The sequence below is a fragment of the Pieris rapae genome, chromosome 6 (genome assembly GCF_905147795.1).
Source record: "Pieris rapae chromosome 6, ilPieRapa1.1, whole genome shotgun sequence".
Classification (NCBI taxonomy): Eukaryota; Metazoa; Arthropoda; class Insecta; order Lepidoptera; family Pieridae; genus Pieris; species Pieris rapae.
The window spans coordinates 4775779-4899532 of NC_059514.1; the positions used below are offsets into that span (position 1 = coordinate 4775779).

Here is a 123754-nt window from a genome sequence, read left to right on the forward strand (position 1 = left end):
GTTGAACTTATAAGTTTAATGGTATAATTTACTTACATGTAAATTTTTAAAAAGTCCTTAGATTTGGCTTTGTGATTTTGAATTATCCATTTTCTACATCTTGATCTAGTTCTTCTAAAGATAGATCAAGAAACAATTACCATAATTGAGGTAATGTTTGAACTAAGCCGATAAATAGAGAGATTCATGGCGAATAGAGCACAAGTCGTAGGTTCGATTCCCGGCAAAGTTGCATTTACTTCGGGCTAGACTTTGAAGGCTGATTGATAAATTATTCACCTATATATATATATACATATATATTGTCAAAATGACTTTAAGAAACTTTTACAGAAAACACTTTTTCATCGGATTGAAGCTATGTATTATTATGATAAACTCATAATTATTTACAGTATTAGTTTAAATTTTTTCCGACGTTAGGAACCTTCCATAATTACCATCTACAGTAATTTATATTATAATTAAGTAATAAATTATATTATTATTTCTCTAAATATCAAATACTGAAGTATTTACGAACCAATTCAACTTAGGGTCCTTCAAGAAGAGATCGTACCAATTCTTAAAAGGCCGGCAACGCACTCGCGAGCCCTCTGGCATTTGCGGCGTGGCATGGGCGGTGGTATCACTGAACCTCAGGTGAGCCTCCTGCCCGTTTGCCCCCTGTTCTATAAAAAAATATAAGAACGTTCTTACGAATATTCTAAAGCAATTTATGAAAGTTGAACTAAAAATGGTTAATACAATTTTATATTCTGCAGGTGGAAAGGCTAATGCTAGAGAGCATCTGGTGCTTATACGGTATGCAATCTACGCGAGTATTAGGGAAATTGGTGGAAAGCGAAAAACTTCGCTGAATGAATAACTTGGAAAGTTGATTAGGTCTTTGCTCTGACGGTAACGGATTCCCTTTAAAATCTTGAAGTTACTTTGAAAACTTCTTTGGAATCAAATTATTTCTTTTTAAAAACTATTCACTCCATATTTGTGCTGCGAGTTGTACGGGGTATTTGTTGTGTTTTTCCAAGGGAGTCGGAATAAGTTTAAGATATTAAATGTTATGACACAAACAGGCATCAAGGATATATTGATGTCTTATTATATGTACAAATACAACAATATTTACAAAAAAAAAATACAAACGATTTGATAACAAATGGTGACTTTCACCAGTATAATACTCGAAACAGAACTATTTTAAGCGTACGACTAAGAAGTTAAAACATTCCGTATATGGAAAATGTATTCGTTTTAACAACAAAGTCCCAAGTGAAATTAGAGAATGATCACTGAATAAATTCAGAGCTGTCGTTAAGCGTAATTTAATCAAATAAAGCTTTTTTTATAATTTTGACGAATATTTAAATAAACTTAATCTTTGGGATTGATTTGATCCAGTTCGAACAATTTGTATGACAAAGATTAGCGATTAAAATGAGTGGCGGAGAGTTTCTTGCCAGTTCTTCCTGCCCGCTCTACACCCTTGACTTGCGAACTGGAAATAAATGTAAATTTAAAATCAATTTAACGTCTTTTCTGTTAAAGTTCCTCTTCATCGTTCGATAAGTGTACTTGTTTATATTAATAAAGTGATTTTGAGTTTTAGTTACAGTGAAATCACTGAAAGGATCTAAAAAAAAAATTTTTTTTTGCATAATAAGAAAATGTGTTCTTTCACACTCAATACATAATTATTTTTAGTTGTCAACAGACTAGGCAGAAGAATTTTCCATTTTCCAAATCAAACCACCACAATACATGTAAATAGTACGTATAAAGCACTAACATGGTCTAAATTAAATATTATAACTTTTTATTAATTGAACTGTGTCTAATCTTCTAATTACGATTAAATTAAAAACACAAAAATTATATCTAAACTCAATCAAAAACAAAAGCCTTAATGGATAAGCCGATTTGATGGTAATTAATGATGTAAGAGATTAATAATAAGTCAAAAAGCGTAGTAACAAGTGCGCGGGGGAAAATGAAGATGTCACGGAGTAATCGGATGGTCGGGACGAGACACGACTTTGATAAATAGACATCAATGTAACGAAGATACGTATGGTATAAGTTAAGAGCCCAAGCGAAACAGTATGACGTTATAACTAAATTTGCGCTTCGATGAAAGTAAAGCTAATTTGCGAACTTGAATTGGTTTATACATTGTAATTTAATACGTTTGATTCACCGCATATATTTAGCGAAGAGCACAGTTTACCAATCAATACAAGATATATCTGTGGCCTGGTCGCTGTAGAACAAAATGATTATTTAGTATGTACACAGAAAATACACTTTCTTCATAATAGTAATGTTAGTATTATTCCAGTAGCATAAAAAATATGTATTCGATGTTTTATAATCAGCATACTACACAGCTTAGGTTTCTTATAAAATTACTGATCTAGAGTATAATTTTAAAAGGCTAGCTATAGGTGCATTATCATACATACATATATTTTGTTTTATAGAATAGTCTATTGTAATATATTCACTTCCGGAACATTTGTCATTACACATTAGAATAGTTTAATCTGTGGCATTCGTTATCATTTATGACGTACACCAAACATCCGGTAGCTTTGAAGACGTCGCGTACAAATAGGCTCAACAACAATTCGCTTCAGCCACTCCGATTAATTGATTTAGATAAACGAAATGTTTTTATTAATGAAATAACACGAATTATCTACAGAATACTTAATCATTGTTAAAATATAAGCTGCTAACAAGTAAGAAGCAAGAATATTTTGATTTTAACGTTGATTGCTTATTATAATCTCACATTTAGCTAGTTGGACTTTAACATATTAACTTTTATGATTTTAGTTTAACGATAATTGTTTATTAGGCAACACAAGTGATAACAAATAGTTGAAATTACTTTAGTTCGCATTAATTCCACAAAATAAACTATTATATGAATATTTAATTATACATTTAAAAGTCTTTTCGTTTCCCCTAATCGTACCACATGTTAATATAGACGTTTATGCAAATACATTTTTTGCTATTTTCAAGTAAATTTGCATTTATTTGAGGTCTCGCTGTTCAATGGCCTGTGTTGGGTATAAATATTTTTTCGTATTTTACATAATGCCTCGGGACGGTTATGCATATCGCTTTGAAAAATTAATTCATTTATTTTTAATTCGTTGCTCGTGGGTCGTTTTAAGTGTAATTAATGTTGTGGAAAAAGGTATTGTTCTATCCAAAATGAACACGTCTTTTTAAACAATGATTTTAAATGCCACTAATTCCGGTGTAGATACTTAGTTTTAACTTTAACATTATCAGTTATTTTAATAAGCAGTATAAGTCTAATCACTACTAAGCCCTAATCGGGTCTATATCGCGCCGTTAACAATGACATGTTTTAATAAAATAATATATACAAAAAAATGCTGTTTGATAAAACTTTTTTTTTATTTTTATTCATGTGCAATCAGCCTCTTGGCTTGTATCAGATTTGGGAACGCAAATCCAATATTTTTTAATTCCCTCTGTAATTCGAAAACTATCAGACTGCAGCAAATTTCGCCCTTTTCAGTCGAAACTTAACGTGTTGCTGCAGTCTTCTTTTCTATCGTACGGTTGATCTTTTAATGTCTCCCTCGACAGTGGACTAAATAAATATTTATGGACTTCAGCATTTCGTATTAACTACGGAATGTTGAAGTCCATAAATATTTCGCAGTGTGAAATAAACTTTTTAAAAATAATTACACGTGTAAGATTGACGCGGCCTATTGAAGAGCATGCCTGTATAGGGACTAGGACTTGTCATCTCTAACCCAAGGATTGAGAGATTAGATGAGTTACAAAATATAATCGGACACAGAACAACGGAATAAAAAACATAAATCGCGTTATACATATTTATATTTAAAGAGTTGAAGTCTTTTCATTTAAATTTTAATGCAATTTGCGTTTGTAAATAATATTTCTAGATTCAGTCAACACCCTAGGTCTCACCACACTGAACGGAAAAGCTGCGAGCTATATTTAAATAGGTATACTCTTTGACACCTCTGCCCTCTCACAACCCTTATTCACCAGTGACCTATATGTCTATGCCTAGAGCGTTTAATTATAATAAGTGCTAGGAGGGTTGACAAGAAATGTGCAAAGCATGGCCCAAAGTCTTGAGTTATACATAAGCAGTGTTTAGAGCCTGATCGACCGACCGATCGAGCCGACATATTAGTTGACGCAAATGGCAGATAATCCAGATAACTCAATGAAAAGATAGTTCTTGTGATATAAAAAGACCGAAGACGGCATAGAATATTCCGTTGACAAGTGGTGAATGTTAATTGAGTATTTGATGTTTGCAAAACTGTGTTTCATATGGTGCAACGGAAAACTACTTGAATTTATTTTGAATGATCATTTTCAATAGTTTAACATTAATTAAAGTTGTTTAATTGTTTAAGCGAATTTTTGACCAGCTTATGTAGCAGATGCTGTAAAGTACTACACTGCAAGTAGTACCAAATACAATACAAATTAATACACGATCTCCGTGCAGCCAAGGAAAATAGTAACTAAATTCATAATATGAAAATTTAAATGTCTAGAAAGATATGTGAATGAAAAATACTGCCAACATAATTCCGAAACCCGCAGTAGCTGATCTCATACCCTATTTATCTTGCAAGTAAGTTTGCACGTGGGTGAAAATTAGATCCTTATATAACTTTAAACATCTCTGTCTTACGTCAGTGAGACCTTGCTTGAATGCCATGGACATCGCCGGTTGGTTCTAAATTCAACTTTTTATTCAGAATTTTTGTCTTAAGTTACAGTCGGGGTTTGATTATATTTTTATATCGTTTTTTAGTGAGAAAATAAAGATAAAAGCAGATTCCTATGCTATGTTGAGTTTTCTCGGCAAATCAGTGTAAAAAAATTTACATTGAATTCCTGATGTATGATGTAAGACACAGTGTATAGTGTCTGATACTGTTCAACACTAGAAATCTTATCTTGATCCCTGCCTGCCTTTAATACAGCTAATCCTCTACGTGCAGCTACTTACGGAAGACTATTTTATTTTAAGACGGGTAGATATTGAATTTATAACATATATAATAATAAAGCAAAGTCGAATATAAAAGAAACTTTTTTCAAGAGCATTGCCAAGGACAAGGTCAGCTTCATACACGATCTCTAGAAAACCGTTCAGCGTAAAGTCCAAGGTTCATGTACAAAGGAATGTTATATTTATGTTAGAGGAAAATGAAAGGAAAGGCATCCTTGAACTTCAATGTATTTTCTTAGAATTTATTTAATGTAGCCTTGGTATGAGAAATGTTTCAGAATTACGGAATAAGCTAGTTAGATGAAGTTTTAATATCTTTGAATATACATCTGCTTCACGAGATTAATAATATACTGCGCTTCGTGTAATTTTCCTTGTCCAAGGTTTTACCTATGCAAGTATTATGTAAGCTTGTATTTAAAACTTTACTTATTTTATAAACCGTTTTGTCTTTGAAAAACCTTACTTGAATTTAATCTAACTATGCTATACACATATCTTTTTAAACATGTAACTAGCTGCTCCCGCAAACTTCGATTCTCCTTAATGCCTAGCCTACCTTTTTAGTACATACCAACATGAAATATTTTGCTATGCTACCCCAGAGAGTGTTCGGATTTCCGGGATGAATTTTTTGTAGGTTTTTCTTTCTTCTATATAAACATCAGAGTTCAAGGTATGTTCTCAACAAACAAATAAAAAATAATGGTCGATCGTAGAGGGTAGATGAAATTAAGGGTTGTAGGTATGTATTTTGGGTGGACATCCTTTATCATTTAGGCGTTTGAAAAATAGATTTAAGATTCTCAGACTTACTGCTTATGCATAAAAAAATTCGTAAAAATCGGTCGAACCTTTTCGGAGGAGAATGGGAACTTACATTGTTACACGAGAACTAAAATAAATAATTATTAGATTGTAATTATGCTCTGATGAAAAGAAATAGATTTTATAATCCAAGAGATATACGAGTACGTTTGTATGATATAAAATAACACACATGAATTATAAAAGAAATTCAAAATACCAAATAAAAACGCAAGCCATATTTTTTTGGTCAAACACAAAGCAACACCAATTTTGACCAAAGTCCTGTCCCTTCTGGCTTCGATTGAAATATTTGCATTTTTCCCGTCCAGCCGTTATCCACATACATTTGCAAAATTACGCGGAACCTTTAACAAATGAACGCAGCACAAAACGCAGACGCCCTAATGTTCTCCCATCAAAGCCTTAAATGACACACGTCATTGCAATTACTTAAAACGGTTTTTGCCTCTTCCAAAACGTTTGACGTACATTGCTTGCTTAAATCAAAACATGTTCTAACATACATATAAGTTAGGTGTCGGTCGTGCAATGTATTGGGTGAAAAGTGATATCGTTGCACCTATAGCGAACATAATACAAAATGTGTGTACAGGAATTATGGGACAAATCCATCTCAGGTTCCAATGACGTCATTCGGCAGCTGAATGACAGGGTGGCGAAAGGGCAATAGACAGTCTACTGTTTTGTATGTTGCAGACATTTTGTTGAATATATACTGTTAGTATAACGATGATTTTAAACAAAATTCTTAAGCTCATCAATAAAAACCCATACTTTCCTTTGAGCCTTTATAGACTGCTGAGAAGTGTGAGTTCAGAGAGACGTTGGCTTTATGCATTTCACAATTCTGGTTAGTTCAAATCCCAGCAATGCAAATTATTTTCTTTTCTATTTAAGTTTAATAATAAACTTTAGCAATATTGCACAGAGTATAAAAAAATCTTGTCATAAAGGTTTTCATAACAAAAGTGCCCTTGGTAAATTATATAAAATCTCGTTAATCGTTATTCACTTTCTCGTAATTTAAATAATTACCGTAAAGCCAATGTAAATTAAAATTTTAACCTTGATAAAATTCTTTATTTAAATCTTATGATATAGATTGTGGTTCTAAATAGCGCATGATTATTTAAATGCCTGAATTCCAATTACTGGAAAAGGGCTTACGAAAAACCTAAAGCGCACTTAATAGGCCTGCAAAGTATTTTATACAAAATCAAAGATATGAGGTAACTGGTACCATACTTATAAATTGTGTATCGTTGCAACCATGACACGCACACAAACACATTGACCTATTTAACCCCCATTTTTCTGTAATTACTCACCACTGCGTTGTTGATTCCCCCCATTAGGGGAATGCAGATGTATACTGAAACTACTGAAAGTTTCGATCTTGTAAATCCCGCCTTAGAATTACAATGGCAATGCAAAATAAAATATTGCGATCGTGTATTCTTTGATATTGGTAAAAATATATGTGATTGTAGATAAGTTGTTGTCGACTTAACGTAATTATAAAAATGACACAATTGTTTCGTCTTTTGTTATACATTCCTTACTTTCAGCATATTTTGTCATATTGTGTTTATAATCTTAATATATTTATTTGTTTCAAATAATTTATTGAAAAAAATATAGATCAACCTACTAGTTTACATGTTATCACTTCTTCAGTTTTTATTTTACCCTTTGATTAAATCTTTCTTTCAATGTTACGCTATGAATTTATGACAGTTTAAAAGCAACAATACAAGTGATGTACCTGCTTTAGTTTTATGGTTGCGAGCTCATTAAGAAATTTATTATTATGATATATAGCTGATGTTCAAAGTCTCAGTCGTTATTCAAAATAGTACATGAATCATCGTCACCTAGCAAGCACCTAGATATATACAGGCTTTTCAGGCTTGAGGGGTTGTAGGGGAGGCAGTCGCCTGAAAATCATCACGTTCACCACTTGATGACAGGGGTGATCTTAATATTGCATTACCTATGGAAAACAGACAATATTGAACTCTACTAACGATATCTAGTAATGCATAATTTAATAAAATTCCACAACATTTGATAAAAGAACACTCAAAGAAGTTATATACAAAATCTAACAAAAAAGAAATATATTTCTCAAATTTAAAAAATTAAAAAAAAATTAATGTATGTTGCTTTTATTTATTTATCTTATTAAAGTATTTCTACAGCTACTCATTAAACAATATTCACACGATTACATATAACACAAGAGCCAAAAACGGAATACACATTCAAACATAAACATAAAGTACAGGTTTATCTAGTTTTACCTTGATAAACAAAATAATAATATATATATATAATAATATGCATGATATGCAATGTATTTTAATTCTGTTGCAGGCTTGCATTACTTTTGATAGGCTAATACTTAGTAATATGCCATCAATATCAGCCTTTGATGCTTTGATGGTCCGTTTATTGGTGACGCGATAAGGTAATTGAGCGTGCCAAAACAGAATATTTAAGCTTTTATTATCTGTGCTTTAAGTGCAACCGTTAGTGACTGTTCTGTAAAAAAAAAATTCGTTATAAGCTATATTGGTGATTTGACTGATTTCGATACTCATGTCACTATTGTGCTAAGTTTAGATTTTGGCGAATGGTCTGTATTAATATATATATAATAATATAGGTATAGAGAATTGGGTAAAAAAACATTGGACCTAACATTGTTCACTGGTCTACTATTTATAGAATAATTACAGTAAAAAAAAGTGTGTAATTATGTATACGCGTTAGATTTACTTCTTTGGCGCATGAAAAAAATTATATAAATATTGATTTAAAAACGCCAAAATAATATTTATTTATTCACACTGTTTAATTGTACTGTTACGAAACACGTGTTCTAAATATAATAATACTAGAATATACAACTTGAACATAGTTATCGATTTCCATGCCACCTAGACCTAATTTTATAATGTCGAATTTAGGTGTTGGCATCGTAAAAATTCACTTTCATAATTTTTCACCATCGCGCCAAAAGAGGTATAACTTTAAAAAGTACTTATTCTTATAAAAAAATATCATTGGCTGATTCTTAGATGTTAGAGCCAAGTATCAATACGTTTACCTATTAATATTATATACTCAATCGTCTATAGTATATACATTTATGGTATATTATATTATTACATGTGCGGGTTTGAAATTTTATAAATAGAATATTTATATCCTATCCTACGAAACTGTAATGTAACAACAATGTAACGTAAAGTCAATCACTGCCCCCATATTTTGTATAGTTATGTGGCTTTTAAAGGGATCGCGTTTTAAACCTGTCGTGAGGAGAGAAGCAATTTACGAGTTTGATTGATGCCCGTTTTGGGTATTACAGGCTCACTACAGAGTTAAGTACACTTTAGAAGTTTGAATAAACTGAGAAAAATAATTTTAATAATAAATATATAAGTTTATAACGATTATTAAATTTATTCTTATTAATTCAAATCACACGTATATAAGTTTTTGTTATAAATGTTCGTCGTCGTCTATATTTTTTTATTAATGGTCTCAATTTTACAATACTTTTATTTATATTTTTATTACACATATATTCACAATATTTTGGTTCTGACATTTTAAGTGATTTTAAGTATGATTAAAGTATTTCTAATTTACTTTCTTTCAATATTAACTAGCACATACCTACAGCATGGTATTAACAGAATTAAATATACTTCTATGAATTTGAAGCTCTATGGTGTATACAGGGTATTGTCTATTGGTTTGTCAGAGGCCATTATGATCGAGTAAACAACTGTAACACCATTTACATGACTCCTTTGTGATTTAAGCGATGTTGAATTGGAATCGTACTCGTGAAAATTGCTTTTTATAATCGATTCTCGATTAAAAATCGATTTACACCGTGTTCATATTTATGATATGCAAGAAAAATCTATACCCCTTGGGGCACAGGGCATGGGGCAGTTAGATTTCTGCGTCTGGTTCATTTATCTTTTTCCCAAATAGGCTTGTGTATGTTGTCAGGTTTTTGTGTCTTCACTTGTCTGATTTTAAAGTAGTCAATAGAGAACATTTTCCCCATTTTTTCATTTTATTTCGTACGGGTCGTATCAATGTGTACACACATACAGGGTGTCCCAAAAGTCGACGTCAAGTCGAAATTTTCTCATAGGTAATGCCACACCAGTTATCAGAAAAATTAAAAAAAAAATTAAGTCATGTATTTTTGAAGTTATGGAAATTTTCCTTTTATTCCAGAAAATGTACACCATGTGACAGTTTTTTCATTCCTGTTGTTACAAATATTTACTTTTTGCCAATTTTATTTCTCTTACGTCATCCCGAATAGTGCTTTATGTAACCTATGATCCTAAACCCCTAAACATACAAAAATAAAAAAAAATTATAAAAATAAAGGGTATTGTCTAATATTTACTAGCACGGACCTACTGAATGAAATAATTTTACTTGAACAAAGTTTCTACTTTAATCTATGAAACCTTTCCAATAATTTGTCTTATAACTTAGTTTATAGACTACAATATAACACACGCTAAATATGAAAATACTGGTTGATGACTAACGATTGCAACAGGAATAATATTTGTAGTATGTGTCAGCAGCGGTGGTCAAAGAGAAGAATAAAATAAAAATATTGCGAACTGTAACTTTAATTGTTAATAATAAGAGCTTATATACTAAACATCAGTTAAGGAGAAGTTGGATGCTGTCGACGAAGATCTAAATAACTTCATTTTTTTATGTTTTTAGGCTTAAGTAGCTTAAATATATAGGATTCCAAGTTGGTGGTACTGTCGTAATGCACGAGTGTAGTCCAACCAACATGGATGTAAATAAAATATTTTTACATAAGTATTGTAGATTCTAATTGCCATGTCGACGATCCCATTAAAATGTCAAACATTTACTTTAGCGACGCTTAACATCACAAAAATTATAGACAAAATAGCACAAACGATTTGTGATGAATAATCGTTAACAATATTCACATAACATGTCCTTAAAATTATAAAAAAAAAATAATCACTCTTTGACTAAACGTAAATTTTGATAATAATCTGTAGAATGATTTCTTTAGATACTCCAAGTGCAGTGTTATACAAAACAGAATTATTTAATTGGATGAATTAAAAAAAACTGCAAAGTGTGGATACCTATTATTGAATACAAATCTAGTACAACTTTGTACTTTTTTATAAATATGTAGTTCGAAAAAGAAACAGTCTATAATTACATTTCCATCTAAAAACTAAAATCTTACAATTAATTAAATTTCCATTAACTATAAAAATTGCAAGGCTGTAATCATTAGTTTTTCAATCACTAATATTTAACATATGAAAAGCGTTAGGTTTGTTATTAATAAGTTTAAGAGTCTGTTTCACAATGTCCGTATAAGTTCCAAATAAGCTATTTGTTACTTTTTGGTAGGATAAATACTATTGTTGCGTTTCACGACTGTCAGGTAGCTTAAAATTTCTTCGGAACTTTTATCTTCCGAATAATTTATGTGTTGCATAGCTATTTGCTACTTTATGCATACATTGTGAAATAGGCCCTTAATTGAATAAATTATCCAAACACATGCGTAAATTGTATAGAGACAATGACGTAAGTGGTCACAAAGGCCAAGAATTGAAGTGGCAGACGAATATTGACTGATACGAAGCGCCACAGCGTAAACTCGAAGGGAACTATCTCCAGGAACTTTATTGCGGCTTCTGCTTTAGCTCTGAGTTTGTTATCTAAAATTAATAAAATTAAACAAATATACCTTCATAAAAATACAGTTTTGTTCCTCAAAAAATCCCTATTACAACGAATATATATACATACTAGCGGATCCGACAGACGTTGTCCTGTCTACACGTCTTTAATTTCAAAATTTCAATTTTTAATAAGCCATTTTGATGAAAATTATTATTCAAATGTTATGACAATATCTAACGATCCAGCACATGGTCACACACGATATAACACAATGATAACAAAACTTTTTTAAAATTTCGGGACAGACTAAAATTAAAATTCGAATATTATTAAAAATTTGACACTGCGATGGTAGCGCCGTCTGTCGGATCCAATGTAAAACATTCCAAAATCAACAACAACTAATAAATTGAAAATTAATTAAAAAAACATTGTCCAGCGGACAAAATTGTGAATCTAAACCATTCCCAGATCCCCTTGAACACACACAAAAAATTTCGTCTAAATCGGTCCAGTCGTTTAGGAGGAGTTCAGTCACATACACACGCACACAAGAAATATATATATTTAGATAGATTCGCCTTTTCTGTATTATTAAAATAAACATAGGCAATCTTTCTGATTAAAGAATTACGTTATGAAGGCATTCTATTTATTTTACTCTTATTATTATTTTAACCTTTTATAGAATACCTGAACTAAATGCAGTTATTTCTACCAAAATAATTCGCATCTTCTCCACTTCACTCTTTGTCAGCTCCATTAAGACACAAGGCAATACAAATATCAGTATTATAATTATTGTCTCAGTAACCATATATGGGTTAACCTTAAAATATTATAAATAAAATCTATTAAGTATTTGTAATCTCTTCTTATTTAAGAAGAAAACAAACGTTTGATATTTATTGAAAATATCTTCAATGATATGGCACTGAGAGTAAAAAGTAAGGGTAAGCTATTAGCTTACAAACAAAACTTGTGAAAAAAGCAAGTCTCACAATCCGTTCTTCTACAGACTCGTTAGAAGTCAGTCATCATTCTAATTTGACTTTTCTCCTTGATTTATTCATAATCATTTATTGCATTGTATTCAGCGACAAAATTAAGAAACTTTAACTTGTTATAATTATTGAACTACATGTTAAATTAAACCACAAATGTAGCGTGCTTACACCTTACCTTTTTGCTGAGTTAAGGCTTCTAGTTTTGGGAAAATGAGGGTATCTACGTAAACATAAAATACATACTTACAGAATAATCAGGTGCAAATACTAATCCAACTGAAACTAATATGGCGTAGTTAAATATAAAAATGCAATCTTTAAGCATCTGTAAAGATAAGATACAATATATTATTGCCTGCCTGATCTTTTGTTTCCCATATCCAACTGTAAATTTTCCAAATTGAAACAAAAAATATTATTACCATTATCTTTAATGTTAATCCCACAGAATTAATGTTCTCTAATAATTTAGCGTACGTGACAACGACTCGAAGTATATCGTCCGTTTCATGATTTGATATTGTTTTGTTAGATTTAAAAACCAATTTCTCAAATGATATTCTCAAAGTTTTAGTAGAAAATAGGGCCCATTCAAAAATAATAGATCGAATCATTCCATTAAAGAAAACGCCTAATCGTTTCGATAAAAAACCATATAATATAAAATATTTGTACGAGCTATGAACCTCAAATCCAAGGAATGCCCAAATTATATAGCTATTCATAAAAAATATGAAAATGAACACAGTTATTGAACGTAAAATGATTCGATATCTGTTTTTTAATGAAAAACTTGTCATAGTTGAAAGTAAATTCGTTTGAAAACGAAAAAATATATTCCCATCAATAAAAGATAATGATGCGTCTATGAGAAAATGGTATCCGTGATAACTTATAATGTGTTTATAATATGAACTATCTTCTCTCCGGTAAAACATATAAGTACCAAAACATGAGCAAATAATTAACATAATGAAGAAAAATCGTGCAAAAATATTCAAAAGACGTCGTTGAAAAAAATTTATATAATATCCACAGAAATACCCTCCAATAAGAACAACCCATATAAGAGGGGACAGGAGAGTTGGGTGAGACATTTTCTTTAACACAACTTTCACCATGAATGTTTCCCACTGCAATAATCTTTTTAGAATTTAATCAATAGTTTAAGGCACTATCTCCATCTATCATGAAACGTTAACCAATATTCCGATTGATCTATGCATTTTCAATCACATCAAGTAAATTGATACACATTATCATTTATGTGTTCAATTTTTTTTCTTTCTTTATAGCCGTATATCAGATTACAAAATACATTATAATTATTGTTTTTCCTTATCTACGATAGCGGATTCTGTGTGTCTTCTGGCAAAGCATATAGATATTTTGATACATAATCTATTATGCTTTAATCTATTTTATTACTTTGGTTTGTCAGAGGCCATTATGATCGAGTAAACAACTGTAACACCATTTACATGACTTCTTTGTGATTTAAGCGATGTTGAATTGGAATCGTACTCGTGAAAATTGCTTTTTATAATCGATTCTTGATTAAAAATTGATTTACACCGTATTCATATTTATGATATGCAAGAAACCTCTTTACCCTTTTGGGGCACAGGGCATGGGGTAGTTAGATTTTTGCGTCTGGTTCATTGATCTTTTTCCCATATAGGCAAGTACCTTTTGTGCTTTCACTTGTAGTCTGATTTTAAGGAAGTCAATAGACAGATAATATTTTCCCCACAACACAGTGCCTTCCTTATAATTATTAATCGTATGTGAAAGTGTTCATTGCTAATATTAAAACAATAATCCATTGACCCCCAGCCCTGCGTAATAAAAAGCATTTTTGAATATCCTCGCTTTTCTAATCCTGGTTTTAAATCTTTTAATCATTAAATAATTTGATTACTGTCCGAAAACTCTCTATGCAAGAAACCTCTAAACTCTATTCTTACTAGGGTTGCCTGGATGAGATCGCTTGTTAGCGATAAGGCCGCCCGTTGCATCCCTTGTAATTTATATATTTTGTGTTATTTGTATTTCTTTAGCAACGAAGTGTAAATAAATAAATAAATAAACCGTAAACATACTTTTTTTGCTGATGATCAATAAAAGGTCCGAAGACTTAAACGTGTATATAAACGCCCATGTGACTGTGGTACTTCGACTGTTTGATAAAACATACTTATATGTAAAGATATTGGAACACGACATAGAATATTATTGCTGACTTTATAACTCACATGGATTCAATTGAGATCTTCCACAAGTGCCATAGAGCGAACCGTAGATTTAAGATAAAGTTGTGCCCTCTGACATGTTCAGTTATTCATGAAAATTCCATATCTATGCTATCTCGCCCTTTCAACAGAATTGAACTCTAAAGTGGGGCCTCGTATTGTGATAACATCATTTTATTTTCTATTTTGTATAGGTCATATCGTACACACATATGCACATATGAAGCATGAAGCAAAATGTACAAAGAACACATGACATTTGCTGTTTTACATTTAGGATTATGACTTAATTAAGATTGAAAGAATTTTACTTGAACGAAGTTTCTACTTCAATCTATGAAACCTTTCCAATAATTTGTTTTATAACTTTGTTCATAGGCAACAAGATGATCAGAACACGCTCAATAGGAAAATTCTGGTTGATGACTAACAATTGCAACAGGAATATTTTTTTTTTATAGAACAGGTGGCAAACGGGCAGAAGGCTCACCTGATGTTAAGTGATACCGCCGCCCATGGACACTCTCAATGCCAGAGGGCTCGCGAGTGCGTTGCCGAATAAATGTTTGTATTTTAGTATGTGTCAACAAAGTTGGCTAAAGGGAAGAACAAAATGAAAATACGTTGATTTAAGCGAACTGTAAACTAACTTTAATTGTTATATGATACCGTCGGCGAAGGTCCAAAAATACTTAGCTTAATATTTTAAAGGTTTTTTTTACTTAATACATAGAATTCCAAGTTGGTCGTACTGTCATGATGCACGATTGTAGTACAATCATCTTGGATGTCTATGAGCGGAATATTTTTACATAAGAAATAAAGATTCTATTCGCCGTGTCGAGGCTCCACTTAAGATGTCAAACAGTTTAGCGACGCTTGGATATTTAAAATAAACTGTGCGTTCAATCAGCGTCAAACTGCTTTATAAATCAAACTTATAGGCAATTATGAATCTTGTCCTTAAAATTCACAAAAAAATAATCACGCTTAAAACTAAGGGTATATTTGGATAATAAACTGTATAATTATTTCCCAAGTGCAGTGTTCAAATCTATATACAATTATTTTATTGAATGTATTAAAACGTAACACTATAAATTGTGAATACAAATTGAGTACAACTTTTTTTAATTTATAAATAGTTCGAAAAATAAATAGTTTGTCATATTATATATTTCCGTCTAAAATCTACAAGTTATTAAATTTCCATTAGCAATAAAAAAATTTAAGGTTCATAAGTTTTTCAATTACTTAAATAATTCTAAAATTTAACATATGAAAAGTTAAAGCGTAATGTCATTAAAAAGCTATCGAAAATTATCCAAACACATGCATAAATTGTATTGATACAATGACGTAAGTAGTCAGAAGTCCCAAAAATTGAAGTGGCAAACGAATATTGACTGATACGAAGCGCCACAGCGTAAACTCGAAGGGAACTATCTCCAGGAACTTCAATGCGGCATCTGCTTTAGCTCAGATTTTGTTATCTAAAATTAAAAATAAACAAATACATTAACTTTCGTCCAAATACATTTTTTTTTTTCAAGAAATCCCTTTTACACTGTACAGATATCTACTATCCATTTTTATGTATTATTAAAATAAACATATACAATTCTTCAGATTAAAGAATTCTGTTACGGAGGCTCCTTATTTCTTTTCAACTTATTATTATTTTAGCCCTTCCCAGCTTACCTGAACTTAATGCAGTTATTTCTACCAAAATAATTCGCATCTTCTCCACTTCACTTCTTGTCAGCTCCATTAAGACACAAGGTAAAACGAATTTCACCAATTGAAATATTATCTCAGCAACCATATTTGGGTCAATCTTTAAAAAAAATGTATTAAGTAAAGTTTTCATGCAAATTCAATAAGGGAAGTGACGTTTTGAATTTCTTAAAATCATGACATCGCTCAGAGAGTAAATGACAAGACAGACAAGTAAAAACAAGTCTCGGAACTTGAACGTAGTTCTACCGTTCACCTGATGTTAAGTGATACCACCGCCCATGGACACTCTAAATGCCAGAGGGCTTGCGAGTGCGTTGCCGGCCTTTTAAGAATTTGTACGCTCTTTTCTTGAAGGACCCTAAGTCGAATATATAAACACTAATTGCATTGTAAGCTTGAAGTTTCTATGTCCTCTAGAAGTGTTTTAGAGTTTCGATGATCGGTCAGTTAGTGAGTAACAAAATTAAGGAACTTTGAGTAGATATAATTATTAAACTACTTGTTCAAATTGAGTAAAAATAGAAATGTACCGTGTTTTACTCGTACTAAACCCTTTGGTTATTCAGTAGAATTCAAGCTTCTAATTTTACCCACAACGAAGTTATAGTGAGATCAAAAAACTCTGAGCTGTTTGAGAAAAAGATGGTACGGCTGTGCCAATATTTTTTTCGACATGTCGGATTAAAATATCCGTTTCGTTCACCGTCGTTACTTCACACGATCACCGCAATGTAAGCAAACTGATTTTAGCAGTTTCTGCTCATAGATGGTAACTATGAAATATTCATTTTCTCAATAATGATTAATTTATGACGTCAAAACTAAAGACTTCTATAAAATTCATACTTACAGAATTATCCGGTGCAAATACTAATCCAACTGAACTGAATATGACGAAGTAAAATGTAAAAATGCAATCTTTAAGTATCTGTAAAATCAAGATTCAAAGAATCAATGTATTAGCCTGTTCTTTTGTTTCTCCTTTCCAACAGTAGAATTTCCGAATTGAAAGAAATGAGATTATTACCATTATCTTTAATGTCAATCCGACAGAATTGATGTTTTCTAATAATTTAGCGTACGTGACAACGACTCCTAGTATATCGTCCGTTTCAAGATTTGATATTGTTTTGTTAAAAACCAATTTCTCAAATGATATCCTCAAAGTTTTAGTAGAAAATAAGATCCATTCAAAAATAATAGATCTAATCAAGCCATTTAAGAAAAGGCTTAATCGTTTCGTTAAAAAGCCAAACAATTGAAAATATTCGTAAAAGTCCTCACAATATCCCCAAATTATAAAGCACTTGATAAAAAACATAAAAACGAAGACAGTTATCGAATGTAAAATGATTCGATGATTCGAGGTATTTGTTGAAAAATTTGACATAGTTGAAAGTAAATTCATATGAAGACGAAAAAATAAATTCCCATCAATAAAAGATAATGTTACGTCTATGAAAAAGTTGCATCCGTGATACATTATAATGTGACTATGATATAAACTCTCTTGCTTATGGTACGATATATAAGTAGCAATACCTATGCAAAAAATCACGATAATGAAAAACAAACGAGCAAAAATATTAAGTAGACGTCGTTGAAAAAAATTTATATAATATCCACAGAAATACCCTCCAATAAGAACAACCCATATAAGAGGGGACAGGAGAGTTGGGTGAGACATTTTCTTTAACACAACTTTCACCATGAATGTTTCCCACTGCAATAATCTTTTAAGAATTTAATCAATAGTTTAAGGCACTATCTCCATCTATCAACGTTAACCAATATTCCGATTGATCGATGCATTTTCAATCACATCAAGTAATTTGATACACATTATCATTTATATGAAATTAATGTTCTAAATTTTTATATGTAGTTAAAATAAAATAGTATTGTCTTTTATTATTATATATTGTCTTTTACAGTCTGTTTTATACTGTCTTTTTATTATTATTTTATTTGGACTCTTGGAGTCTTAGAATTATTGAAAATGTTGAACTTGATTTAGCAGAGAAGCTCTCAAAGCATAATACATTAAAATAATAATAAACTCATTATTAATTCGCGTTTTTAATGAAATACACACTGTAACACATAAAATCTTTTGAAGACAATACTTATGATAATACTTAGATTTTTAAAAATTAATTCTTAGTATAAACAATATTTTAGAATTAAATATTATCCAAACACATGCATAAATTGCATTGTCACGATGACGTAGGTGGTTAATAGAGCAAAGAATTGAAATGGCAGTGAACTTTTCACAGATATTAATCGCCACACCGTGAACTCGAATGGAACTGTCTGAAGCAACGTTAATGCGTCATCGGCCTTTCTGCGAATTTCTTCATCTGAAATGAATTTAGGGTTGCAAGGTTAAGAATTATACATTAATTGAAATATTGAATCTTCTAGATGTGATGTGAATATATTGCTTATTTGATTTTACTTTTGCAGACCAAAGATATTTCATATACCTTTAAATTTCACCATTCATTCGACAAACTCCGAAGCACCAATTTCTGCCTAATTACTAATACCTAAGACTTCAACTATTTCTATAGAGAAAAAAATCTCTATAGTAATAGAATTTTCTTGATCTTTTTTATTTTGGCAAGTATTATCTTTGGTAAGCATAACTTATTATGTCATACACGTGACGAAATAGTAAGTAAATCTTACCTGAACTATGGGCAGATATTTCAATATATATAAGTCTTATTTTATCTACTTCAATTTTTGCGAGTTCCATAAAAACACAAGGTAAAAATAAAGTTAGTATGTTAACAGATACCTTTACAACAATGAGATTTTGAACCTGAAAATAATTAAGGTTTATTGTAAACGATAATGTAAACATTTACCGAAGATAAGGGACGGTAGAGGTAGTTGTGCGGCGCCACTAGCAAAATCTTTAGAAATTAAGAGTGCGACTAAAGAAGATTTTTTAGTTAGGCAAATAGAAAGGTAAAAAAAAGAGTGTGTGTACTTATGTACACGCGTTAGAAGTTATACTTCTTTGGCGTATGGAAAAGAAATAACTAAAATGCAGTAGTGATTAACGATAAATTATTAAGATTAATCAAAAAGATTTTATTTAAATAAATAAATGATTAGTATATACTATCACCGTCGTATATGAAATTGATTTAAAAACACCAAAATAATATTTATTTAATCACACTGTTTAATTGTACTGTTACGAAACACGTATTCTAAATATAAAAATACTAGAATATACTAATAACTTGAACATAGTTATCGATTTCCATGCCACCTAGACCTAACTTTACGATGGCGAATTTAGGTTTTGGTGTGCCCGCGCATCGTAAAAATTCACTCTCATCATTTTTCTCCATCGCACCAAAAGCTTCAAAAAACAAAGCTTTTAATCTATAATTATAAGAGTTGCTTGCTTGTATAAACTCTAAAACTTCTCGCCTGCTTATTGCACCATTCACTGCAGGTGTTTTCGGTACATACCTATACAAGTTGATATATAAAGTGATTAAATCAAATACTTACAGTATTTTCTGGTGTATATACTATTCCCATAGAAGCGTATATCACGTAAAAAAATGTCAAAACAAAATCCCTTAGTACCTGTAATTATAATGCTTAATATATATAATTGTTGACTTGGTTCTATTTAACATGTACTTATACAGTCATACAATAAGGCAGGCACTGACTCAAGACCATTCTCAGAGTAGTTCATTAAATTATCAACATGACTGATCCGTGTTTTATATTTAACAAAACAATTTTCTTTCTTTGTACGCAATGTTACAGCCTACTTCTTAGCCCTTTTATTTCAACGGTTGTTATTTTACTTTCAATATTTCTCTACCACACCCAACATTGACTAACATTCGTTAACGGTGGGACAAGCAATCCTCTAAGTACAGTCTAGAAAAAAAACTAGCTTAAACAATAAAAATGTAAAAATATTACCGTTATCTTGAGCGGAACTCCCACAGAATTAATATTTTTTAATAATTTTGTGTATGTTGTCACTACATCCAATAGTACTTTTTGATTAGGTTCCAGTATTGTTGCATTTGATTTATTAACTAGTTGGTCAAATGATATTCTCAATGTCTTCACGGAGAAGTAGTTCCATTCAAAAATTATACATCGACTGATAGTAGTGGTGAAAAAACCAACTCTTTTCGAAATAAACAGAAATGGCAAAAGTAAATCAGTAACAACTAGTTCAGCTAAATCACTCCAAATAATATAAATTTCCATTAAAAATATAACAGTAAAAACTGTTATCGTACGCATAACAGAGCGGTAGCCAAATTTCAACGAATATTCGGACATAATCGACTGTACATTTGAGTGAAAACGAGAAAATACATTCCCATCAATAAAGGCCATTAATGCACCAATAAGAAAATATAATAATTGATATATTTTACCATAGGTTTGATACGTACTTTCTTCTTTGTATAACTGAGTTATGTATATATAAACTGTTATATATATCAAAATAATGCAAAGAACACGAGCAGGTATATTAAAAATGTGTCGTTTATGCATGGTGGTATAATATCCACAGAAATTTTGTGAAATTAGAATAATCCACATAAGTGAAGATAAGGTTTGAGGCATTTCAAATTCAGTTAATACAACCTCCACCGTCAAAACACTCAACTGAACAAGCATTCTAGATATGGCTATTGATTTGTTATAAAACACTTACCAATTATGTTACTGTGCCATATTTGTTTCCATTCAATTACGTGCTCTTTTAATATTATTTTTGTAATCAATAAAAACATTTCAAGTATCAATATATTCCTTTAATTAAGTTTTATGACAATTACACTTTAAAAATAAGGTATTTTTTCTAAACCTAATTTTCTTCTCACAACACACGATTTGGCGATCACATTATACTTTTCTCAGAATCTTCACACAGAATGAATGACATGATATCAAATCTCAATCATATTATACAGGGGTCTAGGCTCTGAATATGATTTGTCCCATTCGGTGTCGAGACCCTTGGTCCGTGGGGTCCTAGCGCATTAAAGCTTTTTAGGGAATTATCAAAAAGCTTAGTCGACATCAGAGGAGAACGAAGAGCTGGCAGCTACCTCGCACAAAGAATTAGTCTAGCTATTCAAAGGGGGAACGCTGCCAGTATCTTCGGAACCTTGCCTAAAGGGACTCCTCTTAATAATATTTTTTAGTTTAGTTATTAGATATATTTTTATGTATTATGTTATTTGTTTTGAATTACCTAAAATAATGATAAATTATTAATTATTATATTACTGGTTTTGTATACTTGCTACATTATCATGTAATATTATTTTTGCCGAATATTATTTTTTATAAGTACGACTCTCGTATGTCAAATCTGAAAGTTTTCGGTTTGACAATTAAATATTTTTGATTACTTATTTGGGCATACATACTCTGAATATAAGATTCTAAATTCTCCGACTCCTACAATTCCTTATGAACTAAGATAACCTGCCTTTATGTTCCAGGTTCGCTTCTGATTCTATGTTATCTGCGATAAGTAAGAACATTGATAGCTATATATTAGTTGGATGAAATAAAATGTTACATTATTTTTAACAGTTTAATACAGATAAACATTACAATAATAAACCACACAGTGCTGTTAGTGCATCTGACCAGTACCAACGCTATCACCACCAGCGCTGTCTGTAGTGATATTCTCTTATATTATTAGACAAACGTGACACAAAATCATTCCACACCTGTGTAAGTAAAAATTGTCGGCATCCATGAATTAAACTGAACACATGGCCCTATGCCACGTATGTCAAAGACATCGTGTAAATTATTTCCAAAGTTTTAATTCAGTAAGATATGGATTAAAACAAAGATGTTATTACTGATAAAAAAATAAAAAGGTATACACTAATTTTGTCACTTTAAAATATATATAAAATAGAAATTGGGCACATAGTGTAATAAGTATAATAATTATCCAAACGCATGAGTAAATTGTACAGTAACTATAACATAAGATGTCATGACAGCTAAGAAATGTAACGGCAGGTGAATATTCATAGAGATGAGGCGAAACACGACTAATTGAAATGGACGCACTTCAAGTAGCAGTAAGGCATCTTCGGCTTTGGTCAGTATCTTGTCATCTGCATAGTGAAAAAAAAATATATTACTAAGCCGTTATAAATTTATTAGACATATAAAGAATAAGACGTGTTAACATTTTTTATTTCTTAGTAATCTTGGCCTTGGACTCGCACAACTATTTCATTAATCAGTTTCCTTTATAAAGAAATATCTTTACAGTGTTCACCATTCGATACAAACGTCGATTTTCAGGACATTCGCAATGATTATCTTCATAGTACATACGAAGAAGCAACTATCCAATAAAATATATATTTGTATTCACACTTGCAGATTATAATTTACTATATATAAGTATATTAGAACGTCACTTTGGAGTAGCATAGCAAAATGTTAGTATCTAGCTATTAAAGAGGTGTAATAAGTACAATAATCATGTAAAGGCGAATTGAAGTTACAAGAACGATACGGCCTTTTGTGTTGGAAGTGTGCCCCACTAGTGGGCCTTCTAATAGCCCGGGTACTGCCTTCAGAAGTAACCCAAAAGTTATTTAACTATCATAATAGTTATTACAATTATTTGCATGTAATGTATGTATAATGTAGAATGTAATGTAGGTCTAACAAAACAGATAGTAATATTAATTACCTGAGCTTAGTGTGTATATTTCTGTTAATAACAGCTTCATTTTGTCCACTTCACTTCTTGTAAGCTCTATCAAAACACAAGGGTAGAGGAAAATGATTATGTGGTACAGAGCTTCAGCCGTCATGAATAAACTTAGCTACAACAAAATTATTCTACGAGTCAACACAGTCTTACACTGTTTATAAAATTGTTATAAGTACCTAAATAAATGTTTAGCTATGCATCTAATATGACTGTCTAACGATTTCTGACCGTTTTTGAACACTCAACTTGAGATATTATAATACATACATGTAACTAAGAGACAGTTTAAATTTCTGATCCTAATTAATAATAATTGCATATATAATTGCTAGTGTAGACAATAAGTGTCTACAGAAACATTTTTATAACTCCCATTTTATAAATATCAATAAGAATATACACCCCAGTGTTGGTTCCGCCATGAAAATGCGATGGCTGATGAACTCAATGATTCAACTGAGAAATATATCAGCAAAAACACGTCTAGTATTGATGTATCTTTACTATTTATATGTATATTACTAAAATAACTCTAGGTGTCAATTTGAGCGCCATTTAAACCATGCGGAATTTATTTCTTTACTTTAATACCTCTCTTACAGGTGTGTAGATTATTGCAACAGTGGCTATCAGTGTAAAGATAAATGCGAAGGAAACGTTCCAAAATATCTGAAAAGGAAATACCATAATAAGAATTTTTCAATTGTCAAAAATTGCTATATATATAAACGTTAATGTATCGAAATCAAACGATAACGATGTACAGTATGTATCTAGTTCAGCCATATTCTGTTACCAATGAAAATGCAGTTTTATATGAAGTATTGTTATTATTAAAATTTATACCATCAAATCTATTCAAACAGCAAAAAATTCAAAAATATATTCGAAATTTTCCTTTGGCTTTTATACAGGCCTTTAATCAGTTAGGCCTCGAATTTATTTAGATTTACGCACTGCTTCCCAAAGAAATTTGCCACTGCTTCCTCCAAAGATTGTTTAAGAGACTTAATGTCACTGTGTTTCAAACAGGCTATGTCCTCTTAAACTGTCTATAATTTCAACTCTAAATTATTGAGTTCTAGGCTCGATAGGGGGCCAGTCTTCAACTCTTACAAAGTCCAAGCCAAGCAAGGTACAGAATTCTGGTGGAAAATCCACGGTATAATTTTTTGCTTCCTAATGGGGTTTCGACGAATTCTAGCTTTAACAGTATTAACAGCCTTTGTAGTTCTAGTTCTAGTTTGTAGTTCAGCTACTCCAATCTTTTTTGGTCAGCGACGGACAAAGATTTGTTGTATCTGTGGTATACGGCTGATGCCCAAGCTTTTGGAATATGATCGACGGCTCCATACCTACTTTGTGCAAGACGATTACTGCAATTGTATTTCCTTTAACACCTCTATATTGCATTTTGATTATGAATACGACAAAATATGTGAAAAGGTCCAAAATCGAAATAAGTTATTAAAAGAATATAATGTAATCGTTTAAAAGTTTTTAAGTACTTAACAGTATTTCTGGCCAGACTAGTGACATATAGTGACATAACATGATTAATTGATTATACAAAGAGTTAACTCATCGAAAAATCTCTTTAGATAATATTACATAATCATATTCATAGACTTACATATACAGTTTCAAAGAGCCGGTTCTAACGAGGATTATACTATTTGCAAATAGAAATAAAGAATTGAATAATATTATAGTGCATGAAGTACAAAGCAGCGCCAGCGAAAATCAGTAACTCGGATATGCATCAATGAATTTAATATATAACATAAAACAAATAAAACATATTTACCAAAATCTTAAATGTTAATCCCATAGAATTAAGACTTTCCAAAGTACCAATGTAGCCAAAAATAACTCTTTCAATATCATCCGTTTGCAAATTTGATACAAGTTTTTTTCTCTTAAATGTTGTATCTTGGAATGTCTTCCTCAACGTTCTCATGTAGATCCAGATCCATTCAAAAGTTAAACTCCGAATGAAATCATTAAAAAGAAGTCCGAATTTAACCAAACACCATAAAATAAAACCTACTAGATCTTTCCAATTATAATCCAATGCGAAACGCTCTTTAATACTTCCATAATAACCCCATGCAATATAGGATTTCTCAAAAAAAAGTATCAAAAACATAGAAATAGTTAACGACATTGATAGATTGATTTTACGCCATCTCATTTGACCGTCTAACTTAAGCAGTTTTCTATGACAATAATGTAGTACATTACCACCAACAAAGGACAATATTACAGCTAGAGTATAATCAAAAAGATTAAACAAGGCAATTATTGAAAACAAAACAACATTATTTTGCCGTTGCATGCTTAGAGTTCCATATAAAATATTAACAATCGAAATTGACAATAAAATCCGAAAAAGAATGTTCCACTTTCTTCTTTTAAAAAAATCGGTGTAAAATCCACATAGGTATTGCAATATGAAAATCGTTTTAAGGAATTTTGATGTTTTTATCATTTTGTAGCTTGTAAACCAGTCTTTACTCCAACACTTTCAACGGAAATAAAGCAATCATCATATGAACACTTTCACTATAATTACCTTTCCAATAGCCATATACAGTTATGACGTTAATAAACTGATATGAATTAAGTGAGGGCCTGCGTTAATTAAAAAAAAACAAATAACATTTAAATTACTTTAATTAATTACTATGTACTACAATAATTTAAACTGAATTACTGCTCAATATGAGGTATACGATCAATAATCTATATTATAGACTTTATATATTATTATAGACTTTTTATAAATTGAGAATTTGACCGGTCCGTATTCGATTTAAGCTATAAGGGTCTGTTAACATCAAATAGATACAAAAACAATTTTAAGTCAGGAAGTAACTGAGATATGCTTTGGAAATATTAATTAAAAATATTTTTTTCATCATACGACCTTTGCTTTCATAATAATGGTATAGTCCAAAAAAAATACACAAGAAATATTATAAATAATTCTCACTTTATAAATAACATCTAACATCCGCAATTTAAACACATTTCTTGAGGAAAGTTTTAATAGTATACACGTTAATAATTTTAATCTTAATAAAATGGATTTTACCGACAAAGTAGTACTAATCACTGGAGCTAGTTCGGGCATCGGTGCCGCTACTGCTGTATATTTAGCAAAACTGTCCGCTAAACTAGCACTTGTTGGACGAAATGAAAAAAACCTGTTAGAAACAGTCGCAATGTGTGAAAAGGAAAAAGGTTTAAAACCTTTGGCTATTGTTGCAGATATTACGAAGGAAGCCGATGTGGAGAGAATTATAAAAGAAACAGTAGACCACTTCAAGCAACTTGACGTGTTAGTTAATAATTCTGGAATTTCAAAAACAGGTGGAATCAAATCTGCAACTCTGGAAACATATGATATTGTAATGAACACAAATGTACGAGGTACCTTCTATCTCACATCATTAGCAGTACCACATCTGATTAAGACAAAAGGAAATATCGTTACAGTATCAAGTATATCTTCATCGCAGCCTATCCCAAATATGACAGTATATACAATGTCAAAGGCCGCATTGGATCATTTTACTAGAAATCTCGCTGTAGAATTAGGACCAGACGGTGTGCGTGCAAACTGTGTCAATCCAGGTTTAGTAGCAACTAACATAGTCAAACGAATGGGTTATAATGACGATCAGTGTAATGCATTATTTGAAAGAATGGTAAAAGAAACACCTTTGGGAAGATTAACTGAACCCATTGATGTGGCTGCTTTAATTAGTTTTCTAGCAAGTGATCTAGCTAAAAGTATTACCGGCTCCACACATTCAATCGACGCAGGAAGGTATGTGTAAAACTAAACGTGTAACATGTCACTTACGCGGAGATGTGATTCAAGGAATGGAAATAACATAATAATACTTTAATACAGTTACCGTTTACAATATCTTAATTCAATTATAAGTCAATATATATTAATGTTCTATGTTCTCGTTTAAAAAATGCTTGTGTATTGCCTTGTCATCAAAAGGAATATAAATAAACTATAAACTAATACTTCAGGAACGGACATCACATTGCATATATGTATTTCATAATGTATAATGATTTAAGTATATTATCTGTAAACCTATTAGTGGCAAAATACGTATTGCTGTATTCCTGAATATGATGTTTTTTAAACCTGCATCAAAGTTAATTTAAAGAAAATAAATACATTCAAAACTGGATTTTTTAATTATACCTGCGTTAGCCGTGTTGTTTTTCAGTAATTTTGCTTGACGGATTATCTCAGCTGATTTTAATTTAAGATGCAATAAAGCTTCCACCTGAACTTTAATTATTATTACGGTTCTTAAGATGAACAATTATATAAATTGCCTGGATGAAGATCTTATTAAGAAATTTTTCTTTGTTCCCATACTTTAGAATCGTAATTGGACTCGAAGTATTTTTTGGTTTAATTAGTAAATTATTATATTATGTAAATGTTTAACATTATAGCAATATAGCCGGTTAAATTAATTCCATATTAGCAAAATAATTATTAGCGTAATGTTTATCACACTAAATTTTCTATCGTATTTCGATGGGTGATAAAGTGCAATAAATCTTTAGCGGTAATTTTAATCTGATATCGCAATAAACTTGATACTTTGTTTCAAATTGTATTTTCTAGGAACCTTTATAATAACCTATACATAATGCATTGTTCGCTCCCAGCTGTCTTTGTTACCACTGTTATTTTTATCAATTTTCAAATAAAAAAATCAGCAATATCATATCAAATAAAAGACGTTTGTAGCACGTTATAAAATTTACACAGTAAATTATATATTCTAAAGTTAAATAACACATTGAAATACATTGAAGTTTCCGTGCTATATAGGAAAATAAGAAAGACAGGACCATACAATAAGCATACGTTTTTCCTTTTTTATTATTTGTTTGCTCTACCAAACTTTACCCAAGAGGTCACCTGTGGATCTGTTTGTACACATTTTACACAATTTTAGACTTAGGCTTATAATATATAAAATATATTACAATCGCGAGCAAATGGTAGGGACAAAATAGATAACAAGTTGAAACTTGATATACAGCCGACTTCACGTTTCTAGATTTCACATTCGCCTCAAGCTACTTGGAAAAGACTTTAGTTTATACTTCAAAATAATATTTTTAAGTATAAACTAAAGACTTTTCCGATTATATTATAATCGTTTGGTATTACACTCACTATGTCTAAAATTACTTTACTACAATGTACTGCCTGGAATATCGACGTAGGTAAGAAATTAGATGATATTGGGAGTTCAACATTTGAAATGTTGACGTTGAGAAACAAAACTTAATCACAAAATAAGTTTCTAAGCAAAACTGAAAGACGCTTGTAGCAATTCGCGTAAGTTTTAAATATTCCTTCAACTCTGATGAAGATTTTTATGGAGAAGACATTTGGCAAATAGTTTTATCGAATACTTAAGTTTTTATTCCTGTACAGTGAACAGTCTCAATGGAGTATAGCATAGCAATATGTTTCATATGTAACCTTGTTATATTATAGATGTTTAACCTTGCCAAAAGGACTCCTTTTAATAATATATTTTTAAAATTAATTATTAAATTTTATGGTTAGTTATTATGTATATTAGAATTACTATATGTACAATTTGTTCAAATATATAAATGTTAATTTTATTAAAGAGAAATGTATGTCACATTTCTCTATAGTTCATTTCATATGTTGTATGTATGTAGTTTATAAAAGAGTAAGCCAAGTAAAACAATCACAATACAGCGAAACAAATTCGCGGGGGCTGCTTATGTAAATAAAAAAGGATTGGGAAGTTGAGTCCTAAATAGTAGTCAAGAAAATCCTAAGCTAAGGTGTCTTTGCACGATCAAAGCCGCAGTATGTTTTTTAAAGAATGCATTTGTTCGTCCTCGCTTCTTTGTAAATTGATCGATTTCAATGATTAACTCAAAATTTAGTTCAGAATTGCCTAGCATTATTAGTCACTAAACTTCGTCCACATACGAGTATGTAGTCATCTACGAAAAATATTCGTTTAAATATCCGAATCGATTCTTTCGCAAACACAGAAATTTTGCGGTGACCAAGTTAAGACTTTCGCGGTCAGATTCAATTCAGATTATTTTAAGTTTTTGATTTCTTTTCAAGATAATATAGTAGTTCTCACGGTTGCTACTAATGCTTTTACAGATAATAGTATAATTTCTATTTGCCTGCTTATTTATTTTGTAAGCGTTGATTGTTTTATACTATAGATCTATGATCATCACCAATGACTTTACAGTCTCCTTGAAGGCCATAGCCTCCTCAAGTATATTTCGCCATTGCAATTCGCAATCGCAACTTCAAACCCATATTGTTTCGAGGTTCTTGATAACTCCATTCCACTCATGCAACTTCGATCTTTCGTTTTCTCTTGCCACCAGGTTGTGAGTCCAGGAGGACCTTGGGTTTCTATCATCTGCCATTCAGTGCACATGTTTCAAAAACTTCAGCCTGTTGCATTTTTTTAATTGGACTACGCCACATCGTTTAAATATATCTTCATTAAAAAATTCACAAATCATCGTCGTACCAATGAGGGCAATAGTTTCTTCGAAGAATCCTCCTCTCAAGACTTTGGATCTATATTTTCTTCTTAAACATTAATAAATTTGATAAAGTTTGTTGTAAAAATTTGTATAATTGAAAATAAAACATATCTGTAAAACCTGTGGCATCGTAACAGTGTTATATATATGTTTTATTATGGAAGAACTGGAAATCCAGACACATTACTTCAAAGGGTAAATCAACACCTTTTTATTATAAGTTTTAATTTTCTTGTATATATACCTATTGAATAAATCAGTTCCGTAATTTGAGAAATATAGTCGTAATATAATTTAATTTACTGTTGTAATTAATAAGGGACATATTACGCATTTCCAATTTATCCGCGGGCTATAATTAACCAAATGAGCGAGAAATTCATTAGAGATTCTGTTAATGTATTGGAGTTTCACTTAATATATGTTTAATGGCATTTAAAACTAGTTTGAAATTGTCTTTACTGTATCTGTATATAATATAAAATTAACTATTCTGTCAATTAACATTAAGACTACAGTATCAAATAGGGTACGTATTAAATTATCTGATGTACTTGATTTAAGCGGCAAAGAATTCATTTAATCAAATTCAATATTAATATGGGTTATTAGTTTATTAGCCTATATCCTCAACGAAGTTAATTCATGAATTATAGTAGTAACAGAATCACTTCAGACGGCAACGGATATTACGTAATTTATATGTTTGTGTGCTCAACGATAAACGTTAGATCGGTGATACCTTGATTTATGTGCTATGAATTATGGAATAGCAATACCCTAGGTTAACTGGAAGGATTTCGTCGGCATATAGAGAATTCGACGTAATGTAGGCACTAAGCAATCCAGAGCGATCGTTATCGTGCTCAACTAATACTTCATTTCCTTGGTTATATATTAATTATCTGATCACGTAATTATACCATACGTATATATAGCCTTACATCTATTCAGGAGAAATTCATAAACTACTGTTGTTTAAACATTTATGTTTGAAATTAATTATATTATTATTATGAAACAAGAAGGGAAAGTTGCAATTATGAAGTAGCAAAAATTAAGATTTTAAAATCCTTACCATGTAACTTAAGTCATCAGAAATTATAGACACAACGTTGGGAAGATCGACAGTGATGCTGAGAGGCCCATAATGATGGATGATGTAAAACCATGCCAGCTTTGTTTTCTTATCTCAAATGATTTGAATCGCCTTTAAAGGTGTTAAATGAAACGAGTATTTTATTAATCATTGTGTTAATAATATTTTATTGTTAACCAGACAATGGCGAAAAAGAAGTAAGTTTATACGCAGAGCAAATCATAGATATAGATATATCATAGACAACAAGTGATGTAGTATATAATTGCTGAAGGCGCCAAATTTAATATTTATAGACTAACAAAAGGCATAAATATTGAGAGGTATTTATTAAGTTAATACTAAAATGTAGTAATAATCTTAATAATATCATTATTATAGCATTCTCATCTTTCAATTAGAGATGCCCACGATTTATTTCATTTCTCTTTTTCTGTTTATGGGAAATAAATAGTACTGAGCGTTTCTAATACTTCCTTGGAGGCCTATACGAACCAGTCCTGTAAACATATAAAGCCTTCCATTGAGATAAACGGTTCCATATTGAAATGAGGGCAATAAAGACGCACCCGAAGGGCGAGATTAGTAATAAAGTGTATTAATCACCTGCACTAACTCCTCAATAGTGTGGAGACTAACTTTATTTTAGACCAGTCGACCCTCGAAATCCCTATTTAATGACCAGCCTTTAAATGTGCATTCTCGGTGAGAATAGCATATATGGCGCTACGAAATATAATGTAAACTCACTGAGAAATAATAATACTTAATGGGAATTGGCATAACGAATGAGAAGTAGTTTACGACTAGGATATACAAGGCAACCGTGGATGGTGAGGTCGTATCGGGTAGGCCTTGTCGTACATACTTGGATAATATTCAGGACGTACTAGAAAAGTGTAAAGTATCCTAAACCTGTTTGACCGAAGCGAAGTGGAGATGCTTTCTACCTCTTATCGATATAACACAAATTATGACGATTTGCATTTATTAAATTTTATCCACATTACTTAGCTATTGAATCAGTGATGAAGTCGCAAATGCAATGTACTTACCCAAATATCACACCAACTGTATAATTTCCACATACGTCTGTCTGTCCACGTAGCCACGTAATATCGTATATTTACATATGTCCCTTTGTTTGACGCGTAATTACTGAAGCTCTACTGCTGATGCATTGGACGGGATTTGTCTATTAGGTACATTATATTAACAGTGTCTATCTAAGGTATAGGTATCTACATAGTTCCCCCTTTTTTTTAAACCCTACCAATACAGGGCGCAATCGTTCTTACATTGCATTTATCTAGGTTAAGTCAATGCCCCGGAAACATTAACATTATATTAAAAATTAATTAAATAAGGAGTCCTTTTCCAAGGTTTGCCTGAGTTGGTTGTTTAATTATATTTCTCCTTCACATATTTGTTATGTGCCTACTCGTACGATACCCCAAAATAAGTACTAGTAAATGTAACTGAAATTAACCGAAAGTTATTATTTAAAACTAAAAGCAAATTTAATTTGATAGAATAATATATTATCATTATTACATGATTTCAATAAACGAAATTTGGACTAAAATACATTCATTTGAATTATGAAGATGATTTTATATAAATTATAGTTAAAATAAAATTGATTCTTTATATAATATAAAGTAAGTATGACATACAATATTAGGATTAAGTTCTTAATCAATTATTTATTTATTACAGAAATACGTATACATTATCCTTACAGACTATGCCAATACGATGTCGAGAATCATCATATTAATCAGCTTAAATCAAAAACTATGTGTAGATTACTGTGACTCGTAGCTTAACTTTAACTTGATCAAATAACACTAGCATGTATAAACTATAAATAATTTGAAATATATATAAAATCTATTTTACATTAAACTGCAAACCCATTAAGGTTGCGATAAGAACTCTTTTATTTAGCGCGTCTCACCTACAATGATTAATGTTCTGCTATCAGAATCCTTTCAGAACACCCTGTAACAATAGTACAGGTTTAATTAATGTACCTAAAACCTTTCGGGAAAGTTATTTCTGTAGTTGTAATTAAATAGTTAGAAGGAAAAATATGTAAACCAATAAAAATAAATTAAGTATGTATATGTAATTTAAATAAATCACGTATTCTATTGGCGTAATAATTATTATACGCTGAAATTAATACAAAAATGAAAAGAACATCATATAAACGCGTAGCACTTGCGTTATTGCAAAGGCGTAGACCAATTTCTTATATCCGGTTTATTATTACTCGATAAGTATATTTATTTAAAGTTTTTTTTATCTTTTTGCCAAGGACAATCTAATACACGATTATTTTTGTTTGTATTCAGCAGAACATTGCAACTACAAATACGAAATATACATATAATAATAAAACGGTTTATATTATCAACATCAAACTACCACCTAATTCATCTTATTAATTTGTCGCTACTAGGCACTTAATTTCTTTTTAGTTCAATTTTCAAGATTTTACTACTATTTAAGATAAATATGCTATAAAAGACTACAAGTCGAAACATACGTCGATATTAATGAAGCGCATATGTTACATATTAGCATACGAAACGAAACAGCGCAGCTGTGGCATATGATCACTCTAGTGATTGCAATTATACCTACAAAATTGTACTCTTATAATATCTATAAAAGAGTAAATTGAGCACAACAGTGGCCTCGTGCAGTTTTATTAATATATTCTTAAAATTACTGTTTTACTAGTTTGAGTTTTGAATTTTTATTTATTCTATAATATCTACATCCAGCATTGTCAAAGTCTCCAGAGCTGGTATCGAAGTTAAAAAAGGTCGATTTTTCATATTAAAAAGAGTGTGTATACTATGTACACGCATTAGGAGTTATACTTCTTTGGTGTATGGAAAAAATAACTAAAATGCAGTAGTGATTAACGATAAGTAAAAAATTAATGAAAACGATTTTATTTAAATAAATAAATTATTACTATATACTATCACCGTCGTATATGAAATTGATTTAATAACACCAAAAGAATATTTATTTATTCACACTGTTTAATTGTACTGTTACGAAACACGAGTTCTAAATATTATAAAATTACTAGAATATACAACTTGAACATAGTTATCGATTTTCATGCCACCTAGACCTAACTTTACGTTGTCGAATTCAGGTGTCGGTGTGCGCGCGCATCGTAAAAATCTCTCATCATTTTTCTCCATAGCGCCAAAAGAAGTATAACTTCAAAAATATTTTCACTCCTTGTAGATTGGTTCAAAAATCGCAGAATCTTGATTTTTTTTTACTTTTACGTATGCACAACAAACAATTGTAATCCACAGAAACAATTCCCAGAATCGGGTTAGTGGTCAACTGGTATTTATGTAACAACCGAATCTATTGTACAGTACCATGCAACTGCGTATATTGTGCCCTTATTTCAGACTTCCTCGACGTCTATGTAAATCACCCCTTAGAGGCTACACGGTAAATAAACTGGACGGTAGCTGTGCGTGGAAATTTAATACGACAGTTCATGACTGTCTCGATGAACGGGAATTTCGTTTGTTCTGTATTTTACTGCCAAACGAAAACTTATGGATATGTTTGAATCTCTCATCAATTTAGACCAAATGTACATTATGTGTTTTATCATAATGTGAAAAATTATGAAAAATTATTGAATTTATAAACACAACATAACAAATGATATTTAGTTCCTCATTATTAATAGTATAAGTACGGTAATTTTTATTATTCCATTATTATCCATCCGAAATGATTTCCTGTCAAATTTTCATAATTAACAATTCATGTTTAATAATAAAGCTAATTTCGATTAAAATTTTAAGCACCCTGTCAAATAAATATTGTTTATTAAAATACAATGTAAGTTAATAAGTGACCTTGTAGTGAGTGTTCTATAAATCAACAAATAATTATATCCTTGCTAAAGAACTATCATAGACCATAAACAAAATTGCATTTGATATGCAACGAAAGTATATAATTATCTTCTAGAAACTCTTCCAGTCGGGTACTTGCACTGGCTTCGCACTACATTTCAAATTCAAAATGTTTAATATTAACAACAATTTTTCAATAAAATTGCTTTTGGGATTTCGCCTTTTTTAGGACAGTATTGTGAACTTAAAACTAGTAAAATAATTCGAGTGCTTCTTATGTTCTATTGCTTTGTATTTCATATTCTTATGTGTTTTGTGATACAAACGTACTTTGATTCAATTAAACTTATAAAAATGCTATGGTGTATGAAATTATTGAAAATATTACTGCTGGTAAAAGTTTTCATGAACTTGTGTATATCGCTATTCTATAAAGAAAAATATTTTCTTAAATTTTATAAGAACCTCGAAACAATTGATATATTTCTGAAATATAATAAGAAATTTGATGGTTGCATAACTATTTGTATATTTAGTGTAATTATTATTAGTCAATTGATTTCTAGCATGGTAATTTACTACCCCTTTGATATCAAGTATGGGTTAGAAAAATTTGTAGATCTAGCTCTTTATCTGAATCCAATAATACCGTGTTTAATATATGAAATGTATTGGCAGAGGATGAAATATTTACGTTTGTTGCTGCAAAGCAAGTGCGTCCTAGATGACGATGTTAATATTAAAATATTTCATTTAAAGAAGTTTGTACAAATTTACAAACATCTTTTAGATCATGTTGGTAAAGCCAACAGAGCTATAAAACTCAAGGTAAGCGTTAATAAGCAGTTTGTGCGGAATATTGATACTTCTGAATTACCTAAATGGAAAAATAACCTACACGAATGCTGACACTCTGTTCTCTACTGTGTTGACTTCCAATAACGGTGTGGATACCCATGCCGAGATTTCTTATGCAATATCGATGCCGTTCTATCCATAGCGCCGATTTAGCAACTTCGGAATCCCGCGTTAACGCTGAAATTTTTGTCTCAATCGCTTTCGCTATTGGGAGTTACAGAGTAAAAAATTAAGGATATTTGCCATAGATAATCACATTAAGTAAGAAAAAGTTTATTACTACTGGTTTTATTTAATATAATACACCATTTATATATTTGCAGATGTTTTTTGATGTAATATATAATTTCCTAAAAGGACTTATGGATATTTCCTTAGAGATTACAATGTTTATGGAATTGGTAAGCCACAATGTTCCTATGCTAAGATGATAATATTGTTTTTTTTTGCTCCGATAAATCTCCTATGTGGAGGTACAAATTTCGCACTTCTGTTCTTTCAACTTTATGAGAGGCCCTTCGTCCTCATTCAGGCCTGATTGAGGGCATTGGCCTGATCAAGAGAAATAATCTAACTTGTCCTTTGTCAAAAAGCACATGGTTTTAGTTCATGATTCCCATGACGTTTTCCCATAATCTATGTTATTTATTTTACAATTATAATACTTATACTTTTTTAGGAGTCCTATCAATATTCTGTCTCCATTACTATGATACTATTATCTATCTTGAATTTAAGTTTGTATTTAATTGGAGGAATCTTCTTAGATTTGATTTACGATGAATTCGAGAATCTAAGAGCAAGCTTAGCTTTGGAGCTAGTGAAGTGTAAAGGTAATTAATACTTATCTTTGAATACTAATTTTAACAGCACCAGAAAAGTACTGGCGTCTAGATCCTAAACCCTACATTTTGCATACAAATAAATTATTTTTCGTGTACTAAAATGTGTAATAGAATGTTTTTGCAGATAATAAACTTCACGAAGAGATTTTAGTAGCTTTGGAGTACCTGGAAATACGCCCGCCCCGATATTCAGTATGGAGAATTTTCCCTTTGAACTTTAACCTTATAACTGCATTTGCTAAGTATTCTGTTACTTATATAGTCGTTTATTTTTCGTTTAAATTCTCTTCAAAATAATAATATATTGTTAGTTTATTACTATCACTGTGAATTTTGTTATTTATAATCACTAGATATACTGCACATAATAATTAGAAACCTAATTTGAACTGTAGGATCAGACTTTAATAATATGGTGTCGATGTACAAGTTATTAAGTAGAATATAAGTAAGTTACTTAAAAATCAATTCATTATATTATATGAATTGATATAGTAATTTTAAAACCCACTCGCCTTATTCAACGCACATATTATTATATTTGTACAATTAAGGTAAGGCCCGTAGACAACGGCCTTCAAGGGGCAGACATAAGTAACATGCTTTTCAGGACACAAAGTGGAATATTCTAGTAATTTAAATACCCACTAGAATAAGAAACACTCAATATTTTTTCGGTACAAAACACTGAAAAATATAGGATATAACAACCATAATATAATAACACATTACAGCAAAGTAAAACCAGTGTCGAAAAGACAGCGTGGAACCGAATGGAAAGCTGACAGTGTATGCACATGATAGTTAATAATGTTACCATTGTATTTTACCTACTGATAAATGTTGTTTATTTAGGATTAAGTTTTAATTAAGATTATAATTAAATAATGCTACTATTATTATTATGTTAAAACCTGTATTTGGATTGCCGTAATAAAATCACGATAAAGTCTTGTGTTTTTACAATATACCGCTTAGTCATCAATGAATATTTCTGTAAAATGTAATTGAGCAAGAGATCAGCCTTTTGTACTACCAACCAACCTAACCCACTCGAAACCGTTATTATTTCCCTTGGAATCAAAAGTATTACGTATAGGCCTTATGTATATCTTAATTTATATTATGTAATTCAAGAAGCCATTGGGTAGGTCCGTAAATTTCTAAAAAAAATCATTAAATTTATTTATAATAAATTAATTAATTTACTTTTGAATAAATATATATTTATACAGATTGCCTCTAAGCAGTAAAGTACCCATACGTCAATTTTTATACATAAACATAATACAAAAATACGATAACTTGCTTCACTAGGAGATATTATAAGATTTCGTATTATGACGTATGTAAGGCATAGATGACTGCTCGAGTACTAATAAAGGAACGGACTTAAAAAGGAAATGCAGTCTGTCTGGCATACGTTTATTTTAAATCACTAACATAATTGATTATGAAATGTGCCAAGTAACTGTCCAAAATAAATACGTAGTCCTTTTAATGATACGAAGAACTTATTGGATTGGATTCGGCTTATGCCGAGTGGTATTTAATGTGCCACAGCAGTATGTTATTATTGTTTTGTGTGCTCGTAATCTTTGGTCTAGAAATAACCATATAGCTATCTTTTTCAATGATATAAACCGAACCGATATGCAAATTACACTTAATATGCAATAAAGGCATATAATGATTATTATGATATTCAAAATAAATATTACAAGTGATTGAAGTTTTTATTCCAGTAACAAACACGTAATTATTTAACAAATTGCATGATAAGAGTTTTGATGCTTGAATAACTGTAGGACTATTTTGTATAGCCAATTAAGTGACAGTTTTAAACCATAAGTTTATAAAATACATGCTACAAAAAAAATTGAAAAAATTCTAAATCAAATAATTACTACGGACCAATACAACAGCTCATGACTGTCTCGATGAACTGGAATTTCGTGTGTTCCGTACTGCCAAACGAAAACTTTTGGATATGTTAGTATCTCTCATCAATAAATCAATTCAGACCAAATGTACATTATGTATTTATCCTACCACAAATAATTTTAACTAAAACTTCACTTGCCCAGGTTTCAAATAAATATTGTTTATTGAAAATACATACAATGTAAGTTAATAAGTGACCTTGTAGTGAGTGTTCTATAAATCAACAAATAATTATATCCTTGCTAGAACTATCATAGACCATAAACAAAATTACATTTGATATGCCACGAAAGTATATAATTAATTTCTAGAAACTCTTTCATTCGGGTACTTGCACTGGCTTCGCACTACATTTGAAATTCAAAATGTTTAATTTTAACAACAATTTTTCAATAAAATTGCTTTTGGGATTTCGCCTTCTTTTAGGACAGTATTGTGAATTTAAAACTAGTAAAATAATTCGAGTGCTTCTTATGTTCTATTGCTTTGTATTTCATATTCTTATGTGTTTAGTGATACATACGTACTATGATTCAATTAAACTCATAGAACTTCTATTGTATATAAAATTATTGAAAATATTAGTGCCGGTAAAAGTTATCACGAATTTATGTTTGTCGCTATTCTATAAAGAAAAATATTTTCTTATATTTTGTAAGAACCTCGAAACTATTGATATGTTTTTGAAATATAATAAGAAATGTGATGCTTGCATAACTATTGGTATATTTAGTGTAATTATTTTTGGTCAATTGATTTTTGAAATTGTAATTTTCTACCCCAGGGATATCATTTATGGGTTAGAAAAATTTGTAGATCTAGTTCTTTTTCTAAATCTAATAATACCGTATTTAATATATGAAATGTATTGGCAAAGGATGAAATATTTACGTTTGTTTCTTCAAAGCAAGTGCGTCCTAAGTGACGATGTTAATATAAAAATATTTCATTTAAAGAAGTTTGTACAAATTTACAAACATCTTTTAGATCAAGTTGGTAAAGCCAACAGAGCTATAAAAGTCAAGGTAAGTACTTACTTTTGCATTAATTGCTAACACTCTCTTCTCCACTGTGTTAACTTCCAATAACGAGTGGGATACCCATGCCGAGATTTCTGATGCAATATCGATGTCGTTCGCTCTATCCATAGCGATGATGCAATCAGCAATCTTGGAATCCCTCGTTAACGTTGAAATTTTTGTCCCAATCACTTTCGCTATTCGGAGTTGCGCTGTATCGGTTAAAACGATACTGATTCATTTTAATGATGGGATTTATTTAAAGAATTTTACGATATTTGCCATAAATCATCACATTGAGTGAGAAAAATCTTAATACTACTGAATTACGTGAATGTCTAATTCATATACCTTTTATATATTTGCAGATGTTTTTTGATATAATATTTAGTTTCCTAAAAGGACTAATAGATATTTCCGTCGGGATTAAATACTTAATTCAATTGGTAAGCCACAATGTTCATAACCTCAAATGATAATATTGCACTCTTTGGTCCGATGAATCTCCATGTGAAAGCTTAAAAATTCGCACTTATTAGAAAGGCTTTTCAACTTTATAAAGTCCGTCATCATTATTGAGGCGGGCATTGTACTGATCAAGCAAGAACCTCTAGCTGGTCCTATTTTGCACATTTTCTTTTCCCATCATCCATGCAATTATTTGTCAATTAAAATATAAATTTTTATATGTTTTTAGGACTCATATCAACATTTTCACATCGTTACTTTGATACTATTACCTATTTTGAATTTAAGTTTTTATTTAAATGGAGTAATTTTCTTAGATTTGGTTTATGATGAATACGAGAATATTAAAGCAAGCTTAGTTATGGAGCAAGTAAAGTGTGAAGGTAATTATCATTTCATACTCATTTTAAACCACCAAAAAACGTACTTGCGTCTAGATTCTAAAACCTAAATTTTGCAAACAAATAAATTATTTGTCGTGTACCGTAGAATATTTTTACAGATAATAAACTTCACGAAGAGATCGTAATAGCTTTGGAGTACCTGGAAATTCGCCCACCAAGATATTCAGTATGGAGAATTTTCCCCTTGAACTTCAACCTTATAACAGCATTTGTTAATAATTCTGTTACTTATATAGTTGTCCTGCTTTCGTTTAAATTCTCTTCAAAATAATAATATATTGTTAGTTTATTACTATCACTGTGAATTTTGTTATTTATAATCACTAGATATACTGCACATAATAATTAGACACCTAATTTGAACTGTAGGATCAGACTGTAATAATATGGTGTTGATGTATAAGTTATTAAGTAGAATATAAGTAAGTTACTTAAACATCAATTCATTATATTATATTAATTGATATAATAATTTTAAAACCCACTCGCCTTATTCAACGCACATATTATTATATTTGTACAATTAAGGTAAGGCCCGTAGACAACGGCCTTCAAGGGGCAGACATAAGTTACATGCTTTTCAGGACACAAAGTGGAATATTCTAGTAATTTAAATACCCACTAGAATAAGAAACACTCAATATTTTTTCGGTACAAAACACTGAAAAATATAGGAACAAGAATAATATAATAACACAATACAGCAAAGTACCTAAAACCAGTGTCGAAAAGACAGCGTGGAACCGAATGGAAAGCTGACAGTGTATGCACATGATAGTTCATAATGTTACCGTTGTATTTTACCTACTGATAAATGTTGTTTATTTAGGATTAAGTTTTAATTAAGATTATAATTAAATAATGCTACTATTATTATTATTATATTAAAACCTGTATTTGGATTGCTTTAATAAAATCACGAAAAAGTGTTGTTGTTTTTACAATATTCTGCTTAGTCATCAATGAATATTTCTGTAAATTATAATTGAGCAAGTGATCAGCCTTTTCTACTATCAACCAACCTAATCTACTCGAAACCGTTATTATTTCACTAGGAATCTAAAGTATTACGTAGGTCCGTAAATTTCTAAAAAAAGGAAATAAATTTATTTATCATGAATTAATGTATTTACTTTAAATAAATATATTTATATATATATATATATATATATATAGACTGCCTCTAAGCAGTAAATACCCATACGTCAATTTTTATACGCAAACATAATACAAAAATACGATAACATGCTTCACTAGGTAATATTATAAGATTTCGTATTATGACGAAATCTTATAATATCACCTAGAGACGAGGAAATGCAGTCTGTCTGGCAAACGTTTATTTTAATTCACTAACATAATTGATTATGAAATGTGCCAAGTAACTGTCCAAAATAAATACGTAGTCATTTTAATAATAGAAAGAACATATTACTGAAACTTATTTCATTGGATTCGGCTTATGCCGAGTGGTATTTAATATGCAACAGAAGTATGTTATTATTGTTTTGTGTGCTCGTAATCTTTGGTCTAGAAATAACCATATAGCTATCTCTTTCAATGATATAAACTGAAGGACGATATCCAAATTATATTTAATATGCAACTTAGGCATATAATTATTATAATGATATTCAAAATAAATATTACATGTGATTTTAGTCTTTATTCCAGAAACAAACACGATATTATTCAACAAATTGCATGATAAGAATTATCATGCTTGAATAACTGTAGGACTATTTTGTATAGCTATTGATAGTTTAAGGCCATAAGTTTATAAAATACATGGTACAAAAAATTTAATTAAATTGAACAAATTCTAAGTATGTTGTTTTTACCGTTTACCTCTTTATCATCAAAAATATTGCTTTACAATGTATGAACAAGGGATCAGCCTTTTGTATGTATCAACTCGAAACCGTTATTACCCTTGCAATCAAAAGTATTACGTATATGTACCAGGTCTATATCTATATCTTAATTTATATTATGTTATTCAATAAGCCGAGGGTCCTAAATTCCTAAAAAAAGTTATTTAATTTTTATACATCTTAATATATATATTTCTTGTGTGCGTGTGTATGTGACTGAACTCCTCCTAAACGACTGGACCGATTTAGACGAAATTTTTTGTGTGTGTTCAAGGGGATCTGGGAATGGTTTAGATTCACAATTTTGTCCGCTGGACAATGTTTTTTTAATTAATTTTCAATTTATTAGTTGTTGTTGATTTTGGAATGTTTTACATTGGATCCGACAGACGGCGCTACCATCGCAGTGTCAAATTTTAAATAATATTCGAATTTTAATTTTAGTCTGTCCCGAAATTTAAAAAAAGTTTTGTTATCATTGTGTTATATCGTGTGTGACCATGTGCTGGATCGTTAGATATTGTCATAACATTTGAATAATAATTTTCATCAAAATGGCTTATTAAAAATTGAAATTTTGAAATTAAAGACGTGTAGACAGGACAACGTCTGTCCGATCCGCTAGTATATATATATTTATATAAATTGCCTCTAACATAAATTCCCATACGTCAATTCTGACACATAAACATAATACAAAAATACGATAACTAGCTTCACTTGGTGATGTTGAGCTGATATAGGATTTCTTATTATGACGTTTGTAAGGTACAGAAGCCTGCTCTCCTACTTATAAAGTAACGTACTCACAGAGAGACCTATAAGGTTGTAGCTCCACTACATGATTAGACGAGGTTTAAAATATTTTTCATACATTTAAATCAAATCAATTATGAGATGTACAAAGTCACTATGATAGGCAACCTTGAAACACTTTTTCATAGACCGAAAGACGATTATGCTGAACTGTGAACGATAAGCTAAATGGAATTTAATATGCATCAGAAGTATGCTATTATTGTTTTGAGTGCTCGTAATCTTTGGTCTACAAATAACCACATAGCTATCTATTTCAATGATATAAATTGAAGGACAATAGATGACATTTAATATGCACCAAAACCATATAATTATTTTTTTGATATACACAACAAATATTACAAGTAATTTCAGTCTTTAATCCAGATACACACGTAATTATTTGAATGATAAGGCCGAAGAATAATTATGTAAGCCAAATTGCCTGATAAGAAATATGCTTAAACTGTACGACTATTTTGTATCGCTAATTTTGTGATATTTTTTCGATATGATACTTTTTATACATAAGTTTATAACATATATGTTACTAAAAAAATGAAGTTGAATAATTCTGAATCCAATAATAAGTACGTTTGTTTAAACAAAAGGAATACATCTTATGTAACCTCAAGAAATGTACAATGTATACACATACATCCCGACATACGATCTCCTGTATTAAAAGTTCATACTACACGGCAAAAAGTTATGTAAACTGGTATATTACTTCTCATTACCTTAGGGATAAGCTTAACTTGGCTGGATACAATAAAATGTGGCTTCTGTAGCGTGAGACGAAGTTTCGGTTCCTAATGATATCTAGTTGTGACTCAATTCCATCTAAACTCCGGCGCAATTTGTGCAAATTGCTCTAAGAGGAGTCGAGATGTTATCAGAAGTTTGATGCTATAGAACGACAGTAGGCTAATATGAACACTGCAAAATAAATAATTATAGTTAATTGAAATTTTAATGTAAAGAGTCTTCAATCACCAGTCACATTCTGAGCGTATTGACCCCTTGGTATTGCATAGAGATGTATGGTCACTCTGCATCTTCTACCGCATGTACTATGGAGAGGAGTTTACAGGAGGTGTTCGCCACCTACAGAGAGTTTTGCTTCCAATGACACGTGAAGGCAGAATACGAAATTCCAACCGTATCACCTTAACGGCGTTTTTAAAGGCCGTTTTTGCCACACAACAACACTGTGATGAACCTGGCCACTGAAGTATCGTCAAACTGAAGAATCTGCCGTAAACGCACTTGCAAGTCTTCTGGCAATGTAGAATGACGCTATCACTTTGATGGTGGCTATCAGATGAGTCACCTGCCGTTTGTCCCACGTAAATCAGATATTACAGAAGACCGTTCAGTTTCTGTTGTGTATAAAAGTTAAGTTTATTAATAATGTTAAGTATATTCTCCTTTTCGCAATGTACAGTCAAAACAAATAAATAATGTAATAAGTTGCACAACATTGCTGTGCCTAACCAAGGTCCTTATTGTAATAAATAATATATACGTGTCACGTGTAAAATATTAACATAAGGGATTCAATAAAGATTTGAGTTAGAGTTTTAGTTTACTACTAAATTAGGAAGATGGCATTTCAAAAAACTAAATTTTAACTATAAATCATTTTAATGCTTTTATCAAAAAGATAAATGTATTTTCTTTTGAACTGATCAATTATAAATTGATCAGTTATGAGCGTTTCGTGCAGTCTATAGGATTCTCAAAGTTCGAGACTGTACAGATGTTTATGTATCTTCATAGTGATAGGTTTATCTATATTTTATAAGATAATTCTTAATTTGTTGCTTTTTGTTTTTACACACTAATATAGGTTTCAATACGACTAATATATTAAAATGTATTTTTAATATATTAGTAGTATAGCTGTTTACAAGTTAAACATTTCGTTAAATCAAAAATTATTACTCCAAGCAATTTTTGTTGACATTTCATATCATACTCAAGTAATTCTTATTTGTATATTTAATATATAATCAGTGAAAACGGCCTTCAATTTATTAAAGGTATTTTACCATGAAAAGTCTCCATCATGTGTCTGAACAAAAACCTTAGCCACTGCGGCCTTCGGGCCGGAAAATCCATACTTACACTGGAGGGTTTGGAGACTAGATTATCCTCCCTTTAAGTCAGAAGAAGAGCAACCCCTTCCTTCCTCCACAGCGTTTATGATAGACCGAAGGTTGTGATTGTGTAATACTTTGGTTAGGTTAGGCGTAGGATATATTTATGCACTAGCGGATTTCCTATATTAATTATTATATTGAATCTACGTTTGATTTGGGTGCTATTTGTTGCCAAACAGCTAGCTACACTACACAATAAATATAATTAGGTACATATTCTATGCTTGTCCAAACAAGAATATGCTAATATGTTGACAGTGGTGATCTGTTAATAATTCGATCTGTCACGCATCACTATACTTTCTATTAGGATAAACCAATGATAAATTGTCACTAATAAAAGACGTTTATTATGGAACATAATAAAGACAGATATATGTAGCAGTGTTGGCCTAGTGGCTTCAGCGTGCGACTCTCATACCCGAGGTCGTAGGTTCGATCCCCGGCTGTGCACCAATGGACTTTCTATGTGCGCATTCAACATTTGCTCGAACGGTGAAGGAAAACATCGTGATGATCGTAAACCCACATGTCTTAGACCCAAAAAGTCGACGACGTGTGTCAGGCACTGGAGGCTGATCACCTACTTGCCTATTATATTTAAAAATGATCATGAAACAGATTCAGAAATCTGAGGCCAAGACCTAAAGAGGTTGTAGCGCCACTGATTTATTTTTATTTATTTAATATAGACAGATATAACTTATTCCACGTCATTAAATTAATAGGCAATTCATCAAACAACACTCATTTTAAAAAGTAAATTAATTAGATAGACTTATGAATAAAATGCCAAAGGCTAGAGACAAAACCCTTTTGTCGACAAGGCAAACGAATTTGTATGACTATGGACACGTGAGTAAATGTCATTATGGCGGCATCGTAATTGCTTGGGACTAGGTAACCAAGCTTGATTTTCATCATTCCTGTTAATCTTAAAAAAACTTCAAACGAATCAGTTCAATCTCAAATATTACAACATTACATAGGTATAAAGTGCATTACACTGTATTAGTAAGAAGAAAACATTTCCATTCATTGGGAGCAATAGAAAAGTACTGGACACTATTGGGTTATGAATATAACTTCGCACAAAGGGATGCATTGTAATCACCCCACGCTCAGAAGACGTCAGTGACACACTAACATAGAAGGGGTTTTTTTTTAATGCACCGCAGTGCATTGAACTCCCAGTTTATTCATCCGAGAATCTGCAATCCCTTGATCCACCCTCCACTAAGGGGTGTTTGAACGTGTTATAGTGGAAATATTCATCGCGGAAAAATGTACAGCCTTCCACGGAAGGTGTATTTTAATAGAAAACCGGTCCGCGTGCATAATTATTGTCATGCGTAGAAAAACTTGGTATTTAATCTTACTTCTTTTTTTTAATTGTGTATTACCCGTATATTTTCAATTAAAACCTTCAATGTGATTGGCATCTGAATACTAATTATAAAGATGAAATATTTATATTTTCGGCATATATGAACTTAGTAACCTGATTTCGAAAATTCTATCGCATAATACATTTTCCCTTAGTAAACTTACACTAGTTAATTTTTATTTCCAAAGTAGTAAAAAATATTATATATTATAATTGATTCAAAAACAAATTCAGTATGTTCAGTATGTATTCGGTGTTATCAATTTAATCGTCTATCCGTCACAGAATGAATAAGAAAAAAGAATGAATGTGATGTACAAGAGCAAATGTTATTTAAGAATGTTGTTTTCTAGTATAATGGAAATTATTCTAAACTAAAAACATGATGGAAAAATTAAAACGCTCCTTTTGCGAAGATAACTTTATCTTTTCACAACAAAAGAAAAACGCCCTTTGTTTCAGCTATGGAATATGAAACGTTGAAAATTACATAATTAGTCTACACGGAAAGCAAGCATTCATTTCAAGATAGCAAAGTAAGAAAAGCAAGATCTTTAAATACATGGGTTCAGTACTATGATTAAACCTTCAAAAATAACAAAAACGTAGGTCTTACTAAATATACTAGTTATTTACGATATTTTAATAATAACATAATTCTAAATGAATATAATTTGGATACTACGCTTTTGATTAAAGCTCTAAGTTTTCAGATCTTTTCAATAAAAAATACCGTATATTAAAATTACTAAACCTAAAATAAATCCCCAATTATAAAAGTATATATTAACCTAAACTTTTAGTATACAAAAGAAGTGCGTGAAGTGTATTACTTATATCAATAGGTATTAGTAATATGTACGTTGAATATCTGTTATATTTTTCTGACAGTCAATGCATATATTTAATTTATTTTTGTAAATATTAGCTGCTATCCTGAGAGGGAACCTTAAACTGGTAAAAGATCGTAAAGGAGAGATCAAGTGTCGAGGTTGTAAGAATAATTAGCAGCTCCTGTATAAATTCCTAGGAGAAAACAATTATATAAACACTTTCCGCTGAACAAGCACTAATAATTAAATGTTTTTAAGTTTATCATATGCATGGCTTTGATGTTACTATAAATTATTAACCAGAACAGCATTTAGTACCAAATCCTGTTTCTATGCTATTATCCTATAAAAACACCGATGTCCGGTGTCCATTTATTTTGATGTATCTGAATACAATGTTGCGTTTGAAGTCCATTAACGTACAGGGCCCAAAAGCTGTTACACAATTACAGCTCGGCACAATGAACCTCTTCAAGTGCATTTCAATTCAGGATATTTTCACCTATGTGGCTATGGCCTTAAAGAGCAATTTTCCCTAAAGTGATTTTGATGTGTGAACGTAGCTATGAAGAATGTTCAGTAAATATGCACTCGTGATAGTCATTTCGCAACAATACGAATATGCATATTGGCTTTTCAATTCGAGTACCGTTGTCATGAAAACTATAATGTCTTTTTGTTCCTGAACGTTTAGTCAGGAAGCTTGCCTTTGTAAAATACAGCGTTTACGATTTATAAACTAAACATTGTAAATACCATGGGTTTAATTATCTGAACGTCTTTGACGGTTTTATTAAAACCATTTCAGTAAGTCTTCTAAATTTAAACGGATAATGTTGGGCATATTACAACTATTGTAACACAAAATCGGATAACAAATTTAAGTAAATAGAGAACATTAATGTAAAATGATATGTGCATGTAATATGCATAGCATTTTACACCCAGTAAAATCCATTAGTAGATTAAAATGTTACGTAATTGACATGTTAACTTTTATTTAGTGGTTGAATTTTAATGCATTTGAAAGTCACCTTTGAATCCATACGCAGTGCACAAAGCTTATAATAAACGTTTAAGAAATATAAAAACATATCTATGGAGACTTTAAAAAGGTTTATGTTCTACCGAATGCTCTTTGGATATTTTTACGATTTTAGATCCACCAAATTGGTAAATGTTTATAAAGGAATCTACTGCGCTTCTTTTGTTTTAGTTACCAGTGTGTGTGTATGTTATAACATGACATTTAATATCACCAATTCCGTTGTGTACACATTGGCGGAATTTTATTTTCTAATAATAAAATCTTTTTTGTTTGAAAATAAGATCGAGAAATATTTCTACAAAATACTCAAATTAGACAAGATGTTTCGTATTGAACATAGAATTATTTCTTTAAAAATGTACTTCATTTTTATATTTGTGTTTATACTTCAATTGGTCGTATTCTTACTCAATTCTGATAAATCATATTTTATTTTTCTGATTTCTCTATCAATCTCTATTAGTTATATCCCTGAAATAATTGTTTTTGATGTACTGTATAGTCGAATCAACATTTTAAGACTAATTATACAGTGTATATATTGCATCAACTTCCAAAGGAGAGAGAAGATATTTTACAAAATTTTTTGTGTAAAAAAATGTATAATTTATTACAAAGAGTTATCAAACAATATCAATTGCATAGAGAAGGAACTTAATGTAACAGTGAGTATTTTAAATTTGAACTGTTAATATGTTAATCTCTATAATTCATGGTGGAACTATATAATTTTTAAACAGATACAACTTTGTTCAAAATTCGATCGCCTTTGGTAAAAACAATTTTCTAAGAAGATAATTTTATTTCATTTTATTAACATGTTTTGTAATTACCAAAACAGAACTTTCAGGTCGTGCGTTTGTTTATATTTATAAATTTTTTTTAATGAATTGTTATAAATAATAATTCATTAAAAAGACCACGCTTAATGCAGTAACAAGGCCGATCATGAAAAAGCTCCTTCTTAAGTTATATAATTTTTTTTCTAATATATAATAATATAATTCATTTCAGCTATTGATTTCAATTATAGTTAATTATCCAGAAACATTATTTCAATTTTGGAATTTCATGCTCCATTTTTTACAAAACGTAAGTTGATTCTAAGTGCCTTTTTATACAACAGAGGGCAAACTAGATTAATAATTAGATTCAATTATTTTTTTTTTACGTTCATAAGTGTACATTATGTTACCTATATGAATAAATAAATTTTGACTTTTGACTTTTAAACGGTGATGAGGTGCATCTGATGGTGATACCGCCGCCCATGGAAGCCAGAAGGCTCGCTTCCGGCTTTTTAAGAATTCGTTATTTTCTTAAAAGATAGAGAAGCCGAATTGGTTGGAAATGCTTCTGTGGGCAGCTGGTTTCACACTGTGATCGGATCACGGCCAAACACATTTCTGTCTGCGGTGTTATTGATTTTTCAGCCGTCAGTGCCGTGAACCAAAAATATCCGGAAATAGATTATTTCGGATTATACGTATTAAAGCCACAAGAGCAAAACAAAGCCTAATCAAAATCGGTTTTATTATTATAAATGAGTTCAGTTCAGTTCACAGAAACAAATAGTTTTTTTCCAGGATTGGACACTATATGATGCCCTGTCCGCTTTCTGTCCAGCCGTCATAGTTATATTAACTTTAACAATAACGGCAATGTTGGCTAATTCGATATGCCAAGAGTGTAAAAAAATCACTAATATTCTATTGGATCAATACATTTCATGTCAAGGTAAAAAACATTTTAAAATTGTTTGTTATTTCAACAACTTTATATGTTATTTACAATGGGGCAAGAGGCCCCATTTATGTATTAATTGATCACCGACCAAAATGTATTGTTTCCTTCGGAATCAAATCCTCACACCGTGCAGCTACAAACGCAAGGTAAGGTAGGTGGGCTCAGTTTCCGCAACTAGACTCGAAATTGGTCCGTTTTGCGTAAGCTACAAACGCAATACTAACTCCTAAAAAATTAGCAATCAATTATGATTAAATTAAATTATTTTTATTTTTTTTTATTGTTTCCCAAATTTTTACATTAAATAAATGGAGTATGAGAGGCGGAAAAAATGTAATTATTTACGACATCACATTAGAAATCTCAAAAATAACAGTGCTTCTCCACTATTTAATGGATGTTATTATACATATAAATAAACCTTCTTCTTGAATCATTCTATCTATTAAAAAAACCGCATCGAAATCCGTTGCGTAGTTTCAAAGATTTTAGCATACAAAGGGACATAGGGACAGAGAAAGCGACTTTGTTTTATACTATGTAGTGATGAAAACGAACAAAGAAGAAGAGATAGATAGAGTACGTAAGAAATTTATACTTAGTTAAAACTTCTTTACAGATAAAATGCTTCAATTGGAACTTCATCGGGCGTTGTGTTACTTGACATATCGCCCTTTCCAGTTTTGTATTATCCGAGCCATACCTTTGAGCATTAAAATACCGATTAGCTTTATTAGCGTTTGCATATCGCATATTATTGTTGCTATTCAGTTTCGTTATTTTAAAACGTAAAAGTAAGTTAATATATTTTTAAAATAAAGCAAGGCTACTATCTGCCACAGCTATTTCAGAGGCTTTGTTATTCTTTTAATAAATAATAATAAAAAAAAGTGTTTATTCATTTTAAGTACATTTTCATTCCTAGGTGTAAGATTTGAAAACCCTTTTAAGTAATGTAGGTAAATAATAATAATAATTTTCTGCCATATAACATTTACGACAATATTTTGGAGATTGGTTTCCAAACTAGGTGAGAACCTGGATAACCAGTTATCCATATCACAGCTTCCATTCCACTCCACAGGAAAGAAACATATTGAGTGGAAACAAAAAGTACATACAAAGGTAGGCAAACAAATTTAACGTGTTAAATAAGGAAAGAAAAATAAACCAAAGCAATCAATTAGTTAGAAGTTAGTAGAAATAAAGTTGTATCGGTGTATGTGATTGTGTGTTTATGTGTGTGTGATAGAGGGAGAGTAAAGGTTCTATCGTAAATTATAAATTAATTGTATCCCTAGTTTTCAGATGAACATAGATAATATATTATAATTCTTATTTATTACACCATAAAATAACTTGTTCAAAAAAGTAGAAAACAATTAAATTATGCGCTGTACAACTCATAAACGTAGTTTAATTAATCTATTAATTAAAATTGTACAAAAATAATAACGCTACAACCAGCTTAGGTCTGGACCGGAGATTTATGTCTCTGTTCTGTTATCATTTTCTCTTCTTAGACTAAAAGGTGCCAGCCTCAGTGTCAGCCTTTTGTGCCCGACACACACGCCGTTGAAATTTTCCGCCGTCGTCATGGTGTTTTCCGCAACCAGGGTTCGAACCTACGACTTCAGGGATGAGAGCACGCTGAGTCCAGTAAACCAACACTGCTCGATTATTAATTTAAGTAAGCTATCGATAAATCTCAGGGCAGTCTTAATTTATAAAAAAGATCTTCTACGGGTTGTCAGGTGTATGGGAAACAACGAAAGTCAAAGGTTTTGATTCCTAAAGGTGAAGTTTAACAGCTTTTTCGGACAGGTTTCCTAATTTGTAAAAAGTATTTGTCCAGTAACTTAACTATATTAAATATATTACTTTAATCTATTGAAGTAATAGTGCCTTTCCATAATGATAGATATATATTAAAATATGAACCTCGAGTACAATCATTACATGTATGTACACTTAAACTAATGAATTCTATTCGGTGAAGTCATAGAAAACGTTACTGTCGCAATAACATTTATTTGAATCAGTCCTTTGAAAACAGATTAAAATGAAGCCACAGACATTGTTTAATATTTTTATGTATTTACGTTTACTGCTTGGAAATTATTTTAAATCTGATTCGTCGCAAATCAGTCAGATACTGAAAAAAATCTATTGCTCTGTAGCCGGTGTTGTAGTTCTATATTATTTTTTTAACTTTCACGATAGTGATCCCTTATCACCCGGGTATTACCTTCCATTTGAATTCTTCGTAATTTTTGGTTTATCTATGTTTTATGAAGACTCTATTATTGAGAGCATCTCATCGTCCAAAATGGTTGATAAGCTTCTGGGGTTTCAAGGACCCATTTCATATCGTATTATAATATTTCTCCTCCTACAACTTTTAAACATATGCCTGGGAGGGGCATTTCATTTCAAATATTTTCACTATTTGCGCTCTGATATATATTTTGTCTTTATAATTTATCTGTCCATAGCTCTAGGTAGTACACCTAAAATTTTATTTCTCGATGTGTTGTATGAACGTGTGAAATCACTAAGAATGTCTTTCGAACATGAGTACCCAACTGTAAACGTAATCGGAAAAAACCGAATAAATCAGAAGATATTTCATTTAAATATGTGTTTGTGCCAATATAAGCACATAATAAATTGCTTTGATAGAGCCAGTAACCAGATCCAGATTGGGGTAAGAATTTGTTTAGTATATGTTAGTCTTAAAAGGAACATTTAAACTGTTTTTGTTCATAGTATTGTCTTTTATTAACATAACTTTTACACATTTAAAGAAAATCACTTTTTTAACGGATTGAAGTTATGTATTATTGTAAACTTTGGGATTGGAAACACCTGGGATCCAATAATATCCAAATAAAAATGAAGGACACCCTAAGCAATTTCTGTAGAAACCCTACATCTTTTAGTCGATACCAACTCCGGGGAAATAAATACAGATAATCAAACATTTTCTACAGCTGTGTTACTTTTTTGACATTCAACACCTTTTGTCTTCAGTCACCGTGACCACGCACGCTATAAAGCACGCAAAACGTCGGTTAAATTTAAAATTATGTTTAAATAATTATAAGTTTACAATGATACATAACTTCAATCCGTTAAAAAAGGGTTTTTTCTATAAACTGTTTTTGTTTACAGATACTTAGCATCCTCGTGACTAACTATCCAAATGTTGTATTGTACTTTTATCGTGGAATTGTAACTTTCTATACAGACGTAAGTAGTTTTAAATTGAATGATTAATTCGATCGTATTAAAAAACCAATGATGCTATAACGTCATTAGTCTGGGTCTCATATTTCTGTGTCTGTTTCTTGATTATTCGGTTTTTTCTCAAATTGGGAAGTAGGTGATCACCCTTCTTTGCCGGACAGACACCGTCGACCTTTTGGCCGTATTGGTGAGGTAGTCCGGGCATCCATCCATCTATGACCTCTAGGAAACATGTTGCGTATTAAAGACTAACTTTACTCTAAATGTAATTAATCTCAAATTAAATATTAAATTAATATGTGCATTTGTCAACTTCCATGGCAGTCATGTGCTTTGTAATATGTGCTTTAATAACTTTTTTTTTAACTTTTTAGAATTTTCAATACGTTAGTTTATTTATAAAATTAATGTTATTTTCTTAAAGGGGCTGCAATTATTCTTGCCATTGTGGTTTAAAATACAGTATACGTTGATCTTGCTTTTTACTCCAGCTATTTTATCGGAATTAATAAGCGTTGAGTACGAGAAAATACGAGAGACTCTGAGAAAGCAGATAGCCACATGCACTGGTAAGCAAACTACGCGAAAATATATTAATACGTTTATCTATGATTCGTACGAACTCCAAATACCCTCCTTTATTTCTTAAGACGCAATAATCCTAGGTAGGTCTGATCCTTAAACATAACTAAATTTTTCCTTCCACGGTCTCTTAAGCCTCACCGCTATAACCCAATTCATCAGAAACCAATAGTGGTCATAATTTTGCGTATACTTTATATGATTAGACTGTGTCTGTTACATAGATGATTTTTGTTCTGGCCTTATACCGTTATACCCATACGTTGTATCAAACAATGTTTCTTGAGAACATGTGCCATAAAAATTCGTATTTAATTTAATAGTTAACAGCGCACAAAACGTTAAGATTGTTTGGCTTGATGAGGGCTTATCATATAATAATATAATAAAAATATGTAGTGACAAACGAGTGTATGTAGCATAATAATGTTTTAATTCTTTCATAGATGAGTGTTTAAAAGAAGTACAGCAGAAGGCATATGTCTACGTGAAATTACGACCATACGAATTCGTGATTGGTCGAGCGGTCTCACTCAAAATATCGATGCCGCTCAGTTTTATTGGTGTTTGTATCGGCCACCTGATTGTTCTCTTACAGAATCAAAAGCACAGATATGCAAATGAATTTAAAAATTAAACCTACAAAAATAAGCCTTAACTTAGTAATATTACAACTGCCTTATTTTATGCTTCATTTAGAATTAATAATACTGTACAATTAAAAGAGAATAGACAGTAAATGTATGTATATTAAGTTTATTTAACAATTATTGCAATTAATTAAATAAAAATTGCCAACTCATTATGACGTTTTATTATTAGTACCTGGATGACAGCTTTGCTCGGTGATCGTTTTTTTATATTGTGTTTTTTAGAAATTATAATTAAGTACGAATTACATACGGATAAAATGATGAAATATGTAAAAATGTTTGACATGCATTATCAACAGCTATTGAGGCCCCTGGTCTTACATATCTAACATATGTATATTAGCTTTAACACAAGACACACCTTAAACTAAAAGCAAGGTGACTTATTATAGAATAGGTATTACTCTACAAGATGTTAGCTTAATTTTTTTTGTGTCAAGCAATGAAAATATATATATATATAATTGGTTGCTTCTATAATAGATATAGTTCAATCACTCATTATGTAGTTTGGACTCAATTCCATCTAACTGTGAGATTTAGGTAATATCATCGTTGTAAGTAGGAATAATTCAATAGGCAATCTAAACTGAATCTCCGGGCATTCGAACTCTCTCTAGTAATTTTTTGCTGTTGGTAGTAATTTAGTGCTTTCCTAAATATTTTTTTATACGTATAACAGTACAAATAATGTTACTTTTGAATATATTACATCCTTATTTAAATAAATTTCCAATGCTCGATATGGTGAAGAGCCTAATAAATATATTGGATCATAAAATATTTTCTTTCATTTATAGCTTATCAGACTGTTGTATTTTGCGATTTCATAGTAATTTTTACATGGACTTCGAAAGTTTCCCTTTGATTAAAACGCTCTTGCGCTTAACTACAAATTTATGTACCTATCAATAGTCTATATCAAATTGGTTTACTACGTCGAATTACTTTTATTCAAGTAATTAACACATGCGATCGATTATTTTGCTTTAGTATCGAACACTCATTCATCGAATCCAGTGTTTTTACGAAATGTTTTTAAAGTTTAATTCAAGTGTTTTTTTCAGCACATTTATGTATTTTCGATTACTGTTTGGCCATTTTTTTGATTCTACATCGAATATCATTCGACTCTCGAGAAAACTTTATTGTATATCATTTGGCGCAGTAATGATATATAATTGTATTTATTTCGCCGAAAAAAACCCACTAATGCCTTTATTTTATCTGCCAATTGGGTTTCTTGTAAATTTTACTCTGTCCATGTTTTTTGAAGACTTAATTATCGAGGCCATAACTTCAGTCGCAGATTGTAGGTTCCAAGGAACATTGTCTTATCGAATTATAACTTATATTGTTATTCAAATTTCAACAATTATTGCAACAGTTCTATTGAAAAACTCTTTTAGTTCGACATATTACATAATTCACTCGTTTGTGATTAATATATCTATGGTGTTGGCAACTATACCGAATATACTCTTTTTCGATGTAACATATGAACGTATGAAATCATTAAGGCTGGCATTCGAAAGTACAAATCTGAATATAAGTGTTATTGGAAAGAATCAAATACAACACAAAATATTTAACGTTAAGTCTACCTTCAGTGCCTATAAGGAATTGTTAAACCTATGTAATAAAACCAGCAAGCAAATGCAAATTGGGGTATGTCAAGTATTTTTTTCGACTTATCTTAATATATATAAATCTCCTATCACGATGTTTGTCCGCGTTGGACTCCTAAACTACTTAACCGATTTTAAATTATATTGGCACACCGTGAGCAGTCTGGTCCAACTTAAGAGATAGGATTGATCTTTAATTATAGTCGCAATTTCATTTTATTGCAAATTATTTGTTTATTATTTGATACAATTCTACCCGATGGCGCTGTGTTAAAAGTACCAAAGTTTCACATATGTTCTTCTACCGTTTCCTTTGAATAGTTTACTACTATGTAAGATAACAAAAACCTAAGCCTAACACAGTAACGCTTGGCCGAGTCTGCTAGTTATATACTGAAAGTAAATTGTATGTATTTACTTATTATACTGATTTCAGATATTGGGTATTCTGATAGCTAACTACCCGAACATTGTCCTGTTTCTTTATCAAGTAATTATAGTTTACTACGAAAAGGTGAGATACTTGAACTAATTGTTCGTGTTAATTTTCTTTCGTACTCCACCGTATGATATGCACACAAATCGACAAAAGACATTCGGAAGGCGTGCCTAGTCAAACAATCATATTAATTTTCCAAATTATTATTATTAAAACATGTAATAAACTTACATGATAAAATAATTTAACCTTTTATTTTAATAACCATGTTAAATCATTACAGAAATGGTGGATGATAATTCAAATAATCCTACAAATTGTGAACACATTGACATTATTGTTCACTCCTGCAATTTTATCTGAATTGATTAATATGGAATATGAAAAAATATGCGACGTGTTAAATAGAAAAATAGCGGCTTGTAATGGTAAGAAAATATTAACACCTGTATTATTGAGAATTATTATCAAACGAAGCAAATTTATGTATATTAATTTAAGTATCTTTTTCAATTTTGTTTTTAATATATTTGCTTAAATTTATCGTCTTGAAAATCGCACACTTTAATATGAAAAGTATAATTTTATTTGTTTTACAGACGCATCTTTGAGAGAAGTAAAACAAAGAGCCTACGAGTACATAAAGTTGCGCCCATACAAATTCTTCATTGTTCGAGCGGTTCCTCTCGATGTATCAATGCCTCTTAGCTTCATCAGTTTTTGTATAGGCCATCTTATCGTTATCTTACAAAACAAAAATAGCAATAATGAATTAGTCAATTAGCATCCAACAATTTATACACAGGCTGGATCATGAATTGTAGCACGTCTTCGTATATTCTTATCTTGTTATCGTATGATCACAGATTTTATAATCAAGAATAATTCATTAATTTTTAACTCGATGATTACTGCACTATGCTTGTAGTAGCAAGGGAGCTGGCGAGCTAAATATCTATATGCTTATGTAGGCATACTTTTTTAATAGCGATAATTATAGGATAAGGAGTATTTAGAACCACGTCTGCTCACCAAGGTAGAGTTGTATTGTCATTTAAAACCCCCTTAAAAATTGAAAAAAGGCAGACATCTAGGACTCTTACCTTTTACTTATGAATTGTTAAAACTGTTTTATAATAGAAAAAAATATATATATACCATACACTCTTGGCCGAACTGCAGTGTCTGTTTAAAACCCGACGAAGGACCGCAGAAAAATTGTCTGCCACGTTCACTGCCTTTGGTCATTTGCTCGTCGATTAATGTACATTTCTTATGAAAAAAATATAAATTAGGCAGATACCCAGACCACTCAAATTCGAAAGCAGATCATTTGAGTTTTACCCATTTTTTTTTCGGATTAAATATTGTGTTCGCAGGTCAATAAAATTTCAAAACAAACAAAACATTGTCATACGAATAATCGCATTAATCAGACATAAGTTTTCAGTGATTCACTTCATCTAAATGTAATGGTTTAAGTCAGTAAGTAAAATGTCTGCCTTTTTTTGTATTCAACGGGTCCTCATAAATCGAATGGACGCAATTATAGCAAATCATTAAGTAGAGCTTTTTTTCATTATTTACATCTTTTTCTGTGATAATGCAGAGACTGGGATAGACTTTATAGATATTCTTCGTTATCTTTATGGTAAAATGGTAAATGGTAATTTGATTTAGTATCTAAAAATGTTTTACATATTAAAACCCCTGTTGCTTAAAATTGCAAGAATATATGACTTTAATTCACTAAATTTGTTTGTCTTGTTCCGAACTTGAATTCTTAATACGAAATACGAACATGTCATATTATATATATATATACTTAAATGCTCGCTAGGTATAGGTAACACGTAAGAACATCTATAGTCAAAACAAATAAGGTCCGACCATGACCATACTGATAACATTCATATCAGTTTGTAAACAGTAAATTCTAATCAATATTTCATTATAATATCGTTGAAGAAGTATGATATGTTACAAACTAAATGTACTTTAAATTCGTGTCTTCCTAAAGCAGAACAATAACCCCATGTCTAGAAGTACATAATTCTTGAAGGGTTTGGTAAAAGGGAACACATACTATCAGTGATCAGATGGACTACGAACTCTTTGTATTTTTTTTAAACTCATTATTACGTTTTATACCATAAAACCATCGTGTCACAGTTTTTAAATAAAGAACAGTGAAACTTCTTTTATTTTTATTTTTGCAACATACATACTAAACCAAAAGTTTTCCACCATCCACAGGGTAGCAACAGCCCGTTATGCTTTTTGCTTTATCACTTGCAAGAAAACTGACCAATGTGGCAACATCGTATGCTTCAGTTAGTCTTTTCAACGGTGTGGATGCCATAACATCCTCAGTAAATTTGTCTGCTTTATCACTTTCAGGAAAGAGAATATTCAATATATTCGTTTTCACTAAACCTGGATTTACAGCATTCACTCGAACTCCATGTGGAGCCAAATCTAAGGCAACACATTTAGTTAACATATCTAAAGCAGCCTTCGACAGGCAGTACTCGGTCATATCACTGAATGGTTTACTACTAGCAATGCTGGATATGTTAACAATAGATCCTTTAGTTGCTATGAGATAGGGAGCAGCGAGGAATGTTAATTGATATACTGATCTTAAATTAACTGACATAATTTTGTCATATATATCTAGGCTTTTATCTTTAATTCCTCCGATCAAAGATATTCCAGCATTGTTAATAAGTACATCTAGTCTTGCGAAATGGTTTACTGTTTCTTTAAGAATTCTTTCTACGTCACCTTCCTTTGACATATCAGCAACAATTTGTATGGGTTTTACACCTTTCTCTTTTTCACAAAGTGCAGCAACACTTTCTAAGTTCTGAACATTTCTTCCCACCAAAGCTAGTTTTGCAGATTGCTTTGCGAAGTGCAATGCTATTTCAGCTCCAATTCCAGAACTCGCACCAGTAATCAAAACTACTTTATTTTCGAAATACATTTTAAAAAATAAGTTTAAACGTCTTATCTAAATGATTGCCTTAACGAGAGAGAAGTATATAATATGAATTCTTATATTTTATTGAAGACGTGATAAATAACAATAACATAAAATGATAAGTATTCGTAATTAGTCATTAACGATGCAGATTTTTTAGTAAGTATTTCATATAGCATGGAAATGTTATAATAAAAATTTGGCAAAATAAATAAATTGCTTAACATGTTTTTCTAACTAAAATTCATTATTATAAAAATATATTGCTTACTTACATCTTATTGCTGTATTTTTCACTTTATAGACAGATTAAATAAATATCTTAGATGATAGACTGTATAATATACGTAAAATATAAGGAAAATAACATAATTTTGCGATACAATTCTGTCTTGATATATGAAGAGTTTTTTGTTCTGCATAAACGTGATGCAAGGATTAAGAATATAAAGCCAATTATGGATATGGTACTATGTTATTATAAATGGACATAGTTTTTCTAGGGTGTATGTTGATAAATATCTAAGAAGAGAATTTATAATACCAGTAAATGGTATTTTCGATACAGAAGATTTGAGACCACATAGTTGGCGTAGTATTTTTAATAGTTTAACTATCTATCTGTTTATAATTTCGATTTGCTTGATTCTTTTGCGTAAAATTGTGATAAAGTTATTGATGCATTATGACGTGTTTATCTGATATATTTTCGATCTAACACGTACTTATAAAAAATTCTGATAACTATAATAAAAAACTGAAAGAGAAAAATTCTACACCCGGCGAAAAAAATTATTATTCCAAAAATAAACCGATCGACAAACCCTTTGACTCTAAAATTTTTATCGAACGAAACATGTGACTGCCCCATTATAACGACAATTTAAACAAATATATTTCATACAGTTTTATATATGCACACAAAAAAAATTGTAAAACTTTTTTCTGTACATATATAAAAAAAATGTTATATTGACATTTTTATTTCCATTACATTCGCTACTCGTAGTTAAATTGAATCGAGTGTGCAAATGTGATGAGAACCATTACGATTTCATTTGAGCGGCGGGTGTCGATTGATAGCTATCATTTGTCTCCTTTATCCTTATTTTGCTTACACCTCTATTGTCTCTGCAAAATGCTGTAGAATATAATAATGCTTATAATATTGGTTACTTGTTATTTATATGGGAACAAATAAAGAAGATATATACATGATGAGTCTTAATAAGGTACAAGGTATATATATATACTAAAAATTCTTCAAAACCTTATGAATCACACATACATAATGAAAGTTATAGAAACGCATCACTCAATATTTACAATTTGTTCTTCCATTTCGGGCGCATCGCGGCGCACTGGCAGGGTCGCCATAGGGAATCAAGTAAACAAGACCATCTCGTATCGTCTATAATTCCAACTTAATAATTAGAGTACATTTCTCTTATAGACTAAATCGTACATATACGTATGTTACAGGTTTCTTATTTTATACTGACACCATATATCTAACTGGAAATATACAATTCAAAATTGCTTGGATCTTTATAAAATTTTGTGTTTTTTAAAGGAATTATCGTACACTACAAAATACTATGGTTAATAATTTGATTCGCTTGACCAGTCGATAATCCATATAGGTTACAGGTGGAGCAACAATGTGAACATTCATAAAAAAATACTCACCTCGTTCCCATCTTCGTTTTTTAATGTCGGTCAAAAATAACCCGAATAGCTTTTACTTAAATTTATTTATATATTTACAGCATACATGCCAAACAATAATAATAGACTAACTTAAAATACTCACAATATTTTTACAAAAAAATGAAAACATCTTGCACTTATATCTCAGTCTTCCCAAACCTCTCACAAATATATTATGCAGGTCTGGTGCAGAACTGAGGAAATGATTGACCAGCGAGATCATAAGCAGAATCTGTGACTACTGGCGAAGGACGCTTCGGGAGCTCGACTCAGACATCAGGGCATGCCTCCGGGATCTGAAGTCTTAGTGCAAAGAAGATTGCCGATTGCTATCTGCGTCGTTCAAATGATTCATAGCCTTGTGCCCCGAAAATGCAGATACAAGAAGGGGTAATAGAGTTATTTGAGACTGCAACATTGCCGTAACAACCGTTTTTATACGTTTTCCAGCTTATAAATTCATTCATAGGGCATCCATAATAATGAATTTGACTCAACTCCTAACTAGCCTCTGTCTGAAGGTTCGTTAGAATTAAGCATAATGCGGTATCAGTCAGTGAACGAATGTATTCGCGAAAGAAAGACTAGGGACAAAGATTTCTCCTAAATCTCTATCGGTATTTACCCTACTGATTACCTTGCTACCAATTTTGTAAGTATCGATGATATTATATAGGAGCTAGAAAAAGAAATCCAATTACACTTTTTAATATTAAATAAGAGTGTATATTCACTCTAAGTATACTGTGTACATTCTAATTTATATACCATAGAAACTACGAAAAATAGTCGATATTTAATCCTTTTATGTCATATCATTATCGGCTAATGTGATTGACAATAACACAGCAGGCTTGTATTTGAATACTTTTTGATAATGCCTAAATAAATGTTGGGGAGAGATGTATTTGTCTCTAGTTTTTTATTCAATATTTCAATTACAGTTATCTCGTTTATAATAAGTGTAGTCTTTACTATATAGTTCATTTTATGACTTGATTTCAATTTGATAAAGCAAAAATCATTTTGCAAAGTATATTAATTAATATAATTATAACACATTAGGAAATTTGTTCCTGATTAATTAGCTATTGGAACCGCATGAAATTTTTATTGGTAATTGCCAGACCATCCTGTGAAAACGTAATAAAACTATTGCATGTTACGAGTGTAACTGACGGTTTGGTGTACCTACAGAACCACTCGTGTGTACTTTCAAACATAGAAAAGGTCGTACAATTCAACAATTTTGTTGACATTACTTTAAAAGAAATGTTGGCGTACAAGGAGAAAAACAAAAGTCAATCAAAACTTCTTAATTGTATAATGTACCTCCGTTTTTTATACGGGTTTTACTACAATTCTCAGTCCTCTAAATTTAAAGAATTTTGTAAGAGATGCTACTGTGTAACACTCATCATTGCTTTGTGCATATTAGACCCCAAGTCAATGAATATTTTTCCCCTGCAAACTATAGCTTTTGCAAAACTTTTATTTTATGAAAAAATACTCTTATCTTTCTTCTATGAGAAAAGGATTGTCAATTTCTTTGCATCCGTATTTAGAATTGATAATATATTAGGATTTGAGTCCGTATTGATTTCTAGACAAGTGAGTGGTGTTTTTATACTCTTACTACTTATTTCTATATTTACATCGTGTCTGACTACCATCCAATATACATTTAACCCATTTTCTGGTATCCTTATAATATTTCTTTTAAACGATCTACCTAAAATACTTGTGTTTTCCATAACATACGATCGATTTAAAGAGCTCAGGAAGTGTCTAAGTTGTAAATATATTGAGCTTAATGTTATCAAAAGGGATCAAATTCCATACAAAATTATTCATATAAGAAAATTTGTAGAAGTGTATAACAGTCTTTTAAACAATATTCATGAAGCGCGTAAAGAGTTAGAAGTCGGGGTAAGTTAATGTTGTCTTTACTTTACATCCGTATAATATTTAAATAAACCATATTTAGTTTAAATAATCGCGAATTTATTACACTTTTGAAATGACTGCTGTGTTTATTTACGTCTTAAAATGTATCTGGTTAAAATAACAACATATTTTAATATATAATATCACTGTCAATTCATAAATGATTTTAATTAACTTCTTGGAACCAAACTTATAAGGGTTTAATATTAGATAGTAGTCCGTAGTGCCTTACAATGATTTCGATCAGATTTTACATTTACAAGCCGATTGTATTTATTTTGTTACATAACCTCAATTCCAAATTAATATAAAAATCAATACGATGAAATAATTATTCTATAAACATATTTTCTTTCAATTCAGATATCCAGCATGCTGCTATACTATCCACAAATAATCATTTTGTCATCGAATATGATAAAGACATATAATCATGAAGTAAGTTTAACCATACAGTAACAACGACCGCACCAAATTGGCCATACATCTCTAAACCATTAATTATTTTTCTAGATTCTACCGACATTTTGTATAAACCTATTGATCACAGCCAGTATATTTTTTCTGATTTTTATACCAGGAATTTTCTCAGAGTTGATACTTTATGAATACAAAAATATTATTAAGATTTTAATGAAGCAACGTATAAGATGTGAAGGTAAACTGTTCTTTTTTCTCTGTGTACTTGTATTCCCTATGATAGAAGAAATAAAGCCACAGGCATAAGAGACTTAAATGTAAACTTATATGTAAAAATCCTCATAATATAGATGGGTAAATCTCATCATTGTTGAGTATATAAAACATGCAACATTGAATAAGAATAAACATGAACTACAACTTGCCTACAAAAGGCCACTTCTACGTTTATAAGGAGAATTAAAGGTGATACTTCTTGAAATACTGTTTTGAACAAGCGGAATACTTTTGATTAACCTGCAACTGCTATATTACGCTCTTTTATAAGAACCTAATCTTTTATAAATATAAAAGTAATTTAGAAAAATATACTGATTACTACCTGATAACATTAATTACCTAGATATTAATTTTATTTACTTTACTAACTTTGGTTGAAGTTATTCTATTCCCTAAGCTATATTCTCTCGATATAACTCTAAGAGCATGTTTCACAATGTCCGGATAAGTTCCAAATCAGCTATTTATTACTTATTGGGAGGATAAAAAGTATTTTTGCGTTTCTTTACGGTCTAATAGGGCTACGAATTTAAACCCATGAGTTTGAATTCGTTAGTATAAATAATAATCATAAATAAATAATATACAACTCCAACAACATTATTGTTCTTTAAAATCAGTCAATTAATTATTATTATTATTATTATTTTTAATCGTAACATTTTTCTCACTTATATATTTCAGACGAATCACTTCGTATGGAGATGCAACATGCGTTGGACTACATTATAATGCGACCTTATAAATTCAATTTATTTGGCGCGATTCCCCTTAAACTCTCATTACCTCTTACTTTAGCAAGTTTATTGGCAAATGACCTTGTGGTGGTCATACAGTTTACCAAAGTTTTAAAATAAAAGATCAATATGCAATGATTATTATAGTAACATTTATCGTTTTTGGATAATTCAAAACACCGCGTAATCATCCCCTTTTCATGTCTTTAATTATTTCCTATAACTATAAATATATGTATTGTCTTAGACAGGCACTATTTAGATGATATGAAAGCCTACGATACTGAGCGTAGTCGAAGCTTGAGAATAGTCCAACAATCATGGCTTCCAAGCGTTTCATTTACTTCATCAGAAATTAAGTAGTGCTACAGTAAAAGTTAAATTATCAACATAGGAATCATTAAAAAAATTAACATGTTGGTTGTTTATGTGGCTTTTTTATTCGTAGATTTTCTATTCGATAGCTTTTCCTTGTATAATATTCAGATAAGGCTTAATTATTACTAACCTAGTCAAGGTTCTATAATGTAATTGGAACGTACAACTGTGTATTGATTGTAAATTGTATTCGAACAGACACGGTAACTATAAGTCGAAATCATGTTTTTGATCAGAAATTTATCAGTAATAAATTGTATTCTAGCAATTCGTCTCTGTTTTGGACATTTTTGCGAATTGTTTACATCAAAACGGATTAACTTGATTTGCAAATACTATTGTATAGTATTTTATATGTACCAAATTTATTTTTTGTACAAATTTTCACTTCACGCATCTACTCATTTATACCTGCAAGTTACACTTGTTTGCTTAAAATCTACATCTAATGCACTCATTACATTATTTTTTAAGGAGTCATATTTTTTAAAATATTGTGCTGCTATTGCGACGATTGATAAAGTATTACGATTAAATGTAAAGAACACTTTTTATTCAATTGTTGTTTACGGAATGTCTATAATATTCTTCATCATATGTACCACTTCCGTATCTATATTCTATACTGAAAGTTTTTCCTTCGAGGCTTGCGCCATTATAGTATTCGACGTTTCTTTAATGCTTTCTTACATTGTTACTTCGTTGAGTTACGAAATGCTTTGGACTCGAATGAAATTATTGAAGGATTACGTTAAGCTTCACATTCTCAATGGTGATTTGAATTTGGAATCGAAGAGCTTTCACTTGAAACAGTTTACACATGTTTACAAAAGTCTTTTAGATGCCGTGAAAGATGCAAATACTGCTCTGAAAATATAGCTCAGTATATTCTCTCTATTATGCATTTTAACCACTTGAAGTTTATTTCGTAGAATAATTATAATGATATCTACTAGGATTAACCATTAGATGATTAATTCATTCGAACTGATTCCATTCGAGTACATAAAATTTACGCAAGTAAAATACATAATAAAATATATTGTTTTAGATGTTTATCGACACCATTTTTATATTCAGTACTATAGTCACTGAGACACATTTTCATATTATTGCCATTATTTCAGATGTGAGTATACATTTCTAAATTATATTCTTTTGTAACATTTAATGCACCAGCACTTTCTGACAGCATAAACAATTAGATTTATACTGTTCGTTCATAAAAACTAAATCGCCTCGGCTTCTCTTTTAACTAAATAGTGAAAAAACACAAAGCACTGCAGATGTGTATTGTATAATATTTTGATTACTCAAGATGTCATATGGAACATGGTGTAATGGTTGCAACTCCTTACAAACGTTGTGTAAAAGAAAAAACTAGGCGATTAAAAAGAGTGGCGGAGAGTTTATTGCCAGTTCTTCTCTTCCGTTCTACGCCCTTGATTTGAGAACTGGCAGTAAATGTAAAATTAGAAGCATTTCATGTATATTTCTTTTTTTGACGTTTATAAGTGTACATTATGTTACCTACATGAATAAATGATTTTTGTTTGTTTGTTTCATAAAATGCCATGTAACTTAGTGATTTATATTTTATGAACATGATATTCTGGTGTTTGATGTAAGATGTCTGTCACCTCTTTATATTAACTTAGATGTATTGATATCACATACTTTATTTGAGTTATATATGTAGTGTATTTCCTGATATTTTTCTTATCGTTCTAGGGGTTTCATTTGCATCTGATTCTGCCTATAATAATAGTTATAGCACATTTTTACCTAATTTTTCTGAGCATAATATTTTTAGAGTTGGTTCTAATAGTAGAGTGCCGTAAGGCATAAAAATGGTCATACCTCGGAACCCAGGGCCAGTCAATGAATCTGTATATCAAGTATGAGACTGCATTATTAAAACCTCAAATAAAAAAGTTAAAAAAAAAAAATTGACCGATCTCGATTTTCAACAATTTTTAACAACAATTTACTGAAAAATGAGAGGCGGAAGGGGGAAAAAGTGTTTATTGCGAAAAATTTAATTTTATTTGTAATAAATTATATGTGCAGAGTAACTTCAATGTTAATTTATTAGATTATCGTAAAAAATAAGTTACAAAAAAAATTTATCATTTACTATACACATTGTTACATCATTGTACATTATTGTCGTCGTCGTCGATCTCGTTGATATAGATTGTAGGTGAAGGATTAGTGCAGCTGTCACCATTGCATTCTAAGCAAGCTGCTTTTCCTGCACCCACAAGATGCTCCACATCCTGTTTTGCATGAGCAAAAAATAATTTTTAATAAAGATTCTGGAGCTGGTCGTTGCGTCATTGTTTGCGGTGTCAATATTCCGCATTCATATTTCCAGCCCCATTCTTCTGGTAATATTTCTCTTCCAAGCCATGTTTGAACTTGCAAAAATACTCTTTTAAAGTGTTCAAATGCGCTATCTGCAGTGGGTGGTAATGACGGCAGTTTAACGCAGGTATTTTTAGCAGTTGCTTTCAAAAAAGAGTTATATCTTAATGCATTAAGATCTTTTATTTTCTGGGGGGCACCGTATAAAGCAAGAGTGCATGTAACACCGATCTAAAAAATGTCATCAGTATTTTCGCATTCATTTTTGAAGACTGTCGCTTTTCAAAATTTTTTGCAAATACGTTTTTGCCACGTTGGAAAAGCTAAGCCAAGCTGATGTCGTGTCACACCCAGTGAATGCATGTAAGAACAGAATATGCTCTTTACACTTAGGTAATATTCTCTCTAAGCATTTGGAAGAGTACGTTTTTTGCGGTATTTTGCCTTTGGATGGTTTTCGAAAATAAATTTCTCGGTCTGTTGGTGAGAGAGCAGTCAATAAAACTAAAACATCTATATCTACTAAATCTAACACGCCTACAATTCTTTTATGAATATTGCGACAATATTCACTTTTGTCTTCACATATCAAACTTACTATATACTTTTCTTGAAATCAGTACTAGTGACGTAGCTGATTTGTTGTCTTAACGACTTGGACTTCCTTCTTTCCTTCATTTCATCCGCTTCTTTTTCACAAAAGAAGCACCTAGTTTTCCAATCAAAATCAATTGAAGTAGCTGTTCGAAGCTTTTTTTTAGGTGGAGAGCATGCAGATGTGGTGTCCTTTTTTTTTTAAATAAGAATTAATGCATCCTTTATTAATATATTTTTGTCTGCATACCGAATGCACGTAGACAAAGTCGCGAGTATTTATATACTGAGAAAGTCCATCCCCTCTTTCCGCAGATGCAGCTTTTAATGATGATATGCCTCTAGTGACTTTTATAATATCTCCTAGTTCAGAGCTTCTAGCTCTAACTAGATCCGATTTTATCACAAATGAGGCAATCATTGCTTGTACTATCAATACTGGATGGTTCACCCATTGCGACACGTGGCTGCAACAACAAATATTAGTAATATTAATAACTAACTTATATATCATAATTAATGATTTATATTATTAAATTCTACTATTATATTCTAACTTTTAACATCGATTTATTACAAAATATTCAAAACTATTTTCAAAAGCATGTAATATAAATGAAAAACAAATACTTACAACTACTTACATACATAACAATTTATGCCACTATTTTCAAAGTTTTTGAAACTCAGTAATGTTCAGTAATTAACTTTTATCACACTCACTGCACAATAATATAAACATTAATTTTTAATAAACAAAAATCTGAAATAAATATTTTTCGGAACGAAAACAACAGCTACGTATTAAGTCTAGCAAGTTACAACGTGTGCTATCCAGTATCCTGTGAGGGCCCGCCATGAACAATACCGAACAGCTGCTGTTATCCCCTCTATTCTCCAACCCGACCTTCATCGGTATATCTGCAGTCCCTAAAGATCCAAGATCAAGTTTTCAAGTTTGTAATAGTTGTTCTTTTTAAAATATGACTTTTGACTAATATAAATCAATGAAAACTCCAAAAAATTAATAATTGTTTATAATAATTTTTAAAAAATTGAGAGCGCGAAAAAATTTTTTTTTAACATTTTTCTATATACTATTAAAAACATATTTTCAAGGTTTATATTAAGATTCATTGACTGGCCCTGGATTCCGAGGTATAAACCTTACGGCGCTCTACTATAAAGGAATATGAGGAAATAAAAGGCTTGTTAGCTATGGAGTTAATAAGATGTAAAGGTAAATGACACATACTTTAATAATTATTTTAATCAATAGAATTAAATCTGAGTAATGTTGGCCTAGAAGATTCAGCGTGCTACTCTCATCCCTGAGGTCGTAGGTTCGATCCCCGGCTGTGCACCAATGGACTTTATTTCTAGGTGCGCATTTAACGTTCGCTCGACCGATGAAGGAGAACATTGTGAGGAAACCGACTTGCCTTAGCCCCATGCGTGAAGTGGGATAATTTAAATACTCAAGTTAAGGCCTTGTATTTAGATAGTAGTTAGCATACATAGTTTGATACCGGTGGTCTTGATGATACTATCTTGATGATCTTGATATAAGGGCTATACCTAAGCTATAACTAATTTGACACTAAAAAAATTACTAAACTTAAAAAAACATACCTGCCTCAAATGAGCGCACTCTTCAACTATCATACGTATAATACAGCAATTTGTATTTGCTACTCATATAGGTACAAAGAGACGATTTCTGTGTTACATTCTTGTCTATTGCTTAACCTGTCATTAACAAAAATATTTTTTTATTTTCAGATTCTGAATACCATGATCAAATTGCATTAACTATGGAATATTTAGAGATAAGGGCGCCTCGTTACTCCATATGGAGGATATTTCCCTTGGAAATATCACTTTTAACTGGTTTCGTTAACTGTTCTATCACCTACATAATAGTTTTATTATCTTTTAAGTATTAATAAGTGTTAAGACATAAAATCCATTGGGATATAGATTATTACGATATCTTGTATATTTACTAATTAATTTTCATGTTGTTTTATCGTTTCTTATTTATTCATTTATAAAGACACTCCTGCCCTAATCGGTGAACAATAAGTGAATGAAAATTACAGACGAATAAAAAAATCAAATGAAAGTAATTAATAAGAAAAATAAAATTACATAATAAATAATACAAGAAATTAACTAACTACTAGAGACACTAACAAATAATAGAATATTTGCCAGTTCACTCAACGGGCAATGAAAAAGTCCGTCTATGTATTTCGTTAACTAAATAAGTACACCGAATCTTATGTGCCCTTTTCAGAAGGTTAGTCATAGCTGTGGGCACATGAAGTAACGAAGGACGATGTCCCTTTCTGACGTTCCCATCATTTAGAAGCTAATGTACTAAAGTACTACCGAATTACTGTCCTTGCCATGTAACAATTTTATTAAGTACATTACAAGCGCGAATTCTCGGCGTACTCTTAGCTCGGTGTCGTATACATGAGTGGATAAAAAGCGTACATACCGTCCTAAGATACATGTGCCCCAAAAATTTATTTTGTAGGAGTATCATGTATATAGTAGCACGATTAAGATTATATAGGGAAGGGCTTTATCACATTAGAATACAATTTTATATTGAAGCACTTTACTTGACATTGTATAATCACTACATATTATAAAACAAAGTCGCTTTCTCTGTCCCTATGTCCCTTTGTATGCTTAAATCTTTGAAACTACGCAACGGATTTTGATGCGGTTTTTTTTAATAGATAGAGTGATTCAAGATGAAGAAGAAGTACTGTTATTTATGAGGTTTCTAATGTGATGTCGTAAATAATTACATTTTTTCCGCTTACATTGCAAACGCAGGTTGAACCCTACGAGTTTTATCAAAATAATGCACATTTTTATATACAACGTTCACAGATTTTCTGTAGTGTATTTAGTATCAGCATTGCACCCGTGCGAAGCCGGGGCGGGTCGCTAGTATTTTATAAAACGCCATGTAACTTTTCAGTAAATAACATGTAATCTATATTTCATGAGATTCAATTCCATCTGCGTCAAAACTACAAAATATTTCAGCGATATTTTTATACTACTCGTTTATGTGTTTATATACTAAAATGTACTTGTAAAATCTTGTGTGTACTTCAATTTTGCCATTCTAATAATAAAGTGTGTTCAGCGTGAAAAATTATTTTATTTAAGAATTAGTTTCTCCAAATAAGATATAGATGTCTTTTGGAAATTCCATCCCACAGCTCTTCCTTCATAGGCAATTCATTTAGGATTTCCGCCATTAGGCTGTGGAATAAGCTGCCTGAGTCTATACGATTGGCTTCCTCCCTATCATCTTTTAAAACTCTTCTATATAAATATTTCCTAACCTTATCATATCCTGATCAATCGTGACCTGTGTAATTCTTGTATCTCCTGTTCGTTTTGTAAATGTAATTCTCTATTTTCTTGAATTTGTAAGATTAGCTTTTTAGTTTTAGTTAGTTATTATAATATATATAGTTACTAATAGATTAAGGTTCTATATTTTAATATAAATTTATTTTGTTTTTTATATAACTTCTGCACTTCTTGCACCCATCATTTTTTTATTTATTTCTATTCTTACTAGAGTTGCCTGGAAGAGATCGCTTGTTAGCGATAAGGCCGCCCGTTGTATCCCTTGTAATTTATATATTTTGTGTTATTTGTATTTCTTTAGCAACGAAGTGTAAATAAATAAATAAATAAATAATTTAATTTCTTTTTGACGTGACAACGTCTTATAATTCGATGGAGCCGGCTGTACGCCCGAAAAAACATGACGCATTCAGACTTTTTTAAAGATGCTATTTCGTGATTTACGAAATGATGACCCAAACAATGACACTACCAAATTGGCCTTACATATTCTTGCAATGTAACCATTTTACGCAATTAAAATTATTTAATCATCTGAAAAACTAATATTTTACCGTCAAGGGGATGGTCGAACAATTTAAGTGAAAGTATTTATGACTTTTTAGCTTCAAACTTTTATACATGTATGTATGACTTATGTTTATACCAGGAATATTATCAAAGTTGATATTTTATCAATATAAAAATACTGTTATGATTTTAATAAACTTATAAGATGTGAAGATAAACAATAGTTTTTATTACCTCTCTACTTGTAATAATAATAATCATAATAATGATAGCCTGTATTCAGATACATTTTTTTTTATAGAACAGGGGGCAAACGGGCAGGATGCTCACCTGATGTTAAGTGATACCGCTGCCCATTTAAACAAATTTCCATTTTAATCCTCTTCTAGTGTATCCGTGTGCCCTTTTTTGTCAAAGGCCTCCTCCAAATATAGCCATTCCTCTCTGCACTGTGCCACTCTCTGCCATGTTGCCTGCTGTTTCTTTAATGTGGTCAATCCACCTTCTGAGTTGTCTCCCTCTTTTGCGTTTGCTTAAACCTTACTTGGGCACCAGTTAAGCAGTTTTTTACTCCACTTTTCTGTACTAATTTTTTTACATGTACTCACTATTAAAGAAAAAATAAAGCCACATGAATAAGAAACTTAAATTTGATAAACTCTCATAGTATATATTGGTTAATTGTAACACTGTTATTTTATTTTAAGTTTTTTTAAGAACATGCAACATTGAATAAGAATAAACGTCAATAGCCAACACAATGGATACGATATTCCACTACTACTCTAGAATGGGTGTTATTGGCAATACCCTCATCTCCTTTAAATACTCTTTTGAGCAGGCGGAACACTTCTGGTTAAACTGCAACGTCTCGTGTCTCGCTACGCTCTTTTCTTAATGGTGTCTAAGTTGTATCGGTTCGGAAATGGAACGGCAGCTGGCTTCATAAACTCTTAATTTATAATAAACATAAAATTAATAGTTAACTGAATTTAGAATACCTGATATATTATATGTTTCCCGAAGTGTACAAATATAACTCAAAAACTTGTGAATCAATTTTAGCTATATTATGTCGATATAACTTTAACATTTATAAAATATAGGCCACGTGCTTGGATGCCCTAATACCAATAATAATGACATTCAGATAAGACTCAATGATTACTTACCTAGTGAAGGTTCTATAATGATGTTGGAATGTAGAAATAGAATTGAGTATTGATTGTAAATTGCATACGAGCAGACACTGTATAAGTTGAAATCATGTTTTCGTTCAGAAATGTATCAGTAATTAATTGTATTTTAGCAATTCGTCTCTGTTTCGGACATTTTTGCGAATTGTCCACCTCGAAACGTATAAACTTCATTTGCAAATACTATTGTGTAATATTTAATGCATACCAAATTTATTTTTTGTACAATAATTCAGTTTTCTCATCTACTTCTCGTTTTCTATCCTTACAAGCTACATTTATATTCTTCAAAGCTATAGCTAATGCGCTCATTACGTTTTATTTTAAAGAGTCTTATTTTTTTAAATATTGTGCAGTTGTTGAGACGATGGATAACGTGTTACGATTTAATGTAAAGTACACTATTTATTCCATTGTTGTTTGCGTAATGTCTACAATGTGCCCGATTATAAGCGCCATTTTCATATTTAAAATTTTGAGTGTAAGTGTTTTATTTAAAGTTGGCTCATATTTATTATCCGATATTTCTATATTGCTTGGTTACATTGTAACTTTGATGAGTTACGAAATGTTTTGGATTCGAATGAAATTATTAAAGGATTACGTTGAGCAATACATTCTCAATGGTGATTTGAATTTGGAATCGAAGAACTTTCACTTGAAACAGTTTACACATGCTTACAAAAGTCTTTTAGATGCGGTGAAAGATGCGAATGCTGCTCTGAAAGTAAAGGTCAGTATATTCGCTCTATTATGCATTTCAACCTTTAGTAGTTGTTTATTTCGTAGAATTATTGTATGATATCTCAGGACTGTCTATTAAAAGTTTGATTATAATACATATAATATATAGTAATTTGTATGTATGACCGCTCCGGCGCCGCGCCGTCAATCGTGTGGACGTACTACTATAGTGATTCCTATATGGCTAAAATTATTTGCTTCGAATCTGCGACACATACTTACATTATATTTCTGGTTTTATATTATTAAGTTAAGTAAAATAATATTAAATAGTATGTACTTACATAACAATGAAATATACATATTTTTAGATGTTTACCGACATAATTTTTATATTCACCAAGACGGTCTCTGAGACTCATTATCATATTGTTGCCTTCATTACAAATGTGAGTATACATAGTTATATCGTTTTGTCACATTTAACGCACAAGCAGTTGACAGCTTAAACAATTACATTTATGTGTATCCAATTTTTCTAGGGGTTTTCTACCGGTATGTTTATGCCTATAGTAACAATTTCAGCACATTTTAACCTCATTTTTCTGAGCATAATATTTTTAGAGTTGGTTGTGAAGGAATACGAGCAAATAAAAGGCATGGTAGCTACGGAGTTACTAAGATGTAAAGGTAAATCACCATTATTTAAACCACCATATTTCAATTTCAAAGCCTTTATTACAACTAATACAAGAGAAGTTCACAAAAATATATATGTATATATTTTATTTTATTTTATTTATTTAAGTATTCCTACAGCTAATACATTAAACAATAACCAAACAATTACATTACACACAAAAGCCAAAACGGAATACACATATAAACAGAAACATAACATAACAGTTTTACAAAGCACAGAATCGAGATGGTAAATCAAAACATATATTCAACATGAAACAACAAACAAAGCCATTATTGGTAAAAGTTACCTGAATTTTTTAAAATATTTTTTTAAGAATTTTTTAGTTACATTAAATATATCGATTTGCTGGTAATTTATGTTGTAATCTGTAGGTATGCGATACATAACCGAGTTTCGTAAATAGTTGGTCTTAGAACGAGGAATCTCGAATAATTGGATTTGCCTTGTATTGGGTGATGAAGGGGTCTTAAATAGTAAAAGCGATAACAAGTCAGGGCAGTCAATAAAACCATTGCAAATAGCATGTAAAAATATAAGGTCGCATTGTTTACGTCTACATTCAAGGGATTCAATACCAAAGTACTTGCAGGAATCCAAGTAGCTACTAAACTTTTGGAAATCCTTAAAACTTAAAAACTTAAGGAACTTTTTTTGAATGTTTTCTATTGCTTCAATGTATTTCTTGTAACTGGGGGACCAAACAGTGCTTGCATATTCTAGTGTACTCCTAACAAAAGCAAAGTATAGACATTTTATACAATTTATGTTATTGAAAGATTTGCATACACGTTTAACGAAGCCAAGTTGTTTATATGCTTTTTCTGTCATATTATCTATATGATTAGAGAAACACATTTTATCATCTATTAGTATCCCCAAGTCTCTAACTAAATTCACTTCTTTAATTGTTGTATCTCTTAATTTATAACAAAATTGTATTTTCTTATGTTTGCGAGTAAAAGTAATTTTACTACATTTTCCAATATTCAAAGAAAGTTTATTTTTTCTGTAATAGTTTTCCAATCTACTAAGATCCTGCTGAAGCTGAACACAGTTATCCATAGATTTAATTTTTAGAAATATTTTTTTGTCGTCTGCAAACATGAGAAATTGTGAATACTTGAAACAACTTTTTATATCATATAGATAAGCGTTGAATAACAACGGACCCAGTATGGACCCTTGAGGTACACCAGATGTCACATTTATAAATGTGCTCTTATGCCCCCCCGTAACTACCGCCTGCCTTCTATTGGTTACATATGATTTGATCCACCTGTATAGATCTCCACGAATTCCTAGCGCTAATAACTTATGGAGGAGAATGACATGATCGACCCGATCGAAAGCTTTTTCGAAGTCCGTATAAATAGCATCTACTTGTTCTCCTTCGTCCATTCCCTTTAATATATACTCGGTAAAAACAGTCAGGTTGCTGACAGTTGACCGATTTTTCGTAAAACCATGCTGCTGTTGTGGTAGTTGTCTTAGGATAAGGGGACTTAACGTTTTACTAACTAATTTTTCAAATAATTTGCCAAATGAATTTAGAATCGAAATTGGTCGATAATGTTCTATTTTATTTCTAGATCCTTTTTTGTGGATTGGAACAATGTGGGCTTCTTTCCATTTGGATGGGAAACTACAAAATATATTAAGCGACTGATTAAATATATTTGTCAAAGGTTTTGAGAGTTGTCTATAGCATTTTTGTACAAAAATTGAAGGTATTCCATCGCTGCCTGAACCTCTATTAATATTTAAAGATTTCAACTCTCTACAGACTTCATCCTCAGTTAGTACTACTTTGTTGCATATGTCGTCAGATTCAGGAAGGTGTTGAAGATTGTAATTAACATCAGGGGCTTGGAAAACGCTTCTAAAAAACTTGTTGAACCCTTCGCAAGCTTCTGCTTCAGTGTAGTACACTTCATCTCCGAGAATCATTGTGCTGGGGTAGCCTGGGCTGCATTGGCGTTTATTTCTCAGATATGACCACAAAGCTTTGGGATCCTTACTCAAATTATTTTGGATACTCTTCTCAAACATATCTAAGCACTTTTTGGATACAAGTTTTTGTCTAGCGCGTAACAGCGAAAATTCATCGTAGTCTCTTGGATTCCTATAAGTTTTCCACCGTTTGTGAGCTTTTAATTTATCTTTTATTATATGAATCAAAGACCTTGAGTACCAAATAGGAAATTTACTTTTACTAATATTCCGGCTCTTAGGAACAGAACTTGAAATTATTTTATTTAAAATTACATAAAAATTATCTGTCACTTCATCAATAGTATCTCCAATTAAAACATTTACCCAATCAATATTCGACAACGCTTTATTAATATCCTCATAGTTAGCGCGACGAAAGTTATATTTTATTCGTGCTTTTGGGATGGTTTCACGTAAAACTAAGTCGGTAGCATCGATTTTTAAGCAAGGATGATATATGTCAGATTTTACTAGGGCCATATCAGTTTTTGAACAGTCGATGGAAACGTTACTTAAAATTAAATCTAAGACATTATTACTACTATTAGGCGACAAATAATGTTGTTTTAGGCCGGAAATATAAATTTCATTTAAAAACATTTCGGAAATGTTTTGTATTTTAGAGGTTCCTTTTTTTAATAGAATGGGCCCCAAAGGCGTTCAATTAATATTTGAGAGGTTAAAGTCACCGGCTATTATAAAGTTATCGTTTAAATTTGTGTCTATTATGCGGCTATACGAGGAAATAAACGTTTCAAGTCTTTCAGCCTGCATAGAATCTGGAGGTATGTAGACAAGGCCGATGTGGAGATTGCGCCGGCTATTGACTGCCAATGAATTATGGGGTATAGTTATCCAGAGTGTTTCAACATTATTGCAGTTCCACTCAGGCCTTTCATATGCTTTCACTTGACAAGATACATAGATGAGTAGCCCTCCCCCTATATTTTTACCGGAAGTTTCTTTCGTTCTGTCACGTCGAAACAACTGGTACCCATCACTGCACAGTTCATTGTCATAAAAACTGTTATTAAGCCATGACTCGGTTATCAAAATAATATCAAAAGTACAAGTAAGAAGATTTTGATAAAATTCATTTGTTTTTGTACGCAAGCCACGAACGTTTTGATAAAAAAAGGTTAAACTTTTGTCAACCATTGGAATATATAGAGATTGTACTAACTTTAATGTAGACTTTTAATAGAAATTTGTTATTTGGCTTTGTTATTACGCTGTTAAAACTATATTTTAATGACCAATTCAATCCAAGTCGAAATGAATAATTTAAGTAATCTACAAAACTAATAGTGAATTTATACACCGTTAATATCATAACAAAATATTGGTTCATATGGAACCAGGAAATCTCGTCTAGTAATTTTAAGAAGCAAAAACAAAGGAAGTAGTTTAAGTCTACCATGAAATACATAACAACTCTCAAATAGTACATACGAATAATACATAGTAGTAGGTTTAACGAACTATTTTTGCCAAATCCCGTTCGCAATTTATGGTTATAGCAGGGGACTCTTCGTTTCGGCGTAAAAAAATTCCACAGTTACGAACCCATACGTATTTAAAACCTTTATCGATTGCCAGCGCTTTCGCCTCCTTAAGAAGATGCTTATTATCTGGGGTCAAATGCTCATTTACGTAGAATCTTTTCGAGTCTCCTGACATCCCTATATCAGATGTATGGATTCCCCGTTTTTTACGTAGGCCAGATAATATTTTGTCTTTTACTTCGCGTGTCTTCAAGCGCACCACGATTGTTTTTGATTTGCCAGGCATAGATTGCTTCGGCTGTACACGATTGGCGAATTCAATATCGCCCGGTTGCAAATCCACATCAGCATGTTTTGCGATTTTTTGTATTAGTGAGCGTGTCGACTCGTTACTAGTTTGAGGTAAACCTACAATCTCTAAATTATTCATCCGGTTCCACTGTTGCTGCCTCCCGATTTGAGATTTTAGTTCACCTACCATGGCATTGCAATTCAAAAGATCATTCTTAAGTAGACTCAATTCCTCCCTCAGAGATTTTGTCTCTTCGACGTATGGAATAATGAAAGACTTGATTTCTTCTCGCAACTCCACAATAAGAGAAGCTTTTAGAGTTTCAATCAGTTTATTCTGTATATAACCTAGTTTAGTGTCGATTGCCTGGTTTATTCCCTCTGTAATTACCTTCTGCAAGTCATCCCTTGACAAGTGCTTGTCGCTTTGTCCTAAATCCTTTTTATGACGCCGCGTGGAGGCTTGCTGCTTTTCAGGCGATGCATCAGGGCAGCGCAGTCCTCTTCGAATACAAGGTGGGCATATCCAAGTATCACTCGATTCCTCCATTGTAAGTCCTGTACATTTACTGTGGCAACCTCTAAAGCACTGTTTGCATTGTATCTGCGTGCTTACGTCTAGGTCTTTAGAGCATGCAATGCATTTAAGCATTTTAACTAATAGTTTATTCTTTTTTCTTTATTATATATGGAAGAAAAATAAAAAAAAAATAAAAAAATGTAATGCTAGTTTAACAATATGTGTATGTGTTCTCGTCGCTCGGCATCGAACTGGCCTCTGTTACACACTGCGATAAGAGCTTCATGCACAGAGCCACGACGTCCGTGACGGCACAGCTGAATATATCTTATAGTATTAAGAATTTAATTTTCGTGAAGATCAATGACTAATAATATTAATTAATATATAAAATAATTGTATTTCTAGTCACGCACTCACTTTGACAGTACTGACCTTGCACTAAATCACTTCATGTATCCACAATATAACTGATTGTAGGTAAATTTAATTCACTGTATTCACTGTATTCTTCCGAGAAGATCTAACATGCACTTTTTCTGCTTTTTAGCGGCTGATAATGTTTGACAAGATAGTTCCTCAATAACACAACTCGATTATCACATTTAATTTGATTATTTCCGTTTATATTTATTTTTAAATATTAAATTTATTGAGACGATACGTGTCGACGCGGACGCTACCCTCAATGATGAATATAAAAAAGGTTTTGTTGCACGACTGTCCTCTTGTACAGCTTGCCTTTCCTCTCCTCCACCTGTGTCCAGTGCTTCCCATCCCTGACAAGTCTTTGCCACAGAGGGCCGGTAGCTTTTATAAAGTCATCAGCTCACCGCGCACATGGTCTTCCTCTTCTTCGCTTGGTATTGTAGCGAGGTGTCCATTGAGTTACTTTTTTCGACCATTTTGATCTCTGACCTCTGAACTGGTGTCCTGTCCATCTCCATGGCTCTGGTCATTGCATCTTCCCAGTTGGTGATCCTTCGGAAACCACCATATTAATAAAATCTAAATCTAATTATGCTCTATGGGCTAACGTCTACTTTACTCTAGATTCTATCTTGTGTTTCCGTTATGATCTAAAGTAAAATGTCAAAATGGTACAATTTTACAGTACTTCTTATGATTAATGTTTTTTGCTGAATCTTATTAAAATCCAAATATCACAGTCAGTCAAATTTATAAATATATATTGTAAGAAATAATAAATTCATCATGCAAAAGAACTAACTAAGAAATCCTTTCTTTTGTTTTCTAATTGGAATTGCTTGAACGTGCTTTATCACAAAGATGTCTCAATATCACAAGATATGGATAAAAAAATACAACATAATTACTAACACAAGTCGATTTTTTTCTTTTCTTTTTCTAACAAAGTTTATTCTTCTTTCCATTTAACGACAAATCTTTCTAAAAATATGCACAGTCTCTTGAGTATCGTTACATAGAGTTTCCACTGCACAAAGATATGATTACTGTGTGAGTTCTTGTTTATCGCATAGCCGGTCATTAACCAAAATATATTTTATTTTCAGATCCTGAATACCATGACAAACTTGCAATAACTGTACAATATTTAGAGATTAGGGCACCTCGTTACACAATATGGAGGATCTTTCCCCTAAAAATGTCATTTTTAACTGGTTTTGTTAACTGTTGTATCAGCTATATAATGGTTTTGTTATCTTTTAAGTATTAGTGAAAAGTGTTAAGACATAAAATGAAACCATTATTCCAATTTCTATCTTTACTAATTATCTATATTATATAGAGCACGATTCTGATTCTTGTGAAGGGCTTAATCACATTAGCATAACATTTCATATTGAATCACTTTACTAGACATTGTATAATATCTTTATAAATTACCATGTGAATTAACAATAAATGTAATTTATATTTCATGAGATTCAATTCCGTCTGCGTCGAAACCACAAAATTTATGCGTACCTACAAAGCACAAAGCAACATTTTGATACTACTCGTATTTAATAGTCTCCCTCACTTAAGACTCTGTTTAAAATGTTCGAAATCCATTACGAAGCATTAGCTGAAACATTTTGAATTTTTCACATTTTTCAACAGAATGAAACGAAAAAAAAGATATATTTGATCTGAGTAGTTTAGTTCATGTTTGTTAATACAACAAGGAGAACACATAGACCATATAAAGGAATATCAGGTCAGTACTATAAAAACAGTGTCAGAATTATTAACAATAAAAATTATTGTACTACGCACCTAATGCTGTGTTGAAAACATAAAAAACTAACAAAGGTATATATATATTAATGAACATAATTTAATATAGTATATTATGTTTTTTGTTCATTATGTTTTTGGTATAAAGATATTTAGTTACGTATACGAAATTTCTTGTGAGTTATTATTATTTAATTCAAATTTTTAAACACAAATGTGTGTGAAATCTTTTTCATACGGTGCAATATTGATGTTATATTGTTGTTATATGTGTTTATATACTAAAATGTACTTGTAATAACTTGTGTGTCCTTCAATTTTACCATACTAATAATAAAGTTTGTTCAGCGTGAAGAATTCTTTTATTTAACGTTTCTCCAATAAAATTTAATATCTTTTTTATTTATCGTAGTATCGTCTATCATACCATTTGCAATCAAATAAGCTCTTCATATAGTTTAAATTACAAAGCATTATGAAATGAAATCGTTATCAAGCTATTGAAATTTCATTTTAAATTCAATTTATCATAATCTTGTAGGTCTGACGTAGTTGTATGATTTGTCTTTATAGCCGAACACAGTGGTCGCTAAAATATTTGATATTTTAATAGCAAAAATGATACGCGAAAGAGATTCATGCTCAGAGCTCAGAGAGATCAGAACCATCTCGAAACCAGAGAGAACATTCTAAAACGCTGTACGACAAGAACGGATGAAAAAAGATAAATAGTACGTACGAGAATTATGCGATAAGGATAGAACACCAGGTACGCAATACCACTCCTGCCTAGAAAGTTCACGAACTTCGTTCAAGATTATACCCAGGGATAAATAAGCGAAGAAAAAAATCCCCCGCTACGTATGACCACAACGTGAGATCTGCGGATGGACGACGTCCATCGACGAGTTTGTCGCACAGCTCGCGAAGGGGATATTAGATTAAGCGGATGCCTCTCAGCCTCCCCATCAATCAAAGATCCAGAACATCGCGCCAGGCCTTCAGATTGCCAGTACCTACCCGTTATACTAATAACACCGTACTAGACACCAGTGCATGAACCGCGGCTTAAACGACAGGTCGCCTCGCTGGGCCTCCTTCGGGCCAAATCTAATATGGATAATTTCGTTATTTCCACACTAGATTCGACGTCATATGATTTGAGAACGAACGACATGGTATATCAACATAGAAGTCACAGCACACTAGAGAACGGTAGCACATGACAGATGTCAGAGGTGGTCTTTAGCGCTCAGAATTATGAACCAATTCTAAATTGTGCATTCTCGTGTCAACAATCGAATGTTTTACGATTAGTCCTCCAAACCTTATTTTCAGCAAATACCCAATTATTCAGTTCTTTCTCAAATAAAATGGCTATAAAGAATAAACAAGGAAAATCGCTCATACGATCACCGTTACGGGACCAATAAAATTCACATGAATAGAATCCATCCGATCGTTTGAAAAATTTTAAATTTTACGACCACGAGACTTGAATAGGATTTTTATGATTGTTTTAGTGCTGGCGTTTATACCTGCATTTAAATGTGTGTTTAATTGCCTGTAAGTAATAGTAAATTGGATAATAATAAGAGTGACGATAATTCTAAAGAGTCATTTTAATAAGGACTTTTTACCAGTTTTATTTAAGCGTTTTTCGGTTAAATAACTACTAAACTACTGCCGGCACAAGGCATGATTAGAGAAGTTCATCTTAAAAAAAAACTGGTATCTTTTTACAAACAACTTTATTATATACCAAAAAGATATGCTAGGACGTGTGTATCATTTTACGACTAACTTGATAGGCACTTGATACTGATATGATGGATAGATATTTTAGAGAGAGATCAGAAGATGTTCTGTTTTTGAACTTACGCCTCGTTTCACTGGAAACAGATATAATACATGTACCTATATATTTATATACCTTAATTTTTAAATGATGAAATAATTTTAACATTTAGAAAATATTTAACGCCAGATGTGTTATTGTTGGAAACAGTTAAACAAGATTTAATAAAAGTGCAAACAAGTTTCCGCAAGCAAACAAGATGATTTATATCCGCAGTTTCTCAAAATATTAATATTAAAATTAGTTTTCATTTAAGCGGGGTTAGCTTTGACGTGGACGTAAGGTTTCCAGACACTGAAAAATGGTTTTCTTCGAAGATATTTTACAATGTAGAATGGATTATATGGAATAAAAAGAAATAAAATCTATGGATAGGTTTAAGAACGTTGTTTATGATATTGTTAATTGTCCAACGGAATAATCACAATTAATTACAAGAGATAGAGCGTGCCTAAACATAGCTAGCCGTGACAGATCCGTATCTATTTTAGTTTAGTTTTTATTACTCAGAAAAAATGTATTAGGGCTATCATGGGCGTTGGACCATTCATTCATTTATTCTGACAGTACCAAGTTTGTATATCTTTGAAGCAGTTATGAATTTAAAGAAACATCCAAAATTATTACATATAAAGAAACTTGCTTGTATATACCGAGGGATCCAACACGGCTGCGGGTGCCTGCATGTTGCACCACGCGATATTCCAAAAATTGTTACGCCATGGCTGTAAGAATATTTAATCACCTTCCTAGAAGTTATAGATCGCTGCCATGTGTTCAAGGGGTATGTGATTAGGTTTTTAAAGGCAAGGTGCTATTATGGCGTGGCCGAGTATCTAGATCATAAGTTTAACACCAATTCTAATTAACTTAACTTTCCTATTATTACGACATTATATAAATGCTTCTATTATGTGACATAATAAAATTAACGATAGTTGCATGCCGATTTATATATGGCGGATTGTGCGCGTGATTTTTATAGCTCCTTAGCCTATATTGTTCATATTCGATGCAAATCCAAACGCAGATTGTTGCATAGAATATATATTACATTAACATTGTCCAGATATTATTGAGATTCTCCATAAAAGAGTGTTGAGAATTTTTACTCCAATTCTTCGAATATATTTATAGACATACAAACAATAAAATCAGGATTTCCGATTCGAATTAATAATACTGACACGGTTGTCCAAAGCGTACCGGAAAAATAATATTCAAGATACGCCAAAGGGCAAAGTTCTTGAATTCTATGCTCGGCTAAATATATATTCAGTTAATTACTTAAATAAAAAATATTTATTTCATAAGCAAGCTAAGGTTTATATATCACACCATATTTGTATTTCAAATGTATGAAAAATTATAGTCGATAGTAGAGTAGAGTTTAATTATAAGGAATAATGTAAAACGACAAAATATAAAATATAATTCATTTATTTACTTACATACCGTCATTCTCGAACATATTATAACAAAATTGATCTACAATATCTCTATGTAGTACTAAATAACAAAATACAAAAACCTTAATAAAAATGGAAATATAATCTTTTTAAGGGAGCCGACAAGTAGCATCATTATACAAATATAAGTGTTAGACAGCTCTGAATCATTCGTTTTTTTTTTTTGTTTTTTTTTTTGTTTTTTTTTTATAGAACAGAACCTTCACTTTCAGGGATATCACTTAAATGATATTGTCGCCCATGGACAGGCTCAACGCCAGCTCGTATAGCCAGCCTTTTTTACCATAACAGCCGTCGATGGAGCGCTGTATGATATTTATATACTAGATTCGAATGCTTTGCGCTAAGAAATTATAAGTAAAATCGAAAAATCAACGTAATAGAAATTTAGAGCATACCTTCCTGAGCATATTAATCGAACAGTATGACTAAACGAAAAAAAAAAATATCGTATATTCGTATTATACAAATTGTAAGAAAAATCCCTTACATTGAGCTGTCATATATAGTATTGATTGTGCCGGTACAATTGTAGCCGGCATTAAAAGGAGAAACATTTAATAGATGGACGATCATTTTAAGTATTTCACATTGTCATTGTATAAGTAAAAATAGCTATTTACATACTACAATAAGTCATAAAAATAGTTACTAAATCCATTATCTGTATAGAAATCCATGAGTTAAACACCATAGTTTATTGTATTTTGCATACGCACAAATACAAGTCAATTAAACACTAAATACCTACCTATGTTTTGATTTTTAAGCATATTCTATAAAATAGAATGCGTAGTTTAAGCCAGGAATTAAAATAACATATATTTACACCTACACCAATATAATTAACAATTAAATAATAGCATTATTGATTACCCTATCGAAAATCTTGCACATGCTGAAACACTAAAATATAGAACTTATGAAAATGTACATTTAATTTTTCTCTACTCATAAAAAAATCTTATTTAAAAAAATGGATGCCTCAAAAAAATACATGATTTTTTACTTAAATTGATAACATAATATACAGAATTAGTATGTCAATAGATATGAAAATTAATTTTAATTAGTTCAGTAGTATCAGAAGCTCGCGAAAATTTCAAATACTATCAGTACCGGCTTGAATTTTAAATTAGAGTTTTCCTTGTAACAGTCGAAAACTGAATTAACTATCCGTTATCCGTAATTAGCATTTAAGTAAAATGCATATCTAATCCATGAGGCGTTTTAACGTATGTATCTCAAAAAAACTTACAATTAATCAATCTTAGTAAGGTTCCCAGAGCTTATTCATTTAATATATAAACATTTAATTATAGTCGAGATCATTGTCAGTAGGCGCCCGGGGGTTATTAACCACCGCTTCCGGATTAACCGAGTGTATCTGAGGCGGGTTCATAATCCGTCTCGAATCCGGAAAACGCAATACGTAATCCGAATCCAACCTATCGATTCTCCGTTCGGACCATGGAATCGCGCGGAATTCCGAGTTCGACGTTGACGGAACGGAATTTAAACGCGGAATGCGTTGTGCTAAATTTCGGATTCTCGAGTTCTCTTGATTGCGGGTAAATAAATGTTGATATCGAGCTATTTCGTTCGGCTGAAGGGGACGCGCGTCGCGGCCTATTCGTTGTATGGAAATTTGCTTAGTACTGTGGTTGTCTGTTGTGGGGTGAATCAGAATACTGTTTTGTTGAACGCGGGTTGGAGAAGGGAAATTTAAGGCTAGGAAATCTGGTAATGGAACGCAGTATACGCCCAACTCGTCCTGAAATTGAAAAAGTATGATTTTGATAAAAAATAAACAATAGTAAACAAAAATTCTGTTTTTTCCCATTATAGCCCCAAAACACACGCATTATGAATGGCAAAAGAAAAAACTTATATATCTTTAATTTCATTTTTTCGCTTTGATTATTGTTATTTTGTGTGTTTATGTGTGTATGTTTTTGTTTGTAATAAATGATATGTCTATGTCTACTATAAAGGAAATTATCTGTGGTCATAGAACACGCAATTAAATTTTTAAGAAATCTTGAAGGCACTATTAAAATATGAAACACGATATATTAATAAGTCATACTGATTAAACATGTACTTTTCCTTGTGATCTATGACTACAGCTATATATACCATTCTATAGAGACTTATTTGACATTTAATAATACATAATATCAACCTGGGACTGCAATCACGAACAATTTATTAAAGACTTTTATAAAATATATTTTTGTCATAACTTATTATTTCGCCAGTAATTTAATGCGCTTTGGATGTACTAATTTATGATTTGTTTCATAAATATATTTATTACTTACACTAGAGTTAGGCGTTCTCTCTGCATCAGAGAAAAGTGGTTTCCTCTCCAAATCGCTACTTTTCTCAGACGGTTTCTCTTTCACCTCTTCTAGGGGAATATCTGGAACGACTTGCAGATCTTCCGGTGGATTTGGCACAACCACATAACTAGCTATAATACTTGATAGTTGGTCTAGCACCTGTAAATATAGTCTCAATTCGATTACTATTATTTCAAGAGAAAAAATTGATGACCTATTTCGTAATGTTTGTATGTATGTATGTATGTTTGTAACATAATAAAGTTACAGTTGCTTAGATCGATTTGCCCCTCGCAAGCGTCATCAGAGCCAAAAAGTTAAGTTAAGTTATTCTGGCTAAGATTTGAAGTCATTGTAGTTGTTATGTGCATACCATGTTTTTAAACTTAAGAAATAATATTTATATGACTGACAAATCATTTACAACATTGACATAATATATTCTAATTAAAGATACCGTGATAAGATTAAGATTCTCCCCTCCATAACTTGTAGTATAATGTTAACCTCTTGTATATATTATTATATATCTGTGTGTGTTGTCTTTTTTTGTAAAGTCATTTTTGTTTTGGGTAACTCCGCTTATATTAAATTCAATCCATCAAATGTACCCTCATCGTGATAACACTTAGAAGGCGACATTGGCGGAATTGTGATTGACACAGAAATCGCCATTAAAAATAAAGTTAAGTGGAAAGATACCGTGCTTGTTACCATGGTAACCATTCTATTTATATAGACAGAACATTGATACCACCTTTACAAATATGGCCTAAATTCTGTAAGATTTATGATAAAGCAACATGTGAATGTGTACAACATTAGAGGAGAAATCAACAGACTATAAATATTAATTACCTGATCGGCGACAAGTCTATGTTTAGGATCCTTTACCAACAACCTCTGAATGAGAAACACTGTGTTGTCAGAAACATGGACTGGGTTGCCATCCCTTAAATATTAAACATAATGTTAAATTATGAATTTACACACATTGCAATAAATATATCACACAAACGATTTTGAAATGAAATTTAAACTGAAACACAAACAGACACACACATTATACAAAAATTTAAATCAATTTTTATTTCATCATTGAATTGATTATTAATACTAATCTTTGCCGAATTAATAACCATTTATACTTACGGAGGTATATTATAGTTTGCAGCTTGTATCCTACTAAATAACTGGGCTAGACTTGTATCACAGAATGGAAATTGTCCGTACAACATTGTGTATAGAACAACTCCTAATGCCCACATATCTGATGGCTTGCCTAAGTAAGGCTTACACATTAGAACATCTGGTGATATGTATGCTGGAGATCCTGAAATCAAATTTATAAATTTAAATAGAAAGTGTACTATAGACGACTGCACTTGGTTGAAAATTGTATGTGCAGTTTGTGTTGACAAACACTTGACGGCTCTATGAACCAAGAAAACACTGGAGGAAGAGTGCTTTTACAAGCAGTCTTCCTCCAGTTTATACATTATTTTTTGTATCTCTAGTATTTATATTATTTTGCTTAAATACTTGATTTGTTATATACTTATAACACTTGTTAATAAATAAATAATATAAAAAGTTAGTAAAAATAGTTTCAAATTTCACTTAATCTTGGTTAAGATTAAGTTGTCTGAATTGGATATAAAAATTATGATTATTTATAATTCTAAATAATTAAATTGCTATTTTTGTTAATATAGGGGTCAGTTGAAATGATGAGATAGATATCCAGAAAATGGAGTGGTAAAATAGGTCAGAGTATGTAGTTTAGTCAGATATCAAAAACAGAAATTACTTGTGACTGTGACTGTACCAGTGATAATTTTAACACCGTGCAAGTATGCCCTGCATTAGACCCAAATATTAAAATTTGGTCAAATCTAATTTCAATAATAAATTCGCTTTTAGGTATATTTATAATTAAAATAGATTTAATTTATAGTCTGACTCAGGAAGGAAAGCTACAAAAATTTATATTTTTATATACATTGCTATTTAATGTATGTTGAAAAATTTAATGTTTTACACTTTAAAATTAATATAAATATATACCTCTCTGATCCTTCAATAAGTCTCTATCACTGCCAAGATGTGTTCCTAAACAGAAATTCGTTAAAATCACCCGTCCTGTCCTTTGGTTTAATACAATATTGCCTAATTTAAGATCTCTGTGTACTATGTTTCTCTGAAAAAAACATAGAGGATATTATTTATTAATTAAATATTTTCTACTCCTTATCTACAATTCTGTTATAAAACCCGTATGGACCTATGGAACACAATAACTAACCTTATGTAAATTAGCAACTACTCTCACAATATCATAGAATATCAAAATTGCCTCTTTTTCAGGTACTTTCTTAACTTTTGTAACATACTGTTGTAAATTAATTAACTCGCTTCCTTTTTCACTAAATTGGTGGGCACTGACACAGTCAAGCACTAGAAACAGCCTCTGTCGTACTCTACCAGTATAAATAAAACCTGGCCCATTTGGGTTGGGAGCTTCTTCTAGAGCATGATCCTGTAAAATAAATGACTGGATTACAAACATAAAGTTCTTCTCTTACATAAATGAATTAAACTAGCTGGACTGGTACGATAGCAAAACTTATTTATTTAATAATTAAAATGCTTTTGTATAATTGACATTATCAGTTATTTTAGTTACTTAATTTTCTGGTATTTTATCTATTTTAATAAAATCAATTATTAGAGTCTCAGACTATTTTATGATTTATAAAGCTAACATTTTACAACTTGTTTGCTTATGTAACTGGTGCCCAGTTGCATTATGCAATTATATTATTATATTATGGAGTTACATATGTATGTACCTTAAAAAGTCCATGGTGATGTCCTACGCCATCTCGATCCTCCAATAATGATAATAATGAATACTCTGTATGTAACAGCATTTTTCCCTGTCTATCATCTTGTGTTTCAGGCTGCCCTTCAGGCTTTAACGTAAGTATTTTTATTTGATAGAAATCGTCACTTTTCTCCTTGCGTGCCAGGCACTGTACAATGCTCTTAACTGGACTAGGACCCAATTTTGGCCCAAGCAAATATGGCCCAGCTTTACGTACAACCTTGTCGGGAACAGGTGTGCCAGGGGCTGGAACATCGGTAGCGTTATACAACACTTTTATCTTCTTTGAGTGAGACGATGCTTTCTTTGAATTCTTTAGCACTGAACTAGATGTAGAGTTTGCATATGCTGATAATCTGGGAATCTTGGCGTTTGGTTGCAATAACAAAGGTCGTGATCTCTTTCCGTGATTCACAGTACTTTCAGGTTTTTCTTGATCCATCATTATTTAGTAAAGGTAAGCATATGATATTTAAGACTGAATAGAAAAAAAGACTTTTCTAATATTAAATTGCTTAATATTTAATGAATGTATAGAATCAAAATACTATTATTTATTTAGTGGTACTGGTGTGTGAAATTAAAATTGAGAAATCTACACTATTCTACAAACAGCCACAGATCATGTAGAAGAAAACTCATAGGTAATGCGTATAAACTATAACCGTATGAAGTTTCTGGCCTCGATCAGCGACATGGACTGTGAAGTATGTATATACTGGTGAAGTATGTATATACTGGCATAAAAGAAGTTGCCATGGCAACAAACCTATTATAAGAAAAATGTAGTAAAGTTGTCATGTTGATTTAAAAAATATGTCTTACAGAAAAGTAATGTATTTCCCTATAATTAAATAAAAGCTTTATAAAACTGATCTATCTTTCGAGTCGACCTGTTTAAAAACTTTACATGGTAGCAGAGCGTGGTTCCTAAAGCAAAAAAAAGAAAAAGCGAAACACAAAATGTCGATCGCAAGAATAGATCCTCTTACAAAAGAAAACTATGATACATGGGTAATACAAGCTGAAGCAGTCTTAGTAAGAAACAAATTATGGAAATACATTGAAACTCCTTTGAGTAAAGATCCAAGTGCAGCAGAAACAGAAGGTGACAGACAAGCTAGATCGGAACTAATTCTTATGATATCTCCCTCTGAGCTTAACCAAATTAAAAAATGCCTATCTGCAAAAGCCGTTTGGAGTACACTAAAAGAAATTTATGCAAGCAAAGGACCTGCCCGTAAAGCTTTTTTACTGAAACAACTAATCCTAACAAAATTAGATGGTCATGAAATACAAAGTCATTTAAACAAATTCATGGATATAGTTAACAAACTGGCAGACATGGACATAATTATCAACGAAGACCTTTTAACAATATTAATGCTATACAGCCTCTCCAAAGAATACGAGAACTTCAGAGTCGCTATTGAATCACGAGATGTTCTTCCTAAGCCTGAAGAGCTGAAAATTAAAATACTCGAAGAATATGAAGCTCGTCATAATCACAATATAACCAATGACGTCGAACCTGAATCCTCTTTTCAAGAAGAAGCTTTATATGCATCGTGTAAAGTTTGTAAACGAAGAGGTAATATCTTTAAACACAAACACCATAAAATTTGTTCAAACTGCTGGAAGGAAAATAAAGGTAAACAGGCTAAGAAATTTGATTCTTTCCATAAAAATAATTACATAATGCAGTGTTTTCTTACAAATAATAAGAAACTTAAAAACAACACATGGGTTTTAGACAGTGGTTGCACGTCTCATATGACTTATCAACGAGACTTATTTAAAACAATAGATAGTACATCCAGAAAACTTAACTTTGCGACGGACGAATACACTGCAGAGATTAAAGGAAAAGGAATAGTTTCCTTTATAACAAAAAACGGCAACAGTAAGGTAATAACACGCTTACAAGATACTTTATACGTACCGAACCTTTGTACTAATTTACTGTCCGTAAGTAAGATGACAGATGCTGGTTGCTCAGTGCTATTTACTAAAAATAAAGCTATTGTAACTAACCCTAAAAACAAAATAAATATAACTGCATATAAACAAAAAGACGGTCTTTACTATGTGTATCCAGTTCAACATGAAAGGAACTGTTTAGTCAATAATGATGAGGTTACAAGTTCTCTTCCGAAGAAATCAACAACTTTATCAAGTATTAAAGACTGGCATAGAAAACTGGGTCACATGAACGTAAATGATCTGAAATATGCACGTAGACATGAAAACTTAATTGGTTTAAATTTTGATGCATCAGAAGATTTGAATGACTGTGAAGTATGCATACAAGCAAAACTGCACCGTGAACCTGTTCCACGTAATAAAACAACTCAAATAACGACAGAATGTTTACAAATCATTCACAGCGATGTGTGTGGTCCTATTCAAACGCCCACCATAAGCGGAAATAAATACTTTGTTACTTTCATAGATGACTATAGTCGATACTGTAGAGTTTATCTAATGAAAAATAAGAGCGAAGTACTTGAAAAATTTAAAGAGTTCAAAGAGTTAGCGGAAACACACACAGGTAACAAAATTAAGTTTTTACAATCTGATAACGGGACTGAATATATTAATAAGCAGTTTGACACCTACTTAAAACAGTGTGGCATTCAAAGACGTCTTACCGCACCTTATACTCCACACCAAAACGGAGTTGCTGAACGTAAAAACCGTACCCTATTAGAAAAAGCAAGAGCATTGATGATAGATGCAAATGTACCATTGAAACTTTGGGGCGAGGCAGTGGCTACATCAAATTATTTGGCAAATAGAAACATAAATAATGCCATTGAAAATCAAACACCATTTGAACGATGGGTTGGTAGAAAGCCCTGTGTAAATCATCTATACATATTTGGTAGTAAGACTTTTGTTTTGAAAAAGGGATATAATGGTCACAAATTTGCACCTAAAGCAATTCCAGGGATGTTTGTGGGATACTCTGAAACGTCAAAAGCTTTCAGAATCTACGTTCCTTCGAAAAACCATATCATTACTTCAAAAGATATACGAGTGATGAAATGCATGTACTACGAACAAAGCAAGTACGAACTTTCACCATTTTATAATGAAATTGAGTCTACAGCAAAACCTAAACAATTGTCATCACAACAAACACTACAAAAGAAAATTACTATGACGCTTGATGGCAATAATAAATATGACAATAATGTTGATACGCAAAATGATAACAATAAAATTTTGGAACAAAATATTCAGGAACCAACAAATATTGAAAGTGACTACAACTCACTTTCTAATATTGAAGACCCTGTCAACAACGGTGTCGGAGAAGCTGTGAACAATAATGACAATGTAGAAACCGCATCCGTTCCAATAAGGTCACTAAGAAGTAGATCAAATATCACAGCTCCTAGGCGATACGATGATTTTATCTTAGCCGCAGTAGAAGAAATTGAAAATACTCACAAACCTAAAGAACTCAATTGGGTTTAAAGAATTTATTTACATAAATTCTTTAAAAAAAACTAAAGAGGGTGTGAAGTATGTATATACTGGTGAAGTATGTATATACTGGCATAAAAGAAGTTGCCATGGCAACAAACCTATTATAAGAAAAATGTAGTAAAGTTGTCATGTTGATTTAAAAAATATGTCTTACAGAAAAGTAATGTATTTCCCTATAATTAAATAAAAGCTTTATAAAACTGATCTATCTTTCGAGTCGACCTGTTTAAAAACTTTACATGGACAAATAAATTTTGTCCAACTCAGCGTGACCCTATAATCTGAAACTCTAACTGAAACGTTAGAATTTAGCAGTCGTCGTAGAAAAAACGAACGGATTCAAGTTTGTTTTATTGTTTTTTGAATCGTGAATGAATAAAATAGTTTGTCGTCGAATCGCAAACTATTCAACGTTAAGTCAAAGCGTCGTATGTTGAATGACACACAAACAAACATAAATACTAAAAATAATGTTATTTTGATAGAAAATAATGATAAAATAACTCTGTATCTAGTGCCAATAAAGTGCTAGGGTGAATTATTTCAAGCCCAAGAAATTTAAAGAATATCACAATATTGAGCCCCCCATATTTATTAAATTTCTATTTTAAAACATGATCAAACATTTCAGAATAAAAATCATATTTCACAGCTTAATATTTTAAAGTAGAATATTATACTTTGATTACAACAGGCAACAGCTACTTGTTTCACAACATTGCGTGATCGGTGTCTCCGTATTCCGAGATGTATATGACATAAGACATTGAAATTTTGACAGATTTTTTAACCATGTTTTTATTGGAACACAAGATTGTGTGGGATCTTGTCGAATAAATGTGACATAATAATCATAACGAAAAACATTTAATTACTGAAAATTAAAATTTAACTATAACAGTATGTGGAAAGGTCTTAGGCTTACACAATCCCAACTTTCGAAGCTTCACTTCAAGGGGCACAAACTACAATCACTTGGTGTTCCGGCTTTAGATTCTGTTCTAAACCAGTGGTACGAATTTTGCAAGAAGCCTCCTAAAGGATTTGAAAAGTATTTTCAGCCAGGAACTAGTCAGAAACAGCAAAAGACACCTGAAAAAAATGATTCGCCTGCGCCATCTAAATCATCACCGCCACCTCCAAAGGCGAGTTCATCTCAAGATAAATGGAACATAAACATGTTCAATACTCCTGGTGGTAGGGGAACTGGACGTGGTGGATACGAAGGACAAGATCGTGAAAAATGGATTATGTTTGGTGCTTTGGGTGTAGTCACTTTAATTGCCTCAATTGCATATTTTGAATTAAAATACCGAGAAATAAGTTGGCGTGATTTCGTAAATTCATATTTAAAGAAAGGCATAGTTGAAAAACTAGAGGTTATAAATAAAAAGTGGGTTAGAGTAAGATTACAACCAGGCACTTTTGAAGGGAAAGTAATATGGTTTGCAATTGGCAGTGTTGATTCTTTTGAGAGGAACTTGGAGAATGCTCAAGGAGAAATGAATGTAGAACCTCAAAATTTCCTACCAGTCATATACAGAACTGAAGTTGAAGCATCAAGCCTAACAGGAATGCTGCCTACTTTATTAATTATTGGATTTTTAATTTATATGATGAGAAGATCAGCGGACATGATGGGAAGAGGTGGTCGTAAGGGTGGAGGACTTTTTGGGGGTGTCATGGAATCTACTGCAAAATTAATAAATCCAACTGACATAGGTGTAAAGTTTCAAGATGTAGCTGGCTGTGAGGAAGCTAAAATTGAAATAATGGAGTTTGTTAACTTTCTGAAGAACCCTCAGCAATATATTGACTTAGGGGCTAAAATTCCTAAGGGAGCTTTACTTACTGGCCCTCCTGGAACAGGAAAGACATTGCTTGCTAAAGCTACTGCTGGGGAAGCAAATGTTCCATTTTTAACTGTTTCTGGCTCAGAATTTTTGGAAATGTTTGTAGGTGTTGGACCTTCTAGAGTTAGAGATATGTTTTCAATGGCTCGTAAGCATGCTCCATGCATTCTTTTTATTGACGAAATTGATGCTGTGGGTAGAAAAAGAGGCGGCCGTAGTTTTGGAGGCCATTCTGAGCAAGAAAATACATTAAATCAACTTTTAGTTGAGATGGATGGTTTTAATACAACTACTAATGTAGTAGTGCTGGCTGCAACTAACAGAGTTGATATTCTTGATAAAGCCCTTTTAAGACCTGGCAGATTTGATAGGCAAATCTTTGTTCCAGCACCGGATATCAAGGGTAGAGCCTCTATTTTTAAAGTGCATTTAACTCCATTAAAAACAACTCTTAATAAACAAAATCTAGCCAGAAAAATGGCAGCTTTAACACCAGGTACTATTACATTTTTTATTATGTAAAATGCTTTTTAAAAGTTTTCCATTACCTTGTCATCTAGCCTAACATACATAATGTAATTTAAAAAAAATACAAAAAACTAAAATATTTACTCCTTGAACTGAATTAGTACCTAACTAAAATCTTTAGCTGTTATTGAAGAAACAAACAATGATTAATGACAAAATTAAACATGATTTTAGTTTAGGTAGAGGAAATTCATTTTGATATTTGTGAACTAAAATAATGCATGTTAATTATTTATCTTTCTAATTTATATATCATAATATTTTAGGTTTCACTGGTGCTGACATAGCAAATGTTTGTAATGAAGCTGCACTGATTGCCGCCAGGGAACTATCTACTGACATTAGTATGAAAAACTTTGAACAGGCTATTGAAAGAGTTGTTGCTGGTATGGAAAAAAAATCAAATGTCCTGCAACCTGAAGAACGAAAAATTGTAGCATATCATGAAGCTGGTCATGCTGTTGCTGGTTGGTTTTTAGAGCATGCTGATCCCTTATTAAAAGTGTCTATAATACCCAGAGGGAAAGGCCTTGGATATGCCCAATATTTGCCTAAAGAACAGTACTTATATAGTAAAGAACAGTTATTTGATAGAATGTGCATGACGCTTGGAGGTAGAGTAAGCGAAGAAATATTCTTTGGCAGAATAACAACTGGGGCTCAAGATGATTTAAAAAAAATAACTCAAAGTGCATATGCACAAATTGTTCATTATGGAATGAATCCAAAAGTGGGAAATATTTCTTTTGAAATGCCACAACCGGGTGAAATGGTTATTGATAAACCTTATTCAGAAAAAACTGCTGAATTGATTGACTCTGAAGTAAGGGTTTTAATTAATTCCGCCCACAAACACACAAAAGAGTTATTGGTCCAGCATAAAGGTAATATTGAAAAAGTTGCTGAACGTTTGCTGAAACAAGAGATCCTTAGTAGAGATGATATGATTGAATTGTTAGGTCCTAGACCATTCCCTGAGAAGAGTACTTATGAAGAATTTGTAGCTGGCACGGGCTCATTAGAAGAAGACACTACTTTACCAGAAGGCCTCAAGGATTGGAATAAAGAAAAACAGCCTACTATCCCACCTCCAGAAAGTATACCCCCAGGTCCCTCCACAAGTAAAAATTAACATTAATGTAGATGCTGGTTGCATTTTTAGTCAGTTTATGTGTAATAAATACAATTACCTGTAAGACATAAGGGATTTTTGTTCACCACATTGTAGATTTTTTAATAATTGTTATTAGTTACTGAGACCTAATGTGTGGCAAGACAGTATTCAGTTATGATCAGAAAACCATTTTTTACAGCTAGAATTTATGTATCACGCTTGTTAAAAAAATAAATTACTGTAATTACCCCAGATGTTTTGCTTGTTCCAAGAGATAAAAATAATTTACGACAATTTGGAGTACCAATATATTTGATTGGCCACTGGCTGAAATTAAATTTTTTACATAACCTCTCCTCCACATACAATGAATTTAGGACAAGCACCGTCACGCCATCTTTAGTGAACTATACATAACACCAAAGTGTTCTATAGAGTGAGAGGGTTGCGATATTGTGCTAGCCCTGTACATAAATCCAAAGGAACAACATTAACAAAAAACAGGGTTATATTAAAATTATAATATGAAAATATTCAAATATTGACCGAAATGCATTCAGCCTTCTTTCTGTTCATTTAAATATTCACTACATTACTTTATACATCACCAATTTCTTAAGTAAATTCAGCTTTTGTACAATATAAAAAGAATCTTATATTTAATATTCTATGTTATCTGCGTATGTGTACAACACGCCCGCACTCTTATACTTGATCTAAACGAGCAAAGAAATAAAAGAAATTTAACAAAAACTATGGTAATTATTACAAGTACCTACACTATTTTCTTTATTCATGTTCAACATTTTATGTCAATATTTATTTAGTATCTATTCTTAAGACCTAGCCTATGATATTATTAACATTATAAATGACAAAAACGTATCTTCATGATATCATTCAACAATAATCCTTTAACAATCGCAATCCATTCGCGCGTCTATAAAACCAAAAATTAAAAACTAATCTCAGTAACAACTCTATGAATGACAGTCTCTGACTTTTTCCCCTTTTGGTTTCCTGCCTCTTTTCTTCCCCGACGTTACCCCTGCTAGTAACATTGCTGTTCGCTTAGCAAGACAAGATTTACAAAACCAGTCCTCCGTTGCGCCAGGTTCTTCTGTAATCCCGACGCATATCCAGTGGTACCAGCCATCACAACCATCGCACCCTATCATAGGCGAACCATTATCGGGCCTGCCGCATGCTGGGCAAACCCAAACTTTGTTTCCATGTTCATCTACATAATATGGAGTAGGCAATGGGCCACTGGGTTTATCTATAGCTGGTTGTGATGCTTCTTCTGTAACAGAACCTGTTTCATCGTCAAAATTTTCCACATGCCCCTTTTTAGACAAAGGCTTAAATAATATTCTCTTGTACTTAGCATGACTTGATGGTGGCCGATTTTTTCGTTGCGGTGAAGCCGGAGGAGAAGATGATGCTTGTGGTTCTGGATCTCCAACATGATTGTTTTTCGAATTTTTCTGTTTTGGTGGCCGTGTGACCAGTGCTGAGATCTGTGCAAGTTCTGGTGATCTACTGTGTTCACGCGATACTGGTTCGTCTTTAATAGGAGAATCATCTTCTTTTTTTATAGGTTTAATGTTTAACTTAAAAGTATCAGGAGAACTTGGTGGCATAGGAGAGTTTGAATTTGAAGATCCCAATTTAAGAGTTAATTTTGGCACTAGACCATCATTAGAAGCTAACTTTTCTTTCTTTTTCTCCTTCTTTTCTTTTTTAATCCTATCCTTGATCTCTTGTCTCTCCTCTTTATCTTTTTTCTTTTCAGTTTTTTCTTTACTTTTATCCTTTTTATCTTTTTTCTTCTTAATTTTAACACCATCTTTATCTCTTTTTTCCTTTTTATGAGATTTATCCTTTCTCTTTTCTGAAATTTCACTTTCTTCACTAGTAATAACGGCTAAATTTTCTGGGTTTGGGGGAATTGGTTCAATATCTTGTGAAGGCTCAGAGTTCTTTATACTTGCAGAAGGTTCTGGAGTTGGTAGCCTGACTGGCTGTGGTACTGGTAGTTCTTTAGGTGGCTCTTGTCTAACTGGTTCAGACTTTGGTGGATTTAATTCTATTGTTATATCAGGTTGCACTGGTGGCATTTTATAGACATTAGATTTATGTTCTTTATTTGACTTTGCTTTTTGTTTTTGTAAAATATTTGGAATGGTTGATGATTTGTGCTTGTCATGTCGATCTTTTTCATGGCCCATTCCAGGAGATTTATGCATTGTTCTATCATCATCATTTTCTACAGCTATAACTTCTAAACTTGGCCGTCTAAACATTGTAGGAATCTTACTTGAAGATGATCTTGATGTATGTGGAAAATTGCCCATATTTGGTATAAGGTGATTAGGCAACCCTGGAAGAAAACTTGGCCCTGGTATCAATCCAGGCCCTCCACCTAACGCAAATGGATTGCTCATTAAGTTTTGCGAATGCAGGCCTCGCAAAGCTGGATTATTGGCTAAACCAGTTAAAAAATCATTACCTAGTAGACCAGCATTTGGTATTAGCCCTGGACCAGGCATCATACCTCGGCCAGGGGCCATTGTTGGAAAAAAGGGAAATCCAGGTGGTAATTGAGGCACTTTAGACTCTTTCTTTGATCTTCCAAGTTTTGATGGTTTGTCATTTGGTAGTTTTATATTCTTTTTATCTGCTGTGTGCACCATTTCAAATGCTAGTTGTTGTTGTTTCTTTAATTTAGCTTCTAGTTTGGCAGCCTTGTCTTTCTTATCTTTGTGTTTCTTTTCTTTTTTTACTTTTGGTGTTTCAGTCATAAGTTTAGGAAGAGCTGCTTGCAAAGATTTATTTATTGATAGAGCAGGCTTTGGCTCAAATGGCAACATCCTAGTTGGAGGCATTGCTAAATTATTATCCAAAGAATCATCATCAATATCTATAACTTCATGGGCTCTTATGTCAAATTCTTTTGCTAAATCTACTGGACTGCTATTGTTATTATTAACAATGTTTTCATGAGGTTTTAACCTAGATTCATCACTTGTGGAATTCTGCAATCTTGAGATTATAGGATCAGAATGTAATCTTTCAGTTACAACCTCAGTAATATTTTTATCTTCTTTAGATTTGTTCGATATTCTTTTAAATATATTAATCTTTGATCTATCTGGCTGGGATGCCAGTTTTTCTTCTTCATCCACCACTTCCTTTTTAATTTCTCTATCTGGTGTAAATGAGGACCCAGGTTGTTTATTTACAGAGAGCGGGTTTGATACAAGAGGGGATTTAGAAATGGGGATTTTTCTTGGTACAGGTATTGCATCCTCAGGTGGTTTAAAGGTTTTTAAAATAGGTTGAGGTGAAGGAAATTCAGTTGGTTCTTGTTTAATAACTGGTCTCAAGGGTTCAGAAATAGCTGGTGAAGATGATACTGATTGTGGAAGCGGTAAAGGTTTTAGAGGAGGTGGTAAAATCTTCGGCGCTGGCATTGTCACATGATTATGATGGGCCGGATGAATATCTTTACTTCGTTGAGGAGGATATCCAGGTGGATACCTATCTAATTTACTATTATCCCTAGATTTACTACTTTCTCCTTTATGACTTTTATCTTTTCTTTTGCTTTTCATTACTTTACCATTTAATAACTTACTTTTCTTTGTCTTCTTATCAGATTTTTCTGCTGATGGTACTTTTGCAGTATTAGTATGATGAGAATTAACTTTATGTCTATCATGGTGTTTTTCAGAAATGATTGTTGGCGGACGTGCTTCTGGAAGTTTACCTTCACGGGCAGGTGATAGGAAGCCAGACATAGTCATCATTACACTGCTTATTTCCCTTGTTCTTTCCTCCTCATCCAGCCGTAACCTTGGCCTTTTACTATTGGGTAATGACACTGGATCATTAGGTCTCTTGAAAATATCCTTAGTTTTATCTGGACTATCTGTAACTGATATTTCAGGACTTGCACATGAAGCATTTTCAACACCATCAAAACCATTTTGACAAATTTCAACAGTACCAGCAACAGCTGGAGTATCTCGCTCTTTTTCAGGGTACATTGGTGGCAAATGTTCATGGACATGCATTGGCCTTGTAACAACTTCATGGCTACCAGGCTTAAGAAAGTTCAGGTTTGATTCTTTAGGTTTTGGAAACCTTTCTGTTTGGACAGGAGGTGGAACAGGTGGGACACAGCGTGTATATTCTGCCAACTCTGGCAACTGTACATGTAGATCACGAAAAACTAATCCTAAATCGTCTAAGGTTGGTTCAGTCCTGTTAAATTGCTCTGCATGTTTGTTAGCTTGTGTTCCCAATGCACATATATATTTTTCTAATACGTGAACTAATATATCCAGTGGAGTTGAATTTATTCCATTCCATCCTATGGTTTGACATATTTGCGCAACATTCCTTCGAAGTACTTCACGAGCGTATGCCTCTGACATTATGACACCAACAAAGTTATCTGGAACAATTGAATATATCAACATTAAGAACTTAAACTAAGTCGTATTCTTGTTTGTTTAGAATTTTACTAAAAAGTCACAGGGAAGCAAAGAACATAATAACTATACATAAATAAAGATAGCTAAAACAGCAATTCTCATCATTTTCATACCTGCAAGTGTCTAGTGGTACAGAGACGATATTGCGAAGAGGCGAAAACTTCAAACATAGAACACATATGTATGCTTCTGTAGATTCCTCGTTAAATAAAGACCATTTATACAAAATTATTTACCAATTAAAATGCAAATAAACGAAGTGTTTACGTAAAAACTTCTCAGCATTCTACAAACACAGTACCCCGTGCGCCATGATTGCATTTTGGGTTGTCAATGTTCAGTGTTGCAAGTCAAAAATAAATAAAATGGCGGTCTATTAAGGAAGCGTTCGTATTTCGTAATAATAATGGTATATTTAAAAATCATAATAATGCATTTAATATATTAAGTAAAATGTAATTTAGTATATTAATGGAGAAGATAGTATCTTAAATGATAAAAGAATCGATGTTTCATTCGCTTTGTAATTTGTTGAGAAAAGTAATCTAACTTTAAGCATTTTTTCTTTAAGTTCGTCTATGTTATTTTCATTCCATACCTAGTTTTATACATATATATATCTTTATACCTGTCGTATCCATATAACAGTAATTCAAGAGTCAGGACATATTATACTCTTCTGCTGTATTGCTACAAGGACAGGCAACACTTTATTTTATTTTCTTCACCTTATTCTGAACCTGTAAAGATACGACAAGAATCGACCATGACCTATCATGGGTAATCAATCCGTTTGGTTTTATTTGTTTAATTATAGGAAGGGTTTGGGTTGGGTCCTTGCTATATCTGTGCTTCCATTTTTCTATCGTGTTTGCACGTAGACAGGTGGTCCTCAGGTGCAATATTATGGGGCCATTCTATATGCGCAGCTTCCTTTGCCAGTTGATCTACTCTTTCATTCCCCATTACGCCCGCATGCACTTTAACCCAAAAAAGTATTTTATTTTTTGTTGATTAAACTCGAAGAGCATTGAAAGCGTGTCCACCCGAAATACCTTCGAGTGCATATCGGGAACTACTATATACGCCATAGGTTACTTGTAGGTGACAAGCAATTCTTTAAGTTGCTTTAAGAATAGCTACCAATTCAATTTCAATTTACGACTCTTAATTATTGTCATTCACAATTCACAAAACATTCTGATATTACACAAGTATTGCCATATATGCGGAATTCTCTCTTTTCTATAGGGGAAGAGACCTTTTCCCCTAATTCAAAGTTTAGCATACCCCCAACACCACCAGCTCGCATTCCACAAAAAAATAATAATTTGTATAGATAAAAATAACAACAAAAGACGACACTTGCTTCTTTTAAGGTAAAATTTGACCAACATGATATACCTATTATATACTTTTTAAGCATTTGGATAACCTTTAAAAATAAAGAACCAACGTATGACGTCCGTTGCTGTTTCTATGTAGTATGTTGATTCTTGTTCTTGAAAAAAATTATATATATATATATATCTATCGACACAGACTTTAGTTTATCGAAATTCCACCCGTATCACCTCGACGTCCATCGTTCTACAGCTACGCGTTTTTCTAGGCAGTTTTTGCCGCGCAACACCACTTTGTGGAACCAGCTGCCGACTGAAGTATTTCGACTTAGGGTCCTTCAAGAAAAGAGCGTACCAATTCTTAAAAGGCCGACAACGCACTCTCGAGCTCTCTGGCATTGAGAGTGTCGGGCGGCGGTATCATTTAAGATCAATTGAGCCCGTTTGCCCCCTGTTCTATAAAAAAAAAGGTAACAAAATGTTAACAATTGTCAATTGTCATTATCTATTAACAAACGGCAATCTATCAAGATTTAGAGGATGTAGATTGGTGGTATGCAATGAACTGAAATAAACTAAAATTCGCACTTTTGCAAAGAGAATTAATAATAAATAGAAGATAAAAAGCGAATAATAAGTTTCATATGAATATATACTGAAAAAGCAGACAAGTCAATGTAATAATAGTTTCGTAGTGGTAAAAGTTATAAATCAAATTGAAATATTTCAGTGTCTGTGTCAAGGACATAATTGAGAAATTAATGTTTATCTCGCGAAGACGCCTCAAGTTTACACCGTGCATTTTGTTTTTACGCTGAAGAATGACTACCTCGTCAGAAGATGTGTTGCTTAGTGTAAACCATGTGCGTTATAAAAAGGGCGATGGAACACTGTATCTAATGAATCAAAGACTAGCCTGGATGCTTGAGAATCGAGACACGGTTGCTGTATCTCATAAATATGCTGATATTAAAAGTAAGAAATACATATTATCTTTTAAATATGTTATCAAGGTTGCTAGAAAAGTTGGATTGTCAAACACCCCAATAGTCAATCATTTGCAATCCTTACTCAAAGCAGGCACTGTATAATGTAATCATCAACTAATGTACAGTATTAACAAATGAGACATAGTAATTTAATAAGTCTATTTATTTGGCATTTGTGTACACTTACAATTATAACAAAAATGAATAAGTTCATACCAGTTTTATATAGTGAAGTAAAATAATTATATACTGTGTTTTTACAGCTCAAAAAATATCTCCTGCTGGTAAACCAAAAGTGCAATTACAAGTGGTATTGCATGATGGTACTTGTTCAACTTTTCATTTTGTTAATTCTGCTGGCGCAGAAGCACAGGCTAAAGACAGGGATCGAGTCAAGATGTTGTTACAGAATCTTCTTCCAAAATTCAAGAGACAAATAGATGGAGAATTAGAAATGAAATCTAGGTACTTTATAGAAAAAAATAAAATGGAAAATATATTATTTAAGTTTAAATTTGTAGTGAATATGTGTAAATAAAAAAATAAATAGAAAAATACATATTTTATATTTTACTTTTTAATAATATAAATGGCAAAAGGCAGTTAAAATAAATTCCTTAATTATAAGTTTCTAAATTTGTACCTTCATGATTAAATAGTTTAACTGCAAAGCATTCAATGATTAAATTTTTCTATTACTTAACCTTTTTTATTTCAGGTTATTATCATTACATCCTATTTTGAAGCATTTATATGAAGACTTAGTTATATCAAAAGTTATTAATAGTGAAGAATACTGGAATACACCAACATTAAAGCACTATACAGAATCAACTAATTTGAAGCAAGAAGCTGGTAAGTTATGTTTGACATGCATTATGAACAGCTGTTGAGGCCCCTGGTCTTACATATTAGCTTTAGAATTTTACAAGATCTCTTGGTTAACTGCAATACACCAGACACACCTTAAACTAAATGCAAAGTGACTTATTCTAGGTATTACTCTACAAGATGTTTATATTATTTTTTATGTGTCAAGCAAACCTGCCAGGAATTATAATATATAAAGCTCTTACTGAAATCGGACATTTGTTTCAAATTATTTAAAGTAAAACTTTTATAGGTGTATCTGGAGCATTTTTAGCAGATATTCAGCCACAAACTGATGGCTGTAATGGTCTTAAATACAATCTTACACAAGATATCATAGATGCAATATTTAAAACATACCCGGCTGTGAGAAAGAAACATATAGATTATGTTCCTAATAAAATGACTGAGGCCGAGTTTTGGACTAAGTTTTTTCAATCACATTATTTTCATAGGTAAGTTCAAAGGTAATTTAAACCCTATTGAGAAAGGCATACATATATCACACATGTTTTAATTTTTTTATCTGTTAAATCACAAGGAAAATATCTGATCATGTGTAGACCAGATTTTGATGAAATGTGCTCTAGTTTCCAACCACTGAAGGTGCATTTATAACGCACAAGAAATCTCAATTACTACAAACAACCATGTTTAATGGGGCAAGTAATACAAACTTGCTTTCCTGAACAGAATTCTTTTTCAATTTTATTTAAGCATAGTTATTTTTTTTATTTTCAGGGATCGTATAGCATCATCATCAAGTAAAGATCTGTTTGGAGAGTGTGCCAAAATGGATGATCAGGCGATCGCGTCCGCAATGAAACACACTACCTTAGATCTCACAGTGAGTGGTAGTTCACTTTGTTTCTAAGTATATCATAAATAATAACAGTCAGTTAAACAATATTCTGCATAAATTTGACACTCGGCAAACGCTGATTTGTATATAGAATATAAAAAAGTGGTAAAAAAAAGTAGGTTATCCTATATAACAAATTTAAGACAATAGACAGTGTAAATATCTGTTATATAAAGATCACAAAATTATATTATAATTCATATGGTTATAAAATTTAAGAATGCGAGTTGTACGTACAATTTTAGAAACCGCAAAAGCATCTTATGGGCTCTCTCTATAAAGTCTCTATGAAGACATGTTTTGTGATTCTCTTCATTACCTAAAGGACCTTTACTATGACATATGGGTTCCTATAATTGCCGTAATAATTTATTTGATAAAAGTCATAATGAATACACAATTGATTACGGCATTGGAATGATATTTAAATGTTTAGTTTTTAAATAAAACACGGCACACATTGGGTATACTTAAAGTAACTAAGACACTATATATATATATACGAATATATACGAAATATTTAATAAACTATTGTTTGTTTTCAGGTTGATTTACCACACTTTACAGAATCAGTACCGCTGTTACCTGATGACGAATACACGGAAAAAGAAAAGGACAGTAATTCCATTCATCGCAGCATGATAAAACGGTTTAACCAACACTCAATTATGGTAATCAGAATTATGTAAGAATAGATTTTCAGTGGAGCAAGAATATTTCTATTCATTTTAAAGACATAAATGTTTCCACAAGTTAAAAACACAATGACCAATTGATCTAAATAATAATAGCTTTGATATCTGTAATTTTATTATTATTATAAATATATATATTCTTGAAATATTAAAGATTTCACTGATTTTGAATGAAATTTAAAAAAAAATTGAATGTTTTTTTTCGATTGTTTCTGTATACATATCGTAAGAGCTTGATTTTTGTGTTTTTCTAATTGTTTTTAATATATTTTGACAGGTGCTTAAAGCTAGTCACAAGAATTCAAGCAGTAGTAACAATAAATCGACAAATAACAACAAAGTTGAAAACGGCATTAAAGAGGCAAATGGTATAGACAAGCGATCAACGGATGAGAGTGAACCCGTAGACAAAAAAAGGAGGATATTAGAAAAAATTAAATATGAAGACTTGGACGATGAGAATGACACTAATCGTGCGCCGGAGTTGAAGTTGTCTAAGGTACATTCTATCTATATATATCATACTTAGTTGACTACCTGCACAAAAATTTGATTTGATTCGAATAAACAGTCTTAGGTTCATTTCATATCTCGAGATTCAGGCCTTAATAGTTTTAATTAATTTGCGATATTTGTTTTAAAATAAGTGTTGTTTGATGATCGTAGAATACGTGATACCTGTATCTTATTTTCCATAATAACCATATTTTACATTTTACAATCTCCTATTGAGTCAAATGTGTCAATCTTCACATATAGAAAAATGGCATGATAGGTTTTGAAATTAAATTTAAGTTTGACCCTATAAGGGGCTTAGACCCAAAAAAATGACGTCTCTTAGGCACTAGGCTTTTTCCTTATTTTTTTATATGATATATGTTATATGAAAACAAGAGCTATAACCGCCATTGTTATTTTTATTTTAATATATTAATAGGATATTTGTATGTATTACACAACTATTGTTGCAACAATAATGTCGAAACTTGATAAATTAATGTCAATAATTATACAATTTTATCCTCTAAAATATATTTTCTGACGTTTTATAGGTAGAACGGTATTTATTAGGTCCATCTTCACAAGTAACACAATCTACTTCAAGTAGCAATAACCCACCGCCATTGTCAGCCTTGTCGTCTATATGTCAGGTAATCCATTTATTAAATATGTATTAATCAAATATTAATAGTTCTAAAAACCGTAGAACGTAACTACAGATCTTTTGGCTTGTCTATTGAACTAGATAAATGACTTCGAATTATTTTCATTGCGTGCCTATTGGCACATAACATTTGACCCTTCCCCATCTGAAAAAGAACTCAAGAACTCTGTCACTTGAGCTCTGTCATAAATGTCAAACTTCATACGGAAAAAAATATTTGACAGCTGTTAACTAGCTAAAAGTTTGATTGACGTTCTAGAATATATGCTATAGATGTGAACTATTCTCGTATGTCAAAATTCAATAAAGTTTTGTCGCACGGGAGACAGACTAATGGCTAAATTTAGTTTCTCTACTATTATATTTCATAGATTACAATGGGGAGAAATTATGGTGTATGACTGCCGAACTTGAGTCATCAATTTTAAAAACCTACACCTAATACTATAATAGTAAATCAACTATTTTATTTAACACTAGGCGTGGTCAAACGGTCAGCAATGCTTGCGTCCATTTCGTGTAAGTGCTGCGGCGGCAGTAGGGGCTTTGGGAGAACTCAGCCCCGGAGGTGCACTTATGAGGCAACACCACGCTGCATCTATGGCTCGTTAGTAAATGAATTATTGTATGGACTGAATAGGAACAGTTGTTTGACATTTGTTATATTAGGGATAAATTCATTTTGTATGTGATTTTCAATTTTAAAATTGATTTTAATGTAGCTTAACAAACGAGACTTATATAATTAATTGATATAAATAATCCTTTATAGTGAGTCTATCGAATTTACTTCCTTTCAATATGCGATTAAATCCTTCTCTGTGTTACTTTAAATGTCAATGGTACAATCCCTGATACAATTTAAAATTATCGTGATTCATGTGTCCTTTTTCACTGTGTATATATGTTTTAATTGTTTTGTTATTCAGATTACATATGTTAAACTTTATTTCCAATCATGTTTTTAGTGGTTGGTCTGCAAAATAAATAGTGAAAGTCCAACTTATTCCATTTTAGAGTTAATACCATCGGACATTAAATTAGAGTTACACCGAATATACTACTCGGGAGGGGAGTTACTCCGGGAACTCTGGCGATGTTTCCCTCAACCCGGCGCCGGCGCAGATACAGAGGATAATGCGGCGAAGGCAGAAAAATTCTATGAAGCGCTACTCCGATTTAGAAACGTCAAATTGCGGCCGTTTGAGGTGAGTGAAGAACAGATAGATTGCTTGTGATTGATTGATTCGTTAGTGTGCTATAGAGAAACAGCAATTATTTGAAGTTATATTTCTATATAATAATAATATTAATGAGCAGTGTTGGCCTAGTTGCTCCAACGTGCGACTTTCATACCTTAGGTCGTAGGTTCGATCCCCGGCTGTGCACCAATTTCTTGACTTTCTTTCTATGTGCGCATTTAACATTTGCTCGAACGGTGAAGGAAAACATTGTAAACCGACATGTCTTAGACCCAAAAAGTCGACGTATATCAGGCACTGGAGGCTGATCCCCTACGTGCCTATTAGATTTAAAAATTTGAGGCCAAGACTTAAAGAGGTTGTAGGGCCACTGATTATTATTATTATTATCTTAATATATATATTTCTTGTGTGCGTGTGTATGTGACTGAACTCCTCCTAAACGACTGGACCAATTTTGATGAAATTTTTTGTGTGTGTTCAAGGGGATCTGGGAATGGTTTAGATTCACAATTTTGTCCGCTGGACAATGTTTTTTTAATTAATTTTCAATTTATTAGTTGTTGTTGATTTTGGAATGTTTTACATTGGATCCGACAGACGGCGCTACCATCGCAGTGTCAAATTTTAAATAATATTCGAATTTTAATTTTAGTCTGTCCCGAAATTTAAAAAAAGTTTTGTTATCATTGTGTTATATCGTGTGTGACCATGTGCTGGATCGTTAGATATTGTCATAACATTTGAATAATAATTTTCATCATATATATATAATAATTATATTGTTATTTGCAGGAAAAAATGCTCCGGGATCTAACACCACTAGCGACATCTTTAACGCGACATATGAACCAAATGATAGACGCGGCCTGTTCCAAATACGCCCTTTGGCAACAAAGACAAGCGAAACTTAGATAGTACACGCACAAAATTTTATTCTGATACAGGGATGGTCGCTATCAACAATAAATGCTGATTCAATAAAGACTTTCTCTACGAAAAATTTTGTTTCGAAAGAAATTTGCAGGTTTTTTTGAATATTGCCCACACGTAAGAAAGTAAAATGGCTCATGCCAAGTTTTTTAAAAGTAAATAAAAGTTAACTAATGAAATGTCAAATCTTGTGTTAAAAACGCGAATTCTTCAGTGGCAGTTGACTTGCAAATAAATTATGTATGTATTATAACTGACAATATTTATTAAATACATACTATCTGTTAGTTCCAATTTTTTCATTCGTTACAAAAGTACAAATCTTTCCTTTCCTCCTTTTCTATATTGCATAAGTTTAAACGAAGTATATAATTGTTTTAAACGGTGTTGAATTAAAATTTCAAAATTTGTTTTTAAACTTACCAACATTTCAGTATCACGAATTGATTTGACAGTGACAGTGAACGCTTATGTCAGCTGATCTGGAAAATTGACATGGCGAATTCTATTTCTTAGTACATATTTCTATTTATTGGTACTTTTAACATTATTTTTCTAACAGTTGTGTTCCTACGTCATAGTCAAGAATTAATACACAATTCATACTTAAGTACTAAGCTTGTTGGAATATTTTAATATTTGTAAAAGATTGAACTTGTAAATAAGTCGACAATAACTCTTAGATATAAGCTGAAGTCAAAATTTATTGTTACCATTGGTTACTAAATTTAGTTTAACATCCTTTAAAAGCATTTTATTGGTTTTATCAAGAATATTAGGGATTTGTTTTTTATCGAATATTAATAGGAATTTTACATGTAATAATACCTGTTCTAAAAATAACAAAAATCTCAATCTCGTACTAACAGTGCGTTATAAATAAGCATGTTTACTTAAAGAAATATATTTAAAAAATTCTGTAATTTGTTCAATGTTTTGAAATACCAAATATAAAAAACTAAATGTGTGTGTATAGTTGTGTAACAGTTAAAACTGCTCAAATCCCTAAACACTACCTAACTGATCGTGTGTAAATATTTATTTTTTAAGTATTTATAGTTTATGTTGCTTACTGTATTCGTGAGAGTTCAAAGTCAAGACTTGCTGTAAAGTACGACTCTTGTATGTCAACAACGTTTTGGGTTTAAATATACGGGAGAATCTTAATCTACACTTATAAATTACCGATGAATATGTACCCTTAAAACCATTGAAAAATATTAAATTCAACTTTACATGTTTACGTAACTGAGTCATAGATGGCGTGCAATGCATTTATAATATTAAAATTTACATAGCATACAGAAACCTAAAGCGATCACTTTATTGTTATAGATGTTCTGAATTTCGTTTTAGTGAGACTGGAAATGTATAAATAAATTTTTTGTACAGAATCAAAAAGTTTTTTCAATGTCCCTTTTTATCAGCACTTATTAAATTTGAATTACCTGTGGAGTTTGCTCGGCGAAATGAAAGTTAAATGGCAAAACAAAAAGAAAGAGTATAACATCACAACAGATAATAATTAAAAGGCCGAGTAACAGAGATCTTGCATTGATCAGCGGCCGGTTTATTATTATCAGCAATCTTGTCTAGTGTCTACTTACATCTTAAGTATTGTGTCAAACAGAATCCCTAAAAGTTAAAACAATAAGTTACTAGATTCTGTTTGTTATACTACATATTCGATACAGTGTAGTTAACATTATTTAAGTAAAGAGAATCCATGCTCCCTTCACAGTTCAACATCTATATTATGTATTAATAACAGTATACTTACATAATTATTACATTTACAATTGTCGTCTTCCGTCTTGAACTTTGTCGTATTAGTGGAGTTTGTAAAACTAATCAGTAAGTGTATCGTTATTAGTAACAATACAAAAATGTAAAATCGTAGAAAATAACATAAGCCTAACCATACCTGGGAAAATTGCTGCAAATTAAGAAGACAAAAAAGGGAGTAAAGGTAAAATAAAACAACATTTTATTGTTTAACAATATAATCGGGTCACGTGATGTGCCATTCTTATTTAACGGCGAACTCAATAAAAATATTATTCGCCCGTCAAATACAGAAATTAAATAAGAAATACTGTGATACATGTATTATTAAAATATAGAAATCGTTGCTTGAATACTTATCGTAGCATATAATATACATTACTATTATTCCTAATAGTGCCGGCGTACAAAATCTATTATCATTACGGAGGTCAGCGCTGCTCTTAGAAAATTTATGTACTTCTAACAAGTCACATTTAAAAATTATTTTACGAAGTAAAATAACATATAGATTAAATTTTATGAGATTATTTAGCAACGTATGTATAAGTAGTCGTATCTACCTGGAAGTCAGAGACGGATTATTTTTATTTTACCATTAGGTTGAACAGGCCTGGAGCGGTAAATTTTGAGGACCGGAATATCAAATATAGTTCTTATAGAATTATTAAAAAATAAGTTGTACATAAATAGCTTCTCTCAGATATATACCCAGACTGTTTCTTGAGTAAACTGCACTAAATTGTGAGATGTAAGAATAAACCAGGAACACAAAGGACTTTTCATTTACTATCATACATAAGTTTTATAAAATTAATGTAAATGTGGCAAATGAAAATCCGTCGCTGCCTGGAACATGTGGTATATCTGTATTAGTACAAAAGCTCTGTACGTTTATATAAAACGTAGACTAAAGCTGCAATTTTCCGCGTAAATAAATGTTTATTAGACCCAGTTTGAAATTTTACTAAGACACAACGCTATCTCCCGTAACATATGCTAGTATACATTAGGAGTGTTCTCCAATATAAATTCATTAAAATTATTACGAATAATTTTTATTAATAATTAAAAATTATTTCATTGGGGCAAAGTTTAATTCGGTTTTATATCGCCCGATAAAGAAAATCACGTAATATTTTTTCTTTAATAGAACACAAAAATATTTTTATGTAAAAACGAAAAATCGTAATTGTTACTTTATATATAATTTATAAATTATATAGAAACACATAACATAGGTACAATCACTTACAATACAATAATAGAGTATTTTCGGGAATGTTTGCATTTCTGTAATTGCATTGTATTTTTATAACCAGCTGCATTTTTCTGTACCTATACTATCGGAGATTACAAACATTGCACAAACCATTTAAATATAAAAACGTGCGCCATTTAAAACCATAAATATAACATCATATACGTAATAAGTGTCTTAAACACATAATATACCTATAAATTATTTAAAAAAAAACAGTTTTCGAGATTAAACGAATCTCAATTTAAATAACATGCAATGACACTGTCAAAAATGACAAGTTTTGACATTTATATATCAATAATTAAATTCGTAAAAATTTCGGAGATTTGCAATCTATTGGAATTTCTTAAAGTTGTCGGTATACGAAACACCATGTTTTACGTGTTATATAATTTTAAAATTGTTTAATTTTGCAATGACATTATAAAAAAATTAACATTTCAAGACTGCGCTGGTATTCTGTAATTTCTAATATATATATATAATTTATAATATACCAATTATTGCTATTATTAACTATTGTATGCAACCTTGCAATACAATGACATACAATCAACAATGAAGCCGAAATCGCATTCGCTATTTTAAATTACCGAATACTAGCGCAGTCTTTAATAAAAGTTAAAAATTAAGAACAGTTTACTTTGGGCTTAAAGCAAGATCTATATAACCACTATATACAGGTTTAGTGGGGCAAGGGCCAGACACGCCTTGTTATAGGCACGTCTAAATTCACATATACATTTTGTGAATAATTTTTTTTTATTTGATATCCTGAAGTTTGGAGGTTATTTAAAATGGATGGTTCAAATCAAATCCACTCCAGATTTAGAAATAACCTACAAATAACGATAATGAAAGTAATACATGTGAATACCTTCATTATGTATACGTGTTTATAGTGTATTAAAGTTCCATTAAATTATGATACAATATAGATAGAGTTTAATTAATTCAAATGTAAGACGATTTTTATATTGGTGCTAATTCTTACTACACTAAAATTTACCAAATATTTTTATCGCAATAATTTAACTGATCCATAATTAATAACTTAGTCATATTCACTTTAAAAGATGTAGGACATAAGTTAAATTATTTTTTTATAGGTAACATAATATAAAAACTATGTAGTTAAATTGATAAGAATTAGCACAATTAATCGTAATAAAAGAATTTTTAAACGCAATCGAAAAAACCAGAAAATTATCTGAAAGCCTTAACAATCCACACAATAAGAAGGATGGCTAATATAACAGCAATCGTGATAAAAAAGAACATTCTCCTCCGGTACCTCCTTTGGTATTCCGCAGCTTTTGCCAATTCATCAACTCCAGCCTCCACAGAGGCACCGGCTGCCTCTATATGGCTTTCTACTGTATCTGAACACAAGATTGATCAAACATTAATCGTTTGCAATTGCTCAAAATATAACAAGCAAGAAAAAAGACATTAACAAACAAAAAAATTTTTTAACGTCGTGTAGAATAGAGACAAAATCTTTCTTGTCTACTTCACTGATAATTTGAAACTAAAAAATTATAAATACGAGTAGTATAAAAATAATTTTTTTTTGACGAAAATATCCAAATACTGACTATTACACTTATTTTAAATATGTATATACAATTAGTGTAATAGTCAATATAAGGATTGTTATAACATATAAATTAAGTTACCGTTAAGTGAGTATAGTACTTAAGTATTAAAAAATTAATATCGTAAAACTAAAAAAAATTTTTTAGTAAATAATTTTTTAATACAGTTGCTCAAAAAGTGGCATATTGCAGGGAGGTATAGCGTTCGGAAAGTGGGCTATTACACACTCGTGCTTTTTCTTTGCCATTCCCGCACTCGTGCGTTTTCTTTGCCAACTGTCAAAACAATGTGTATTAAAAAGAAAAAACCAACCACGAAGGTTTTATTAAAAAGATTCATAGAAGTTTTTATGATATATGATTTCTAAATATTATAATAATTGGATTCAATAATTTCGGTTAGGTTTCTTTTCATTTCATATCAATTAAAAAAATATTAAAAAGAATTTTATAATATATGCAAATACGTATTTTTAAAAAGTTTACTAATAATTGGATTCAATAAGTTAGGTTAGGTTTATTTTATTTCATATCAATAAAAAAAATATTAAAAAGAAAAAACTAACCATGAAGTTTTTACTAAAAAAATCACAGAAGTTTATATGATTCATGCAAATATTTTAAAAAGAATCTACTATTTGTTTCAATATCAGATTTAATGATTGGACTCAATGAGTTAGATTTGGTTTTCTTTCAATAAAAATAGTCTACTGAAGAATTGTCTGTATGGGCCAAGTTCCCTTTGCCTACCCAGAATGGGTGAAGAAAAGAAAAACAAGCTTTGCTCATATTCTTTGCGGTTGGCGCCATTTTCCAAAAATGTTCTTTCGAGTTGAGTTATTTGTTGCACAAAATGAGTAATTTCGACGATATTTTATTTGAATGAATACCACCCGAACGCAGTATAATTGCATAAAATGCTTCGGAAAACAATTTACCGGAAACATATAAGTCGCTACATATCTACGTGCAACGAATTTATTCCGTAGAGAGAATAGAAAAAAAGCAAATAGTTTAATTAAATTGCTTAATTTTTTCGCAACTGTATTAAAAATAGTCGTTCAGTACACGTGCGGAACCGTCATTGCAACTTGTCCCGACTGTCAACCCTCACCTTCGGCTGCGCCTCGGCTCGGGTAGACATTCGTCGAAACTCGTTGCAATGACAGGCTTTCCGCACTTGTAATGAAATATACTATTGACTCACCGATAGATTGTGCCTGCGCATTGACCATCTCAGCAAGGTCCTGCATTATTTGATTCACATCTAACACATCAGCTTCAATCTTATTCATATAGGCCTCTTTCTCAAGCAGCATGCTCGTCTCAAATTGAACTAGACGGGCCTAAAAAATTAATTAATAGAAATCGTATGTGTTTAGTTTTCAAATTAAAGAAGAAATATTAAAAGGCTAAGTTAAAATAAAAAAATCAACTTATTAGATCAAAACTTAATACTAGTTACGCATAGGCATTTACTTTTATAATAAATGCCCATGCGTAACTATTTTTATATAAAATAGAGTAGGTTTTAGGATAATAAATTTGGTATTAATGTACTAAATGTTCTAAAATGGTAAAACAAGAAATTAAGCGAAAAAACTGGCCCTATGTTGAACAAAAGACACGCAAGCTACGATGGGAACCTTACCTATTTAGTGTGAAAATTTTAAATAGGTCACATGTTACTAATATGAATTTTCATTTAAATATATAAATAATAATATAATTACAAGAATCATTATTAAATAAAACGAAACAAATCTTAAATAACACTACCAAGTAGCAGACTTAAATCAGTTCAAATAATGCGTCACTAGATGGCGCTGACGGTATCATAAAACGCGGTATCGTTGTTATTTTATATTGAGTTAAATACGCTCTAGAACAATTCAAATTGTGTCCATGGGCGACGGTTTCACTTACCGTTGTAAAAACTTTTTGTAAGGCCAACTTCATACTAATGAAGGAGCCTAATAAATATAACAGACTGAAAAAGAAAATTACACTATAAAAATCACACTTATATAGATAGAAAAAATTTGCTATTTATTTAATGACATGGATAACATTTGTCATATATAATTATATAAAAAAATATTTATATGTTACGTCATAAGTGTTACCGCCGGTCGCCGCCCAAACCTATTCTTAAGTTATATGTTGAAAGAGAAACGTAATTAATTATAAAGTATTGATGCAAGAATATAATGTGGAATTCTAACTTTTAATAAGCTTCAATAATTACCTGAGCCTGTTGATTAGCAACTAGACTCGCCTCTTCATCGTCAGCGATGGCTTGCCTCTCCAGCGCTTCGGGGTCATTCTTATTGCGAGGCTGAGTCGGCATATGTGCCGCCATCTTCTCGGTTACTTTCTAAAAAAAAATGAATCATCACGTTAAATCGACCAACAGTTGGTTTTAAATCTTGAATTTAATTCTGTCTATACTTTATTACTGATAATTACAAATATGAATCGTAGTTAGTACCTTCTGTACAGAAGAATAGTTAGCCAGAGCATCTCTGAAGGCTTGCGTGAGTCTTTCGACCTGCAATTTTTGCGGTTTATCGCCACGTCGGACAACGACGCCTAAGCGCTGGATGTCGCGAGCAGTTGCCGATACTGAGCTGTTCACTTTCTGTTGCGTGTCATGGCTGGAATCATAGGAATGTATTTATAATGAATTCCGAAAAATATTTTGTTGAATGTACCTACCTGCATATAGTATAAATATATATGCAAATAGGCATATTGAAAATTGCATTAGTGACGGGTCACGGGTTCACCAAAGCTTATTAAATTCTTATTGTCTATATTAATTTATTATTTTTTTTAAGTGTGTGCTTAGTTATGAAAAACTTGAGAATTGAATCAAAATGTAATGTTTATTAACAATCATAGATGTCCCAGTAAAAGGTATATACAGTGAGACACCTCTCTAGGGAATGATAAGTTAAAACATGATCAATGTTAAATAGTAACAATAGCGCGTTGTAAAAGCCTACTCGTGCCATCTAGTGAGAAAATTCAAAGAAATGTTATGTCACTATTATTTCTGAGAAACACAAAAAAGGTTAGGCAGATTTTACAACAGGTTGGTAAAGAAGTATTACACTTACGTGAATTTATAATTGTTATTACTAGACTTTACTGTACCTTTAAGCTAGGATTATCTATTAGTTACTAATGTTTGACCTATTTGATAAGTGTTACTCTCAGTGAGAAGACTTACAATATAAGAAAATAATATTATGGCTAACAACTTTAACCTAGATGACTGACTGACACACTTGTCTGAATTTAGTTCTCTAACTTTTTGACCTATTGTAAATATTAATTAATATTCATTGATAATAAAATTCCTGACTATCAAATTTTGTTACAATGTATTATTCTTATATTTTTTCTCATGTTTACAAAATTTAAAATCAATTAATCTTTCAAGCATGTAATTTTTATTGTTAAATTGCCGACTAAGAGTTAATTATTAACATATTTAACTTACAGAAATTTATTAAAATGAAACCATAAGACTATTGTTATTTAGATAATATTTAAATTTACTTAAGGATCACTTACATTTTGTCCCTTAGCTGTATACTATCACTAGGTCCGCCAATCTGTTTCATCATTTTTTCTAAAGTGCGGAGGCCACTATTTATAGTATTAACATTATCAGCAATCCCTTCACTGAGGTTATACAACTCGGTGGGGCTAAAGTCTGCAAAGCCTACTGTAGGAGGTGCTGCAGTAGCCCCATAGTCACGACTGGAGCCACTTTGGCTCATTGGTTCTCTTTCTGACATCTTTTACTGAAAATATACAAAGAAATATGGACTTTAAACATAAATACAGGAGAATTTGTAAATAAGTATATTAATGTTAGTGCTATGTATATGTTACATTCGATAGTTAATAAAATCACATATTCAAAATTAATAAGACAATTAAAAACATATTGGCGGTTGTTAGTTTGTTACTCAGATTGTGAAGTCTGCATACCTTTAAAAATAATTTGCAATGGATATATTTAAGTGTAGACAAAAAAACTCATACCCTAGCTTCAAGTCACAAAAGATTACTATTTAGCTGACGGCGATTAATGATTCACTTTCAAATTTAATAGATTCATAATATCGTTCAATTATTTCATAATACTTACATTATTTTTAACTTGAAGAACCGGTTTCACAATACCAAATAATCTAGAAACGTAAAACGAAATTCTCGTCTTGGTGCTCTTACCGACAATTAAAAAAACATTCGTATTTTGTTACTCAGTACTTATCATTAGTGATCATATGAACATTTGTTGAAATTTGAAAGTTGAAACTTGAGAATGGAAAATTCAATTTTAGTCGTAGACGTATGCAATATGACAACTAACAAATGAAGTATGACAGTGACTGCGACTGCGTATTTTTATTCAATAATATTATTTTCAAATGATAGTGTAAGCAATTATTTTAATTCTCCAATAGATGGCAGGTATTTACGGTACTATATATTGCGCATAAGCTAGGAAGTATATTATATTATGTATTAGTAGTGATACCCTTAATTATATTTGGATTTGTCGAAGTAATGAATCTTCGTATGCAGATAAGTAGTACAATTTAAATTTAATTCAACTTTATGTTATAAATATCCAATACTGAGTTGCTTTAATTTAGAGTAAATAAATGTATATGATTAACGCTCACAATAATTTATTTTTTCACACTCCATGCCGGACACATAAAGCAGTCGACACCTGCAGCGTGATTAAAAAGTAATGTGAATCCTTGGAAAATAAAATGTATCGAGTTGTCTGAACAGAATCTTAATTTGCATCGTGAATACTAACGCACGCACTGCTTTTATTATTTACGACTCCCTACACGCACCGAACTTATGATGTAGAAAATTCATAAATAACATAGGAAAGAGATAGTGGGCAGAGGCTTATGATGCTGATTTTAATAAGACTTCTATTTACTCTATTAATTTATTTTTAGATTTAAATAGAAATAAATAAATAATAAATCTTTAGGTCCTGGTCTCAGATTTCTGAATCTGTTTCATAATCATTTTTAAATCTAATAGGCAAGTAGGTGATCAGCCTTCAGTGACTGACACACGTCGTCGACTTTTTGGGTTTAAAACATGTCGGTTTCCTGACGATGTTTTCCTTCACCGTTCGAGCAAATATTAAATGCGCACATACATTGAAAGTCCATTGGTGCACGCACAGCCCGGGATCGAACCTACGACCTCAGGTATGAGAGTCGCACGCTGAAGCCAACACAGCACATTTTTAGATTAACCTTTTTTAATTGACGTCATAAAACGCGATCATCTTCGCGTATTTTGATATTGTGCGTTGCGCAGTTTGCCATTTTTTTGGAAATGGTCTTTGTTTTTATTTCCAAATGTAACATTGCAAATATGAATTAAAAATTAAGGTAATTTGCGCACAACATATAATAATATAATATAGAGTCGTAGTTTAGTACCTGCGCTTGTACGGAGCAAAACATGAGTTATTTTAATAAATCCAACAAAAAAATTAAAAGCGTCCATTAGCCGCATTCAGGCGGCGAGATACAACTATTGAGGTACTATCTAGACAAGTCTAGCAATTTAGACTTAAGTGCTGAGTTCCTGCCTTGAGCATCTTGCGCGAATGGAATGACTTTTGTATTTTTTGTTTCGCAAGACGTTAATATAATAAAAATACGTAATCGTTAAATCTGTTTTAAACTTCTCGTTTGTGGCAGTTTTGTCCTACTGAGACAGACAGGTTCTTGTCTTCTGCTTATAGTTTCTAATCCTAAACATCGAAACATTCCAATATTTTGCTGAACAACAGATTAACAAACTATAAGAGATCGATGACAGCTATTGGGCCGGGCCTGCCTTATTTCACCTTTACAATATTTTGAACGTTAAAAAATAATTTAAATTTTGTAACATAATTACGATATTGTTCATAACGATTATTTTACTCTAGTAAGATTATCTTAATTAATTAATTAACTCTAGCAGGTAAGAGTGATTTTAACAAGTATCTATATAGTTTATAACTCTTTTTAGTCTTGGTGCCAAAAGGTGGCTATAAGGTGCTAAAAGTATAATTAGACATAGATGCTTGGAAACTTTATCTCATTACCGTACAACCCTTAACCTTTACAGTTTGTTGAACATCGACTAACGATCTGACATATGCGCAGGCGACGACATCTCGATGTTGCGGGTAAAACCACTAAGCGTTTAAATTTTTAAATGACTACTTTTCATACAAGTTGGAAAAGAATATAATTTATGTATGTAAAAGATTCATCATTCCAGTATCTAAACTCACCAGCCTGACCCAGACAACAACTCTTTGTGAGGATATCAAACTTTGTTATTTATTTAACACTAAGTATTAACTAAGCAACACAGTATAAATTATAAATATTAAGTAATAAAGTAGGAACGGGCAGGGCAGTACGATTTATTACATTTCACTGTTTAAAAAGTGAAATAAGAGCGCATAAAATTTCAATACCATATTAAACGTAAGAAAATGGACAATATGTTAGAAATACGATGTAAACAAGTAATGCTTGTACAGTGAATATTTGGAAGAGAGAATTTATATTGCCCTTCACAGAAACAACTTTAATATAGGAATAAAAATGAAATAAATTTTAGGGATGTCTGGGAACTTTATAAGCCAAAACACATGAACACCATATGCAAAATTACCACTTTGGTTGAACTACAACACAACGACTGTAGATATGGAATAAACTAACAACGTTTTCTTCACTCTTTGCCACACACTAATTGGTGAACACTGATTGTTTAAAAAGATTTGCCCTGTACTTGTGTGCTAATTAAACTATGCGGTTTAAATTAATTTAGATTGTGAAAGCAGTAAATGTTATATATTTTTTCTAAAGATAAATAAAGTCAACATCTGTTATAACGACATCGAATGTCGTTTTGAAGAGACTTCTCATATTCAATCATAAAATACCAATAGTCCTAACAGCCGATGACGTGTTATTAAGTCCCGATGACGGTAGAATTCAGCCGGGAGCTTTGATTTTGGTCAATATAACCGGAATGTTGTAATAAACGATTTTGCCAATAATCATAAGCATTTCTAAGAGCTTAAGAAATAAATTTAAAAAGGTACTCGAATTGCTGCAAACGCCTTCGAGTTTGGAGCTTAGCATATTGTAACTAAGATATTTTTTTTGGATAAAGATTATTCAATTGATTGACAACTTTACTAGCTTTATAAAAGATGTTTATTAGTTAAGCGCATTAATAATTTGCGGAAATGATAATTAACAAATTATCGTATCCACATCATATATATGAAGTTGCAGGAAGTTTACAAGCACGCGCGTCGTTTCCTCGTTCGCAGGATGTTTTACCTACTATTAGCGGTTTCGATACGATACGTATGGGACTTGTAGAATAATTGATTGAACTTTTGCAAAATAAGTTTAGGCTAGTTCATGATGATACCTATCAATAAAATTGGTATAATTTAATCTCTTAGGTGTACATAATGTTACATCTCATATTCTACTTTTATACGTTGTACGGGCATTAAAATACTCGAATGATTTGTAGAACATTGTAATTTTTTGGAATAAGTGTTCATATAGGCTTTTAAAATAAGAAAAAATCTGAGTTGGTACAATCAATGACGTATTCCTATAAAATAACCAAATTTCGTCGTTGAAATTGAGTTATACTAAAGAGAGTAAAAACTTATACTTATTAATTTCCTTTATTATTAATCTAGTAGGCATCAAATAACTAGTTGGTCCCAAAATTCTGCCACTGGCACATTCTTTTTATATTTCGAACAAAATTTTATAAAAAAAAATATTGTATTCTATTTTTGAAAACAATCACTTTCGGCTTTCCGTAATTTTTCACGATGGAGAAATTCATTGAAAGAAAACCGAATAGGCGTTATTGCGTTGCACCGCTGTATGCACTTGCCGAGTACTACCATTTTCAAGTTGCTTAAAAATTTGAATAAAACGCTTCGGTTTGTGTACCGTACTTTTGATAGGTAAGAAAATAACTGGCCGGCCACGCTCGGCAAGAACAGGAGCAGTAGTCAAACCTATCAAGGCCCGGATAGAAAAAAAAATCTGTAGGAAAAAAGTAAAAAGGGTAGGTACTTAATGCTCGTCTAAAAGCAATAAGGCTTGAGAGATCGCCGATGTTGTTGGGTACGCGAAAATCCGATACCGTGATATCCTCTTTACGGACGAAAAAGATTTCGATACTGAAAATAAGAACAATAAATAGAACGATAGAGTGTACGTTAGAAGATCTGAAGAAGCTGGAAATAAAGTTCCTCGAGTGCAACATGTATATCATCCATCATCAGTAATGGTCTGGTTGGGAGTGTCCTATTACGGACCAACTGTGATTCATTTTTGGATGCGAAAAGGGGGTCAGTGCAAAAGTGTATCAAGAGACGATTTTGCATCGGCTTATCTACGACCTGCCCAGCACGCTATTTGCGGGACATCACTTAGTGTTCCAGCAGGACTCTGCGCCTGCACACAAAGCCAAGACCACAAGCCTGGTTTGAGCGTCAAAACATCGACTTAATTAGACATGAGAATAGGCCAGCCTCCAGTTCTTACCGCACTCCTTTGGACTATAAAATTTGGCATGTCTTAGAGGAAGGTCTGTGATAAACCATAAAAAGTCTAAAGTCATTTAAAAAAAACAGTCACTAAAATCTACTTGAATACGGTGCATGCCGCGGTATACTCCTATATTAAAAATATAGGAGGTCGTTTCGAAGAATTTTATGGTATTTCTATTCCTTAATTAATCTACTATATATTGATATATCACTCATTCAAAACTGATGAGTACTTATTATTTTCATTTATAACAGAACTTTGGGATTCATAATAATAAAATTGCTTGGAGGAGATCAGAAGCATTGTTTGAAAATTTCAAATAAATTTCGCGGTAAAACGTATACACGCTAAGCCATAGATCACCTAAATCATTATGTGAGTTCTAAATAAACCGACTTATCTATAGTAGTGATTCAATAAAAGTTCCTATTTCGTTTGGCATCTATTTTTGTAGAACAGGTGTGGTTTGTGGCTCCATCAAGGTCAATGCAGTTACATATAAATACCAGATTTTGCCTGTTCTATATTTGTAGCTGATTTTATACTATGATCATTATAAGTAAGATTATTTCAAAATTACATTGAATTAGTTTTTTGTATAATTTTTGACATAACCATGTTTAAAAAATAAAATCGTGACTCTATGGTATAAGACAAACTACCTAATATAATAAAGTTACACATTCTATAACTTTAATTTGATATCATTAAATTAAATTAACATACGTAATGCTATTTTAAAATTTGTTACAAATATATGTATTACTTTTGTACAATTTTATTTCATTTATGTATGCATTAACACGATTTACAGGTTCGACTGCCGCTAGAGCCGACAAAGACAGAAATATCAAAGAAGTGTCAGCTGTTATATCTGTAAGATATGCGTAAGTAATACTTTGCATCACATTGGTGGATATTCTTTCAAAGGAAGTGGAGGAATGGA

General features: G+C 31.5%; 14 protein-coding genes and 1 pseudogene across 15 annotated transcripts; 9 read left to right on the forward strand and 6 right to left on the reverse strand.

Annotated features, from left to right (window-relative positions):
- Positions 1–18812: 18812 nt before the first annotated feature.
- Positions 18813–21251, reverse strand: LOC123689299. The gene is made up of 4 exons (XM_045628720.1): positions 20589–21251; positions 20160–20237; positions 19317–19452; positions 18813–18985 (listed from the first exon to the last, which is right to left on the reverse strand). The coding sequence occupies exons 1-4, from the start codon at positions 21249–21251 to the stop codon at positions 18813–18815; spliced, it is 1050 nt and encodes a 349-aa protein (XP_045484676.1).
- Positions 21252–22273: 1022 nt separating this feature from the next.
- On the reverse strand, positions 22274–25882 carry LOC110992480. Its single transcript, XM_022258321.2, has 4 exons — positions 25199–25882; positions 23983–24060; positions 23368–23503; positions 22274–22777 (listed from the first exon to the last, which is right to left on the reverse strand). Exons 1-4 carry the CDS (start codon positions 25880–25882, stop codon positions 22605–22607), a joined length of 1071 nt encoding a protein of 356 aa, XP_022114013.2. The 3' UTR covers positions 22274–22604.
- Positions 25883–26470: 588 nt separating this feature from the next.
- On the forward strand, positions 26471–27561 carry LOC110992479 (uncharacterized oxidoreductase TM_0325-like). Its single transcript, XM_022258320.2, has one exon. It carries the CDS (start codon positions 26478–26480, stop codon positions 27234–27236), a length of 759 nt encoding a protein of 252 aa, XP_022114012.2. The 5' UTR covers positions 26471–26477; the 3' UTR covers positions 27237–27561.
- A 7630-nt stretch (positions 27562–35191) lies between these two features.
- Positions 35192–37022, forward strand: LOC123689305 (annotated as a pseudogene).
- A 2012-nt stretch (positions 37023–39034) lies between these two features.
- Positions 39035–40831, forward strand: LOC123689300. Its single transcript, XM_045628731.1, has 4 exons — positions 39035–39694; positions 40057–40134; positions 40386–40539; positions 40659–40831. The coding sequence occupies exons 1-4, from the start codon at positions 39035–39037 to the stop codon at positions 40829–40831; spliced, it is 1065 nt and encodes a 354-aa protein (XP_045484687.1).
- Positions 40832–48715: 7884 nt separating this feature from the next.
- Positions 48716–51203, forward strand: LOC123689296. The gene is made up of 4 exons (XM_045628714.1): positions 48716–49330; positions 49680–49757; positions 50252–50402; positions 51031–51203. The coding sequence occupies exons 1-4, from the start codon at positions 48716–48718 to the stop codon at positions 51201–51203; spliced, it is 1017 nt and encodes a 338-aa protein (XP_045484670.1).
- A 1768-nt stretch (positions 51204–52971) lies between these two features.
- Positions 52972–54879, forward strand: LOC123689298. The gene is made up of 4 exons (XM_045628718.1): positions 52972–53118; positions 53586–53663; positions 54085–54229; positions 54689–54879. The coding sequence occupies exons 1-4, from the start codon at positions 52972–52974 to the stop codon at positions 54877–54879; spliced, it is 561 nt and encodes a 186-aa protein (XP_045484674.1).
- A 1468-nt stretch (positions 54880–56347) lies between these two features.
- On the forward strand, positions 56348–57746 carry LOC123689285. Its single transcript, XM_045628688.1, has 4 exons — positions 56348–56563; positions 56960–57037; positions 57246–57390; positions 57562–57746. Exons 1-4 carry the CDS (start codon positions 56348–56350, stop codon positions 57744–57746), a joined length of 624 nt encoding a protein of 207 aa, XP_045484644.1.
- Positions 57747–59152: 1406 nt separating this feature from the next.
- Positions 59153–60004, reverse strand: LOC110992478 (uncharacterized oxidoreductase TM_0325-like). Its single transcript, XM_022258319.2, has one exon. The coding sequence runs from the start codon at positions 59949–59951 to the stop codon at positions 59190–59192; it is 762 nt and encodes a 253-aa protein (XP_022114011.2). The 5' UTR covers positions 59952–60004; the 3' UTR covers positions 59153–59189.
- Positions 60005–63977: 3973 nt separating this feature from the next.
- On the forward strand, positions 63978–65161 carry LOC123689295. Its single transcript, XM_045628713.1, has 3 exons — positions 63978–64043; positions 64119–64263; positions 64989–65161. Exons 1-3 carry the CDS (start codon positions 63978–63980, stop codon positions 65159–65161), a joined length of 384 nt encoding a protein of 127 aa, XP_045484669.1.
- Positions 65162–84671: 19510 nt separating this feature from the next.
- Positions 84672–90531, reverse strand: LOC110992430 (serine/threonine-protein kinase 40). Its single transcript, XM_022258251.2, has 7 exons — positions 89916–90531; positions 89369–89602; positions 89131–89263; positions 88216–88396; positions 87922–88015; positions 87043–87222; positions 84672–86492 (listed from the first exon to the last, which is right to left on the reverse strand). Exons 1-7 carry the CDS (start codon positions 90393–90395, stop codon positions 86031–86033), a joined length of 1764 nt encoding a protein of 587 aa, XP_022113943.2. The 5' UTR covers positions 90396–90531; the 3' UTR covers positions 84672–86030.
- A 3651-nt stretch (positions 90532–94182) lies between these two features.
- Positions 94183–97187, forward strand: LOC110992421 (AFG3-like protein 2). The gene is made up of 2 exons (XM_022258235.2): positions 94183–95794; positions 96093–97187. The coding sequence occupies exons 1-2, from the start codon at positions 94348–94350 to the stop codon at positions 96956–96958; spliced, it is 2313 nt and encodes a 770-aa protein (XP_022113927.1). The 5' UTR covers positions 94183–94347; the 3' UTR covers positions 96959–97187.
- Positions 97188–97234: 47 nt separating this feature from the next.
- Positions 97235–101764, reverse strand: LOC110992420 (transcription initiation factor TFIID subunit 3). Its single transcript, XM_022258234.2, has 2 exons — positions 101556–101764; positions 97235–101402 (listed from the first exon to the last, which is right to left on the reverse strand). Exon 2 carries the CDS (start codon positions 101380–101382, stop codon positions 97921–97923), a length of 3462 nt encoding a protein of 1153 aa, XP_022113926.2. The 5' UTR covers positions 101383–101402; positions 101556–101764; the 3' UTR covers positions 97235–97920.
- A 1537-nt stretch (positions 101765–103301) lies between these two features.
- On the forward strand, positions 103302–110892 carry LOC110992441 (general transcription factor IIH subunit 1). 2 transcript variants are annotated; one of them, XM_022258264.2, is made up of 12 exons: positions 103302–103338; positions 103516–103760; positions 104038–104239; positions 104493–104629; positions 104898–105099; positions 105386–105491; positions 106052–106177; positions 106479–106700; positions 107254–107352; positions 107847–107973; positions 108384–108574; positions 109364–110892. In XM_022258264.2, exons 2-12 carry the CDS (start codon positions 103607–103609, stop codon positions 109484–109486), a joined length of 1689 nt encoding a protein of 562 aa, XP_022113956.2. In that variant the 5' UTR covers positions 103302–103338; positions 103516–103606; the 3' UTR covers positions 109487–110892. The 2 variants fall into 2 exon arrangements, with proteins under 2 accessions (XP_022113956.2, XP_045484567.1); XM_045628611.1 differs by having other exon boundaries at positions 103308–103760.
- Positions 110893–111486: 594 nt separating this feature from the next.
- On the reverse strand, positions 111487–118524 carry LOC110992425 (syntaxin-12). Its single transcript, XM_022258241.2, has 6 exons — positions 118314–118524; positions 117731–117963; positions 116640–116805; positions 116397–116525; positions 115356–115494; positions 111487–113932 (listed from the first exon to the last, which is right to left on the reverse strand). Exons 2-6 carry the CDS (start codon positions 117955–117957, stop codon positions 113757–113759), a joined length of 837 nt encoding a protein of 278 aa, XP_022113933.2. The 5' UTR covers positions 117958–117963; positions 118314–118524; the 3' UTR covers positions 111487–113756.
- Positions 118525–123754: the final 5230 nt, after the last annotated feature.

Coding starts and splice junctions, on each gene's coding strand:
- LOC123689299 (XM_045628720.1), bottom strand. CDS start 21,251: ATGCCTCAAACCTTATCTTCACTTATGTGGATTATTCTAATTTCACAA. Junction 20,238..20,588: donor GAGTTCCGCTCAAGATAACG/GTAATATTTTTA, acceptor TTATAATTACAG/GTACTAAGGGATTTTGTTTT. Junction 18,986..19,316: donor AATATCTGCCCATAGTTCAG/GTAAGATTTACT, acceptor AATTCATTTCAG/ATGAAGAAATTCGCAGAAAG.
- LOC110992480 (XM_022258321.2), bottom strand. CDS start 25,882: ATGATAAAAACATCAAAATTCCTTAAAACGATTTTCATATTGCAATAC. Junction 24,061..25,198: donor GATTAACATTTAAGATTTTG/GTAAATATGTTT, acceptor TTTCCTTTTCAG/ATATTTTGGAACGTTTCCTT. Junction 23,504..23,982: donor TCTACACACCTGTAAGAGAG/GTATTAAAGTAA, acceptor ATTTTGTTGTAG/CTAAGTTTATTCATGACGGC.
- LOC110992479 (XM_022258320.2), top strand. CDS start 26,478: ATGGATTTTACCGACAAAGTAGTACTAATCACTGGAGCTAGTTCGGGC.
- LOC123689300 (XM_045628731.1), top strand. CDS start 39,035: ATGTTTAATTTTAACAACAATTTTTCAATAAAATTGCTTTTGGGATTT. Junction 39,695..40,056: donor ACAGAGCTATAAAAGTCAAG/GTAAGTACTTAC, acceptor ATATATTTGCAG/ATGTTTTTTGATATAATATT. Junction 40,135..40,385: donor TTAAATACTTAATTCAATTG/GTAAGCCACAAT, acceptor ATATGTTTTTAG/GACTCATATCAACATTTTCA.
- LOC123689296 (XM_045628714.1), top strand. CDS start 48,716: ATGGAGACTTTAAAAAGGTTTATGTTCTACCGAATGCTCTTTGGATAT. Junction 49,758..50,251: donor TGCTCCATTTTTTACAAAAC/GTAAGTTGATTC, acceptor GTTTTTTTCCAG/GATTGGACACTATATGATGC. Junction 50,403..51,030: donor TCAATACATTTCATGTCAAG/GTAAAAAACATT, acceptor ACTTCTTTACAG/ATAAAATGCTTCAATTGGAA.
- LOC123689298 (XM_045628718.1), top strand. CDS start 52,972: ATGTCTTTCGAACATGAGTACCCAACTGTAAACGTAATCGGAAAAAAC. Junction 53,119..53,585: donor GTAACCAGATCCAGATTGGG/GTAAGAATTTGT, acceptor TTTTGTTTACAG/ATACTTAGCATCCTCGTGAC. Junction 54,230..54,688: donor GCAGATAGCCACATGCACTG/GTAAGCAAACTA, acceptor ATTCTTTCATAG/ATGAGTGTTTAAAAGAAGTA.
- LOC123689285 (XM_045628688.1), top strand. CDS start 56,348: ATGGTGTTGGCAACTATACCGAATATACTCTTTTTCGATGTAACATAT. Junction 56,564..56,959: donor GCAAGCAAATGCAAATTGGG/GTATGTCAAGTA, acceptor TACTGATTTCAG/ATATTGGGTATTCTGATAGC. Junction 57,038..57,245: donor TTATAGTTTACTACGAAAAG/GTGAGATACTTG, acceptor AAATCATTACAG/AAATGGTGGATGATAATTCA.
- LOC110992478 (XM_022258319.2), bottom strand. CDS start 59,951: ATGTATTTCGAAAATAAAGTAGTTTTGATTACTGGTGCGAGTTCTGGA.
- LOC123689295 (XM_045628713.1), top strand. CDS start 63,978: ATGCTGCTATACTATCCACAAATAATCATTTTGTCATCGAATATGATA. Junction 64,044..64,118: donor TAAAGACATATAATCATGAA/GTAAGTTTAACC, acceptor TTATTTTTCTAG/ATTCTACCGACATTTTGTAT. Junction 64,264..64,988: donor GCAACGTATAAGATGTGAAG/GTAAACTGTTCT, acceptor TATATATTTCAG/ACGAATCACTTCGTATGGAG.
- LOC110992430 (XM_022258251.2), bottom strand. CDS start 90,395: ATGATGGATCAAGAAAAACCTGAAAGTACTGTGAATCACGGAAAGAGA. Junction 89,264..89,368: donor TAGTTGCTAATTTACATAAG/GTTAGTTATTGT, acceptor TGTTTTTTTCAG/AGAAACATAGTACACAGAGA. Junction 86,493..87,042: donor AGAGAACGCCTAACTCTAGT/GTAAGTAATAAA, acceptor TTTCAATTTCAG/GACGAGTTGGGCGTATACTG.
- LOC110992421 (XM_022258235.2), top strand. CDS start 94,348: ATGTGGAAAGGTCTTAGGCTTACACAATCCCAACTTTCGAAGCTTCAC. Junction 95,795..96,092: donor AATGGCAGCTTTAACACCAG/GTACTATTACAT, acceptor ATAATATTTTAG/GTTTCACTGGTGCTGACATA.
- LOC110992420 (XM_022258234.2), bottom strand. CDS start 101,382: ATGTCAGAGGCATACGCTCGTGAAGTACTTCGAAGGAATGTTGCGCAA.
- LOC110992441 (XM_022258264.2), top strand. CDS start 103,607: ATGACTACCTCGTCAGAAGATGTGTTGCTTAGTGTAAACCATGTGCGT. Junction 103,761..104,037: donor TAAATATGCTGATATTAAAA/GTAAGAAATACA, acceptor GTGTTTTTACAG/CTCAAAAAATATCTCCTGCT. Junction 108,575..109,363: donor TCAAATTGCGGCCGTTTGAG/GTGAGTGAAGAA, acceptor TGTTATTTGCAG/GAAAAAATGCTCCGGGATCT.
- LOC110992425 (XM_022258241.2), bottom strand. CDS start 117,957: ATGTCAGAAAGAGAACCAATGAGCCAAAGTGGCTCCAGTCGTGACTAT. Junction 115,495..116,396: donor TTGCTAATCAACAGGCTCAG/GTAATTATTGAA, acceptor TTAATTTTTTAG/GCCCGTCTAGTTCAATTTGA. Junction 113,933..115,355: donor TGCGCAGGCACAATCTATCG/GTGAGTCAATAG, acceptor TCTTGTGTTCAG/ATACAGTAGAAAGCCATATA.